At 54.8% G+C, this 135,895-nt stretch overlaps 7 protein-coding genes across 16 annotated transcripts in view; 4 read left to right on the top strand and 3 right to left on the bottom strand.

The window, feature by feature from the left end:
• Positions 1 to 2,970: 2,970 nt before the first annotated feature.
• KDELR1 (KDEL endoplasmic reticulum protein retention receptor 1) lies at positions 2,971 to 15,242 on the bottom strand. Of its 2 annotated transcripts, none has more exons than XM_054540860.2 (5): positions 15,220 to 15,242; positions 10,791 to 10,891; positions 9,953 to 10,111; positions 4,628 to 4,880; positions 2,971 to 3,725 (listed from the first exon to the last, which is right to left on the bottom strand). In XM_054540860.2, the coding sequence occupies exons 2-5, from the start codon at positions 10,794 to 10,796 to the stop codon at positions 3,691 to 3,693; spliced, it is 453 nt and encodes a 150-aa protein (XP_054396835.1). In that variant the 5' UTR covers positions 10,797 to 10,891; positions 15,220 to 15,242; the 3' UTR covers positions 2,971 to 3,690. The 2 variants fall into 2 exon arrangements, with proteins under 2 accessions (XP_054396835.1, XP_002829545.1); XM_002829499.5 differs by lacking the exon at positions 15,220 to 15,242 and adding an exon at positions 11,618 to 12,168.
• On the top strand, positions 14,570 to 70,860 carry GRIN2D (glutamate ionotropic receptor NMDA type subunit 2D). Of its 6 annotated transcripts, none has more exons than XM_054540854.2 (14): positions 14,570 to 15,033; positions 15,823 to 16,101; positions 19,674 to 20,164; positions 25,884 to 26,503; positions 34,713 to 34,827; positions 35,094 to 35,305; positions 35,585 to 35,753; positions 36,926 to 37,079; positions 40,126 to 40,251; positions 40,478 to 40,707; positions 42,687 to 42,847; positions 67,193 to 67,380; positions 67,574 to 67,806; positions 68,027 to 70,517. In XM_054540854.2, exons 3-14 carry the CDS (start codon positions 19,700 to 19,702, stop codon positions 69,362 to 69,364), a joined length of 4,011 nt encoding a protein of 1,336 aa, XP_054396829.1. In that variant the 5' UTR covers positions 14,570 to 15,033; positions 15,823 to 16,101; positions 19,674 to 19,699; the 3' UTR covers positions 69,365 to 70,517. The 6 variants fall into 6 exon arrangements, 5 of the variants coding, with proteins under 5 accessions (XP_054396829.1, XP_054396830.1, XP_024092184.1 ...); XM_054540855.2 differs by having other exon boundaries at positions 15,853 to 16,101; XM_024236416.3 differs by having other exon boundaries at positions 15,858 to 16,101.
• Positions 49,258 to 49,574, bottom strand: LOC112130060 (small ribosomal subunit protein uS14-like). The gene has a single exon (XM_054540861.2). The coding sequence runs from the start codon at positions 49,524 to 49,526 to the stop codon at positions 49,356 to 49,358; it is 171 nt and encodes a 56-aa protein (XP_054396836.1). The 5' UTR covers positions 49,527 to 49,574; the 3' UTR covers positions 49,258 to 49,355.
• Positions 70,861 to 71,424: 564 nt separating the features above from the next.
• On the top strand, positions 71,425 to 79,049 carry GRWD1 (glutamate rich WD repeat containing 1). Its single transcript, XM_002829508.5, has 7 exons — positions 71,425 to 71,612; positions 71,805 to 71,922; positions 72,101 to 72,263; positions 75,836 to 76,049; positions 76,189 to 76,331; positions 76,557 to 76,754; positions 78,224 to 79,049. Exons 1-7 carry the CDS (start codon positions 71,426 to 71,428, stop codon positions 78,539 to 78,541), a joined length of 1,341 nt encoding a protein of 446 aa, XP_002829554.3. The 5' UTR covers position 71,425; the 3' UTR covers positions 78,542 to 79,049.
• Positions 79,050 to 86,450: 7,401 nt separating this feature from the next.
• KCNJ14 (potassium inwardly rectifying channel subfamily J member 14) lies at positions 86,451 to 93,776 on the top strand. Of its 2 annotated transcripts, XM_054540859.2 has the most exons (3): positions 86,451 to 86,655; positions 86,779 to 87,544; positions 89,294 to 93,776. In XM_054540859.2, exons 2-3 carry the CDS (start codon positions 86,831 to 86,833, stop codon positions 89,888 to 89,890), a joined length of 1,311 nt encoding a protein of 436 aa, XP_054396834.1. In that variant the 5' UTR covers positions 86,451 to 86,655; positions 86,779 to 86,830; the 3' UTR covers positions 89,891 to 93,776. The 2 variants fall into 2 exon arrangements, with proteins under 2 accessions (XP_054396834.1, XP_063576249.1); XM_063720179.1 differs by having other exon boundaries at positions 86,451 to 87,544.
• Positions 93,777 to 94,050: 274 nt separating this feature from the next.
• CYTH2 (cytohesin 2) lies at positions 94,051 to 104,635 on the top strand. Of its 3 annotated transcripts, none has more exons than XM_002829504.6 (12): positions 94,051 to 94,588; positions 95,415 to 95,562; positions 95,665 to 95,731; positions 97,404 to 97,522; positions 98,374 to 98,454; positions 98,981 to 99,093; positions 99,258 to 99,406; positions 99,918 to 100,029; positions 103,161 to 103,237; positions 103,367 to 103,438; positions 103,530 to 103,684; positions 104,375 to 104,635. In XM_002829504.6, exons 1-12 carry the CDS (start codon positions 94,114 to 94,116, stop codon positions 104,460 to 104,462), a joined length of 1,656 nt encoding a protein of 551 aa, XP_002829550.4. In that variant the 5' UTR covers positions 94,051 to 94,113; the 3' UTR covers positions 104,463 to 104,635. The 3 variants fall into 3 exon arrangements, 2 of the variants coding, with proteins under 2 accessions (XP_002829550.4, XP_054396832.2); XM_054540857.2 differs by lacking the exon at positions 94,051 to 94,588 and adding an exon at positions 94,829 to 95,105; XR_008516657.2 differs by lacking the exon at positions 104,375 to 104,635 and having other exon boundaries at positions 99,918 to 100,033; positions 103,530 to 103,683.
• A 5,707-nt stretch (positions 104,636 to 110,342) lies between these two features.
• Positions 110,343 to 135,895, bottom strand: part of LMTK3 (lemur tyrosine kinase 3) — a 27,047-nt gene continuing 1,494 nt past the window's right edge. The window contains exons 3-15 of the mRNA XM_024237356.3: positions 135,583 to 135,733; positions 134,996 to 135,072; positions 134,410 to 134,528; positions 128,399 to 128,486; positions 127,887 to 128,035; positions 126,119 to 126,203; positions 125,924 to 126,045; positions 125,637 to 125,786; positions 122,094 to 124,618; positions 118,411 to 118,826; positions 116,097 to 116,232; positions 115,800 to 115,937; positions 110,343 to 110,851 (exon numbers count right to left, since the gene is read on the bottom strand). Coding sequence (XP_024093124.2) covers positions 110,835 to 110,851; positions 115,800 to 115,937; positions 116,097 to 116,232; positions 118,411 to 118,826; positions 122,094 to 124,618; positions 125,637 to 125,786; positions 125,924 to 126,045; positions 126,119 to 126,203; positions 127,887 to 128,035; positions 128,399 to 128,486; positions 134,410 to 134,528; positions 134,996 to 135,072; positions 135,583 to 135,733 — 4,173 coding nt within the window. The 3' untranslated portion in view covers positions 110,343 to 110,834. The remainder of the gene's footprint in view (positions 110,852 to 115,799; positions 115,938 to 116,096; positions 116,233 to 118,410; positions 118,827 to 122,093; positions 124,619 to 125,636; positions 125,787 to 125,923; positions 126,046 to 126,118; positions 126,204 to 127,886; positions 128,036 to 128,398; positions 128,487 to 134,409; positions 134,529 to 134,995; positions 135,073 to 135,582; positions 135,734 to 135,895) is intronic.

A 135,895-nucleotide genomic window follows, 5' to 3' on the forward strand; every position in this document is an offset into this window, starting at 1 on the left:
CAGCCTCCTGTCTAGCTGGGACTACAGGCGCATGCCACCACACCCAGCTAATTTTTGTATTGTATAGTAGAGATAGGGTTTCACTATGTTGGCCAGGCTAGTGTCAAACTCCTGACCTCGTGATCCACCCACCTTGACCTCCCAAAGTGCTGGGATTACAGATGTGAGCCACCGCACCCGGCCTTTTTTTTTTTTTAAAGAGGGTGGCTCACTCTGTTGCCCAGGCTGGTCTTGAACTCCTGAGCCCAAACAATTCTCTCACCTCCACTTCCCAAAGTGCTGGGATTACAGGCATGAGCTACTGCACCCAGCTAAAGAATTGAACCAGATTTAGATGGATGCTTTTCGGACTATTCAAAGAGATGCCGGCTGGGCGCAGTGGCTCACGCCTATAATCCCAGCACTTTGGGAGGCCAAGGCAGGTGGAACACCTGAAGTCAGGAGTTCAAGACCAGCCTGGCCAACATGGTGAAACCCCATCTCTAAAAAATACAAAAACTGGGCTGGGCACAGTGGCTCACGCCTGTAATCCCAGCACTTTGGGAGGCTGAGGTGGGTGGATCATGAGGGCAGGAGTTCAAGACCAGCCTGGCCAAGATGGTGAAACCCCGTCTCTACTAAAAATACAAAAATTAGCCCGGCGTGGTGGTGGGCGCCTGTAATCCCAGCTACTTGGGAGGCTGAGGCAGAGAATTGCTTGAGCCCGGGAGGCGGAGGTTGCAGTGAGCTGAGATTGCGCCACTGTACTCCAGCCTGGGCCACGGAGCGAGACTCTGTCTCAAAAAAAAAAAAAAGAGAGAGAGAGAGATGCCTCAGGGCTGGGCATGGTGGCTCACGCCTGTAATCCCAGCACTTTGGGAGGCTGAGGCAGGAGGATCACTTGAAGTCAGGAGTGTTTGAGACCAGCCTGGCCAACATGGTGAAATCCTATCTCTACCAAAAAATACAAAAATTAGGCCAGGCGCGGTGGTTCACACCTGTAATCCAGCAACTTTGGGAGGCTGAGCCAGGTGGATCACCTGAGGTTGGGAGTTCGAGACCAGCCTGGCCAACATAGTAAAACCCCATCTCTAAAATACAAAAATTAGCTGGGTGTGGTGGCGGGCACCTGTAGTCCCAGCTACTTGGGAGGCTGAGGCAGGAGAATTGCTTGAACCCAGGAGGCGGAAGTTGCAGTGTGGTGAGATGGCACCAGTGCACTCCAGCCTGGGCAATAGAGGAAGACTGTCTCAAAAAAAAAAAAAAAAAAAAAATTAGCCAGGTGTGATGGTACACGCCTGTAGGTCCCAGCTATTCTGCAGGCTGAGGTAGGAAAATCACTTGAACCAAGGAGGCAGAGGTTGCAGTGAGAGAAGATCGCGCCACAGCATTCCAGCCTGGGAGAGTGAGACCTGTCTCCAAAAAAAAAAGAAGAGGTGCCTTGGGCTGAGCAGACAGCAATACAACCCCCTTCCCCAGTCAACCCCAGCGAGCGAGCAGCCCCGCTCCTGTGTTTTCCATATTGGGCTTCCAGGCACAAATCTAAACAGAAGGTCCCTTGACTTAAGAGAAAGAAACAAAAAACCGGCTAAAAAACCACACAGCGTTGGTTAAACACACACGCTCTGGCATCACGAAGCCCAGGTGCAAAGCCCACCTTTGCCACTCACCCCTCTGAACCCGTTTCCTCATCCACAAAGTGCCCCCTCTGTAGGGATGCCGTGAGGGTCGCAGGAGCTCATCCGCATAACACACAGTACCTGGCACATATCAAGTGCTCAGGAAACGCCAGCTCCCTGCCTCCTCAGGCTTCCAGAGCCAGCCTCCAGGGAAGCTGCAGACAGTTAGGAAGGTCTTAGAGGACATCTACGAAGTTTGACCTAGTCAGGGGTCAAAAATCCAAAAGCCAACAACAGCCAGGCAGGTAACATAAGTGAAGAAAATAGGCCAGGTGTGAGGCCAATCTGGAGAGAGACAAGGAAAATATTTCACTTTCCTCTTAACTTCACAAACAAACAAAAATAACCACACGGCGTCAGCCCAATAATAAATGTAACAAGCCTGCAGCCAAGTCCTGGGGACTGTGGTGAAAAGAGCTGCGTCCCATCCATTCAGATCCAGCCATCTGTTGCCACCCAGAAATGAGGACCCAGCATTGTTAGACTGATGGATTTTTTTTTTCAAGAGAAGCCAGAAATGTGAAAATCTGGTTTTTAAAGGCTAGCGACCCATTCTTTTTTTTTTAAGAAAACAGAATGCCTCAACAAAAACTGTCAAGTGAGGGTAGGACGGGGGCTGTCCACGTGTGGTCCCTGACATACATGCTCTTTTTTTTTTTTTTTTTTTTTTTTGAGATGGAGTCTCACCCTGTTGCCCAGGTTGGAGTACAGTGGTGTGATCTCGGCTCACTGAAACCTTCGCCTCCTGGGTTCAAGCAATTTTCCTGCCTCAGACTCCTGAGTAGCTGGGACTACAGGGGCGCACCACCACGCCCAGCTAATTTTTTTTTGTATTTTTAGTAGAGACGGGGTTTTGCCATGTTGGCCAGGCTGGTCTTGAACTCCTGACCTCAGGTGATCCACCCGCCTCAGCCTCCCAAAGTGCTGGGATTACAGGCATGAGCCACTACGCCCAGCCAATGCTCCTGAAGGTCCTCTGCAACCCTGAGGGTTTGGAGAACTATCAGACAAGTTCTGTGCCAAGGTAAGAAGACTCGTCAAGATTCTCTCCAAAACCTCTTCCCAGCAGCACGGTGAGGAACTGCACAGCTGAGAGTCTTGGGAGACCCAGTTTCTCCTCTTCCTGCTCCTCCCAGATAGTCAACAAGGATAGTCGCCTGCAGATAGTCAACAAGGATAGTCGCCTGCAGATAGTCAACAAGGATAGTCGCCTGCAGATAGTCAACAAGGCAAAAGCAGAAGCAGAAAGAGGGGCGGGGGCGGGACCCCACACACACCAGAGACAGAGTGGCAAGGAGCAGCGAAAGAAAGGTTTCATTTTCTTCTGTTTATTTCAAGAGAACAAAGATTCAACCATCAGTTCTGTACAAAAACATGGTGTGAGAGCCATGGGACCCTCGGGCCAGCCCCCTTCCCGCACTTGAGCCCCGGGCTCCCCTAATTTGCCAAAAAACCAGGAGAAGACCAAAAAATTCAAACTCTGGGGAAAAAAATTACTATGAGAAAAAATCAGGGGAGACCTTCCTGGGCCTCCCTTTCTCCCTATCCCCAATCTAGAAATTTAGTGGGGGTTGCGGTTCATGGCCATGGCAGGAGGTGGGGCAGATGGGTGTCAGCAGATTTAGTGTTTGGCAACCAGTGGGGCTGGGGGTGGGATCTGGGAGGGAGCCGAGGGGCCTGGGGAAGGGAAAAGATCTTGGACCCTGCCCCAGCCCATAGGACACTCAAAAACGCTTTATAAAAATTGGGGCCACAGAGTAGAAGAAAAACAAGTCATCAGAATCAAAAACTAAAGAGTGGAAAGATTTTTTTTTTTCTTCTCTAAAAGGCAAAAAACTACAAACAGCCCAAGTCCTGAGCTCCCCAAGACCTGGATCCTCCACTGTCCCCCTGAAACCCGGCAGGAGGCGGGATGGGGAGCGTGAGAGGTGGGTTCTTAAAAAAGTCACCCCTGGATGGGAAAGCTCTTCATCTTCTGCCGCCTTCCTCTGCTTCCCGCCGCTGCCAAGGAGAGAGATGGAGAGGACCGGGGCTATGCCGGCAAACTCAACTTCTTCCCCTTTAGGACTGTGAGGAGAGAAAACAGGGAGGGCATTACCTCTGGGGCCCCTGCAGGGAGGGGACAGCCTCCCACAGCCAGAGCAGGGCAGGCACGCTAGATGGGCAGATCCACAGGGAGGGAGGTCCCCCAGGACTCACAAATACATTCCTGGTTTCTTTCTTTCCGACCCTTCTCACTACTGGCAATTTTCTTTCTTTCTTTTTTTGAGACAAGGTCCCACTCTGTAGCCCAGGCTGGAGAGCAGTGGCATAGTCACAGCTCCCTGCAACCTTGACCTCCTCAAGCAATTCTCCCACCTCAGCCTCCCAAGGAGCTGGAACCACAGGCATGCACCACCATGCCCAGCTAACTTTTTTATCTTTTATTTTTTATAGTGACAGGGTCTTGCTGTGTTGCTTTGGAACTCCTAGGCTTAAGAAATCTCCCTGCCTCAGTCTCCCAAAGTGCTGGGATTACAGGCATGAGCCACCAGGCCCGACCAATTCTCTTTCTTTACTTGTTCATTCACCATCTCCCCCACCAGAATAAAAGGGAAATGGAGGCCTTTGTCTATCTTTTCTCCTCCTAATGTATCCCCAGAGCCTAGCACCTGGCTGGGGACACAGAAAGTACTCAATACGTTCGTTGAATGAATAAATGAATGAATTTCAGTGGGCTGAGTCCCTGCCCTGCCTGGCCTGCACTCCAAGTGACACAGGGGCTAAGGACAGAAACTCCTTAGCCCTTAGGGAGGCAGAGGCTAACGGTCTGAATTCCTAGGAGGATGGTGGGCCTGCGACCCCAGAAACCAGGCGAAGAAATGCTCCCTCCTTTGCATAATACAGGGGTAAGGAGACCCCAGGCCCCAGGGAGGGCAGGAGCTGCAGAAATAGGAGGTTCCCTTCCAGCCGTCCCACATCCCGGCTACCTTTGGTGATATAGAGGTAGAAGAAATCGCAGTAGAGGACTGTCTGGACCAGGCCTGCCACGATGGCGATGAGGTCGAAGAAGCCCTCAAAATGGTAGCGCCAGATCCAGTTGAAGAGATAGAGCGTACGATAAACGCCCAGCGCAAACAAGTAGTGGCTGGTGATGGTCTCCGCCTCGCCGGTCTTGCTCACCATGAACAGCTGCGGCAAGATGGCCACCGACTCCAGGTAGATGGAGAAGGTCCAGAGGATCTGCAGAGAGGCCGGGGACATGATGAGGTGGGAGGGGACAGGGCGGGAGAGAAGGCAGAGGATGACATTGCAGTTACAGGTGCCGTGAAGGTGGAGAGAAGGAAGGCGATCCAGGTGCTGCCAAGTGCCAGACACAGTTCTGACCGAGTTACTGGTATCTCTGATTTAATCATCACCATGGCCCGGCGAGGAGATCCTATGATTAGCACACTTATTCTACAGATGAGGAAACTGACACCAGAGAAGGCAAGATACTCGCCCAAGACCATGTAGCCAGCAAGCAGCAGAGCAATGATTCGAACCAAGGATTCGCAGTCCGTCCTCATGAACACTTTGCAATTGCACCTCTCTGAAAGGCAGGCTGGGTTGGAATCTTGCCTTGGAAATTTCTCTTCTTTTTTCTTTTTCTTTTTTGTTTATTTATTTATTTTTTTTGAGATGGAGTATCACTTTGTCACCCAGGCTGGAGTGCAGTGGGGCGATCTCAGCTCACTGCAACCTCTGCCTCTTGGGTTCAAGCGCTTCTCCTGCCTCAGCCTCCCGAGTAGCTGGGATTACAGGTGCCCGCCACCACACCCGGCTAATTTTTGTATTTTTAGTAGAGACAGGGTTTTGCCTTGTTGGCCAGGCTGGTCTCGAACTCCTGACCTCAGGTGGTCTGCCTGCCTCGGCCTCCCAAAGTGCTGGGATTACAGGCATGAGCCACCGTGCCCGGCCCACATGCCATTTCTTGTGGCAGGTTGCACATGCTGTTCCCACAGCAGGAAAAGCTCTTCCCCTACACTGTCACACATCTGCCTCCTCCGTATTCTCCCAGCCTCAGCTCATTAGTCACCTCCCGAGAGGGACCCTCCCTGGCCATCCTTCCCCCAGGACTGTCACATCACCCCATCTGACCTCCTTCCTGGCCACTCGCATCAGCAATTGAGCTCTGTGAGGGCTGGGATCCTACTTCTTGTTCACTCCGTGGCCCTAGCACCTAGCACAGTTCCTGAATGAGTGAGGAAATGGGAGTGAGCATCTATAAAGGGGTCCCCATGTGCTCAGCACAGGCCACCATTTAGGGAGCAGTGACAACCATCATTCATGAGCAGGACAGGACATCATGGGACAGGGAAGAAGACATCTGCCAGCCCCTTTTCAGTCCCCAACTCCCTGAAAGTGCCACCTGGGGTGATCTGTGATCTGCAGACACACTGAAACCTCAGAGAGCAAAGCCAGGTGGCAGGTGTGGCTACTCAGTTGTCTTGGTTTGTTTGTGAGAGGAAGGTGGGGAGCACCAGGACATATTCATAACAACTCATGCTTTTCTAGCATTTACGACATCCAAGGCATCGCTCCTTAGGGTGTTAACTGGCCTAAGCCTTAACCCCATGAGGTAGGTACTGTTGTCATTCCCATTGTACAGATGAGGCAACTGAGGCCCAATGGATAAGAAACGTGTCCAGATTCCCACTGAAGCAGGTAGAGTCCAGGACCTGCTCCCAGAATCATCCAGAATCCTCCAGGGAGGCTCTCGTTAAGCCAGGTTAGTTGATGCTGCTGGGAAACGAACCCATTAAATTGATGCCCATTCAACTCTCACCCCTGGGGTTGCCCTTAGGGAACAGAGTCACAGTTTAAGGAGAGACAGAAGGTCTGTTGCATTTTTTTTTTTTCCTGAGGCCGAGTTTCACTCTTGTCGCCCAGGCTGGAGTGCAGTGGCGCAATCTCGGCTCACTGCAAACCTCCACCTCGCGGGTTCAAGTGATTCTCCTGCCTTAACCTCCCAAGTGGCTGGAATTATAGGCACTCACCACCACACCTGGCTAATTTTTGTATTTTTTTAGTAGAGACAGGGTTTCACCACGTTGGCCAGGCTGGTCTTGAACTCCTCACCTCAAGTGATCCACCCACCTCACCCTCCCAAAGTGCTGGGATCACAGGCATGAGCCACTGTGCCCAGTCTTGTTGCATTTTTATCTATTCCATGATGTCTGAATTTTTTTTTTTTTGAGATGGCGTGTTGCTCTGTCACCCAGGCTGGAGTACAGTGGCATGATCTCAGCTCACTGCAACCTCTGCTGCCCGGGTTCAAGTGATTCTCCTGCCTCAGCTTCCTGAGTAGCTGGGATTACAGGTGCGTGCCACCATGCCCGGCTAATTTTTGTATTTTTAGTAGAGATAGGGTTTCAGCATCTTGGCCAGGCTGGTCTTGAACTCCTGACCTCGTGATCCACGATCCACCTGTCTCAGCCTCCCAAAGTGCTGGGATTACAGGCGTGAGCCGCCACGCCCAGCCTGATGTCTGAATTTTTAAAGAATATTTTCCTTAGGTCAGGCACGGCAGCTCACACCTGTAATCCCAACACTTTGGAAGGCTGAGGCAGGTGGATCACTTGAGGCCAGGAGTTCAAGATCACCCTGATCAACATAGCAAAACTCTGCCTCTCCTAAAAATATAAAAAAATTTTACCTGGGCGTGGTGGCTCATGCCTGTAATCCCAGCTACTCGGGACGCTGAGGCACGAGAATTGCTTGAACCTGGGAGGCAGAGGTTGCAGTGAGCAGAGATCGTGCCACTGCACTCCAGTCTGGGTGACACAGCAAGACTTAAAAAAAAAAAAAAAAAAAAAAAGAGGCCTGGATTCTGGTCTGGCCTCCTCCACCTTTAGCAAGCTGCACTACCTCCCTCAGCCTCAGTCTCCCCATCTTCAAAATGGGTCTAGTAATCCCTAGTCAACAGGGCAGTTATGAGCTAAGTCAAGGGCTTGGATAAGTGATCCAAGCAAGGTGGTAACAATATGTTTGCAAAGTCCAGGGCCTGGAACCAAGCCCAGGATTCCCCCCACAGCATGATGCAGCCTCCCTCTGATATCTCTGACCCACGGGCCAAAGTCACCCTCTGTTGGATTTGTCTGGCCTGTACAGTGCTTTTAGAGATATATTTTGAAGGCCAGGCACGGTGGCTCATGCCTGTAATCCTAGCACTTTGGGAAGCCGAGATGGGAGAATTGCTGAAGACCAGGAGTTCAAGACCAGCCTGTCAACATGGTGAAACCCCATTTTTACTAGAAACACAAAAATTAGCCAGGTGTGGTGGCAAGCACCTGTAATCCCAGCTACTCGGGAGGCTGAGGCAGGAGAAATGCTTGACCCAGGAGGCAGAGGTTGCAGTGAGCCAAGATCGTGCCACTGCACTCCAGCCTGGGCGACAGAGTGAGATCCCATCTCAAAAAAAAAAAAAAAAAGAAATATAGTCTGAATCTGTGGCTAAAATTTTAAAATGAGACATCTTGCCTGAAAACTCCTGAATTATGGCATCTGTTGAAAAGATCAGCACATCTGGCCACCCAGGCCTATCTTCCTATAAGGCAGGAGTGGGCACAGGTACGAAAAGGTTACCCTGAATTTATGATTCCTGCCAAGCCCCAGGAGGCAAGAGATTGCAAACTTAGCACTGGCTCTCCCAAAATTCTTCCCAGGAGTTTGTACAGGTCCCAGCAAAACACCATGGAATAACAATCATAACAACAAACATTTAAAAGTAAAAGTGTCAGAGATGGAACTAAACGCTTCAGTCATTGAACATTGACACAGCACTTCCTACCTCATCCCAGACACTGTGCTTTGTTAATACCAACCTCTCGTTTGAACCCTATGACATAGGAACTGATTATCTCCATTTTACAGATAAGGAGACTGAGGCACAGGGTAGTTACGGGATTTGCCCAGAATCCCATAGCTGCTACACGGTAGAGGCAGGGTCCAAATCCTTACACTCTGATTCTAGAGTCTTTATGTGTTTTGACACCAGGCAATGCTGCAAAGTCTCAGTAAATTCTCACAATGACCTGATCAAAACTTTACAAATGTGGAAACCGAGGTGCAGAGAGGTCAAGTCACATGCACGGGATCATGCTAATAGAAACTAGCAGATTTGGGGCCGGGCGCAGTGGCTCATGCCTGTAATCCCAGCACTTTGGGAGGCTGAGGCGGGTGGATCACCTGAGGTCAGGAATTCGAGACCAGCCTGGCCAATATGTTGAAACCCTGTCTCTACTAAAAATACAAAAAATAACCTGGCTTGGTGGTGGACATCTGCAATCTCAGCTACTCGGGAGGCTGAAGCTGGAGAATCGCTTGAACCTGGGAGATGGAGGTTGCAGAGAGCCAGAATCGTGCCACTGCCTCCAGTCTGGGCAACCGAGCGAGATGAAAAAAAAAAGAAAAGAAAGAAAGAAAAGAAAGAAAAGAAAAGAAAGAGAGAAAGAGAGAAGGAGAGGAGAGAAGGAGAGAAGGAGAGAAAGAGAGAGAGAAAGAAAGAAAGAAAAAGAGAGAGAGAGAGAGAGAGAGGAAGGGAGAGAGGGAGAGAGAGAGGAAAGAGAGAAAGAGAGAAAGAAAAGAAAGAAAGAGAGAAAGAGAGAGAGAGAAAGAAAAGAAAGAAAAGAAAGAAAGAAGGAAAGAAAGAAAGAAAGAAAAGAAAGAGAAGAAACTAGCAGATTTGGAATTCAAATTCAAGAAGGCTGGGCGAGGAATGGTGGCTCATGCATGTAATCCCAGCACTTTGGGAGGCCAAGACAGGCAGATTATTTGAGCCCAGGAGTTCAAGAGCAGCCTGGTCAACATGCGAAACCCTATCTGGACTAAAAATACAAAAATTAGCAGAGCATGGTGATGTGCACCTGTCTTCCCAACTACTCGGGAGGCTAAGGCAGGATAATTGCTTGAACCTGGGAGACGGGGGTTGCAGTGAGCCGAGATCATGCCACTGCTCTCCAGCCTGGGCAACAGAGCGAGACTTTGTCTCCAGAAAAAAAAGAATCCCTAAGCCTCAGTTTCGTCATCTGTAAAATGGGGCTGCTGAGAAAAGTAAGTAGGTGAAATGCTCAGGGTAGTGACCGACACATAGCGAGTCTTGCTGCTGTTGTGTTAATTTCCTCTGACCCGAGAGCCCATGCACTGAACTTATGCATCCTAAAATAAGGCAGTTTGGGCATACCCTGCAGAAGGAAGCCTGTGAGAGGGTCTCCTGTCATAGCTACTCTGCCACAACCATCCCCCCAAATAAGGAGTCACAGCAAGGCGCCTACCTCCAGAGGGGTGAAGTCATGATTGACCAGGAACGCCAGAATGGCGGTGGGAACGACCAGGAACTCCACTCTGAACGTGTCATGGTTCCCATCGTAAGTGGCTTTGAACTTGCTATAAATCAACCAGACCGTGGTGAAGGAGCAGGCTATGTAGACCACCTGAGGAGAGGGATGATGAGAAGGGGCCTCAACTCACAGGCCTGTGCCCCAGTAGGCTCAGACCCAGGAGTCCAGGCCCCTCCCTCAGACCCAGGAGTCCAGGCCCCCGGCCCCTCCTCCCTCAGACCCAGGAGTCCAGGCCCCCAGGCCCTCCTCCCTCAGACCCAGGAGTCCAAGCCCCCACAGCCCTTCCTCCCTCAGACCCAAGAGTCCAGGCCCCAGCCCCTCCTCCCTCAGACCGAGGAGTCCAAGCCCCTAGCCCCTCCTCCCTCAGATCCAAGAGTCCAGGCCCCCAACCCCTCTCCCTCAGATCCAAGAGTCCAGGCCCCCAGCCCCTCCTCCCTCAGACCCAGGAGTCCAGGCCCCCAGGCCCTCCTCCCTCAGACCCAGGAGTCCAGGCCCCCGTCCCTACCTCCCTCAGACACAGGAGTCCAAGCCCCCACAGCCCCTCCTCCCTCAGACCCAAGAGTCCAGGCCCCAGCCCCTCCTCCCTCAGACCGAGGAGTCCAAGCCCCTAGCCCCTCCTCCCTCAGATCCAAGAGTCCAGGCCCCCAACCCCTCTCCCTCAGACCCAAGAGTCCAGGCCCCCAGCCCCTCCTCCCTCAGACCTAGGAGTCTGGGACCTACACCCGGCTCCTCTGCCTCAGGGGGGGCCAGAGAGGTGGGATGGAGCCTCTACCTTCATACACGTGTTGTAGAGTGAGATGTAGTTGGTGAAGAGGTCCAGATATCGGGCAGTGAACACCACAGCAAACAGGACCTGGCTCTTCCCTGAAATTCCTGTGGTCCAGAGATAAAGAGAGAGAGAGAGAGAGAAAGAGAGAGAGACAGAGACAGACAGAAGGAGAGAGGAGGCTGAGGGTGGGCTGCATGGGCAATAAACTAAGGCACAGCGCCCAGGACCAGCCTGAAGGCAGCTCTGGAGCGCAGCTGTCTCCGGAGGCCTCCCCAGCCCGCCCCGCCTGAGCAGGGCCCTTTCTCACGGACCACAGCCAGGGGGCAGCCCAGGCCCCCGAAGCTACTCCAGCCCGAGGCTCCGTCCCAGACTAGGCCTCATGGCTACCCCTGGCCCCTCAGGGTCCTCCTGCAGTCTGGACCTGAGATGAGGCCCAGGGAGGACCTTCCCTGACCTCAGGCCCCGGATCCGGTCACCTCCCTCCCGTTCCCTTCCTGGCCGCCACGGTCCACGTCACCAACTCACAGCCACCTCCCCGCCTGCCATGGTTCCCTGTTCCCGGTCCGTGAACCCTCGGGCTGCCCAGATTGGGGCTGGGGGTGGCTGAATTGGGGGCCTAAAGCCATTCACATGAAACTGTATGCACCCCCGCCAGTCTGGGGAAGGGAGCTGATCCCCTGGAGACCCAGAACCTAGAAGAGAGATCCCCCAGCAAGCAGTGGGGGTGGAGCCTGTGCCCCTAGTGCCCCCAAACCCTTCCTGAGTCCTGGGACGCCCCCCAACCCCCGCCCTCAATCTCTCTCCTTCGCCAGCCCTGGTGGGCCTCTCACCGGCGCACGAGCGGGACTTCCAGATTTTGAGCAGTAGCAAGATGATGGCGAGGAGGTGGGAGAGGTCTCCCAGGAATCGGAAGAGATTCATGGCTGGGGGGCCCTGGCAGGGCTGAGCGGGAGGGAGGCAGGCTGGCGGGGGGGTGCCCCCCGAGGCTGCTGGTCTGAATGGGTGGCTGGGCTTGGGGGACGGGAGAGGGACCCCAGGTGCGCTCCGCTCCGGGGAGGGGACTCTGGGAGGGGGAGCAAAGGCCGGAGCTGGCGGCGGAGCTGGAGCCGGGAAGAGGGAGGAGAGCGGGAGTGGGAGGAGTCCGGGCGGAGAGTCTCCGCCCCCAAGGGCGGGGCCTGGATCCCCGGCGCCCCCTATCGCCCACCTCCTGCTTTGCCGTGGCGGCGCTAAAGGCACCCCCAAAGCTGCCCCCTTAGGAACTTGGGAGGGTCGCAGGGTTCGGAAAGTGCAAAATCCAGCACCGGCTCGCCCAGGCAGTCTGTGTCTCTGGAAGAGACGCGGTCCGGTACACCAGCCTCAGCCCTTGCAGGGATATAGAGGCTGCCCTCTGAGCTTGAAAACTCCTGCAGGGACTCAGAGCCTCAGCTGCCAGCTTTTGCCGCTTTCAGGCACTCTAGCTCCAATCTCCCAGAAGACAAGAAAGATACCCCACCTACTTCCTCCCCTAGACCCAGGACTCAAGGCCCCAGCCCGTTCGTCAAACCCAGACGTCTAGGTCCCCAGCCCCTCCTCCCTCAGACCCAGGAGTCCAGACCCCCAGCCTCTCCTCCCTCAGACCCAGAAGTCCAGACGCCCAGCCCCTCCTCCCTCAGATCCAGGAGTCCAGACCCCAGCCCCTCCTCGCTCAGACCCAGGAGTCCAGGCCCCCAGCCTTCTCACTCAGACCCAGGAGTCCAGGCCCCGAGCACCTCCTCCCTCAGACCCAGGACTCCAGGCCCCCAGTCTCCTCAGTCAGACCCAGGAGTCCAGGCCCCCAAACCCTCCTCCCCCAGACCCAGGAGTCCAGGCCCCCAGCCCTTCCTCCCTCAGACCCAGGGGTCCAGATCCCCAGCACCTCCTCCCTCAGACCCAGGAGTCCAGACCCCCCGCACCTCCTCCCTCAGACCCAGGAGTCCAGGGCCCCATTCCCTCCTCCCTCAGACCCAGGAGTCCAAGACCCCCATTCCCTCCTCCTTCAGACCCAGGAATCCAAGACCCCCATTCCCTCCTCCCTCAGACCCAGGAGTCCAGGGCCCCCAGCCCCTCCTCCCTCAGACCCAGGGGTCCAGGGCCCCCAGCCCCTCCTCCCTCAGACCCAGGAGTCCAAGACCCCCATTCCCTCCTCTCTCAGACCCAGGAGTCCAGGGCCCCATTCCCTCCTCCCTCAGACCCAGGGGTCCAGGCCCCCAGACCCTCCTCCCCCAGACCCAGGGGTCCAGGCCCCCAGCCCCTCCTCCCTCAGACCCAGAAGTCCAGGGCCCCCAGCCCCTCCTCCCTCAGACCCAGGGGTCCAGGGCCCCCAGCCCCTCCTCCCTCAGACCCAGGAGTCCAAGGCCCCCAGCCCCTCCTCCCTCAGACCCAGGAGTCCAGGGCCCCCATTCCCTGCTCCCTCAGACCCAGGAGTCCAGGGTCCCAGCCCCTCCTCCCTCAGACCCAGGGGTCCAGGGCCCCAGCCCCTCCTCCCTCAGACCCAGGGGTCCAGGGCCCCAGCCCCTCCTCCCTCAGACCCAGGGGTCCAGGCCCCCAGCCCCTCCTCCCTCAGACCCAGGGGTCCAGGCCCCCAGCCCCTCCTCCCTCAGACCCAGGGGTCCAGGCCCCCAGCCCCTCCTCCCTCAGACCCAGGGGTCCAGGCCCCCAGCCCCTCCTCCCTCAGACCCAGGGGTCCAGGCCCCCAGCCCCTCCTCCCTCAGACCCAGGGGTCCAGGCCCCCAGCCCCTCCTCCCTCAGACCCAGGGGTCCAGGCCCCCAGCCCCTCCTCCCTCAGACCCAGGGGTCCAGGCCCCCAGCCCCTCCTCCCTCAGACCCAGGGGTCCAGGGCCCCAGCCCTTTTCCATCCTAGGACGCTGTTCCTTGGAACTTAGGGTCCCACCGCTACCATCTTATGGCTCAAAGACCTTAACCTTAAGAATCTAGATCTACAGTTTCTCCCTTTACGACCCACAGATTTAGGCCCTGATTCTCATCTTTTTTGGAAATGTGCACCTCGCCCTGTTCTCCCAGACCTTGAGGATGAAGGAAACAGGAGCCCCACCCAGGAGGCTCAAGGCCGAAACTCTGACCCAAACTACCTCAGGAGCCCCTGGCCCTGGCTTCCCCCCGCTCCAGAATTTCTGCCCTACCCACACACACAGACCCTCTTCCACCCTCAGAGGCCACGGTGTCCTGCCCCACGCTCTACCCCAGAGCCGCACGGGTGTCTTTATAAAAGTGCCGGGCCCAGCCCTCTAGCAAGAGAGGAATGCTGGGCATCTGGGTGTGCAACCCTCGGGGAACAGCCTGTGGTCTGGACTCCTGCGTCTATGAGGGGATAGATGCTGCTTCCCTTCTGGATGTTGGGGTACCCACAGATGATGGAGGCCAGGGTCCCTTAATAAAAGAATGGGTGCAGGCATGTTGGTTTCTTCAGAGGGTTGGAAGGACTGGGTACCCAAGGGTGACATCCCCGAGTCTTGGGTCCCTGAGGGTGGCTTGTACGGGGGAGAGTCGGGATGACTGAGCCCTTAAAAGAGACTCTGACTTGGAGGCAGTCCCCAAATTCCTGGGTCCCAGTAGAGAAGGGACTCCTGGGTCTGAGGGAGGAGGGGCTGGGGGGCAGGACTCCTGGGTCCAGGGTCGAGACCTGGTTTTCAGGCCTGGCCTTCTGGGGCAATAAAAGCCACAGATTGTATGGCGAACACTGAAGTCAGGGAAAGGCCTCCTGTTTCCAGAGCCTCAAGGCAGGGCGGGGGCAGAGGGCAGCAAGCCCCAGCCCTGGAGTCTAGCTCTGAAGCTGATGTCTCATACCGGGTTCTGAGTCCCTGCCTGCCCGTCCCCAGCCCGACTTCTTCCTCCCTTTTTATTTTCAGCCCCTCACTCCCTTGTCCCAGGAGGAAGGCAGAGGCTGGTAGCTAGGGGTGGTGGGCGGCCCCCTCCCCAAGCCTGGCAGGAGGAGGGGTCCCCAGGGAGGCCAGGAGGGGGGGCTGTGGGTCTCCCGGCAGTGGCGGACGGGGACTGAATGTTAATCGCATCCCGAGTGAGTGTGTGTGTGCGAGAACACAGCGAGTGTGTGAGTCCCTCCCGCTCCAGCTCTTCCAAGCCGCGGCCGCCGCCGCCACCCTCGCCCGCAGCCTCCCGCAGCCTCCCTCGGCCACCGGTGCCTGCTGGGGGGTGTTGCCTGGGTGGGTCCGCCCGGCCCCCAGGGGTCTCTCGAGCATCTGCCATCTGCCCGGTGAGGATCTGTGTGTCGGGGTGTCTGGGGCTGGCTGGTGGAGGGGGGGTGTGTCTGTAAGCGCTGCGGCGGCCGAGGGAGGGAGGGGTCTGTCTGTCTGTACCGACCCTGAGCCGCCTGCCTGGGTGTCGTGGGGCTCCCACTCCTTCCCCCCAGCCCCCCCAAACCCAGATGGATGGTGTGTACCTGGGTTCTGTGCCTCCTGCCTGCGTCCGGCCAGGCGTCTGGGCGTCCCTGGCTGCCTGTGTCCTCCTGTCTGTCCAAACAGCCCCTATCAGCAGTGGCAGCCTGGCCCCCATTAGACCCCCCACTCTGTGTGTGTGTGTCTGTGTGCGTGTCCCTCCACAAGCTCTGGGGGTGCTTAGGGGGAATCCCAGGGAAGTGAGGTCGTGCGTGTGTGCGTGAGTGTATGTGTGTTTCTGCCTGTGTTTGAGAGTGGGGGAGTCAAGGGGGGATCTAGAGGTGGCCAAGCGAGGAAGGGGCAAGCAGTTCCCCAAGCAGGCAATCTACCGCTCCTCACACACACACACCAGCCACCAGCTTCAGAGGTGACCCAGACAGACAGATAGACACAGATGCTGGAAGGGGGGGTGGGGGGGCTGAGGGCACAAAGCGGGGGTGCGAGTGAGCCAGGGAGAGGCGGGACTGGACACATGGAAAGGGGGGAGGAGCCGGGGCTGAAGCGGCAGAGGGGGGCACCCCGGGTGGGCGGAGGGGGGATCCCCACGGGGTCGGGGCGGCAAGAGGACACCCCGACAGCCTCCGCAATGTCCGGGGCCCAACTTCCAGAGCAACATGTGTAGCCACGTCCTCGTCTAGTCCAGGTGGCCGCAACCTTGGGGCAGAGACAGGGCAGGACAGGACCAAGGAAGACGAAGGAGAGACGGAGCCAGGGACAGACAGGAGGTCCGGGCTGCCGCTGCTGCCGCCACCACCACTGCCGCCGCCCCGGGGCCTGCCCCCCGACATTGGCTCTCTGAGCCCTCCTCGGAATCTTGGGGTCACTGGACGCTGGGTTCCGGTCCTGGCCCCCCCGCCGTCCCCCCAACAGAACAGGGTCATGAAAAGGTAAGGTGGGGACAGGGCATGCAGGGATGGTGGTGGGAATGTGCACCCCCAAATCTAGGACAGGGGAAGTTGGCCAGGAGCCCCGTGGAGGGAGGGGGTTTGAATGGTGGGCAGGGGTCTTGACCCCACCTAGCTCCCCTGTCCCTCAGGGACTCTCCTCCACCCTCTCTCTCTCCCTCTCTGAGCCCCTTTTTCCTGAGTCCCTACACCTCAGACCTTTCACGCCCCCATTTCTCTGACACTTGGCTCCCTCTCCCCAGCCCCACATACCTGATGCCCCATATCCCTGTGCCTCCATCTGTCTATCTCACCTTCTCCCTGTACCCCCCTCCCTGCATCAGTCCCCCCATCGCCGGCTGGCCCTCTCTCTCTCCTCTCGCTCTCCCCTCCCATGTCAGAGCTATGAGTCTGCTATTAATACCCCTGCCAAGGACCTTGAGGGCATCCAGGCCCCCAGCACCCCTCGCCCCAAGCTCCCACCCCTTCCTCAAGGTTCTGGAACACCCTTCCAGCCTCTTCCAAGCATCAGGATTCGGGTGGGGAGAGACCGGTGTTGTGTGTGTGTGTTGGGGGGTGAGGGGGGAGGAAACGGGATGCTGTCTGCAGCACAACTCGAGGTTTCGGGGGGAGCTGTTGATCGAAGTGGCCGCTCCTCTCTTCTGTGTTGGATGCTGTGGGGGGCAATGAAGACAGGGACACCCTAGGAATTTCTGGCACCCTCCTCCTCCTCCCCGCTTGGGGACAGGCTGTGCTATGTACAGGATCTAAGTGGGGTGACTAGGGAGGCCAGAGCTGCAGGGGGGCACCCAGGATGTTGGGAAGGATGGGGTTTGAACCAAAAGGGGATCCTTAAGGGAGGAGAGGAGCGGGAACCCAGACTCCTGGGTCCTTCGGGGAAGAGGGGAGCTGGGGACCTGGACTCTTGGTTCCTGCAGGGAGAGGAGGCTGGGCACTGGAGTTCCAGAGTCTTGGGGCAGGAGGGGCCCGGCCTCCTGGGTCCTGGGAAAGAACAGGACCGAATGCCCAGACTCCCAAGGCCTGGGGGAGGAAGGGGCTGCCAGAAGGACTCCTGGGTCTTTACGGGAGGAGGTAGGGGATAGCGCTTCTGTCTGAGGAAGGCAGGCTGGGAGCTCAGTCTCCTGAGTCCCTGACAGGGCAGGGGATGAGAGTCGGGGACTTTAGCCCTATGCAGATGGAAGTGGAAACGGAGGCTCATGAGGAGGTGGAGATGGAGGCGGGTGGGGGGGTTGTCCAGAGGCTGGACTCTGTGATCTCTGAGGGTGTGGGTTCTGGGGGTTGGGCCTTCAGAGTCCTGGAGGACTGGGGATGCCCCTCCTCAGTCCCTGCAGTGGGGGAGGCTGCTCTCCCTAATCCCTGTGGGAAGGAACTGAGCATGCAGCCCCCGTGAGAAGGGTGGGGCTGGGGGCTGCCCTCCTGGGCCTCAGCAGGGAGCGGGACGCGGGGTCCCTAAGAGCAGAAGCTAGGTAGGGATGGGTCTGGGAGAGGCAGAGGAGGGGCTGGAGGGTGAGCAGCCACTGGGAATGGAGGGGAGCGCGAGTGTTAACCCCGCGGGGGCCAGGCCACAGCTGTGGGTTATTTTGGGGCGGAGTGGGGGGGTTATTCTGAGCGCTGATTGAGCCAGCTGCTTGGGGAAGGGCAATGGAAAGGAGGAGCGAAGAGGAGCCAGGATCCGGGAGGGATGGGCATACTAGGAGCCCCCACCCCCTTCCCTGGGGAGACAGGGGCCTGTGATCTCTGGGAAGGTGAGGTGGTGGGCAGAGGGGACAGGCTGTGGCCTCGAGGCAGGGGAGGGGCGGTGGGCCTTTCCCCCACCCTGGCTGTCTGTGGGGTGGACGAGGCCTGCGCTACCATGGCAACCGGACAGGAGCATGACAGCCAGGAGAGAACCCTTCCTTGTCTGGACCCTCACCCCTTCAGGAAGCCCCTAGTGCAGACTCCAGTCCTTCTTTGGGAACCAGGAGTCCAGACTCCCAGTGTCCTCCTCCCTCAGTCCCAGGCAGGACCCAGGAGCCTGGCTCCCAGCCCAACCACCCCAGGCAGCTAGTATTCAACAGGGGGCACAGGAAGAGAGGCTGTATTTCCTCTAATTTACCAAATTGCTCTGGGCTGGGTGCCAGGGACCCCCCCCCGCCCGCCGCCCCACCCAGCTCTCCACAGCTGTGCCCCCCAACCCCACGTCCCAGCTGGGGCCATGACTCTCTTGCTTTGAGAATGAGGGGACAGGGACAGGAGTAAGGGGACAAAATGGGTTAGGGGTTGTGGTCAGGGTGAGGGGTAAGGTCATGTGGGGATTTTCTCTCCTTGGGGTGCTCCACTAATTTCTCTCTTTCTCTCCCCACACACCTGACCCCTTTTCCCTCTCTCATTTTTTCTCTCCCTTTTTTTCTGCTCCCTCCTGCCACTCGCCTTCCCCGCCTTACTTTCATGTCTGTACTGGGCACCTCCCTGGTGGGGGTCCCGATCTTGGCCTTGCTTCGCTATTTCTGTCCTCCTGTTTTCGCTCCGCTCTGCCTGCCTCCCTCAATCTCAATTCTGTTTCCCCATCCTTTATGTGCGCGTGTCTCTTGGTGGCCTTGGGGTCTCTGTCTCCCTCTTCCTGCCTTGCTGTCTTCTTCTCTGTCCAACTTTCTTGCCTCGCTTATCTCTTCCCGCCTCTATCATCCTCTCCCTCGGCCTTCCTCATTCCTGTTTCTGTCACTCCGTCCTCTCTCTCTCCGTCTTCTCCCTGTCTCTGTTGCTTCTTCCGTCTCTCTCCTTCTTCCTGCCGCTCCTTCCCTCCCCGTCTCCCTGGATCCCTCTCTGCTCCTATCTTGATCCCATCTCTGTGGGTGTCCCCATCCCCACCTTGTCCGTCTATCTTCCTCTCTCTCCCCTCTTACCTCTGTATCTTCCCCTGACCCCATTATCCACCCTCGTCTTTGCATCTCCCCCAATCCCATACTCCACTTCTTCCTATCTCTGTCTCGCCCTATCTCTGCGTCTCTCCCTGTTTCACCTCTTCCTCTGGTGTTTCTTCCCCACCTCTCCCTTCCACCTCCCTCTGCTGTGTCTGTCTCTCCCTCTGTCTCTGCTTGTCTCTCCTCCATCTCTCTCTCCCTCTGTCTCTCCCTCTCTCCCCTCCATCTCTCTCTTCCTCTGTCTGTCTGTCTCTCCTCCATTTCTCTCTCCCTCTGTCTCTGCTTGTCTCTCCTCCATCTCTCTCTCCCTCTGTCTCTCCCTCTCTCTCCCCTCCATCTCTCTCTTCCTCTGTCTGTCTCTCCTCCATTTCTCTCTCCCTCTGCCCGTCTCTCCCTCTCTGCCTGTCTCTCCTCCATCTCTCTCCCTCTGCCCGTCTCTCCCTCTCTCTGTCTCTCTCCCTTCCATCTCTCTCGTCCTCCGTTCCTGTCTCTCCCTCTGTTCCATCACCCCGACCGCTCCCTGTCCTCCCCATCTCGGCGCCTGTCCCTCGCTGCATCTCCTCCTCTGTGCGTCTCTTTATCTCGTCTCCCTGTCTCTGCGTCTCCCGTCTGTGCCTCCCTCTCCTCCCCGTCTCTCCCGGTCCCGGCGCTCAGAGGCCGCCCGGCAGGGCCCGCAGGCGATGCGCGGCGCCGGTGGCCCCCGCGGCCCTCGGGGCCCCGCTAAGATGCTGCTGCTGCTGGCGCTGGCCTGCGCCAGCCCGTTCCCGGAGGAGGCGCCGGGGCCGGGCGGGGCCGGTGGGCCCGGCGGCGGCCTCGGCGGGGCGCGGCCGCTCAACGTGGCGCTCGTGTTCTCGGGGCCCGCGTACGCGGCCGAGGCTGCACGCCTGGGTCCGGCCGTGGCGGCGGCGGTGCGCAGCCCGGGCCTAGACGTGCGGCCCGTGGCGCTGGTGCTCAACGGCTCGGACCCGCGCAGCCTCGTGCTGCAGCTCTGCGACCTGCTGTCGGGGTTGCGCGTGCACGGCGTGGTCTTCGAAGACGACTCGCGCGCGCCCGCCGTCGCGCCCATCCTCGACTTCCTGTCGGCGCAGACCTCGCTGCCCATCGTGGCCGTGCACGGCGGCGCCGCGCTCGTGCTCACGCCCAAGGTGCGCGCGACCGGGGGCGGGGCGGGGCCACAGGAGGGGCGGGGCCAGCCGCTGAGGGGCGGGTCTGGGACAGCCAGCGGGGGCGGGGCCTAGAGGGGGCAGGGACTGTCCTGTGGGTCCGCGTCTGGGACAAGGTGGGCCCAGATGGCAGGCAGGGCTTAGGGCTAGGTTAGAGGCGGGTCTGACTTGGAGGGGGCTGGTCTATAGGGTAAACTGGGCCTTTAGGGTCAGAAAGAGGCCAGTCCTCGATAATCAGAGTATAGGGAGGACGTGGGCCCATTCATTGTAGGTAAGGGTCTGTGGAAAAGGCGAGTCGAGGGAAGGGTTAGGGGCTGGGAACGAAAAGGGACTAGCCCCAAATGGCAAAATCTGAGGGAGGGGTGGGACCTAGGATCAGCACAGGAAGAAGTCAATTGAAAAGGAATGGGCCTGAGTGCGGTGGCTGACGCCTGTAATCCCAGCGCTTTGGAAGGCCGAGGCCGGCGGATCACTTGAGGTCACAGGAGTTTGAGGCCAGCCTGGCTAACATGGTGAAACCCCGTCTCTACTAAAAATACAAAAATTAGCCGGGCGTTGTGGCGGGCGCCTGTAATCCCAGCTACTCGGGAGGGTGAGGCAGGAGAATTGCTTGAATCCGGGAGGCGGAGGCTGCGGTGAGCCGAGATCGTGCCACTGCAGTCCAGCCTGGGCGACACAGTGAGACTCTGTCCAAAAGAAAAAGAAAAGGAATGGAGTTCAGAAAGAAAGGGGCGAAGTCTAATGGACAGGTGGCAGCCAGGAAGTATCAGAGGTATCAGGTACCAAGGACAAAGTTTGGGGAGGCGTTCGGCCGGTTGAGCATAGGGTCTAGAAGTCAGCCAGGGATGGAGGAGCCATCTTCTAAGTGGAAGAGTCGGAAAAGAGGAGGAGTCATTAGAGAGAGGAGGACAGGCAAGGGGTAGAACCAGGAAGCAAGGAATTGAGATTTGGGGCGAGGCCGGTCAGGGAAGGAATGAGTCAGAAAAGGGGGAGGGGTTAGCCAGTTGGGGGGCGGGGCCAGATAGGGGCAGGCCTAAGCATTCTAATAAAGGGGTGGGTCTAGGGAGGAAGCCGGTCCTGAGAGTAGGGTTTGAGAAGGGGCATACCCCGCTGTGAGGTGTGGAAAGCGAGAGTCCAGAGGATGGGGAGGAGGATGAAGGCTTATGGTGGAGGCTGACCCAGCCAATGAGAGATCAAAGCCAGGAGCCTGCTGGGAAGGGATGGTAGAGGCTGGAGCTGGCCAGAGCCTGGAGAAAGACCTGACTCCCAAGGGCACAGAAGGGGCCAGTTGTAGCGGACCTCTGGTAGAGAAGGAGAGAATTGGACCAAGCCTGCTCGGACCTCTGGTAGAGAAGGAGAGAATTGGACCAAGCCTGCTCTGTGGATTGAGAATGGGTCAGCTAGGAGGTGGGGCATGAGAAGGGGCGGGGCCTCTACAAAGGTGGGGGCCAGTGCAACCCAGAGGTGGGACCAGTGCAACCCAGAGGTGGAGCTTCATTCGATCTGCCCATTCCCTGCTGTGCGAGCCTGTGGCTGTGTGACTGCATCACTATTGTATGCAGAGGCTCGTAGTTCTCTCCTGTCCAGAGAGTTCTGGGAAGGACCTCTGTCCAACTTTCTTGTTCTCTTTGGCATGGTACTTTTCAGAGATTTGTAGGTAGATGCCCTGGGAGGCGAACTTATTTCTTAACTGCCACTTCCAAGGCATACTCAAAAGACGTGATCCCTCGTGCCTTCATTGCTGCTGAGAAGTGTGGTCCGCTCTGTTTCATTGTCCGCTGGGCACTGCGGTCGGCTCGGTGTACGCCCATAGCATTCTGGGAAATGTAGTCCCCGTGCTGCCCCTGGATAGAAGAAAGAGTGATCTTCACAGCTCCATCTGTGCCCCATTGAATGCTGGGAATGTGGTCCCCTCAGCACACCTCCACCTGCTGAAGGAAGAGGTTTTCCTTGCATTACAATAAGACCTCATTTCCGGCCAGGTGCAGTGGCTCACGCCTGTAATCCCAGCACTTTGGGAGGCCGAGGCGGGCGGATCACCTGAGGTCAGGAGTTTGAGGCCAGCCTGGCCAACATGGAGAAACCCCATCTCTACTGAAAATACGAAAATTAGCCGGGCGTGGTGGCGCGTGCCTGTAATCCCAGCTACTCAGGAGGCTGAGGCAGGAGAATCGCTTGAACCTGGGAGGTGGAGGTTGCAGTGAGCCGAGATTGCAGTGAGCCGAGATCTTGCCACTGCACTCCAGCCTGGGGGAACAGAGTGAGACTGGTCTCAAAAAAAAACAATAAATAAAAAGACCTCATTCCCTCAGGACAACTGCAGTATCCCCTATGCGCCTAGGGAGAAAGCCCACTTGCTGTTCTCATTGCATTACAGGAAGATTTATTGAGAGCTGATTCTGTGCCAGGGCTGTTTTAATTCCTGGGGAATACAGTTCTAGAGGGGGAAAAAAAAGGAGAGAGAGACAAGGTCCCTGCCTTATAGAGCTTGCATTTTAATGGTGAGACAGACAAAACCAGTAACAGTAAAATCTGGTTGTCCTGGAGGAAATCAACACAGGATGTTGTAATGACTGAGGATGGAATTTCAATAGATGGCAGTCAGGGGAGGCCTCCCTGAGGTGGTGACACCTGAGCTGGAGGTGTCAGGTGGAGATCTGGCATGGAGGAGTTAGGGAAAAGTGTCCCCAGGAGAGGCAACAACAAAGGACAAAGCCCTTGAAGCAGGAAGGAGCTTGATATATTTGAGGAAGAGCAAGAAGGGAGAGTGGCTGGAGCCCATTGGGGGATTGGGGTGGCAGGAGATGAGGTCAGAGAAGCAACAGGGGCCAGTTCATGCAGGGCCTTGGGGCCACAGTGAGGACTTTGGCTTTGATTCTGAGGTAGAATCACTGGAAGGTTTTCAACTGAGAAGGGATGTGATCCAATTAATATTTTGAAACAATCACTCTGGCTGCTATTTGGAGAATAGACTGGAAGATGCAAGATTGAAAACAAAGATAGGCTGGGCGCAGTGGCTCATGCCTAGAATCCCACCACTTTGGGAGGCCAAGGCAGGTGGATCACTTGAGGTGACGAGTTTGACACCAGCCTGGCCAACATGGTGAAACCTCCCTCTACTAAAAATACAAAAATGATCTGGGCATGGTGGTGCATGCATGTAATCCTAGCTACTTGGGAGGCTGAGGCAGGAGAATCGCTTGAACTCAGGAGGTGGAGGTTGCAGTGAGGCAAGATCTCGCCACTGCACTTCAGCCTGGACAACAGAGCAAAACTCGAAAGAAAGAGAGAAAGAGAAGAAAAGAAAGAAAGAAAGAAGGAAGGAAGGAAGGAAGGAAGGAAGGAAAGAAAGAAAGAGAAAAGAAAGAAGGAAAGAAAGAAAAGAAAAAAGAAAGAAAAAGAAAGAGAGAAAAGAAAACAGAGATGGTTGGGAAAGTTGTAGATAGCTGGGCAAGAAAGGGTGACAATGAGAGCTGTGACAGTGATGGCAGTGAGGAGTGGACAACTGGAGCTATCTTTGAACGTAGAGCTAAGAAGACTTGGAGATGGCTGGATGTGTGAGGGAAAGAAAGGGAAAGCATGATTTAGGTTTGGGGCCTGAGCATCAGGGTGAATGAGAGAGAGAGGAAAAAAAAGGCAGCTGCTCTTTATTCCTTTAGATTCTTTACTCCTTTACGAGAGAGAGAGAGAGAGAGAGAGAGAGAGAGAGAGAGAATAGGCAACAGGCTTGAGATAGGGGAAAGATCAAGCAATCTGTTTTTGACATGCTAATTTTGAGACACCTCTTGGAAATCCAAGAGGAGATATTGAATAAAAAGGAGGATAGGGGCCAGGCGCGGTGGCTGACACCTGTAATCCCAGCACTTTGGGAAGCCGAGGCAGGCAGGTCACTTGAGTTCAGAAGTTCGAGACCAGCCTGGCCAACATGGTGAAACCCTGTCTCTACTAAAAATAAAAAAATTAGCTGGGTGTGATTGCATGTGCCTGTAATCCTAGCTACTCAGGAGGCTGAGGCAGGAGACTTGCTTGAACCCAGGAGGCAGAGGTTGCAGTGAGTGAAGATGGTGCCATTGCACTCCAGCCTGGGCAACAGAGGAAGACTCTGTCTCAAAAAAAAAAAAAGAAAGAAAAAAAAGAAAAGAAAGGCTGGGGGATAGATTTGTCTGGAGCTCACATGAGAGTTTGCGAATGAGGACAGGAGCCATTAGCATATCCAGCACTGTTCAATAAAACTTTCCGCAAAGATGAAGCTGTTCTATAGCTGCTCTGTCCGATTTGAAAGCCACAAGCCACATGTGGCTGTTGAGTACTTGACATGTGGTTAGTGCAACCAGAAAACTAACTTTTAAATTCTATTTAACATTTTTTTCCTCTGGTCCTTGATTCAGGATAAATTTTATTTAATTTTAATTAATTTGAATTTGAATAGCTATGAGTGGCTAACAGCCACCATATTGGATAGCATGGGAGACAGTATTTAAACTCATGGGCCTGGTTGAGATCACCAGGGAGAGAAGAGAACACTAAGGCACTCCTACATTTAGAATTCTGGCTGAGGAAGAAGGACCAGCAAAGGAGGCAGAGGAAGAGGTGACAGACAGGTAGGAGGAAAACCAAAGAAGGGAAAGGACACTCTGCAAAGCTTCTTCCAGTAGGGAAATACCATCAGCACCCTCATTGCATCATTGCATGCTGGGAGATGTAGTCTCCTCACTGCCTTCAGGGAACCAGTCCCTCTCAGTGGCTGCTGGGGGCTGTAGTTCCCTTACCGGATGCTGGTTGTATTAATGACAGTGATGTTAGCTGCCGGAACAGATGAACCCCCAAATCTCAGTGGATCACCCAACAGGAGGTTGTTTCTCATTCATATAAAATCCAGGCCAGGCGCAGTGGCTCACGCCTGTAATCCCAGCACTTTGGGAGGCCGAAGCGGGTGGATCATCTGAGGTCAGGAGTTCAAGACCAGCCTAGCCAACATGGAGAAAACCCGTCTCTACCAGAAATACAAAAATTAGTAGGGCGTGGTGGCACATGCCTGTAGTCCCAGCTACTCGGGAGGCTGAGGCAGGAGAACTGCTTGAACCCGGGAGGCAGATGTTGCAGTGAGCCAAGATTGTGCCATTGCACTCCAGCCTGGGCAACAAGAGTGAAATTCCATCTCAAAAAAAAAAAAAAAAAAAAAAAAAATCCAAACAGGTGTTCCTGATTGGAGGTGGCTTTCCTCCATGTGGTGACTCGGGGTTTCAGGCTCTCACCCTCTTGTGGCTCTGTAATCCCCTTCAGAGGACTTCAGAGTTCTCTTCTGGGGCCTCTGCATCTGCCCTCAGACAGGGAAAAGAGTAAGCTTCAAGAGTAAGGTTTTATTAGGCTGGGCGCGGCAGGAGAATCACTTGAACCCAGGAGGCGGAGGTTGCAGTGAGCCAAGATCATGCCGCTGCTCACCAGCCTGGGCGACAGAGCAAGATTCTGTCTCAAAAAAAAAAAAAAAAAAAAGTAAGGTTTTATGGATGAGTCTAGAATAACTCAGTCACGTGGCTAAACCTAATCTAGATCTAGCCCTGTGCCCCAGGAGGAAAAGGAGATGGGTTTAGTGAACCTATCTAGTCAGTCTGCCATATTGGGAGCTGTGGTCCCCTTATTCATTGCTGAGAAATAAGGTCCCCACATCGGCAGGCCTGACATCCTCCTCCGTCCCTGGCAGGAGAAGGGCTCCACCTTCCTGCAGCTGGGCTCCTCCACCGAGCAACAGCTTCAGGTCATCTTTGAGGTGCTGGAGGAGTATGACTGGACGTCCTTTGTAGCCGTGACCACGCGTGCCCCTGGCCACCGGGCCTTCCTGTCCTACATCGAGGTGCTGACTGACGGCAGTCTGGTGGGCTGGGAGCACCGCGGAGCGCTAACGCTGGACCCTGGGGCGGGCGAGGCGGTGCTCAGTGCCCAGCTCCGCAGTGTCAGCGCGCAGATCCGCCTGCTCTTCTGCGCCCGAGAGGAGGCCGAGCCCGTGTTCCGCGCAGCTGAGGAGGCTGGCCTCACTGGATCTGGCTACGTCTGGTTCATGGTGGGGCCCCAGCTGGCTGGAGGCGGGGGCTCTGGGGCCCCTGGTGAGCCCCCTCTCCTGCCAGGAGGCGCCCCCCTGCCTGCCGGGCTGTTTGCAGTGCGCTCGGCTGGCTGGCGGGATGACCTGGCTCGGCGAGTGGCAGCTGGCGTGGCCGTAGTGGCCAGAGGTGCCCAGGCCCTGCTGCGTGATTATGGTTTCCTTCCTGAGCTCGGCCACGACTGTCGCGCCCAGAACCGCACGCACCGCGGCGAGAGTCTGCATAGGTGAGTGGGGCTGGAATGGGAGGGGTGTGGGAGGGTTCCCAGAGCCTAATTACCTGCAGTATTCACTGAATGAGTGGCTCAAATGGGCCACATCTGGTCTTTGAGCCTCAGTTTTCTTTTCTGTAAAGTGGGTGCAATTGGGTCTCTTTTCTGAGGTTAAATCAAGTAATTTGGAAAAAGCACCTGAGAAAAAGTGAGGGTATTACTATATTTCGTGACTCTAAGATGCATAATTTTTCACATTTTAATGTCTTTGAAAACGAGATGTTCTTATAATTGATGGCTTATCATGGCTTAATTGGCGGCACTTTTGTCTTTCTTTGTGGTACATCTTATAATTGAGAGCATTTTAGATTTAGTCTAAATACCTAGACTATAAACTGAGCTTCAGTAGCAAAAAAGACCCGACAATCCAGCGGCCCAGATGAGGTCGAAGTTTGTTCCTCTCTCACATAACAACCCAGAGAGGAGCATTCCTGGTTATCAGGAGACTGCTGCTCCATGTGATCATTCAGGGACCCAGGATTCTCCCCCGCTGTTGCTCTGGCATCTCTGCATGGTCGAAGTGGGTCGTGGGGATGTCTGAATTGTAGCTCATGAGAAGGGGAAAAGAGAGTAAGTGGACAGCAAGCACTTGCCTTTTGAGTAAGTGAGGCAGAAAAGACACGCCTCATACCTTACTGTTGAGAAGGTAGTCATATGGTCAGGGCTGACTTACTGGTTGTTGACAGTGGTGTCCATTCTGATTGGCTAGACGTCTATTGGAATTAGCTAGACGTCTATTCTGATGAGCTAGACGTCTATTCTGATTGACTAGAGGTCCATTCCCATAGGCTAGACGTCCATTCCTGGCTAGACGTCCATTCTGATTGGCTAGCGCCTGTGCAGCGCGGATTGCTAGATATTTTGAATATTACTCCCGCACATGGCCTAGGCCAACTGCAAGAAAGGCTGGGAAATGTCAGTCCCAGCTGGACAGGTGTGTACCCAACTTATGCACTATTATTTTAGAAGAGGAGAACAGAGTTTGTTGGAAAACAGCATCTCCACAATAGGAAGCTCTGGGAGTGGAAAAATTGATAAGTTTGGTCACAGAACAGTGAAAAGAGAGACCTTTAATCCTGAACGAGGATGAGGTGAATTTGGGAAGAGATGATGGGTGGGGAAGAAGACCTAAGAGAGGGTAATTGAGAACTGGTGACTTGGGAATCAGGATCCCCGAAAAAGAGGATGAGAAAAGCATCCCTTCTTCATAAATACTTACTGAGCACCCGCTAGGAACTAGGGCTCATGCTGGGCTCTGGGAACATAGATGAATAAGACCATGAACTTATTCTTCAAAGAACGCAGGGTCTTGTAAGAGTGGCAGACAGGGACGGGGATAATGGCAACGCAGCATGATGCTTGCAGTAATGGAGGTCACGCGGGCATGGCGGGGGCACGGGGAGGAGCACTGGCTAAGCCAGGAGATTTTCGGATGCATGAAGCAGAGTCTCATTGGAGTTTCCTTAGGGAAAAGGGGGTTTATTGGAAAAATAAACACACAGAGGAATGAGAAGCCAGGAATTGAGGCTAAGCCTGGGGACAGCTACTCTTTCAGCTCTTTCTGGTTCTTTCTTTTTTTCTTTTTCTTTTTCTTTCTTTCTTTTTTCTCTTTTTTTCTTTTTTTTTTTTTTTTGAGACAGAGTCTCACTCTGTCGCCCAGCTGGAGTGCAATGGCTTGATCTGGGCTCACTGCAACCTCCACCTCCCGAGTTCAAGCGATTCTCCTGCCTCAGCCTCCTGAGTAGCCGGGGTTACAGGCACGTGCCACCATGCCCAGCTAATTTTTTTGTATTTTTAGTAGAGACGCCATGTGGGTCAGGCCAGTCTCGAACTCCTAACCTCAAATGAACTGCCCGCCTCGGCCTCCCAAAGTGCTGGGATTCCAGGTGTGAGCCACTGAGCCCGGCTGGTTCTGTCCTTCTTATTCTATGCTTTCTCCCTCCCTCCCTCTGTCCATTTCCTCTCTCTCTCTCTCTCTCTCTTTGTTTCTCAGGCTTGCCTCTCCCAGGGGCTGTTCAGTTCTTTACCCCGAATTTCTTCTCCCTCATAACTTCAGCTCTTGCTGGTCACAACTCATCCCTCCAGATCTCATAGCAAAATGTCATTCCAAGAGAGGAAATGTATTAGCCTCAGTCTGCCTTCCAAACCAGGTTGCACAAGTCACAAGTAAGCCTGTGGAGTCAGGAAGGTTTCTAGGAGAAGGTATCTGAGCTGTGACCTGAGGGATGAATTGCTCATTGATTCATTTATTGATTGAAACGCTGTTTATTGAAAGTCTACTATGTGCCAAGCATTGCTTTAAGCACAGGGTATATATAGTGTTAAATAAGGTCCCTGCTCTCTCAGAGCTTACAATCTAATAAAAGAGAAACGCAATGAGCAAATAAGTAAAGAAAAGGAAATATCAAGCAGGCAATAACTTCTGCTATGAAAATCAAACTGGGGAATGTGATAAGAAATGCATAGGGGGCTATGCTAGGTGGGGTGGTCAGGAAAGGCCTTTCTGAATAGGTGAAATTTGGAGGTTAAAAAACATGGATAGGCCGGGCTGTGGCTCATGCCTGTAATCTCAGCACTTCGGGAGGCTGAGGCAGGAGGATTGCTAGAGGCCAGGAGTTCCAGGCCAGCCTGGGTAACATAGTGAGAACTCCATCTCCACAAAAAATTTAAAAATTAGCTGGGCATTGGACGGGCGTGGTGGCTCACGCCTGTAATCCCAGCACTTTGGGAGGCCGAGGCGGGCGCATTACAAGGTCAGGAGATCAAGACCATCCTGGCTAACAGGGTGAAACCCTGTCTCTACTAAAAATACAAAAAATTAGCCAGGCGTGGTGGCAGGCGCCTGTAGTCCCAGCTACTTAGGAGGCTGAGGCAGGAGAATGGCGTGAACCCGGGAGGCGGAGCTTGCAGTGAGCCGAGATGGAGCCACTGCACTCCAGCCTGGGCGACAGAGGGAGACTTCGTCTCAAAAAAAAAAAAAAAGAAAAGAAATCTGGGCGTGGTAGTGTGTGCCTGTAGTCCTAGCTACTTGGGAGGCTGACATGGGAGGATCACTTGAGCCTTGGAGATCGAGGCTGTAATGAACTGTGATCTCTTCACTGCAGTCCAGCCTGTGCAACAAAGTGAGACCCTGTCTCTAAAATAATTTAAAAAATTAAAATTTAAGAAATAGGTAGGCAAGGTGTGGTGGCTCACGCCATTAATCTCAGGGCTTTGGGAGGCTGAGGTGGGCGGATCACTTGAGGTCAGGAGTTCAAGACCAGCCTGGCCAACACAGGGAAACGCCGTCTCTACTAAAAACTACAAAACATAGCCGGGCGTGGTGGCAGGCGCCTGTAATCCTAGCTGATTGGGAGGCTGAGGCAGGAGAATCACTTGAAGCTGGGAGGCGAAGGTTGCAGTGAGCCGAGACCGCACCACCACACTCCAGCCTCAGTGACAGAGCAAGACTCTGTCTTAAAAAAAAAAAAAAAAAGAGAGAGAAAGAAAGCAATGGATAAAGCGAAGGAGCCAAGTATAGGAAGATCTCAGTGAAGGGAGAGGGAACAGCAGGTGCAAAGGCTCTGGGGCTGGAACTGCCTTGTCTTAGTCTGTTTTGTGTTGCTATGACAGAATATCATAGGCTGGGTAATTATAATGAACAGAAATTTGTTGGCTCTTGGTTCTGGAGGCTGGGAAGTCCAATATCAAGATGTCACCGTCTGGTGAGGGTCCTCTTTCAGCATCATTACATGATGGAAGGCATCACATGGCAAAGGCAAAGAGAGGAGTGGGGGAAGATCAAGCAAACCCACTCCTGCCACCGCAGCATTAGTCCATTCGTGAGGGCACTGGAGGCCACATGACCTAAATGCTTCTTAAAGGTTCCACCTCCTAATTCCCAATACCATCACAATGGCAATGGCAATTAAATTTCCTTTTTTTTTTTTTTTTTTTGAGATGAAGTCTCACTCTGTTGCCCAGGCTGGAGTGCAGTGGTGTGATCTTGGCTCATTGCAGCCTCCACCTCCAGGATTCAAGCGATTCTCCTGCCTCAGCCTCCTGAGTAGCTGGGACCACAGATGCCTGCCACCACACCTGGCTAATTTTTGTATTTTTGTAGAGATGGGGTTTCACCATGTTGGCCAGGCTGCTCTCAAACTCCTGACCTCAGGTGATCCACCCACCTCAGCCTCCCAAAGTGCTGGGATTACGGGCCTGAGCCACTGCACCCGGCCATAAATTTCAATATGAGTTTCAGAGCGGACAGACATCCAAATCATAGCTTGCCTGTTTGGAAACCTGTTTGGGAGCCTGCAGTGCTGGTGTGGCTAGAACATAGTGGGAAAGGGGAAGGAAGGTATGAGTAGCGGATGGAGAGGGTTGCAGGGCCCAGCTTGTGAAGGGCCTTTAGGCCAGGGGCAGGGGTTTGGACTTGATTCTTTTTTTTTTTTTTTTGAGACAGAGTCTCGCTCTGTTGCCCTGGCTGGAGTGCAGTGGCGCGATCTCGGCTCACTGCAACCTCAACCTCCCTCCCGGGTTTAAGTGATTCTCCTGCCTCAGCCTCCTGAATATCTGGGATTACAGGTGCCCGCCACCATGCCCGGCTAATTTTTGTATTTTTAGTAGAGACGGGGTTTCACCATGTTGGCCAGGCTGGTCTAAAACTGCTGACCTCAAGTGATCCACCCCCCTCAGCCTCCCAAAGTGCTGGAATTACAGGCGTGAACCACTGCGCCCGGCCTGGACTTGATTCTGAGAGTAGCAGGGAGTTCGCTGGAAATAGTATTCCCGTCAGGGGAAACGAGCATGTGCAAAAACCCAGAGGGGAGAGAAACTTGGGCAGATGGTGGGACCACAATAGTTCCGAGCAGACGAAGGCCACTGAATTAGGAGTCAGAGTGACAGGCCAGGCGCAGTGGCTCATGCCTGTAATCCCAGCACTTTGGCAGGCCGAGGCGGGCGGATCACGAGGTCAAGAGATTGAGACCATCCTGGCCGACATGGCAAAACCCTGTCTCTACTAAAAATACACCAATCAGCTGGGCATGGTGGTGCATGCCTGTAATCCCAGCTACTCGGGAGGCTGAGGCAGGAGAACCGCTTGAACCCTGGAGGCGGAGGTTGCAGTGAGCTGAGATCATGCCACTGCACTCCAGCCTGGGCAACAGAGTGAGACTCTGACTCAAAAAAAAAAAAAAAAAAGGAGTCTGAGTGACAAGGCTAGGAGGTGGGTGGCACCAGGCCTTTGCCTTCAATGCAGGTTGAGAGGCCTGGATCTGTTCCACAGCACTGGCGAGCCAGGGGTGGGTTATGAGCAGGAGACGGGTGGCGTGAGTTTTGGGTATAGAAAGATGCCTCTGGGACCTGGTGGGGAACAGACTGGAGTAGAGAGATTGGAGGCTGGAGGCCAGGTAGGAGGCTGGGTGAGGGTCTAGGAGGGCTGTGGGGAGGCACAGAAGAAGACAGGGCAGAGAGAGCCCCAGGCCAGGAAGAAGGAGACCTGGGGACCGACAGGCTGGGTAGGGGGAGGGAGGAAGGCAGCTGAGAGTCTAGTCCAGTGACTGGGTGGATGACATGAGAGGCAGTCAGAGTATACAGGGTGATGTTGCATAGTGAAGATATTGAGGAGTCCAGGGACACCCCCTGCCATCCCCGGCCCTGGGCCCTTCTAATCAGAGGAAGAGACATTTGAGCTCAGTCTTTAAGACACATAGAGTTGGTCAAGGCCGGGTACAGTGGCTTGTGCCAGTAATCCCAGCACTTTGGGAGATCAAAGCAAGTAGATCATCTGAGTTTGGAACATGGCGAAACCTCGTCTCTACCAAAAATACAACAATTAGTTGGGCGTGGCGGTGCTCATTTAAAGTCCCAGCAGCTTCTCAGGAGGCTGAGGTGGAAGGATCACTTGAGCCTGTGAGGCAGAGCTTGCAGTGAGCCAAGATCACGCCATTGCACTCCAATCTGGGTAACAGAGTGAGACCCCGTCTCAAAATAATAATAATAATAACAACAACAACAACAATAATAATAATAATAATAATAATAGGCCGGGCACGGTGGCTCACGCCTGTAATCCTAGCACTTTGGGAGGCCGAGGTGGGCAGATCACAAGGTGAGGAGTTCAAGACCAGCCTGACCAACATGGTGAAACCCTGTCTCTACTAAAAATACAAAATTAGCTGGGCGCGGTGGTGCTTGCCTGTAATCCCAGCTACTCAGGAGGCTGACGCAGGAGAATCGCTTGGACCTGGGAGGCGGAGGTTCCAGCGAGCTGAGATTGCACCATTGCACTCCAGCCTGGGTGACAGACTAAGACTCCATCTCAATAAATAATAAATAAATAAATAAATAAATAAATAAATAAGAAGAAGAGTTGGTCAGGATAACGGGTGGTATAAGGGTTTTCAGGCAGAGAGAACAGCATCTGCAAAGTCCTAGAGATAAGAAATTACTTGACATGTTTGGGAGACACCTTGCATCCAGTGTTGATAGAGAAAAAAAAGAATTTTGGGGTGAAAAGAGTTTGAAGTTTGAGAGTGGGAACTCTCAGAGATGCGGCTTCAGAGGAAGGCAAAGCCAGAACAAAAACAGACTCTAGGGGCCTGGCACAGTGATTCACACCTGTAATCACACCACGTTGGGAGGTTGAGGTGGGAGGATCACTTGAACTCAGGAGTTCAAGACCAGCCTGGGAAAAATAGTGAGACCCTATTTCTACTTAAAAAAAAAAAAAAGAGGCCGGGCGCGGTGGCTCATGCCTGTAATCCCAGCACTTTGGGAGGCCGAGGTAGGCAGATCACAAGGTCAGGAGATCAAGACCATCCTGGCTAACACGGTGAAACCCCGTCTCTACTAAAAAAAATATAAAAAATTAGCTGGGTGTGGTGGTGGGCGCTTGTAGTCCCAGTTACTTGTGAGGCTGAGGCAGGAGGATGGCGTGAACCTGGGAGGTGGAGCTTGCAGTGAGCCAAGATCGCATACATACATACATACATACATAAAAAGTTAAAAAAAAGAAAAGAAAGAAAGAAAAAGAAAGAGGCGGGCCAGGCCAGGCGCGGTGGCTCACGCTTGTAATCCCAGCCCTTTGGGAGGCTGAGGCGGGTGGATCACCTGAGGTCATGAGTTTGAGACCACCCTGGTCAACATGGTGAAACCCTGTCTGTACTAAAAATACAAAAAATTAGCCGGGCATGGTGGTGGGCGCCTGTAATCCCAGCTACTTGGGAGGCTGAAGCAGGAGAATTGCTTGAACCCGGGAGGCAGAGGTTGCAGTGAGCCGAGACCACACCATTGCACTCCAGCCTGGGCAACAAGAGTAAAACTCTGTCTCAAAAAACAAAAACAAAAACAAAAACAAACAAAAAACCACGCATTAAAAAAAAAAAAAGAAAGAAAGAGGAGGGCATGGTGACTCATGCCTGTAATCCCAACAGTTTGGGAGGCTGAGGCAGGTGGATCACTGAGGCTGAGGTCAGGAGTTCTAGACCAGTCTGGCCAACATGGTGAAACCCTGTCTCTACTAAAAATACAAAAATTAGCTGGACATGGTGGTGCATACCTGCAATCCCAGCTACTCAGGAGGCTGAGGCAGGAGAATTGCTTGAACCCAGGAGGCGGAGGTTACAGTGAGCGAAGATCACGCCACTGCACTCCAGCCTGGGTGACAGAGAGAGACTCTGTCTCAAAAAACAAAACAAAAACAAAAACAAACAAAATATTAGCCAGGCATGGTGGTGCATGCCTATAAACCCAGCTACTTGGGAGGCTGAGGCAGGAGAATCACTTGAACCCAGGAAATGGAGGTTGCAGGGAGCCAAGATCATACCACTGCACTCCAGCCTGGGCGACAGAGCAAGACTCTGTCTCGAAAAAAAAAAAAGAAAAAAGAAAAATAGTGAAACCCCATCTCTACTTAAAGAAAGAAAGAAAAGGGGACTCTAGGGCCTCAACACCAAGCTGAAAGAGAGTCTGGAACCTTATCCTGGGGGGCACTGGGCAGCCAAGGGGAGGGTGCTGAGCAGGGAAGGGGTATATTTGCGTTTTTGAGACCTTGGAGGTAAAAGAAGAGAGATTCCAGCTGGGGGCTGGGGCTGGTCTGCAGAAAGGGGACTTTCTCTGCCTTCTACTGCCAAGGTCCAGCCCAGGCCCCAGCATGTCCCCTTTCCCTCCTCCTGGGCAGGTACTTCATGAACATCACGTGGGATAACCGGGATTACTCCTTTAATGAGGACGGCTTCCTAGTGAACCCCTCCCTGGTGGTCATCTCCCTCACCAGAGACAGGACGTGGGAGGTGGTGAGTCGTAGCCCAGACCTCGGGCATGGCAGAGGGTGTGGACCCCTGCATCCTGGCAGAGGGTGAGCCTGAGGTCGTGGACTAAGAGGGAGGAGGGGACGAGGAGCCTGGACTCCTGGGTCCTGGGATCTGAAGGTGGGAGGGGCTCCTGGGTCTTGGAGGAAGCTGCTGCCCACACACCTAGGTCTGAGGGAAGAGGATCGTGGAGGCCAGGATACACCGGGAAGTCTCCCCAGGAAGCCTGACTCTCTTTCCCTTTGGCCAAGGTGGGCAGCTGGGAGCAGCAGACGCTCCGCCTCAAGTACCCGCTGTGGTCCCGCTATGGTCGCTTCCTGCAGCCAGTGGACGACACGCAGCACCTCACGGTGGCCACGCTGGAGGAAAGGCCGTTTGTCATCGTGGAGCCTGCAGACCCCATCAGCGGCACCTGCATCCGAGACTCCGTCCCCTGCCGGAGCCAGCTCAACCGAACCCACAGGTGACAGCTCGGGATCCAGGAGTTCTGGCTCCAAAACCCTCCTCCCGTGAAGCCCAGTAGTCCGGGCCCCCAGCCCCCACCTCCCTTGGGACCCAGGACCCACAAAGCCCTCCAGCTTGGTGACCTTAGGCAAACCTCAAAATTCTTTGAGCCTGAGTTTCCCCCGAAAGCGCTAACCATAGTTTTAGCTGCCGCCTATCCCTTCCTCCATATCCTCTCTTCATGGGAGAGTCTAAGGAGGGGGTCCCCAAACTCCCCAAGCCTGGTCACTGCCCGCAGCCCTCCACCGGATGCCCCCCGCCCGGAAAAGCGCTGCTGCAAGGGTTTCTGCATCGACATTCTGAAGCGGCTGGCGCATACCATCGGCTTCAGCTACGACCTCTACCTGGTCACCAATGGCAAGCACGGAAAGAAGATCGATGGCGTCTGGAACGGAATGATCGGGGAGGTGAGGGGGCGGATGGGAGGCGGGGAATCTTCTGGGCGGAGTCGAGAGGCAGGCACCGCCGGGCGTGGTGGCTCACGCCTGTAATCCCAGCACTTTGGGAAGCCAAGGTGGGCGAACTGCCTGAGTTCAGGGGTTCGAGACCAGCTTGGGCAACACGGTGAAACCCCGTGTCTACTAAAATGCAAAAAATTAGCTGTGCGTGGTGGCGGGCGCCTGTAATCCCAGCTACTCGGGAGGCTGAGGCAGGAGAATTGCTTGAACCCGGGAGGCGGAGGTTGCAGTAAGCGGAGATTGCGCCACTGCACTCCAGCTTGGGCACAGAGTGAGACTCAGTCTCAAAAAATAATAATAAAAAAAAAGAGGTCGGCACCCTGGGGTAGGGGCGCGGCCAAATTGAGGAAACACCTGATTGGGGCCTGGGGCGGGGTCGCGGGAGGGACAGGCCTTGGAACAGGGGGCGGGGTCAGGAGGTGTCTGGGGCGGGGTTTGGAGGAGGGACTTTGGAGGAGAGGAGGCGGGGCCAGGAGGGTGGGACTCCTAAAGGGGACGACTGGGAGGAGGGACTTGGGGTGCTGGGGGCGGTACTAGGAGGGTGGGACTCCTAGGGGAGGAGGCGGGGCTGGGAGGAGTGACTTGGGGCAGTGGAGGTGGGGCTAGGAGGGTGAGCCTCCTAGGGGAAGGGGGCGGGGCTGGGAGGAAGGACTTTGGGGCAGAGGAGGCTTGGCTAGGAGGGTGGGACTCCTAGGGGAAGGGGGCAGGGCTGGGAGGAGGGACTTTGGGGCAGTGGAGGCGGGGCTAGGAGGGTGGGACTCCTAGGGGAAGGGGGCGGGGCTGGGAGGAGGGACTTTGGGGCAGAGGAAGAGGGGCCAGGAGGGTGGGAATCTAGGGGAAGAGGGTGGGGCTGGGAAGATCTGGACCAAGGCCTTGAGGTCTTGCTGGGAGCAGCGGGGTAGGACGCGGGCTACCAATTCCCAATCTTGTTCCCATCTCTCACCTCCGCCCTTCCCTGCCCCACTCTTCGTCCCCCTCCTCACCCACCTTGCAATCCCTCTTGGCCCCTTCCCTCACCCTGTCACTGGTCCGCTCCCGGGGCCCGTCTCTGCTCGCCGTCCGTGTCAGTCTGTCCGCTTGAGCCGGGTTCCCCCGCCCACTCCTCATCGCCCCCACCCCAGGTGTTCTACCAGCGCGCAGACATGGCCATCGGCTCCCTCACCATCAACGAGGAGCGCTCCGAGATCGTGGACTTCTCCGTCCCCTTCGTGGAGACCGGCATCAGCGTCATGGTGGCACGCAGCAATGGCACGGTGTCCCCCTCGGCCTTCCTCGGTAATCTGGGGCCCTGAGACAGGGAGCTAGCCCTAGGCAAAGTAGCCGCCCCCAACCGTGTGGGCCCTGGGATCAGAAAGCCTGGATTCCCGGTATCATCGGTACTGAACCCGCAGTGCAACTTCAGTGAAGTGACATCATTTCTGAGCCTCAGTTTCCTAATCTACAAGATGGAAGAAATAATTTCCCTACCCAGAAGACATTTTATCAAGAGGCTAAAGAAGCTTGAGCTCAGGAGCCTTCTCTTGCACTGCAGCTTCCAAGCCCTGCACCTGGTTTTGTATTCATAAGGTTGAATTATTTTTTCTCAAAGAGAGCCCTCCAAATTGTGCAAGCTTCAGGCCCCACAAAACCCAAGTGTTTTCCTGTACCTAGGTATGAGATGAAGAGAACAAATTAGCATGGTACCAATACCTCGTAAGCACTTAAGTCACCATCAGTGTTTACTGAGCATCTACTATGTGCCAGGCAGTGGGCTCCACATTGGGAACACAGTGGCAAATGAGGAAGACACAAATCCCTGTCCTCTAGGATCTCTCTCAGCCTTGTGAAGGAGGCAGAAGATAAACTTCTACTTCTCTCTCTTTTTTTTTTTTTTTAGACAGAGTCTCACTCTGTCGCCCAGGCTGGAATGCAGTGGCGCCATCTCGGCTCACTGCAACCTCAACCTGCCTCCCAGGTTTAAGCGATTCTCCTGCCTCAGCCTCCCAAGTAACTGGTATCACAGGCACGCACCACCACGCCTGGCCAATTTTTGTATTTTTAGTAGAAACAAGGTTTCACCATGGTGGCCAGGCTAATCTCAAACTCCTGACCTCAGGTGATCTGCCCACCTCAGCCTCCCAAAATGCTGGAATTACAGGCGTGAGCCACTGCACCCGACAAGGGTTTTAACTACAGAAGATGGTGTGGGGATATATAATCAGATTTAGGTTTTTAAAATATCCAGCTCTGTGTAATCCCAGCTACTCTGGAGGCTGAGGTGTAACGATGGCTTGAACCCAGGAGGCAGAGGTTGCAGTGAGCCAAGATGGCACCACTGCACTCCAGCCTGGATGACAGAGCCAGACCCTATCTCCAAAAAAGAAAAAAGAAAAAAATCCCACTCTGTGGAAGCAAGTGGCTGGCAGGGATGCTACTGCAAGGTTTATGCCAGAGACAGAGTGGGGGTGTGCAATAGGAAGGTGACAGCAGACAGACGCAGGGTGTGGTTAGGGAGCTGCCCACCAGATGGGCTGGTGGCTTTGAGATGGATTGGGTAGAGGGACCATTGCTGAGCTGGAGAAGCGTATATCGGCCAAGGGCAACAGTGCTTGTCAGTTCCCACTTGCTCTCTGAAGTGTGAGCAAACTCCTGGGAGAGGGGAGGGGCTGGAAGAAGAGCCATCCCTTCCTTTGTGTTTTGTTTTCTGTTTATTTCGCCCAACGGTGTCTCCTGTGGCCTCCCCTCACACTGAGAAGCACCACGTGGGGCCCCTGCTTGCAGGCAGCACACTGCAGAGGAGTGACAAGGTCCTATTTATGCCCCACCAAGTTGCCCAGCAGAGGTGACAGGCGTGTCCCCAGCTGCCGCAGTGACAGTCCAGGGTGCTGACCTTGCCGTGACGGGGGCAGTCTGACAGCTCACACTTGGCCCTGGGAAGTTGAATCACCTGGTCCTAATCTCAATGAAATGGTGATTTGGGTTTATTGTTGGTGAGCTCCCAGGGGCTAAACACGGTTATCGAATGTGAGGAGGGGACACATGAATGGGAGGTTGGCTAATGGACAGGGCAGGGTGTTAACTCTAGCAGGGACACCTAGGGGACAAGAAAGAGACGGTGTCGCTGATTCAGGCGCCTGTGAGTTATTTATTTATTTATTTTTTGAGACAGAGTCTTGCTCTGTCACTCAGGCTGGAGTGCAGTGGCACGATCTCAGCTCACTGCAACCTCCACCTCCTGGGTTCAAGCAATTCTCCTGCCTCAGCCTACTGAGTAGCTGGGACTACAGGCGCCCACCATGACGCCCAGCTAATTTTGTATTTTTAGTAGAGAAGGGGTTTCACCATGTTGGCCAGGCTGGTCTTGAACTCCTGACCTTAGGTGATCCTCCCACCTCGGCCTCCCAAAGTGCTGGGATTACAGGCGTGAACCACCACACCCAGCCACCTGTGAGTTTTGAGTAAAGCATGGGTGCTTGAGAGAGTGATCAGGCCAGAAAGGAGAGTGTGACAAGGCTGAGTGGCAGGGACTTTGTCCTGGGGGTGCTAGGGAGCCTGGGGAGGGCTGTAAGCAGGGGAGGGGCCAGGTCCTCTCTGCGCTGTGTGGGGGATAGGCTGTAGGGGACAGACGGGAGCTCAGGAGGCTGGGGAAATGGTTGGTGGGAGGAGATGAGGCCTGAGCCCTGTTGGCCATGAGAATGGAGAGGAGAGGCCCAAGTAGTATCAGGGGCAGGAGCGTGGGGCTGGAGACTGACAGGCTGTGGCCAGCGAGGGAGAGGGAGGGAGGGAGGACGGCAAATGAGGTTTGGGCCTGTGACTGGGTGGATGGTGGGGCTCCCATCATGAGGAGCGTGGGAGCTGGTCTGGGCTCAGCATGGGACATGATGAATGGCCTGGGGGGATGGCTGGAGTAGGTGGAAGCTTGGGCCTGTGACTCAGGAAACATTTAGGAGACAGTTTCTATTTGGTGGCTGAAACCACAGAAATGCCTGCGACGGCTCTCTTTGAGAATGGCTGCCTCCTAGAGGTCTGGGTGGGCCATAAGACTATCATGGAGATGGAGAAGCAGAGATAGGGCCAGAATAGGATGGGGTCAGATCTGGGCTGCACCTTGTTCCCTGCTGGTAGTACCCTAGGTTTTTTTTCTTTTCTTTTTTCTTCCTTTTTTTTTTTTTTGTAGAGACAGGGAGTTCAAGGCCAGGCTGGTCTTGAACTCCAGGCGTCAAGTGATCCTCCTGCCTCAGCCTCCCAAAGTTCTGGGAGTACAGGTGTGAGGCACCGCCCCAGCCTGATCCCTGAGTCTTTTGCTTGGCTGAGCCATAACCATGCACTCCCTTGTCCCCAGAGCCCTACAGCCCCGCCGTGTGGGTGATGATGTTCGTCATGTGCCTCACTGTGGTCGCCGTCACTGTTTTCATCTTCGAGTACCTCAGTCCTGTTGGCTATAACCGCAGCCTGGCCACGGGCAAGCGTGAGTCCCCCTTCCTCCATCCCCCGCCTCGGTGATCCCGAACCACAGAGACAGAGAACTACATTTCCCAGCAGCCCCTGGGGGGGTGGGGGTGGGGGTCAAGCTAGGGCCTCTCGGGAGGTGCCAGATGTCTTGAGGGCCACTGGGAATTGTAGTTCTTTTTCCCACCCCCCTCCCTTATTGAGAAGGGATCTGGGGTCTATGTCCGCGTCCTGGCCCCCTGCAGGCCCTGGCGGCTCAACCTTCACCATTGGGAAATCCATCTGGCTGCTCTGGGCCCTGGTGTTCAATAATTCGGTGCCCGTGGAGAACCCCCGGGGAACCACCAGCAAAATCATGGTGCTGGTGTGGGCCTTCTTCGCCGTCATCTTCCTCGCCAGCTACACAGCCAACCTGGCCGCCTTCATGATCCAGGAGGAGTACGTGGATACTGTGTCCGGGCTCAGTGACCGCAAGGTGTGTGTGGGCCCAGGGCTGGGCTGGAGCTGGGGCTGGAGGTCACAGAGCTTGTCATGTGGTAGATTAGAGGGGCCTCTTGCGGGGGGCGGGGGTGAGGGGGATGGGGGGTGGGGGGAGGGCGGGAAGGGGGTCTCTTCCCAAGGAAAATTCCAGAATGGTAGAATGGAATGTTGTGGATGGAGAAAGAACACGTTTCACGATGAGCTATTTAAAATATTCCTAGGGAAGAGGGTGTCCCTGAATGTTCTAGGGGCAGTTGTGCCAAGTGGGATATTCTAGAACGAGTGCTTCTCTCAAACTGTGAGGAAGGATTAATTTTTGAAACTTCTAAGGCTGGGCGCGGTGGCTCACGCCTGTAATCCCAGCACTTTGGGAGGCCAAGGCAGGCGGATCACGAGGTTAGGAGATCGAGACCATCCTGGCTAACACGGTGAAACCCCGTCTCTTCTAAAAGTACAAAAAATTAGCCGGGCGTGGTGACGGGCACCTGTAGTCCCAGCTACTCGGGAGGCTGAGGCAGGAGAATGGCGTGAATCCAGGAGGCGGAGCTTGCAGTGAACCAAGATCACCCCACTGCACTCCAGCCAGCGTGACAGAGTGAGACTCCGTCTCAAAAAAAAAAAAAAAAAAAAACTTCTAGTCCATTGCAGACAATGCTTTTGTAAAATTCAACGGAAATGAATTATTAGAAAAGTAAAATAAGATCTAAAACCAAGACAGACAAAAGTCAAACCTGGCCAGGAACAGTGGCTCACGCCTGTAATCCCAGCACTTTGGGAGGCCGAGGTGGGTGGATCACCTGAGGTGAGGAGTTCGAGACCAGCCTGGCCAACACAGTGAAACCTCGTCTCTACTAAAAATACAAAAATTAGCCAGACGTGGTGGTGGGTGCCTGTAATTCCAGCTACTCGGGAGGCTGAGGCAGGAGAATCGCTTGAACCCGGAGGCAGAGGTTACAGTAAGCCATGATTATGCCACAAATAGACCCGATTCCTAGCCTGGGTGACAGAGGGAGACTCTGCCTCAAAAAAAAGCCAAACTAACATTTTTATTTATTAGATTCAACAGACGAAAAAGGATTCTGTCGAATCACTCTAAATGCTCACTCCCTCCATTCCTGTACACACCTCACTGCAATCACCGTTTGTTGAGGGACTGGTGGTTTGCAGAGCATACTCTGAGACTAAAGTGATTAATTAGCTGGGTGTCATGACCTATTAGAGGCTTGAGAAATCAGTTTGATGGGTTGCAATAAGCATTTTTTAACGGAAAGGAGTAGAATAGAATAGTTGCCTGCATCTTATGTGTAAGTTTGGTTTTACAAAACTTGTTTTAGTTGGCTGGGCATGGTGGCTCATGCCTGTAATCCCAGCACTTTGGGAGGCCAAGGCGGGCGGATCACCTGAGGTTGGTAGTTCGAGACCAGCCTGACCAACATGGAGAAACCCCGTCTCTACTAAAAATACAAAATTGGCTGGGCATGGTGGTGTGTGCCTGTAATCCCAGCTACTCGGGAGGCTGAGGCAGGAGAATCAGTTGAACCTGGGAGGCAGAGGTTGCAGTGAGCTGACATTGTGCCATTGCACTCCAGCCTGGGCAACAAGAGCAAGACTCCGTTTAAAAAAAAAAAAGTGAACTATTTCTGAACGGATTGGTAAATAGCAACAGCCCCCAGCTCCTGCCATGCCAGCCTCTGCCCCCAGGACCTCCCGCGATTCAGTAAGTGAAGACTTAACTCCTGGCACATCAGGGGCCTCAGGGAGGCTTCTCGTGAACTTTTGGTTTACGTGTCTGCAACTGTGTGTGCTCGGGGGGAGTGGAAAATCATTCCTTAATGTAGTGAGCGAGTGTTGAGAAATATTGAACACTCCTAGGACTGGGGTGTCTGCCAGATAGCGGGTGTGTCTCAGAATGGGTGATTTGTGTCAGGGATGTCCCTGCGGAGGGTGCCCTAATCACTCCCCATTCTGCCCCAGTTCCAGAGGCCCCAGGAGCAGTACCCGCCCCTGAAGTTTGGGACCGTGCCCAATGGCTCCACGGAGAAGAACATCCGCAGCAACTATCCCGACATGCACAGCTACATGGTGCGCTACAACCAGCCCCGCGTAGAGGAAGCGCTCACTCAGCTCAAGGCAGGGTCAGCGCAGACTCGGGCCGGGGGTGGGGGTGGGGGTGGGGCTGCTGGGGACCTGAGGATGCTCAGAGATGGCAACGGGTCCAGGTTCATTCATTTAGTTCTAGAGGTCAGCCCTGGGTGGGTCAGCTTGGAGGGCGGAGGTCATCGAGGGTGGAAGTGGACTCCTCCCAGGAGTAGGCTCCTTGGGATATTTTCTGGGATGCAGTAGTTCTGGATTCTGGGGTGAGACTGACGGGGCTCAAATCTTTGCTCTTCCCCTTCTTGGCTTTGTGACCTTGGGCAAGTTACTCAGCCTCTCTGAACCTCTGTTTCCTCCTCTGTAAAATGAGGATAACAAGAGTATCCCCACTGTAATGATCATAAGATCATTACAAGAATTATACTAGTAAGCCGGGCACGGTGGCTCATGCCTGTAATCCCAGCACTTTCAGAGGCCAAGGCAGGCGGATCACAAGGTCAGGAGATCGAGACCATCCTGGCCAACATGGTGAAAACTCGTCTCTACAAAAAATACAAAAATTAGCTGGGCGTGGTGGCACGCGCCTGTAGTCCCAGATACTTGGGAGGCTGAGGCAGGAGAATCGCTTGAACCCGGGAGTCGGAGGTTGCAGTGAGCAGAGATCATGCCACTGCACTCCAGCCTGGCGACAGAGCGAGACTCCGTCTCAAAAAAAAAAAAAAAGAATTAAATTAGTTAATCCATTCAGAACATTTATTTATTTATTTAGAACAGTGCCCGGTGCACTATAGGTGTTTGTTGATATTATCATTATCATTAGACCTGAACTCACTGGAATCAATGCTTAGATTGTGTTTATCTTTTTACATCCCTTTCCCAAATCATAGGGATGAAGTTAAATTCAGAGGCCAGGCGCGGTAGCTCACGCCTATAATCCCAGCACTTTGGGAGGTGGAGGCGGGCAGATCACTTCAGGTCAGGAGTTGGAGACCACCTGGCCAACAAAGTGAAACCCCATCTCTACTTAAAATACAAAAATTAGGCTGGGTGCGGTGACAGGCTCCTGTAATCTCAGCACTTTGGGAGGCCGAGACGGGCAGATCATTTGAGGTCAGGAGTTCAAGAACAGCCTGGCCAACATGGTGAAACCTTGTCTCTACTTAAAATACAAAAAGTAGCTGGGTGTGGTGGCGGGCGCCTGTAATCTCAGCTGCTTGGGAGGCTGAGGCAGGAGGATCGCTTGAATGCAGGAGGCGGAGGTTACAGTGAGCCGAGACTGTGTCATTGCACTCCAGCCTGGGCAACAGAGAGAGACTCCGTCTTAAAAAGAAAACAAAACAAAAAAAGTTGAGTTCAGGCCCCAAAGTACAGCCCACGAATACAACAAGTCTGAGCACAGTAACTTTCTCCCCGTCCTGCATTTACTCAGTCCTTCCGTGTGCATTTTTCTTATCCTCTACCCTACACTAGGCAGTGAACAAATAGACCCAATTCCTAGGTCTAGAGGTGGGAAGTGAACAATAAACATGCAAACAGAAAAATCAAGATCTTTTCAGAAAGTGATGGTGAGCTAGAGAGCGGCTGGGCTGGGATATTTTCACCAGGGTGTTCAGGGTGGGCTTCTTGGAGGAGGTGACATTTGTGCAGAGCCCTGCAGGAGGTGAAAGAGCTAGCCAGGTGGACTTCCGGAAGCAGAGCCTTCAGGTGAAGAGAACAGAGTGTGCAAAGGGCCTGAGGAAGGTGTGGTGTTGGTTTACTGGAGGAACAGCAAGAAGGCCAGTGTGGTTGAAGGGCAAGGAGCTGAGGTGAGGGAGTAGATGAGGGGAGGATTCTGGGCATGAGGCCAAGGTCAGGGCTGGACTGACCTTCTCACTACTAAGGGCAGTGAGAAGCCTTGGGGAGTAGAAACTTTACGTAAGGAAGGGTATGATCTGATTTCTGTTTTTGCTTGTTTTGAGACAGGGTCTCATTCTGTCACCCAGGCTGGAGTACAGTTGTTCGATCTCAGCTCGCTGCAACCTCCGCCTTTCCTGGGTTCAAGCAATTCTCCCACCTCAGCCTCCTGAGTAGCTGGGATTACAGGCATGCACTACTATGCCTGGCTAATTTTTGTATTTTTGGTAGAGACGAGGTTTTGCCATGTTGGTCAGGCTGGTCTTGAACTCCTGACATGAGGTGATCTGCCTGCCTCAGCCTCCCAAAGTGCTGGGATTAGAGGTGTGAGCCACCATGCCCGGCTTAAAAAAATTTATAATGCCCGGTGTAGTGGCTCACACCTGTAATCCTAAAGATTCGTGAGGCCAAGGTGAGAGGATCACTTAAGACCAGGAGTTCAAGACCAGCCTGTGAAACATAGTGAGACCCCTTGACTCACAAAAAAAAATTTTTTTTTTGTTTTGTTTTGAGATGGAGTCTCGCTCTGTCGCCCCGGTTGGAGCGCAGTGGCACGATCTCGGCTCACTACAACTGCCGCCTCCCAGGTTTAAGCAATTCTGACTCAGCCTCCCAAGGAGCTGGGACTACAGGCGCCTGCCACTACACCCAGCTAAGTTTTGTATTTTTAGTAGAGACGGGGTTTTTGCCATGTTGGTCAGGCTGGTCTGGAACTACTGACCTCAGGTGATCCGCCCACCTCGGCCTCCCAAAGTGCTGGGATTACAGGCGTGAGCCACCACACCCGGCTAACAAAAAATTTTTTAATTAGCCAGGCATCATGGCGCGCACCTGTAGTCCCGCCTACTTGGGAGGCTAAGGTCGAAGGATCACTTGAGCCCAGGGGATGGAGGCTACAGTGAGCTATGATCGCACCACTACACTCTAGCCTGGGTAACAGCAAGACCCTGTCTCCAACAAAAAAAAAAAAAAAAGAAAAATTTAAGAGCACCAACTTTATGCCAGGTATAGTTCCTGCACTGGATAACAACAGTTAACAAAATAGGTCAGTTCCCCACATCAGCTAGGAGTGCTTTAACAGACAGAGGTTTCTTTATCTCTCACAATAAGAAGTCCAGGGCTGGCATGATAGCTTCAAAATACCATTAACAATCTGAAATCTGCTTGTAATCCCAGCATTTTGGTAGACTGAGGTGGGTGGCCTGGCCAACATGGTGAAATCCCATCTCTACTAAAAATACAAAAAATTAGCTGGGTGTGGTGGCGTGCACCTGTAATCCCAGCTACTGGGAGGCTGAGGCAGGAGAATCGCTTGAACCTGGGAGATGGAGGTTGCGGTTAGCCAAGATGGTGCCTGCACTCTGGCCTGGGCAACAAGAGCGACACTCCGTCTAAAAAAAAAGGGGGGGCCCAGAACAACACCCCCTTGCCTGAGGCCTAAAGTAGGTATTAAATTTGTAGAATTATAGACAGAGATGTTAAGACACAGCACAGAACGGGAAAAATAAATTTTTTACATTGCACATTCATCCATCCATTCATTACTTTCAAGAAGTACTTACCAAGTACCTTTGATGTGTTCGGCTCTGTGACAGATGCCTAGGTCCCTGGTAACTTGAAGCTTCCCTTCTAGTGGAGGGAGGTGGAAAACACACAGATGTTATAAATTCTACCCCTTAAAGTATATCAGATCCTGAAACAGGGAGTTTCTCTCTGGCCATCTTTCTGTCCAGCTCTGTTTGCTTCCAAGTTGCACCCCATCTAATTCCCTTCTCTCTGGAGGACGGTTTTCTACATCTCCCCACAGGATGCCCCATGGCCTGGGAGTTCCTAACAACATCCTGGGGATGCTTAACAGCAGTGAGTTTAGAACCAGATGGAGGCCGGGCCCAGAGGCTCACGCTTACAATCCCAGCACTTTGGGAGGCTGAGGCGGATCAGTCAAGGTCAGGAGTTCAAGACCAGCCTGGCCAACTTGGTGAAACCCCATCTCTACTAAAAATACAAAAATTAGCCAGGTGTGGTGGCACGCGCCTGTAATCCCAGCTACTCCGTAGGCTGAGGCGGGAGACTTGCTTAAATCCGGGAGATGGAGGCTGCAGTGAGCTGAGATCGCACCACTGCACTCCAGCATGGGCGACAGAGCAAGACTCTGTCTCAAAAAAAAAAAAAAAGAACCAGAGGGTCCTGGGTTCCAATGGGAGCTACATCCCTTACTTACTCCTCAGCCCGAATTTCCGACTCCCTATTACGGGGTCAACAATCCCTCCTGTCCATCAAATGGCTCTGGGAAAAAGTTCGGTACCACAGCCCCACATACTGAGGATCTGCTTGGTCCAGCTAGGGGTCAAGTGTCCATGCCAGGACCAATCAGTAGTATGGTGGGGTGGGGCGTGGTCATGTGGTTCACCCAGCTGAGTCTTCCGCATTCAAAGGTGTGAGGACCCTGTGGTCAGGGTTTCTAATCACCCTTCTTTCACCGGCCTCCTGCCTTCTCATCAGCTTTGAAGCTTGATGGGCCCCTGGGCGCTCTTCCCAGGGCTCCCCTATCTGGAGAACCCCCTTGTGCCCAACACCTGTAGTCTTCCTTCACATTCCTCTGCCTGGGGAATGAAGTTTTTCCTTCCTCAATTCCCTTTTCTCCCTTTCATTAAACGATTTGTTTGCCAACACTTGGTTATTGTCAAAATGAATAACTGTCCCTCCCCCTTCCTTGATGTCAGTGGTTTGAGGGGTTTCCTTCTGTCTTTCTAGAGCAGAGCAGGGGAACCGCCTGCATCATTTACAATTTTCTAGTAGACACACTGAAATTTATTTTATGATTTTTTTTTTTTTTTTTTTGAGATGGAGTCTCATTCTTGCCCAGGCTGGGGTGCTGTGGTGCGATCTTGGCTCACTGCAACCTCCGCCTCCCGGGTTCAAGCAATTCTCCTCCCTCGGCCTCCCGAGTAGCTGGGATTACAACAAGCATGTGCCACGATGCCTGGCTAATTTTTTTTTTGTATTTTTTTGTATATATATATATATTTTAGAAGTGTGACTGTCACTTTATTGCTTTCTGTATAATATAGTTTTTTTGTATTGTTAATAGAGATGGAGTTTTACCATATTGGTCAGGCTGGTCTCGAACACCTGACCTCAGGTGATCCGTCTGTCTTGGCCTCCCAAAGTGCTGGGATTACAGGTGTGAGCTACCACACCTGGCCTCAAAATATATTTTATGTACTCCAATAGTTCCAAAATATTATTTTGATATGCAATCAATATAAAAATTAATAAGATGTTTTATATTTTTATTGGTACTTTTTGGCGGGGGATCCAGTGTATAGTTATCCTCACGGTGCATGTCAATTTGAACTTGGTGTATTTCAAGAGCTCAATAACCACATCTGGCCAGTGGCTGTCATAAGGGACTGTAGAGCTAAAATCTCTACAGTATTTTTAAAATCTTTTCTGTTATTTTTCTTCCCTCCTTGCCTTCTTCTCTTTCCTTATTCCTTTCTTCTTCTTCCTCCTTCTCTTCTTTCTCTCACTTGTGCTTTTTTCCCTTCGTCATCTCTTCCTTTGCTTCCCTTCACCCTGATGTCATTCAGGGTCTTCATGCCCTGGATCTAGATGACGTTGGCTCCAACCCCTCTTCCTGAGAATTCTGCAAATTCCTGGGCTTCTCGGGGTCATCCTGGCTTCTAGCTCCTTTTTGCAGGATTTAATTCACTTTCTGGACCATCTCACTGGCCAGAGTGTGTCTTCCCAGTTCCAGGGCCTATTTGCCAGAATTGGAACCCACCTTTCCCTTAATCCTCACACATAAACCCCCACTGGGGGTAAGTGGGGCTGTGGACTGAAGACTGGGAACAGCACTGTCCCGAGGAATGAATGCTGCATGAGTTGAAGTGTAATTCTAAGTTTTTAGTGGCCACATAAAAAGAAGCAGGTGGCCGGGCACAGTGGCTCACGCCTGTAATCCCAGCACTTTGGGAGGCCGAGGCGGGCAGATCACGAGGTCAGGACTTCAAGACGAGCTTGGCCAACATGGTGAAACCCCATCTCTACGAAAAATACAAAAATTGGCCCTGCTGTGGTGGTGTGTGCCTGTAATCCCAGCTACTCAGGAGGCTGAGGCAGGAGAATGGCTTGAACCTGGGAGGCGGAGGTTGTAGTGTGCTGTGATCATACCACTGCACTCCAGCCTGGGCGACAGAGTGACTCAGTTTCAAAAAAAAAAAAAAAAAGGAAGAAGCAGGTGAGGCCTGGCTCACGCCTGTAATCCCAGCACTTTGGGAGGCCAAGGCAGGTGGATCGCTTGAGATCAGGAGTTTGAGACCAGCCTGACCAATATGGTGAAACCCTGTCTCTACTAAAAATACAAAAATTAGCTGGGTGTGGTGGCGGGTGCCTGTAATCCCAGCTACTCGCGAGGCTGAGGCAGAAGAATCGCTTGAATCCGGGAGGTGGAGGTTGTAGTGAGCTGAGATCATGCCACTGCACTCCAGCCTGGGCGACAAAACGAGACTTCGTCTCAACAACAACAACAACAACAAAAAGTAGGTGAAATTAATTTTTGTTTGTTTTTTCAAATGTTTATTTTACGTACAAAGAATTATCATGGTTTTTCATTGAGTAGATGCCTCGGATAATCCTCTGAAGGAAGATCATTTAGTCTAACTTAATGAAACCGATACCCTTCGCGTACTGACGGAAACACTGGCGGCACATATTGAGGCCATATTTCCGGATCAGACCGTGCCGGTTTGAACAGACGCGACAAGAGCGAGAACCCTGGCCGAATTTTCGCGGGTGGCTCCAGTACAGCTGCTGGTGACCCATCTTGCTCTCAGCAGTGCAACGAGGTAAAAGCTTTTTTTTTTTTTTTTTGAGACGGAGTCTTGCTCTGTCGCCCAGGCTGGAGTGCAGTGGCGCAATCTCGGCTCACTGCAAGCGCTGCCTCCCGGGTTCATGCCATTCTCCTGCCTCAGCCGCCAGAGTAGCTGGGACTACAGGCACCTGCAACCACGCCCGGCTAATTTTTTGTATTTTTAGTAGAGACGGGGTTTCACCGTGTTAGCCATGACGGTCTCCATTTCCTGACCTCATGATCCGCCCGCCTCGGCCTCCCAAAGTGCTGGGATTACGGGGGTGAGCCATCGCGCCTGGCTGGAAATTACTTTTAATAATATATTTTACCTAACTATGTCCAAAATATTATTTTGACACGTAATCAGTATAAACATGGTTGAGACCGTTTACATAATTTTTTTCCCCACATGCTGTCTTTGAAATCAGTGGCATTTTACACTTACACCACATCTAGATTCAGAGTGACCACATTTCAAGTGATCCACAGCCCTAGTGGCGTGTCACTGCCGCACTGGACCGCCCAGGTCGACATCACCCAAACGCAAAAAGTTTCCTAGTCAACATAATGAAGAGAAAACATAAAAGGGCGCTGGCCGCCCCCCAGGACCCTGGGACTTTTTCACTTCCTTACTCACCCAGAGCATTCTCCCCAGCCAGCCTCTCCCCCTTCCCCCTTCTTTCGTTTTCTTCCTCCCCAGCCCTTCCCTCCAGGAAGGACCCTGAGAATTCCAGATTTTCTCTCTCTCTCTCTCTCTCTCTCTCTCTCTCAGCAGGGTGCCTTTCCAGGCTGCCACCTCCCACCTCTGCTTCACTTGCGCCTTCCTCAGAAGGCAGGGATGGCTGCAAACAGAATCACTTTCCTCTTTTACCCCTTCAGGGATACCTCACACTGCCAGCCTGCTCAGTTCTTGCAATCGGAGAGCAAGAATTCAGAGACTCTCGGTGGGCGGAGGGGGGAATCCCATTTTCTTTCTTTTTTTTTTGAGATGGAGTCTCGCTCTGTTGCCCAGGCTGGAGTGCAGTGATGCAATCTCGGCTCACTGCGACCTCGGCTACCCGGGTTCAAGTAATTCTCCTGCCTCAGCCTCCTGAGTATCTGGGATTACAGGCATATACCACCATCCCCGGCTAATTTTTGTATTTTTAGTAGACATGTGATTTCACTATGTTGGCCAGGCTGGTCTTGAACTCCTAACCTTAAGTGATCCACCTGCTTCAGCCTCCCAAAGTGCTGGGATTACAGGCGTGAGCCACCGTATCCAGCCGATGCCACTTTCCGAGTCTACTTGGTTCCCAAGTTTTGGATAGCAAGTGGCGAGAATGTGACTAGCAAGACAGACCAGCCCCATCTCTCAAAATGAACCTAAATCTGTCCCCGCCTTGAGTTCAGAGAAAGCAGGATACCTGTATTTTTTTTCCCCATACAAATGTCAGCCACATCACCAGCCTTTAATAAGTAAAAATAGCTGAGGCCTCATCCCGTGTCTTTTTATAGATACTTTTCATCTTTTTTTTTTATTGAGATATATACATAGATACAGTGAGGTACAGTGAGGTTCAAAAAGCATGCAACTCATTATTTATACATTCATAGACATCCATGTGGCCAGGTCCGGATTAAGGTATGGTGAATTTCCCAGCTTCTCATAAAGCTCCCCCTGCCTCTCCAGTCACCATACAATATCACATAATTAGTTTTGCCTGATTTTGAACATCCTCTAAACAGAATCAGACAGTGCATATAATACCTTTCTGTCTGGCTTATTTTCCTCAATGTTATCACCAGATCGTTCCTTCATTGCTGAATACCATTGAGTATACCATTATATAAATATACCATAATCCTTTCATTCTGCTGCTGGTGGACATTAAGGTTATTGCCAGTATTTGACCATTATGAATATTACTTTTTTTCTTTTCTTCTCTTTTCTTTTTTCTTTTTCTTTCCTTTTTTTTTTTTTTTTTTTTCTGAGACAGAGTCTCTCTCTATCGCCCAGGCTGGAGTGCAGTGGCGCGATCTCGGCTCACTGCAATCTCCGCCTCCCAGGTTCGAGCGAGTCTCCTGCCTCAGCCTCCCAAGTAGCTGGAATTACAGGCGCCTGCCACCACGCCTGGCTAATTTTTGTATTTTTAGTAGAGATGGGGTTTCACCATCTTGGCCAGACTGGCCTCAAACTCCTGACCTCAGGTGATCCAACCGCCTTGGCCTCCCAAAGAGCTGGGATTACAGGCATGAGCCACCATGCCTAGCTGAATATTCCCTTTTTTAAACATGTGTAATTGCCTCTTTTTTAAAATTTTTTATTATTTATTTATTTATTTTTTGAGACAAGAGTTTTGCTCTGTTGCCCAGACTGGAGTCCAGTGGTGCAATCTCTGCTCACTGCAACCTCCACCTCCTAGGTTCAGGCGATTCTCCTGCCTCAGTCTCCTGAGCAGGTGGGATTACAGGCACACACCATCATGCCCGGCTAATTTTTGTATTTTTAGTAAAGACGGGATTTCACCATGTTGGCCAGGCTGGTCTCAAATTCCTGACCTCAAGTGATCTGCCCACCTAGGACTCCCAAAGTGCTGGGATTACAGGCGTGAGCCACCACACCTTGGCCCATTATGAATATTCTACTATGAACATTCTTGTACAAGTGTTTGGGAGACATACACATTCCTTTTCCTTGATTGTATTCCCATAGGTGGAACTACCCGGTCATAGGGAGAGTATGCTTAGCTATAACAGATACTGTCAGACATCTTCCAAAATGGCTGGGCCCGGTGGCTCACGCCTGTAATCCCAGCACTTTGGGAGGCTGAGGCAGGCAGGTCACTTGAAGTCAGGAGTTCGAGACCAGCCTGGCCAACATGGCGAAACCCTGTCTCTACAAAAAAATACAAAAATTAGCCAGCTGTGCTGGCAGGTGCCTGTAATCCCAGCTACTCAGGAGGCTGAGGTAGGAGAACTGCTTGAGCCCCGGAGGCAGAGGTTGCAGTGAGCCAAGTCCACACCACTGCACTCCAGGCTGGGTGACAGAGTGAGACTCCCTCTCAAAACAACAAAACGAAACAAAACAACAACAACAAACATCCAAAGTGGTTGTACCAATTTAGACTCTCATCAGCAATGCAAGAGAGTTCTACTTGTTCCATATCCTTGCCTCCTTGCCAGGGCTTGGGATCATTCCTATATCTTTCTTTTTTTTTTGAGACAGAGTCTCGCTCTGTTGTCCAGGCTGGAGTGCAGTGGCGTGATCTCGGCTCACTACAACCTCCGCCTCCTGGGTTAAAGCAATTCTCTGCCTCAGCCTCCCGAGCAGCTGGGATTACAGGCACCTGCCACCACGCCCGGGTAATTTTTGTATTTTTAGTAGAGATGGGGTTTCACCATCTTGGCCAGGTTGGTCTTGAAGTCTTGACCTCATGATCCACCCGTCTCGGCCTCCCAAAGTGCTGGGATTACAGGCGTGAGCCACCCTCCTCGGTCCATTCCTGTATCTTTTTAATTTACTTTGATGTTTATTATATATCAATATATCAAGTCCTGTTCTAACTAATTTAAGTTCACAGTTAGTTTGCAAAAAATTAATCAAATCAATGTTTTGATTCATAGTCCTGGAGGCTAGGCGTCCTCTTGGCTCCTTCAGAGGGCTGTGAGGGAAGGATCTGTCCAGGCCTCTCTCTCCTTGGCTCTTGACTCTTGATCCCTGTATCTCTTCCCATCATCTTCCCTCTGTTTGTGTCTCTGTGGCCAAGTTCTTTTTTTTTTTTTTTTTGAGATGGAGTGTTGCCCAGGCTGGAGTGCAGTGACATGATCTTGGCTCACTGCAACCTCTACCCTCCGGGTTCAAGTGATTCTCCTGCCTCAGCCTCCTTAGTAGCTGGTATTATAGGCGTCCGCCACCACGCCCGACTAATTTTTGTATTTTTAGCAGAGATGGGTTTTTGTCATGTTGGCCAGCTGGTCTCGAACTCCTGACCTCAGGTGATATACCCACCTCGGCTTCCCAAAGTGCTGGGATTACAGGTGTGAACCACCGAACCCAGCCAAGTTCCCCCCACCCTTTTTTTTTTTTTTTTACTGAGACGGACTTTCACTCTCGTTGCCCCGGCTGGAGTGCAATGGCACAATCTCAGCTCACTGCAATCTCCACCTCCCGGGTTCCAGTGATTCTCCTGCCTCAGCCTCCCTCCTGTAGCTGAGATTACAGGCATGTGCCACCAAGCCCTGCTAATTTTTGTATTTTTAGTAGAGACAGAGTTTCACCATATTGCTCAGGCTGGTCTCAAACTCCTGTCCTCAGGTGATCCGCCTGCCACGGCCTCCCGAAGTGCTTGGATTACAGGCGTGAGCCACTGCGCCCAGCCCAAGTTCCCCTTTTTATAAGGACACTAGTCATACTGGATTAGAACCCACCTTAATGATCTCATTTTAACTGGATTTCCTCTGTAGAGGCCCTATCTACAAATAAGGTCACGTTCTGAAGTACTAGGGGCTAGGACTTCAATATGTGAATTTGGGGAGGGAACACAACTAAACCCTTAAGACCTCATAAAAAATCTCAGGTGGGTATTATTGGAAACATGAGGAACAGCAAGCTTCTTGCATCTACTAAGTGGCAGAACTAGGACTGGAACCCTGGCAGCCCAGTTCTACAGCCCAGGTTCTCACCACTAGGCTACATTGCTTCACATGTGCACTGAGTAACCCAGAATCACTCCTTTTGTCCCCCTCCCTGGAAGCTTCATGATTCACAAAGGACACCCCTGTGTTTCTCATTGTCACCTCTTGCTCTAATTTCCTGCTTCTGCTGAATTCTTTTTCCCCAGTATCCCTTGTTACTTTTTTTTTTTTTTTTTCTAATTTTTAGTTCTATATTTATCAGAGTTCTCCATCCACATAGTTTGGAGAGTCAAATACAAGAATTTCAGTTTAGTTTAGTTTGGTTTTGGAGTCAAGGTCGCACTCTGTCACCCAGGCTGGAGTGCAGTGGCACAATCATAGCTCATTGCAGCCTCAAGCTCCTGGGCTCAAGTGATCCTCCCGCCTCAGCCTCCCAAGCAGCTGGGACTACAGGTGTGCACCCCCACATCTGATTAATTTTATTTTATTTATTTATTTTTTTGAGATGGAGTCTTGCTTTGTCACCCAGCCTGGAGTGCCAGTGGTGTGATCTTGGCTCACTGCAACCTCCGCCTCCTGGGTTCAAGCAATTCTCCTGCCTCAGCCTCCTGAGTAGCTGGGATTACAGAAGCCTGCCACCACGCCCAGCTAACTTTTGTATTTTCAATAGAGACGGGGTTTCACCATGTTGGCCAGGCTGGTCTCGAACTCCTGACCTTAGGTAATCTGCCCACCTCAGCTTCCCAAAGTGCTGGGATTACAGGCATGAGCCACCGGGCCCGGCCTAATTTTAATTTTTTAATTTTTGTGTGTGTGTGTGTGTGTGTGTGTGTGTGTGTGTGTGTGTGTGTGTGTGTGTGTGTGTGTGTGTGTGTGTGTGTGTGTGTGTGTGTGTGTGTGTGTGTGTGTGTGTGTGTGTGTGTGTGTAGAGATGGGGTTCTCACTATGTTGCTTAGGCTGGTCTTGAACTCCCGGGCTCAAGTGATCCTCCTGCCTCAGCCTCCCAAAGCACCAGGATTACGGGCACGAGCCACCGTGCCTGGCAAGAATTTTATCTTTAAGGAAAAAAATAGCACCCTCCATTTCTCTCACCCCAGAGGAATCTACTTTCACCTCGTTTATTGTATCATTTTGTGATTTCTCTCCCTATCTCTAAATACTATGTTTGTATGACTACCTCTTGATTTTTCAATTTTAGGCATTTTTCCATCCGCTTCTCACTGTGGAAGACATACTCATACTCTTATTTAAATCAATTCAGCCTCCCACATTGTGACTCTGACAGATGAATATTCAGTGTTGACATGTTCTGACTATGTAAATGCTCTCACAGCTGCCACAGTAGTAAACCGTGATTACTTTCCTCTCCTACACAATTCTTTGTTTTTCTTTCTTTTTTTTCTTGAGACAGGGTCTCACTATGTCGCCCAGGCTGGAGTGCAGTGGCGTGATCTTGGTTCACGGCAACCTCCGCCTCCCAGGTTCAAGTGATTCTCCTGCCTCAGCCTCCCGATTAGCTGGGACTACAGGCGTGCGCCACTGCGCCTGGCTAATTTTGGTATTTTTAGTAGAGGTGGAGTTTCACCATGTTGGCCAGGCTGGTCTCAAACTCCTGACCTCAAGTGATCGGCCTGCCTCAGCCTCCCAAAGTGCTGCGATTACAGGCGGGAGCCACAGCTCCCAGCCGATATGGGGTTTCACCATGTTGGCCAGGCTGATCTCAAACTCCTGAGCTCAAGGGATCTACCCACCTCAGCCTCCCAAAGTGTTGGGATTACAGATGTGAGCCACCATGCCTGGTCTATTTTTCTTGAGGTTAGTAACTGTCTTTTTTCTTTTTCTTTCTTTTTTCAGTTGCTTCATGGCTGAGTTTTCTTTGTGGTTAACTAATTCAAACCCAAATTATCTGTTTACTGTCTAAATCTCTTAGTATGTTCAGAAGTATCTTAATATACTTAATATGTTAGAAGTATCAGATACTCCGTTAATTTCTTTTTTCTTTTCTTTTTTTTTTTTTTTTTTTTGAGACAGGGTCTCTCTCTGTCACTCAGGCTGGAGCACAGTGGCACAATCTCGGCTTACTGCAGCCTCTGCCTCCTGGGTTCAAGTGATTCTCATGCCTCAGCCTCCCAAATAGCTGGGATTACAGTCGTGTACCACCACACCCAGCTAATTTTTGTATTTTTTGTAGAGTGGGGTTTCGCCATATTGAACAGCTTGGTCTCAAATTCCTGGCCTCAAGTGATCTGCTCACCTCAGCCTCCCAAGTGCTGGGATTACAGGTGTGAGCCACTGTGCCTGGCCTTGTCAATTTCATCTTATTGAAGAAGTTGCTCTTGTGGCCTTCTGGCCTGCTCAAGCCTGGGGCATAGCCGCCATCTTGGGATCACCTTTCACCTTCATCCCTTCATCTCTGGTTTGGATCCTGTTGTAGCACAAATTCTAACTCTTTCTGGGTTTTGCTTCCTTGTTCTTTTGAGCTTCCTGACAGAGGCACATAGCGGGTATATTTTTGGAGACATTGCAAATCTGAAAAGTCTTTTTTCTGTCCTTGTACTTGATGGACAGTCGGGCTGGGTATAGAATTCTGGATTAGAGCTCATTTTCCTTCAGAATTTGGAAGAGTCACTCTATTGTTTTCTAATATCCAGTGCTACTGTAGAGAAATCCAAGATCATTCTGATTCCTATGCCTTTGTATGTAACCTGTTGTTTCTTTTCCTTGTCCTTGGTGGACTGACATTTATCAGTGACATGCCTTGATCTGTTTCCCCTTTTTTTTTTTTTTTTGAGATGGAGTTTCACTCTTGTTGCCCAGGCTGGAGTGCAATGGCACGATCTCAGCTCACTGCAACCTCCACCTCTCAGATACAAGCAATTCTCCTGTCTCAGCCTCCCAAGTAGCTCCGATTACAGGCATGTGGCACCATGCCCAGCTAATTTCTTTGTATTTAGTAGAGATGGGGTTTCACCATGTTAGTCAGGCTGGTTGCAAACTTCTGACCTCAGGTGATCCACCTGCCCCAGCCTCCCAAAGTGCTGGGATTATAGGTGTGTGCCACCGTGCCTGGCCTGTTTTCCTTTTCTTTTCCTTTATTTTTTCTTGTTTTTTTTTTTTTTTTTTTTTTTTTGAGACAGAGTCTTGCTCTGTCACCAGGCTGGAGTGCAGTGGCATGATCTGGGCTCACTGCAACCTCTGCCTCCCGGGTTCAAGCCATTCTCCTGCCTCAGCCTCCCTAGTAGCTGGGACTACAGGCGCCCACCACCAAGCCCAGCTAGTTTTTGTATTTTTAGTAGAGACGGGGTTTCACTGTGTTGGCCAGGATGGTCTCGATCTCCTGACCTTGTGATCCGCCTGCCTCAGCCTTCCAAAGTGCTGCGATTATAGGCGTGAGCCACCGCGCCCGGCCTTCTTTTTCTTTTTCTTTTTTTTTTTAGAGACAGGTTCTCACTATGTTTTCCAGGCTGGTCTTGAACTCCTGGGCTCAAGCAATCCTCCTGCCTTGGCTTCCCAAAATGCTAGGATTACAGGCATGAGCTGCTGCGCATGGCCATTGATCTGTTTCCATTGCTGGGTCTTTCAATCGTATCCTCATGTCATTTGTTCTGAGAAAATTTCTTGAATTTTCTTAAATTCTTTTATGTACAATATCTCCCTCTCCTTCATTTCTCTGTTTGTTTGTTTATTTATTTATGTTTAGAGACAGGGTCTCACTCTGTTCCCCAGGCTGGAGTGCAGTGAGGCAATCATAGCTCACTGCAGCCTTGACATCCTGGGCTCAAGCAATCCTCTCGCCTCAGCCTCCCAAGTAGCTTGGACTACAGGTGTGTGCCACTTTTGTATAGAGACAGGGGTCTCACTATGTTGCCCAGGCTGCTCTTGAACTCCTAGGATCAAGCGATCCTACCACCTTGGCCTCCCAAAGTGTTAGGATTACAGGTGTGAGGCACCATGCCTGGCCAGAAACTGGACTTTCTTTTTTTTTTAATTTCATTTTGCTTTTTTTTTTCTTGAGACAGAGTCTTGCTCTGTCACCCAGGCTGGAGTGCAGTGGCACGATCTCTGCTCACTGCAACCTCCACCTCCCAGGTTCAAGTGATTCTCCTGCCTCAGCCTCCTGAGTAGCTGGTTCTACAGTCACCCACCACCACGCCCAGCTAATTTTTGTATTTTTAGTAGAGGTGGGGTTTCATCATGTTGGCCAGGCTGGTCTTGAACTCCTGACCTCAAATGATCCACGCACCTCGGCCTCCCAAAGTGCTGGGATTACAGGCGTGAGCCACCACGCCTAATTAAAATTTAGGCCAGGTGCAATGGCTCACACCTGTAATCCCTGCACTTTGGGAGGACGAGGAGGGCGGATTGCCTGAGGTCAGGAGTTCGAGACCAGCCTGACCAACATGGTGAAACCCCATCTCTACTAAAAATACAAAAATTAGCCGGGCATGATGGCGAGCGCCTGTAATTCCAGCTGTTCGGGAGGCTGAGGCAGAATCGCTTGAACCCGGGAGGTGGAGGTTGCAGTGAGCTGAGACCAGCACATTGCACTCCAGCCTGGGCAACAAGAGCAAAACTCTATCTCAAAAATAAAAAATAAAAAATAAAACATAAATAAATAAAATTTAAATGCAAATAGCCATATGTGGCGAGCTAGTGGTTGCGCAACATAGAGGATAGCACTAGAAAATTCCATCTTTACAGTGAGGCACAAGGGAGAGGCAGCTCCCAGGGCTCTGGCCCGCTCGCAGGCCAAACGTGGGCTCACCCTACCGCTTCGGGCAAGCAACCCCACAGGGGGAGAAAGGAAATGCACGTCCTAAAAGGAAATAGAGAAACACAGCTTCTCCTCCCAGCCAGTTCTTGGTGCCCTTTCCATGAGAGATGTCCAATTTCTCACTCACTCAAGAGGGGCAAGAAAGGAAATATCGAGGCCCCTTTCCATAATGTAAGCATTATTTTTTTATTTCTTTTGGATCAATTAAAATATGGATGCATTCACACTCACACATTCCAAACTAACAGTACACACTGTTCTCATCTTGCCTCTTTCCACGGAGAAAGCCCTTTTGGCATCTTTTCTGTGTTAATGGAATCCTACTTCTCAGCTCCAGTGTCTGGGCCATGGAAGGCCTCCCTTGGACCAGTCAGAATTTACTCATTTGGCAGCTTCTTTTTTTTTTTTTTGAGATGGAGTCTCACTCTGTCGCCCAGGCTGGAGTGCAGTGGCGCCATCTCGGCTCACTGCAAGCTCCGCCTCCCGGGTTCACACCATTCTCCTGCCTCAGCTTCCCGAGTAGCTGGGACTACAGGCGCCCGCCACCTCATCTGGCTAATTTTTTGTATTTTTTTTTAGTAGAGACGGGGTTTCACCCTGTTAGCCAGGATGGTTTAGCTCTCCTGACCTTGTGATCAGCCCGCCTCCACCTCCCAAAGTGCTGGGATTACAGGTGCGAGCCACTGCGCCAGGCGGCTGCTTCTTTTATTTTCTTTTGAGATGCAGTCTTGCTCTGTCACCCAGGCTGGAGTGCAGTGGTGTGATCTCAGCTCACTGCAACCTCCACCTCCTGGGTTCAAGCAATTCTCCTGCCTCAGCCTCCCAAGTAGCTGGAACTACAGGCACACACAACCACGCCCAGCTAGTTGTTTTTTAGTAGAGATTGGGTTTCACCATGTTGGCCAGGCTGGTCTTGAACTTCTGACCTCAGGTGATCCGCCCACCTCAGTCTCCCGAAGTGTTCTTGGGATTACAGGTGTGAGCCACCACGCCTGGCCCACTTCTTTTCTTTTCTTTTGAACTCCTTTTTAAAAAATTTTTAATTGTATTTTTTTTTGTACAGATGGTCTCACTATGTTGCCCAGGCTGGTCTCAAACTCCTGGCCTCAAGCGATCCTCCCACCTTGGCCTCCCAAAGTGACGGGATGACAGGCTTGAGTGACCACACCCTACCTGAACTTCTTTTGTTAAATTTATTCCTAAATATTTGATTTTATTTTTATTTTTATTTTTTTGCCAGTCTCAAACTCCTGACCCCAAGGGATCTCCTGGCCTCGGCCTCCCAAAGTGCTGGGATTATAGGCATGAGCCACCGCACCCGGCCTGGAATTGTTTTAATTTCATTTTAATTGTTCATTGCTAGTATATAGGAATATAATTTATTTCGTATATTTTGTAATTTATTTCGTATATTGATCTTGTATCATGAACCTTGTTGAACTTCTATTAGCCGTAATAATTTTTATTGTGGATCCTTTGGGATTTTTCTATATACAATTCTATTAATTTGCTAGGGTAGCCATAACAAAATACCATAGACTGAGTGGCTTACTCAACAGAAATGTAACGCCCCACAGTTGTAGAGGCTAGAAGGTCAAAATCAAGGTGTCAGCAGTGATGGCTCCTTTTGAGGGCTGTGGGAGGACCTGTTCCAGACCTTCCTCCTTGGCTTGTAAAAAGCTGCCTTCTTCCTGTCTCTTCACCTTGTCTTCCCTTTAAGTGTCCATTCAGCCACTTTTTTTTTTTTGTTTGTTTGTTTTTTTTGGAGACGGAGTCTTGCTCTCGTTCTGTTGCCCGGGCACCATCTCAGCTCACCACTGCAACCTCCACTTCCCAGGTTTAAACAATTCTCCTGCCTCAGCCTCCCAAGTAGCTGAGATTACAGGCGTGTGCCACCACACCTGACTAATTTTTGTATTTTTAGTAGCAACGGGGTTTCGCCGTGTTGGCCAGGCTGGTCATGAACTTCTGAACTCAGGTGATCCGCTCGAGGTTCAAGCAATTCTCCTGCCTCAGCCTCCCGAGTAGCTGAGATTACAGGCACGTGCCACCGCACCCGGCTAATTTTTGTATTTTTAGTAGAGATGGGGTTTCGCTATGTTGGCCAAGCTGGTTATGAACTCCTGACCTCAGGAGATCCGCCCCCCGGGCAGCCTCCCAAAGTGCTGGGATTAGAAGCGTGAGCCACCACGCCCAGCCATTCAGCCATTTCTTATTAAGCACCTAGTGTGTGCTAGGCACTGTTCTAGACCCTGTGGATACAGTGGTGAATCAGACAGGCAAAGTCCCTGCCTCATGGAACTTAAATTCCAGTGAAGGGAGACGTACAATGCACGGAATAAATGAGAATATTCTATAGTGCATTAAGGGGATACATGCTATGGGTAAAAATAGGGCAGGGTGAATGCATTTGGAAAACTGGGGTGGGAGACTGGAGGTTGCAGTATCAAATAGGGTGCTCAGGAAGGTGTCTTTGGAGCAAACACCTGACGGAGGTTGTAACTGCCCAGTGGGTTCACCTTGCCCGCTGCCTAGACAGAGCCGATTTATCAAGACCGGGCGGGGGGGGGTCTGCAATGGAGAAAGAGTAATTCATGCAGAGCCAGCTGTGCGGGAGGACCGGAGTTTTATTATTACTCAAATCAGTCTGCCTGAGCATTCGGGAACCAGAGTTTTTAAAAGATAATTTGGCGGATAGGGGCTTGGGAAGTGGGGAGTGCTGATTGGTCAGGTTGGAGATGGACTCACAGGCGGTCGAAGTGAGGTTTTCTTGATGTTTTCTGTTCCTGGGTGGGATGGCAGAACTGGTTGAGCCAGATTACAGTCTGGGTGGTGTCAGCTGATCCATCGAGTATAGGGTCTGTAGAATATCTCAAGCACTCATCTTAGGTGTTACAATAATGATGTTATCCCCAGGAGCAACTGGGGGAGCTAGAGGCTGCGTGACCCCTAAACTTAATTTCTAATCTTGTAGCTAATTTGTTAGTCCTGCAAAGATAGACTGGTTCCCAGGCAAGAAGGGGGTCTTTTTAGGAAAGGGCTATTATCGATTTTGTTTCAGAGTCAAACCATGAACTAAATTCCTTCCCAAAGTTAGTTTGGCCTATGCCCAGGAATAAACAAGGACAACTTAAGGGTTAGAAGCAAGATGGAGTCGGTCAGGCAAAGGCAGTTTCAAGGTGAGAGAGTGAGTCAGGCAGCTATCTAGGAGAAGAATGTTCCAGCAGGCAGAACAGCCAGTGCAAAGGCCCTGGGGCAGGAGCGAGCTGGAGAGGTCCAGGTGCATCTCCCAGGCCAGAGTGAGGGGGGGCTTGGGAGATGAGGGCAGATGGGTAAGGAGGGATGGGGGGTGTCAGGTGGCACAGGGCCTCTAAACTCAAGGTGATCCAAGTCACTCTGAGTGACGAGGGGAGCCAAGGGGGGGTGGTGAGCTGAAAAGGGACAGCACTGACTCAAATGTTAAGACACCTCTGGTGACAGAGTGGGAACAAACAAGAAAGAAAGGACGGATGCAGGGAATTTTAATTTTTCCCCAACCTGCACCCAAACAAAGGCTGTAGGAAATGGCTGAGGTCTTTTTGTTTTGTTTTGTTTTTGAGACAGGGTCTCCCTCTGTCACCCAGGCTGGAGTACATGGCACAATCATAGCTCACTGCAACCTCATCCTCCTATCCTCAAGCGATCCTCCCACCTCAGCCTCCCAAGTAGCTGAGACGACAGGCATGCACCATCAAACCCAGCTAATTTTTAAAGTTTTTGTAGAGACAGGTCTCCCTTTGTTGCCCAAGCTGGTCTCGAACTCCTGGACCCAAGCAGTCCTCCTGCCTCAGCCTCCCAAAGTGCTGGGATGACAGGCATGAGCCAGGACTCCTGGAATGGCTGAGTTTTAATAGATATTTAGGGACTCTGAGGGGGTGGTGGATGCGAGAGGGGAGGGAGACAGTATATCCCAGAAAAACTGAGCAAACAATTGAAAGTGAATGCTGTTAGAGCTCCTCTTTCTGAAATCTCTCAAATATTTCCACCACTGGAAGCCTTGACTTTTAGCTTTCTCCAAAATGCAACTTGAGTCTCTCCTTCCACTCCCGCTTGTCCTCTAAGGACCCCTGCAGACACTCCTCCCATATTATCCCAGTCCCAGCCCCTCCATCCCTGGAGAAACTCCAGGGAGTGGGAAGAAACTCCACGTTCTTCCCACTTAAACATCAATAGCACTTCACCTTTCACCCCCAAGGGCATCTTCCTAAACAAAGAGAAACGTAGGGAAAAATTACAGTTTGCCTACAAGGCAGAAGTGGCTGCAGGCAGTGGTGGTATTTTTCTCGCCTATACTTACATTTCCAGATGTCATATGGGAACTCCCTGTTAGGATCTATATAAAATTAATTCAAACCCCATTCTCCAACAGTGGGATGATGAATGTCCTCCCCAGGTTTCTGCTAATTCTTCGGAGCTTCACATTCTCCACCCCCGAGTCTTTGCTTCAGCTAGAGAGACATTCAATTTGGGGAATCCACTTCCTGTCTGTTTCCCCACTTAGCATGTATGGACTAATTCAGTCCTTTTCCCTAATTTCCACGCAAACCACCACACACACACGGCATTTATATGTGAGCCTGTGAGTGCGTGGACAGGGTTTTTCTGAAGGTTTGGGGACACAGGAGGACTTAAATCAACAGACAGGTTAACCACTCAAAACTAGAGGTTAAGTATTCTTCTCTGGAAGATCCTTTGGCTTCTCTTCAACTCAGCATCCAGCCGCTTTTTTTTTTTTTTTTTTTTTTTTTTTGAGACGGAGTCTTGCTCTGTCACCCAGGCTGGAGTGCAGTGGTGCGATCTCGGCTCACTGCAACCTCTGCCTCCCGAGTTCAAATGATTCTCTTGCCTCAGCCTCCTGAGTAGGTGGGACTACAGGCGCCTGCCACCACATCCAGCTAATTTTTTGTATTTTTAGTAGAGACGGGGTTTCACCGTGTTAGCCAGGATGGTCTCGATTTCCTGACCTTGTGATCCGCCCTCCTCGGCCTCCCAAAGTGCTAGGATTACAGGCATGAGCCACTGCGCCCGGCCTAATTTTTGTATTTTTAATAGAGACGGGGTTTCGCCATGTTGGCCAGGCTGGTGTCGAACTCCTGACCTCATGTGATCCGCCCGCCTCAGCCTCCCAAAGTGCTGGGATTACAGGCGTGAGTCACTGCACCTGGCCAATATGAACTCATATTCTATATAGGATTCTGGGAGTAATTTTTTTGTTCGTTTGTTTTGTTTTTAGAGACAGGGTATCCCTGTCACCCAAACTGGGGTGCAGTGGTGTCATCATAGCTCACTGCAGCTTCAAACTCCTGGGCTCAAGGGATCCTCCTGCCTCAGCCTCCTGAGTAGCTGGGAATATAGGTGCATCACCACACCTGGCTAATTTGTTGTTTTTTTTTATAGAGGCAGGGTATCACTATGTGGCCCAGGCTGGTCTCAAACTCCTGGGCTCAGGCGATCCTCTTGCTTTGGCCTCCCAAAGTGTTGGGATTACAGGCATGAGCCATCACGCCCAGCCTAACTTTTTAAAAAATACACCCCATAAGGTCGGGTGTGAAAGCTCACGCCTGTAATCCCAGCATTTTGGGAGGCTGAGGCAGGAGGATTGCTTGAGCCCAGGAGTTTGAGACCAGCCTGGGAAACAGAGTGAGACCCCATCTCTAAAAATAAATACATAAATAAATAAATACATACATACATACATACATACATATTTTAAAAATACATAAAATACACCCCATACATCCTTACCTATCAGAGCATAAGCATTTACCTGATATCACAGAACAGTTACACAGTATTCCTCTGTGTGGATTCATTTATTCATTCATTCATTTATTCTGCAAGTATCTATCAACCCCATCCTACATGCCAGGAGCTATGCCCCAGCCACAGATGAGAATGAGACCAACTGGGACCCTGGGGGTTCTTGCAGTCTCATGGGGAAGGTTGAGATTAATCAAACAACCACAGAAATAAAAGTAAAATGACAGCAGCTGTAAATGAGAGTGATAGCAGCATGTGCCATACCAAATGCATCCATGAGAACTAACTCCACAGCCCCGCCCCTCTTCCCACCAAGTCTTAGAAATCAGGGCCTAGGCTGGGCACGGTGGCTCACGCCTATAATCCCAGCACCTTGAGAGAAACCCACTGTGGGAGGCCAGGGTGGGCCGATAACCTGAGGTTGGGAGTTTGAGACCAGCCTGACCAACATGGAGAAAACCCATCTCCACTAAAAGTACAGAATTAGCCGGGCATGGTGGCGCATGCCTGTAATCCCAGCTACTCCAGAGGCTGAGGCAGGAGAATCGTTTGATCCAGGGAGGCGGAGGTTGTGGTGAGCCCAGATCGCACCATTGCACTCCAGCCTGGGCAGGGCCTCGGCCAGGTGTGGTGGCTCAGGCCTGTAATCCCAGCATTTTGGGAGGCCGAGGCGGGTGGATCAACTGAGGTCAGGAGTTCAAGACCAGCCTGGCCAACATGGTGAAACCCCATCTCTACTAAAAATACAAAATTAGCCGTGTGTGGTGGTGCATGCCTACAATCCCAGCTACTTGGGTGGCTGAGGCAGGAGAATCGCTTGAACGTGGGAGGTGGAGGTTGCAGTAGGCACTCCAGCCTGGGGGACAAGAGCGAAACTCAGTCTCAAGAAAAAAGAAAGAAAGAAAGAAATCAGGGCCTAGTGGGAGAACCCAAGCAAGTTAAGGTATGTGTCTGGGTCTGTGTTTTCCCATCTGAAAACAATGGTTATCTCCCTGCAGGCTCACACCTGTAGTCCCAGTACTTTGGGTGGCCAAGGCGGGAAGATCACTTGAGCCCAGGAGTTAGAGCCCAGCCTGGGCAACATGGAGAAACCCTGTCTCTACAAAAAATACAAAAATTAACCAGGTGTGGTGACGTGTGCCTGTAGTCCCAGCTACTCAGGAGGCTGAGGCAGGAGGATCGGTTGAAGCAAAGAGGTCAAGGCTGCAGTGAGCTATGATGGTGCCACTGCATTCTAGCTTGGGCAACATAGTGAGACCTTGTCTCAGGAAAAAAAAAAGAGTTCTCAGACTAGATAGAACAATGCCTGGCACAATGTAAGTGATCATTCACTCGCATTATTTTTTTTCTCCATTTCTTCTTCTAAGCCTCAATCCTCCTCTTTATTTGTTTTGAGATGGCATCTCTCTCTGTCACCCAGGCTGGAGTGCAGTGGCTCGATTTTGGCTCACAGCAACCTCTGCCTCCCAGGTTCAAGCAATTCTCCTGCCTCAACCTCCTGAGTAGCTGGGATTACAGGTGCCTGCCACCACACCTGGCTAATTTTTGTATTTTCAGTAGAGATGGGGTTTCACCATGTTGGCCAAACTGGTCTGGAACTCCTGAGCTCACAGGTGATCCGCCTGCCTTGGCTTCCCAAAGTGCTGGGATTATAGCCATGAGCTACCATGGCCAGTCTCAATTCTCTTTTTTAAAATGCAAGAGTAAATGGACTCTTTGGAGGGCTATGGTGAGGAGTAAAGAAATAACTATTTCATTAACAGTCACAGCTGGCCAGGTGCGGCTGCTCACGCCTCTAATCTCAGCACTTTGGGAGGCCGAGACTGGTGGATCACGAGGACAGGGGTTCGAGACCAGCCTGGCCAACATGGTGGAACCCCGTCTCTACTAAAAATGCAAAAATTAGCTGGGCGTGGTAGTGGGAACCTATAATCCCAGCTACTTGGGAGGCTGAGGCAGGAGAATCACTTGAACCCGGGAGTCGGAGCTTGCAGTGAGCCGAGACTGTGCCACTGCACTCCAGCCTGGGTGACAGAATGAGACTCTGTCTCAAAAAAAAAAAAAAAAAAAAAAAAGTCACAGCTAACACTTCTCCAGCACCTCCTTTGCATGAGGTACTATCTAACTTTTCCCCATAGTCCCTGCTTCTGGGGAGGCTGAGATAGGAGGATCGCTTGAGCCCAGGATTTCTGGTCCAGCCTGAACAACATAGCAAGACCCTGTCTCTTAAAAAACATACTTTTGCAACAACTCTGAAGGGAGATACTGCTGCCATGCCCATTTTGCTGATGTTGAAACTGAGGCACAGAGAAGTGCAATGATTTGCTCAGGAGCTCAGGGCCAGTTAGGATTTGGAGCAGTTGGAGGTTAGAGGTGAGGAGGTTCCAGGCCTGGCGGCCAGGGCATCTAGGTGGGACTGACCCTGCCCTCCATTCCCCCTCCCCCCAGGAAGCTGGACGCCTTCATCTACGATGCTGCGGTGCTCAATTACATGGCCCGCAAGGACGAGGGCTGCAAGCTTGTCACCATCGGCTCCGGCAAGGTCTTCGCCACGACAGGCTATGGCATCGCCCTGCACAAGGGCTCCCGCTGGAAGCGGCCCATCGACCTGGCGTTGCTGCAGTTCCTGGGGGATGGTGCGGCTGCACACAGGGATTTCCACAGCGGAGAGGGGGAGGGCTAGGCCCCTGGGTTCCGGGGAAGAAAGGGGCAAAGACCCGGACACCAGGGTCTGAGGGAGGAAGGGGCTAAGGGCCTACATTCCCACATCACAGACGAGGGTCCTCAGAGGGTACTCATAGCAGGTGACTTTTGACCGCCCCTCCCCAGATGAGATCGAGATGCTGGAGCGGCTGTGGCTCTCTGGGATCTGCCACAATGACAAAATCGAGGTGATGAGCAGCAAGCTGGACATCGACAACATGGCGGGCGTCTTCTACATGCTCCTGGTGGCCATGGGCCTGTCCCTGCTGGTCTTCGCCTGGGAGCACCTGGTGTACTGGCGCCTGCGGCACTGCCTGGGGCCCACCCACCGCATGGACTTCCTGCTGGCCTTCTCCAGGGTATGGGGCAGAGAGGGAGGCAGAGAGGGGGAGATGGCAGGGGCGGGGGACAAAGGTAAAGCCCAGCAGAGACAAGGAGATGTGTGGGTCGAGATGTGGATAGTGGGGAAGAGAGCGGGAGACGCAGGCCAGTAAATGGAGAGGAGAGAGGGACTGAGGGGAGGCAGGCAGGCGTCCTGGGCACCTCGCGCTGACCCCCGTCCTGTCCCCGAACCCGCAGGGCATGTACAGCTGCTGCAGCGCCGAGGCCGCCCCACCGCCCGCCAAGCCCCCGCCGCCGCCACAGCCCCTGCCCAGCCCCGCGTACCCCGCGCCGCGGCCGGCGCCCGGGCCCGCACCTTTCGTGCCCCGCGAGCGCGCCTCAGTGGACCGCTGGCGCCGGACCAAGGGCGCGGGGCCGCCGGGAGGCGCGGGCCTGGCCGACGGCTTCCACCGCTACTACGGCCCCATCGAGCCGCAGGGCCTAGGCCTCGGCCTGGGCGAGGCGCGCGCGGCACCGCGGGGCGCAGCCGGGCGCCCGCTGTCCCCGCCGGCCGCTCAGCCGCCGCAGAAGCCGCCGCCCTCCTATTTCGCCATCGTACGCGACAAGGAGCCAGCCGAGCCCCCCGCCGGCGCCTTCCCTGGCTTCCCGTCGCCGCCCGCGCCCCCCGCCGCCGCGGCCACCGCCGTCGGGCCGCCGCTCTGCCGCCTGGCCTTCGAGGACGAGAGTCCGCCGGCGCCCGCGCGGTGGCCGCGCTCGGACCCCGAGAGCCAACCCCTGCTGGGGCCAGGCGCGGGCGGCCCGGGGGGCGCGGGGGGCGCGGGCGGAGGAGCCCCGGCCGCTCCGCCCCCGTGCCGCGCCGCGCCGCCCCCCTGCCCTTACCTCGATCTCGAGCCGTCGCCGTCGGACTCGGAGGACTCGGAGAGCCTGGGCGGCGCGTCGCTGGGCGGCCTGGAGCCCTGGTGGTTTGCCGACTTCCCCTACCCGTACGCCGAGCGCCTCGGGCCGCCGCCCGGCCGCTACTGGTCGGTCGACAAGCTCGGGGGCTGGCGCGCCGGGAGCTGGGACTACCTGCCCCCGCGCAGCGGTCCGGCCGCCTGGCACTGTCGCCACTGCGCCAGCCTGGAGCTGCTGCCGCCGCCGCGCCATCTCAGCTGCTCGCACGATGGCCTGGACGGCGGCTGGTGGGCGCCGCCGCCTCCACCCTGGGCCGCCGGGCCCCTGCCCCGCCGCCGGGCCCGCTGCGGGTGCCCGCGGTCGCACCCGCACCGTCCGCGGGCTTCGCACCGCACGCCCGCCGCCGCCGCGCCCCACCACCACAGGCACCGGCGCGCAGCTGGGGGCTGGGACCTCCCACCGCCCGCGCCCACCTCGCGCTCGCTCGAGGACCTCAGCTCGTGCCCTCGCGCCGCCCCTGCGCGCAGGCTTACCGGGCCCTCCCGCCACGCTCGCAGGTGTCCGCACGCCGCGCACTGGGGGCCGCCGCTGCCCACAGCTTCCCACCGGAGACACCGGGGCGGGGACCTGGGCACCCGCAGGGGCTCGGCGCACTTCTCCAGCCTCGAGTCCGAGGTATGACGCGGCCCCGGGGGCCCCACCGCCCCCTTGGTCAGCGCAGGCCACGGCCCGAGGGGGCGCCCGCAGTGGACAGGACCCGCGTAGGTTGGGAAGGAAAGCAGTGGAACTGGCCGGACCTCGCCTGGAGCAGCGTCCTGCGCCCCCTGGTTCTGGAGGAACTGCAAGCCGGAGAGGATTTGGTCCCTCAACTATCACCCAGCCTGACAGCGAGGGGGCGGGGGCCTTGGAGCCCACCGGACTTTTTTTTAAACCCGATAAGGGCTTTTTAACGTCACCAGATGGGGCGGGAGGTAGGGGGTTCACGCCACTCCCGCGTCCCACCTCCACGCCCGGGGCCGTGGCCCCCACATCACTGTGCAGCTCCCCGGCCCCAGCCACGCCTCCGGGGAAGACCGTTTTTAACCTTTCATCCATTGGGACTCAAAACTGTGAGACGCGTTCGCCAAACTGTGACCCCAGACCTTGGCCCCGCCACACAGAAACCCCTGACCCAGACTGTGACATCCGACTCCTAAAATGGTCATCCGACTCCAGACTGTGACCCCTGACCCCAAACTGTGACCCGAACCCCAGACTGTGCCCCGACCAGACTGTGACCCTTGACATCAAACCGTGACACCCCCTCCTCCTCTTCCACCCTCGGTCGCTTTTCCCTACTCTGACCTAGGACACATCCCCAACGGAAGCCCCGCCTTCCCTTGCACCGCGATGAACCCAACCTCCCTGAAGCCAAAACTTCCCACCCTGCCGCACCTCCGGACCACCCCACTTGCCACCAAGCACAGCCTCTCCAAATCCAACCCTTATTTGCGACCCTTCAGTGATGACCCAGCAGACCTCCAAAAAGCCTCCTCTTCCCAGATCTCCAGCCGGGTCTGGGGCTGGGTTGCGGAGGGGAGGGTCTGGGAGTCCACACTTCACCAACTTCCCTTCCCACTCTCTTATTCCACATTGCAGTGTTTGGAATAAACCATGTTTTTATGCCTCCTCAGTCCAAGCCTAAGCTCCGTATCTGTTAGCCCCCCTCAAATTCTCTGGAGGAAACAGAAACACAGAAGTCCCACAGGGGAAGAGGAGAGAGAATTAGAGAACGGAGACTCTGAAAGGAGGTGCGTGGGGAGACAAAGACCAAGAAAGAGGAGGTGGGAAGAGACCCTGAAAAGAAAGTCGAGAGGGTACTGGGGCAGATAGAGACCCCAAGAGAGTGGTGAGATAGATCCCGGAGACAAAACATATTAAGATCAAAGGTATGGTTTTATTTCCTATGGCTATAGGTACCAAGGCTTGCTAGATTCTCAATATCCTGTTCATGAAAGCTAGGAGAGTGTCTGACATATCCCAGCCAATCCGCATTATCTTGAATGCTGTTAATCTCACCAATGAGAATCTATTTCTAACATTTCATTATGTCAATTAGCCAAACCGCTGGTGCTGATGGGCGATAAAGAGAGACGAAGCACTTGTAATAGCTGCCTCCAGAGGGTGGACTTTCTGATTAAGCGCTCGCTGACCAGAGCTGCCATGTGAATTTCTAGTTAGGCAATTGACTGCCCCTAGACGGTAGATTGAACCGCCTAACTTACAGATAATATCCATCCTGTCTACAAGAAGGCATTTTTGAAACAAATTAAAGCCATCACAACAGAGAGAGGAAAAGAAACCGGCCTTATGGGTCCTCAGGGAGCAGAAACTCAAGTCTCCTTGCCAGTGAAAGAGCAAAATTGCATATATGAATAATTAATTAAGTGGAAAGAACGCTCTCGGAATCAAAGTGGAAAACGGGGAAAGCAAGCCTCCCGTAGAACTACAACTCCCAGAAGGCCTTGCCACTACCGCGAGGAACAGCGGCCAAAGTCACGCGAAGATGCAGTTTCTCCGTATTCGCAGGCTTCTTTCGCTGGCGCCATTACCTGAGTTCTCCTTCCGCGTTTCCGCACCCTCTCCGATTAGCGGTCCCCGGAGTTTCCAAGGTAACCGCGCAGTAGGGCGGATCTCATTAGGCAGAAAGCGAAACCCGGAAGTGACGCTCTTACCGGGCGTCAGCAGTGAGCGGGTTCGAAGATGGCGGCGCGCAAGGGTCGGCGGCGCACGTGTGAAGCCGGGGAACCCATGGAGGCCGAGTCCGGCAACACAAGTTCCGAGGGCCCGGCCCAGGTCTACCTACCCGGCCGGGGGCCGCCGCTACGCGAAGGGGAGGAGCTGGTCATGGACGAGGAGGCCTATGTGCTCTACCACCGAGCGCAGACTGGTAGGGCTGAGTCCGGACTCCAGGGTCCTGAGGTGGCTGATCCCGAGCCTTTAACCTGAGAGGTGCTCGGGAAGAGAAGGCTGGGGTCTAAGAGAAGTGATTTCATACCGGAGGCGGTTGATCCATGAGGGAGGTGGGGACTGAGCTCTTACTGTCCCGTCTTAACTCGTAAACCCCTTCTTCCATCCCCAGGCGCCCCCTGTCTCAGCTTTGACATAGTCCGGGATCACCTGGGAGACAATCGGACAGAGCTTCCTCTTACACTTTACTTGTGTGCTGGGACCCAGGCTGAGAGCGCCCAGAGCAACAGGTAAGACCCGAGGCTTTTCCAGGACCAGGAGGCTCAGTTTCCAGCCCCTTCCTCAGGACCCAGGAGTTAGGGCTTCCAGTTTCTGCCTCTCGCAGACCCAGGAATATGGGTTTCCAGCCTCTCTCCTTCCCAAGAATCCTGGAATCTAGTGCCTAACTCACCCCACAATTTATCCCAGACTGATGATGCTTCGGATGCACAATCTGCATGGGACGAAGCCCCCACCCTCAGAGGGCAGTGATGAAGAAGAGGAGGAGGAAGATGAAGAGGATGAAGAAGAGCGGAAGCCTCAGCTGGAGCTGGCCATGGTGCCCCACTATGGTGGCATCAACCGAGTTCGGGTAAGTATGGTCCCAGGAGCCTGCTCTGCATTCTCTGAAACACCCGACCCATCCCCTGTGTCCATAACTCCCAACACCTCCTCATGTCTTTCTTTTTTTTTTTTTTTTTTTTTTTTTTGAGACGTAGTCTCGCTCTGTCACCCAGGCTGGAGTGCAGTGGCGCAGTCTCGGCTCACTGCAACCTCTGCCTCCCGGGTTCAAGCAATTCTCCTGCCTCAGCCTCCCGAGTAGCTGGGATTACAGGCACACACCACCACACCCAGCTGGTCTTGAACTCCTGATCTGTCCGCCTCGGCCTCCCAAAGTGCTGGGATCACAGGCGTGAGCCACCGTGCCTGGCCCTTTTTTTTTTTTTTTGAGATGGAGTCTCACTCTGTTGCCCAGGCTGGAGTGCAGTGGTGCGATCTTGGCTCACTGCAACCTCGCCTTTCCAGGTTCAAGCGATTCTCCTGCCTTGGCTTCCCAAGTAGCTGGGACTATAGGCGCCTGCCACCAGGCCCTTCTAATTTTTTGTTTTTTGGTTTTTTTTTGAGACGAAGTTTTGCTCTGTCGCCTAGACTGGAGGGCAATGGTGTGATCTCAGCTCACTGCAACTTCCGCCTCCCAGGTTCAAGCGATTCTCCTGCCTTAACCAAGTAGCTGAGATTACAGGCGCGCGCTACCACGCCCGGCTAATTTTTGTATTCTTAGTAGAGACGGGGTTTCACAATGTTGATCAGGCTGGTTGTGAACTCCTGACCTCGTGATCCGCCTGCCTCGGCTTCCCAAAGTGCTGAGATTACAGGCATGAGCCACTGCGTCTGGCCAATTTTTTGTATTTTTAGTAGAGACGAGGTTTCGCCTTGTTGGCTAGGCTGGTCTCAAACTCCTGACCTCGAGTGATCTGCACGCCTCGGGCACCCAAAGCCATGGGCTTACAAGCGTGAGCCACCACACCCGGCCTCCTTCAGTTTTTAGAAAAGTACTTGTCACATAGTTTTATCCAATTTAGCTATTATGATCACTGTCATTACATGCTAGGTACTGTTTTAGATTAAGAGGATGTGTTTTATGTTCTTCACTTTTCTCTTTGGTAACATAGTGAGTTACAGAACTTATCTGATGGGGCTGGCATGAGGTCAAATGCAATAACATATAGTGCCTAGAATAGCACCTGGTTGTAATATGAGGTATGTATTTTCTGTTACTATTCAGGAACTGTTTTTGGTTGTGGCTGTTTGTTTTGTTTTTGAGTCATGGTTTCACTCCCATTGCCCAGGCTGGAGTGCAATGGCGTGATCTCGGCTCACTGCAACCTCCGCCTCCCAGGTTCAAGTGATTCTCCTGCCTCAGCCTCCTGAGTAGCTGGGACCACAAGTGCACACCACCATGCCCAGCTGATTTTTGTATTTTTAGTAGAGATGGAGTCTCATTATGTTGGCCAGGCTGGTCTCGAACTCCTGAGCTCAAGTGATCCGCCCACCTTGGCCCCCAAAATGCTGGGATTATAGGCACGAGGCACTGTGCCCAGCCTGTTTATTTGTTTTTTGCTTCAAAGCTAAAACATCTGATCAGGTAGACTTGTAAGTAGAATGATATGGTATATGAAGAGCACTTAGAACAGTACTTGGCTGATAGGTGGGGCTGTCTGTTTCCATGAAATTATTTTTACTATGTTTCAGTACTGTTCTAGATGCAGAGGATTTAGCAGCAAGCAAAAGGTCTCTGGCTCCATGAACTTACACACTAGTGGGGGAAGGGAACGAGATGAAACTAAGTAAATGTGTACCATGTCCAAAGGTGTTAACTATCCTGGAAAAAATTCAAATGAAGCAGGGGAAGAGGGTTAGGGTGCTCCAGGAGTGGGGTGCTATTTTTAAACAGTGTGGTTAGGAAAGTATTCAGTCATAAAATGCCATTTGCATAGATACTCACAGGTAGTGGGGCAGTGAACCCTGTAAAAGAATTTGCAGGCAAGGAAAACACAAGTTCACAGGCTCTGGGGTGAGCTTGGCATGTTTGAAGAGTTTCAAGAGAAGCGGGGGAGTCCAGTCTGTCTGGAGCAGAATGAACAAAAGGGAGAGTGACACAATTTGGGGGGCGGGCACAGAGAAGACATTGTTCAGAGCCTTGTCGGCCACTGTAAGGACTCCAGCTTTTAATTGGGAGACATTGGAGGGTTTCGGGCAGAGGAAAGACAGGGTCTGACTTGTTTTAAAGTGATCCCTTTGGCTGCTGTTTTAAATATCAATTGCAGAGAGGTAAGGGTAGGAGGAAAGAATCCTGTGGGGAGACTTATAGTATTCAGGGGAAAGATGACATCAGTAGTAGTGTAACAGCAATAGACATCATGAGAAGGGGGTTGGAAGGAAGCTTTTTTTTTTAGACGAGACAGAGTCTCGCTTTTGTCGCCCAGGCCGGAGTGCAATGGCGCGATCTCGGCTCACTGCAACCTCTGACTCCTGGGTTCAAGCGATTCTCCTGCCTCAGCCTCCTAAGTAGCTGGGATTACAGCCACCCACCAGCATGCCTGGCTAATTTTTGCATTTTTAGTAGAGGCGGGGTTTCATCATGTTGGCCAGGGTGGTCTCGCTCCTGACCTCAGGCAATCTGCCCTCCTCGGCCTCCCAAAGTGCTGGGATTACAGGCATGAGCCACTGCGCCTGGCCCTGGAAGTGAGCATTTTTACTGTAGCCAGCATAGGTGCTGGGCATGAGGACCAAGAATGAGTCCTGTAATTTTGGGACCTGAGGTGGAGAGGGAGCAGTTGCAGGTGGCAATTAGGAGCTTGGCTTTGGTTGTATCAAGTTTGAATGGTCAGGCTGGCACAGTGGCTGACGCCTGTAATCCCAGCACTTTGGGAAGCTGATGCAGAAGGATCACTTGAGACCAGGAGTTCCAGACCAGCCTGGGCAGTAAAGTGAGACCCTGTCTCTACAAAAAAAATTTTAAAAGCCAGATGTGATGGTGTTCACCCATAGTCCCAACTACTTGGGAGGCTGAGGTGGGAGGATCACTTGAGCCCAGGAGGTTGAGGCTGCAGTGAGCCGTGATGGCATCACTGCACTCCATCCTGGGCAACAGAGCGGGACCCTGTCTCAAAAACAAATAAGTTTGAATGGTCAATGCAGTAAGAGTCTGGAGCCCAGGGGAGAGGTCAGGGCTAGGGGTATTGGAAACCTTGTGGCCGGACTGGGTCTCCTAGTGAACAAACACAGAGGCAAGGAGATCTGAGGACTGAGTCTTGTGGCCTTCCAGCATTTAGAGGGTTACCGAGACCAGGAGCCTGAACACCCTCCCAAGGGCTGGTGGGAATTGCAGCCTCAACTCCCAGGCATCTTGGGGCTCTATCCTCCCACCTCAGCTCCCCCACCCACTCCCACCCCGCTGTGGAGAGCTGTCGCAGTAACCGTGCTGGTTTCTGCAGGTTATGATTTTCTTCCCACAGAGGTTTCAAGGAGCTGTAGTCCCAGGCCTGGGAGATCTGAGGAAGCGCACTTCTGGTTATCTGGGATATGGGGAGTGTGGGGTCAGTGCCCTGATCCTCCTCTCCCCTCGCTTCACATCACCCTTCCCCCACCGCTCTTCTGCAGGTGTCATGGCTGGGTGAAGAGCCCGTGGCTGGGGTGTGGTCAGAGAAGGGCCAGGTGGAGGTGTTTGCGCTGCGGCGGCTTCTGCAGGTGGTGGAGGACCCTCAGGCCCTGGCAGCCTTCCTCCGGGATGAGCAGGCCCAAATGAAGCCCATCTTCTCCTTCGCTGGACACATGGGCGAGGGCTTTGCCCTTGACTGGTCCCCCCGGGTGCCCGGTGAGTCCCTGGGGTGTTCAGGAGTCCCAGGAGGTGGGGGCAGCAGGGTCTGCAACAAGGCGCCGGGCGCTTAGACTCCAAGGAGGGGAGCGAGCTGCGGCCAGGTGGGGCGAGGTCATTTCCTGACTCCCTTCCCCAGGTCGCCTGCTGACCGGTGACTGTCAAAAGAACATCCACCTCTGGACACCTACGGACGGCGGCTCCTGGCACGTGGACCAGCGGCCATTCGTGGGCCACACACGCTCTGTGGAGGACCTGCAGTGGTCACCGACTGAGAACACGGTGAGGGAGGGTGGGGTTCTGGTCGTATAGTTCTGATGGATTCTAGGCCAGGGACCTAGAATCCTAGGTCTGAGGGAAAAGAGGGCTGGGAGCCTGACAGAGGTTTAGTTTCCAGGCCAAGTCCTAGTAAGGGGGACAGTGAAAGAGAGAGTAGCCCACTGCTGGCGCTTGGGCTTCACCGTGGGCTAGTGGGCATCAGGACCACTCAGACTCCGCCTCCCCCAGGTGTTTGCTTCCTGCTCAGCTGACGCCTCCATCCGCATCTGGGACATCCGGGCAGCCCCCAGCAAGGCCTGCATGCTCACCACAGCCACCGCCCATGATGGGGACATCAATGTCATCAGCTGGAGCCGCCGGGAGCCCTTCCTGCTCAGTGGCGGGGATGATGGGGCCCTCAAGATCTGGGACCTTCGGCAGTTCAAGGTTATTTTCCCAGCCAGACACCTGGGGGCTAGAGAAGCGTGCTTCCAGCAGCCCCTGGGATTTGTAGGATTTTTCCTCCTTGAATGGTTTTATACAACCAGAGCTGGAGAGCCCTTAGAACTAGACTCCCGCCTCTTCAGGGTACAGAGGAGGAAACTGAGGCTCAGCAAGAGGAAGGGTGGTGGGTCTCCACTCTTGGGGTCACTCACTCCACCAGGGGAACAGCTGACAAGAGATGGAAGGGGCTGGGGCAGCAGAGACTAGACCTCTGATCTGCCTGTGGGCAGAAGTACAGCTGTCTGTACAGCTGTCTGTATGGCCAGTGCTGAGAGCTTCAGAGAGTTGTAGATTTATAGATGCAACTGAGAATCGGGGCCCAGCCTGCTCGTTGTAGGAGAAGACTGAGGCACAGAAAGGACAGGAGCCGCTGTGACATGACAGCCAAGCTAGGGGTTGACATTGTGGAGCTGGGAGGGTCCCTGCGCAGGAGAAGTTGCAGCGTCTGGCATCCCTCTGGACAAAGCTGCAGCTTTGTGTGGCTCTGCCTTCCTGGGCTGCCATGATGTCCTTTTTCTCCTCCAGTTTGATCGTTTCTATAGCATCAGCCCTGGGGAGGAGGCTGGAGATGGATTCCAGCCTCCCAGGCCCACCAGGTCACACAGGGCCCAGCTTGTTGACCATTGGAACTTCAGAGCAGCTTCTCCTAATGAGAGAGACGCCAGTTGAGCGGGGCCTTTGCTGTAGTGAAAGTGCTGTCATTCTTAGTCTTTCTTTGGGTCGGCTTCCGGGGATTGTGCTTCTGCCTCCTTTGAGGCCTTTGTAGAATCTGCTGGGAGAACTCTGGGAGAGCCATGCCCTCCTTTTTTTTTTTTTTTTTGCGATGGAGTTTTGCTCTTATTGCCCAGGCTGGAGTGCAGTGGCGCAATCTCGGCTCACTGCAACCTCCCGCTCCTGGGTTCAAGTGATTCTCCTGCCTCAGTCTCCTGAGTAACTGGGATTACAGGCATGTGACACCACACCCGGATAATTTTGTATTTTTAGTAGAGATGGGGTTTCACCATGTTGGTCAGGCTGGTCTCCAACTCCTGACCTCGGGTGATCCACCTCCCTTGGCTTCCCAAGGTGCTGGGATTACAGGTGTGAGCCACCACGCCCAGCCCATGCCCTCCTTTTATAAGGAAGAAAACAGGCAGGCAGAGGGAAGAGCAGGGGCGGGGGTTTTGCTACCTGAGCTGGGAGGGGCTTCTTTGCAGGTGAATTACAATTCCCAGCAACCCCTGGGCTGGTCAGCCTTCTTAGCAGCCAGAATTACCCTGTGTCCCTTTCCTGGACTCTGAGCTTGTGAGGGCTTAAGGGGTGGGGCCCTGGCTGAACCCTGAGGCTGGAGAGGGGTTGGGGCTTCTGCCTGGGTCCCCCCCAGAGTCAGGCTGAGGCATTCAGAGCCCATTACTCCCATCCTCTCCCTCTAGTCTGGCTCCCCAGTGGCCACCTTCAAGCAGCATGTGGCCCCCGTGACCTCCGTCGAGTGGCACCCCCAGGACAGTGGGGTCTTTGCAGCCTCGGGTGCAGACCACCAGATCACACAGTGGGACCTGGCAGTGGAGCGGGACCCTGAGGCGGGTGACGTGGAGGCCGACCCCGGACTCGCCGACCTTCCGCAGCAGCTGCTGTTCGTGCACCAGGGTGAGACCGAGCTGAAGGAGCTACACTGGCACCCGCAGTGCCCAGGGCTCCTGGTCAGCACGGCACTGTCAGGCTTCACCGTCTTCCGCACCATCAGCGTCTGAGGCGTCCCACTGGCTCTGATCTTGCTTCCTGCTTGGCAACTGAAGTCGAATTGGGCTCCCCTGGAAGGGGTTCATTCAGGTCTGTTGACTGAGACTGGCCGGCCTGTGGGCTGCCGTGATGGATTCTGTTTGACGTATTGTTCTCTAGAAGGCCTGGGTCTGATCCAGTGACCCCTCTCACCAAAGAACTCGGTTTAACCAGGGCTCTGTAAGACCACTCCCACCCAGATACTGGTGTGGCCTGTGTGTTGGTGGATTCCTTCCTGTCAGCTGTGACCCATTTGACCTGTGTCCCCAGAACTCAGTTTTTTGTTTGTTTGTTTGAGATGGAGTCTTGGTCTGTCACCCGGGCTGGAGTGCAGTGGCACGATCTTGGTTTACTGCAACCTCCGCCTCCCGGGTTCAAATGATTGTCTTGGCTCAGTCTCCCAGGTAGCTGGGATTACAGGCATGTGCCACCACACCCCGTTAATTTTTGTGTTTTTAGTAGAGACGGGGTTTCACCATGTTGGCCAGGCTGGTCTCAAATTCTTGATCTCAAGTGATCTGTCCGCCCCGGCCTCCCAGAGTGCTGGGTTGGGATTACAGGCGTGAGCCACCGCGTCCGGCTCAGGACCCGGTTTTGGCTGCTGGTTCCCAGCAGGGAACTCGGGGGATATACAATGGCTACATCAAATTTGAGGTGTGGGTTCCTCCAACAAAATTTGCTTCTGCCCGTTGTCTTCCTGCCAGCTGGCTTTGGCCAGGATTTCTCCCTGTGGGGGCTACATGTGACCCCTCCCCTCCTGCCTGACTTAGAGGCTGGTGCTGTGTCGGGAGGAAGGTCTGGGCTCCTGAGCAGCAGTAAAGGACCAGGAAGAGGCCTGAGGTGTATTTGAGACTCTGGTCCTTTGGCCACAGCCCTGTGAGGAAACGGGGTGGAGGGGAGTTTGGGGGTGGGGAGGGATTTGGCAGCAGCTGCCCCCAGGCTGCTAGGCTGGGGGAGGCAACTGGGAGTCCAGTGCAACCCAACCTTCCGCCCACTGGGTGCCGCCGCGTTCTGCCTTCTCTAAGTGTCCTTCCATCTGGAACTCACTCTGGCTCAGTGAAAGGGGCCTCATCCCTGACCCCCACCAGCTGATGAAGGCTTCATCTCAGGGAACTCTGGAGCCCCTATTTCTCCTTCCATCCATCTCCCCTTTATCACGTTTCTTTCTTTCTTCTCTGTGTCCCCCTCTTTCAGAGTCTCCCGTCCCCCACTGCCAGTCTCCCTGCCCCCCAGTCGCTGTCTCGCTCCGCCGCCGCTGTCTCCTGTCCAGCCTGCCTGGGCTGTGGCCCAGCCGCTCTGCCTGGCTGGCCTCCCTGGCTCCCCCTCTGCGGCTCTGAGCTAGCCCCACCCCCGGGCCCCCTGCATCCAGCCTCTGATCCGTCTGCGGACTCCGAGGTCGGGTGCCCGTCACACGGCCCCTGGGACCAAGGACAGACTACAGCCCCTTGGCACCCACAGAGGCTTCCCCTCAGCCCTAGCTGAGGAGCCCCCAGCGGAGGGCATGGGGGTGGGCCGCCCCAACAGGTACGTGCCTCCACGCAAGGCCCTGCTGAGCCATCCCCTCCTGCTCTGCTGCGTTGCCCCCATCCACCCCTGCCCCAGCATCCCTGTCCTCAGCTTGTCCCCTTCAAGGAGGCCTTATCTTCCCATCAGCGACAGGCTCAGCGCCAGGAGAATCTACCCCCAGGTTCAGTGCCTCCAACTCTCACCCCATCCCCATTTTATACATTTTCTCACTGGCTTCCATCCTTTCAAAGAAAGCCTCTCTGTCTGTCTGTCTGTCTGTCTGCCCCCATCTCTGTCTCTCCCATCTCTCTCTGCCTCTTTCTGTCTTCACAATTTCATCTCACCATGTCGCCATTTCTTAAAACATTTCTTTTCTCTTTTTCGTTTTCCCAATTGCCCTGTCCGCCTCTGTCTTCTCTGTCCCCCTTTATCTAGGTCTCTGTCCCCCCGCCCCCCGGGTCTCTGTCCCCTTCTGTCTCTGAGTCTCTATCCTCTCAAGGTCTCTGTTCCCCTCTCTCTGGGTCTCTGTCCTCTCTCAAGGTCTCTGTCCCTTTCTCTCTGGATCAATGTCCCTTTCCTGCCGCCCTCTCTGGGTCTCTGTCCCCCTCTCTCTCTGGGTCCCTGTCCTGCTTGGTCCCTGTACTTTTTCTCGGGGCACCCTCTCAACACTCCTCCTCCTGCCTATCTCTGCATCTTCTTGTCTTTGTGCAGTCTCTGCTTTCCAACCTGCTGTCCAGCCCCCACCGGTAGGTGGGGAGTGGCGGGGAACACCCCTGGTTTCGGAAGAGTGAGAGTGTTGATTTGGGTGGGTGAGGGTGGGGCCTAGGGGCAGGGCTTCTTGGCCTCAGATTACACAGTGACTTTGACACGAAGTTGAAGCACCTTAAGCCCTGTATCTCCTTTATATGGAAACATTAAGCTGCTCTCGCAGGTCAGGTGGAGGATCCCTTTCCCTCCCGCCCTGCTTTTGCTAGGGGAGGGGACTGCCCCAAGCCTGAGTCGCAGCCAGCCTGGGAGCTGGGCCATGTTGGCTGCAGATGGCCCCCTGGTGAAGGTCCCCGTCAGCTTTGGGAAATAGACACGGGTCTGCCTCACGGGGCTGAGGTGGGACTGGAGGATTTCGAGGGCAGAGCTCTGGGAAGGAAAGAAAGGCTTAGGACCCAACCAGCATTCCCCCTGGCACTGTGGGGGCCTGGCCAGCTCATGGCATTCCCTGAGCCTGTTCCCCAACTGTGAAAGGGGGTGATGGTCATCACCTGCTGGCATCCTGAGCGGTCAAGGTGAGCAGTGGGGTCTGAGTCCAGTGGGGGCTGTGGGCATGTCGGGAGCTCATCGCGAGGCCTCGTACATACCAGGTGTGTTTGAAACCAGAGTGCTCTTGAGAAGACTGTGGTTTGGCACTCGGGCTGTGGCTCCCAGGAGGCCTGGGTGGGAGGCTAGGTTTTGCCACTCCTCTCCCCACTGGCTGAGAGACCTGCGACAAGGGACTAACCTCAGCCCCAGTTGACTTTTCTGTGAAGAGCCAGGTCCCTTCATCAAAGGGCTTTGGTGAGAGATGGGCAAGTGGGGGTGAGAGGCCCAGGCTGGGGCCTGGGGAGCACAGGTCAGTGTCAGTGGCCACCTGCCTCCCCAGCCCACGGGGGTGGTTCCCGAGGATGGAGTCAGTGCAGAGTGGGGATCCCCAGGCTGAGGAGGGCTGCAGGTGTAGATGCTGCATCCTGATGTTGACCTCCAGACTGCCCCCTTGGCAACGAGCCTATTTCCCCTTTTTGGGAGAACAGTCTCTAACATGCAGGGTTGTCAGGGGCGAGACAGAGTCAAGGTTGGGGTACACTGTGGGCACTGGACACAGCCAGGCTGGTCCCGTCTCACCTCAGTCTTGCCTCTGTCAAGTGGGCCTAATGAACCCTCGCGAATGGCCAGGCTGCCCACGTGGTTGTGGGAAGCAGGTGCAGGGCTTTGGGAGACCCAGTTGGTGCCAAACTTGACATTGTCTCGTGGTCGGTCTTCTTTCCAAATGGAGTGTGCCAGGCCCTGCCAAGAAGCCCCTGAGGATCCCCACGTTCCAGCACAAATTATTTAACCCCTGGAATAGTTTGTCCTGATCCAGCCAGTTCCTGGGAAGTTCCTCACCACAGGGCCAAGCGTTTGGTAACCTTGCAGTGAACCCTGAAGGCAATGAGGGGTGCGGGTCCATGCCCAGCCCTTTCCTTTCGTCCACCCTGACAGGCTGCTGCGATTCCATTTCTTTTCTTCCTTTATTTTTTATTTTTATTATTTATTTATTTTTTAGAGACAGGGTTTTGCTGTCTTCCCCAGGCTGGTTCTCAAACCCCTGGCCTCACGCATTCCTCCTGAGTTGGACTCCCAAAATGCTAGGATTACAGGTGTGAGCCACCACACCTGCCCTTTTTTTTTTTTTTTTTTTTTTAAAGAGATAGGGTCTTGCTCTGTTGCCCAGGCTGCAGTGCAGTGGTGACATCATAGCTCACTGCAGCCTTGAACTCTGGGCTCAAGTGATCCCCCACCTCAGTCTCCAGAGTAGCTGCATCACCATGGCTGGATAATTTTTGTTTTTAAGATAGGGTCTCGCCATGTTCCCCAAGCTGGTTTCAGACTCCCGGGTTCAAACAATCCCCCCACCTTGGCCTCCCAGAGTGCTGGGATTACAGGTGTGAGCCACCACGCCCAGCCCCCAGGCCTCCTGCCTTTCACAGATGAGAGAGCTGAGGCTCAGGAAAGGATGCGACCTGTCGTCAATCACACACCTAGTAAATGGCTGAGCAAATTGAGTCTCTGGAAAAAGAAGCCAGAGATCCCAGGGGACATGGTGGGTGAGCAACTAAGCCAGGACTGGGCCCTTATCCATATGGTAAGAAGGCCCTTCCTGGTCTTTTAAGAAGTCCCAGTTTCCCAGCCTTACAATGGAGGAAACTGAGACTCAGAAAGAGTTGCCAAAGATCAGAGGGTCGGGCATGAGCCCATTTCATTTATTTTACAATAGCTTTATTGAAATCTAACTCACATATCATATCATACACTCCTTACAGGGTACAATTCAGTGGCTTTTAGTGTATTCACAATTGTGCAGCCATCACAATTTTTTTTTTTAAAGAGTCTTGCTTTGTTGCCCAAGCTGGAGTGCACTAGTGCAATCTCAGCTCACTGCAACCCCCACCTCCCGGGTTCAAGTGATTCTCCCACCTCAGCCTCCCGAGTAGCTGGGATTACAGGCGCGCGCCTGTAATCACCACACCCGGCTAATTTTTGTATTTTTAGTGGAGACGGGGTTTCACCATGCTGGCCAAGCTGGTCTCGAACTCCTAACCTCAAGTGATCTGCCTACCTTGGCCTCCCAAAGTCCTGGGATTACAGGCGCGAGCCACCGCGCCTGGCCAGCATAATGTTTTCAAGGTTTATCCATATTGTTGCATCTATCAATACTTCATTTCTCTTTATTGTCAAATACTATTCATTGGATGAATATACCACATTTTATTTATTCATTAGTTGGTTGATACTTGGGTTTCCACCTTTTGGCTATTATGAGTAATGCTGCTGTGAACATTTGTGTACAAGTTTTTGCATCTGTTTTCATTTCTCTTGGGTACATAAGTAGGAGTGCAATTGCTGAGTGATGTGGTAATTCTATGTTTAACCATTTAAGTAACTGCCAGACTGCTTCCTACAGCAGCTGCAATTTTTCATTCCCCCCAGCAGTGTATGAGGATGCCAATTTCTCCACATTCTCGCCAACACTTTGTTTTTTTTTATTATAGCCATTCTAAGTGGGTGCAAAATGGTATTCCTTTGTGGTTTTGATTTGCATTTCTCTGATGGCTAATGATGCTGAGCATCTTTTCATATGTTTATGAGCCATTTGTATACCTTCTTTGGAGAAACGTCTGTACAGATCCTTTGCTCACTTTTTGTGCCTCCGCCTCCAGAGTAGCTGGGACTACAGATGTGCACCACTAGGCCCGGCTAATTTTTGGATTTTTAACAGAGACGGGATTTTGCCATGTTGGCCAGGCTGGTCTCAAACTCCTGAGCTCAAGTGATCCAGCTTCCTTGGCCTCCCAAAGCGTTAGGATTACAGGCGTGAGCTGCTGCGCCTGGTCCCCTTTGCCCACTTTTAAATTGGGTTATTTGGCACCAGCCCACATCGTGAAACCCTGTCTCTACTAAAAATACAAAAATTAGCTGGGATGGTGGCGTGAGCCTGTAATTCCAGATACTCAGGAGGTGGAGGTTGCAGTGAGCTGAGATTGTGCCACTGCACTCCAGCCTGGGCGACTGAGTGAGACTCCGTCTCAAAAAAAAAAAAAATGCCGGGGGCGGTGGCTCACGCCTGTAATCCCAGCACTTTGGGAGGCCGAGACGGGCGGATCACGAGGTCAGGAGATCGAGACCATCCTGGCTAACATGGTGAAACCCCGTCTCTACTAAAAATACAAAAAAAATTAGCCTGGCATAGTGGTGGGCGCCTGTAGTCCCAGCTACTCAGGAGGCTGAGGCAGGAGAATGGTGTGAACCCAGGAGGCGGAGCTTGCAGTGAGCCAAGATCACGCCACTGCACTCCAGCCTGGGCAACTGAGTGAGACTCCGTCTCCAAAAAAAAAAAAAAAGGTTGGGGGGTGTTATCTATCTTTTCATTATTGAGTTGCAAGGGCTCTTTATATAGTCTAGATGCAAGTTCCTCATCAGGTATATGATTTGCAACTACAGTATCTTCTCCCATTAGTGGATTGTCTTTTCCCTTTCTTAAAAAAATTTTTTGAGACATGGTCTTTGTCACCCAGGCTAGATTGCAGTGGTACAGTCATAACTCACTGCAGCCTCAAACTCCTGGGCTTAAGCAATCCTCCCACCTCAGCCTTCCAAGTAACTAGGACTACAGGTTTGCATTACCACATCTGGCTAATTTTTAATCTTTTTGTAGAGCAAGCCCCTTGCTATGTTGTCCAGGCTGGTCATGAACTCCTGGGCTCAAATGATCCTCCTGCCTCAGCCTCCCAAAGCGCTAGGATACAGGTGTGTGCCACCTCACCTGGCCTCTCTTCACTTTCTTGATAGTGTCTTTGGGATCACAAAAGTTTTTTAGTTCTGGCCGGGTGCAGTGGCACACGCCTGTAATCCCAGTACTTTGGGAGGCCAAGGCAGGAAGATCACTTGAGGTCAGGAGTTCAAGACCAGCCTGGCCAACATGGTGAAACCCCATCTCCACTAAAAATACAAAAATTAGCCAGGCGTGGTGGCACGTGCCTGTAATCCTGGCTGCTCCGGGAGGCTGAGGCAGGAGAACCCAGGAGACAGAGATTGCAGTGAGCCAAGATTGCGCTACTGCACTCCAGTCTAGGTGACAAAGTGGGAGTCCGTCTCAAAAAAAAAAAAAGTTATTTAGTTCTGATGCAATTCAATTGATGGATTTTTTCCTTTTGTTACTTTTTGAACCTGTTTTTGAACCACAGCTGACCTCAGAGCCCTGAGGCATCTCTCCATGCTGAGAAGCAGTTACACCTTACGATTATGAGCATGGACTCTGGAACTGGATGGCTAGCATTCAAATCCCAGTTTACTTAGCTGTGGTCTTGGGGAAGTTACTTAAACTTTCTGTGCTTCAGTTTCCTCATCTAGACAATGGGGATAATGATGTCTGCCTCATAGGCTTGCTCTGAGGCTCAAATATGTAAATTCATGTAAAGTACTTACAACAACCTCCAAACTGTATAAACAGTATAATTGATAGAACACAAATTATGAATTCAGTACATAGATTTAGCACTGTATAAATGCATGCTGTAATTATTGTGGCACTTGCTATAATATCGTTATTGTTATAGTATTTTCCATTGTTATACAAGTATCTTCTATAGTGTTGTTGCTGTTTATACTGCATCTTCCAACTTGGAAGGTGAGTATGGGCCAGGTGGGGTGGCTCAGGCCTGTAATCCTAGTACTTTGGGAGGTTGAGGAGGGAAGATCTCTTGAGGCCAGGAGTTTGAGACCAGCCTGGGCAACAGAGTGAGGCCCATCTCTATAAAACAAAAATTAAATTAATAAAAAATTTTTAAAAAGAAGGTGGCTGGCCTGGCGCGGTGGCTCACGCCTGTAATCCCAGCACTTCGGGAGGCCAAAGTAGGCGGATCACGAGGTCAGGAGATCGAGACCATCTTGGCCAACATGGTGAAACCCCGTCTCTACTAAATTACAAAAACTTAGATGGGCATGGTGACCCGTGCCTGTAATCCCAGCTACTTGGGAGGCTGAGGCAGGCGAATCACTTGAACCTGGGAGGCAGAGGTTGCAGTGAGCTGAGGTTGTGGTGAGCTGAGATTGTGCCATTGCACTCCAGCCTGGCGACAGAGCAAGACTCCGTCTCAAAAAAAAAAAAAAAGAAAAAATTAAAAAAAAAAAAAATTACCCAGGCGTGGTGGTGTGCACTTGTAGTCCCAGCTACTCAGGAGGCTGAGACAGGAAAATTGCTTAAACTTGGGACGTGGAGGTTGCTGTGAGCCAGGATCATGTCACTGCACTCCAGCTTGGGCGACAGAGCAAGACTCTGTCTCCAAAAAAAAAAGTGAGTATCGTTCCACCTACTTGACAGATGAGGCCACTAAGCCCCACCAGAGAGCATGCTTGGCTGATGAGCTCACCCATTCCTGGTGCCCCTGACGTTTCTGCCGGTTTCTTGTCCCAGCAGGTTGGGGGCGCCTGCCCCCCACTAAGCCAAGTGGAGGGGGTCCCTCCGTCCAATGGGCCTGGCCAGGGCCCTACGCCGCCTCAGCGGCGCCCTGGATTCGGGAGACAGCCGGGCGGGCGATGAAGAGGAGGCCGGGCCCGGGATGTGCCGCAACGGGTGGGCGCCGGCACCGGTGCAGTCACCCGTGGGCCGGCGCCGCGGTCGCTTCGTCAAGAAAGACGGGCACTGCAACGTGCGCTTCGTGAACCTGGGTGGCCAGGGCGCGCGCTATCTGAGCGACCTGTTCACCACGTGCGTGGACGTGCGCTGGCGCTGGATGTGCCTGCTCTTCTCCTGCTCCTTCCTCGCCTCCTGGCTGCTCTTCGGCCTGGCCTTCTGGCTGATTGCCTCGCTGCACGGCGACCTGGCCGCCCCGCCACCGCCTGCGCCCTGCTTCTCACACGTGGCCAGCTTCCTGGCCGCCTTCCTCTTCGCGCTGGAGACGCAGACGTCCATCGGCTACGGCGTGCGCAGCGTCACCGAGGAGTGCCCGGCCGCTGTGGCCGCCGTGGTGCTGCAGTGCATTGCCGGCTGCGTGCTCGACGCCTTCGTCGTGGGTGCTGTCATGGCCAAGATGGCCAAACCCAAGAAGCGCAACGAGACGCTGGTCTTCAGCGAGAACGCCGTCGTGGCGCTGCGCGACCACCGCCTCTGCCTCATGTGGCGCGTCGGCAACCTGCGCCGCAGCCACCTGGTCGAGGCCCACGTGCGTGCCCAGCTGCTGCAGGTGCGCCCGGGAGGAGAGGCGGGGACTTCCGTGAGCCCTGGGGGATTGTGGGAGATGTAGGCCCGAGGGCGAGGGGCGTGCGGTCCTGGAGGGGGCGTGGACTACAACTCCCAGCAGCCTCTCGGGCCTGTGGCCTGCGAATGGGTCACTGGGCAGCTGGGGATGTAAACCCAACAGAGAGGTATGTGACCAGCTCTTCCTGGAGGCCTGGATTTGGGGCATACAGAGCTTCCTGTGGCTTGAGGATGGGCCGCCCGTGGGTAGACCTGAAAGGGCCACGCCTGGCCTGTCAAGGCTCTGGGCCGTAATTCCCAGAAGCCTCTGGGTCAAGGGACCTGTCCAAAGATGGGGTGGCCTCAGATGCAGCTTTGCGAGGGGGTGGTGGAGGGTCTGCGTGACCGTTCTATTACTCGGGTGTACAATTCTCACTGGACACTGGCACAGTTGGAGGCCTGTGACTTGAGGCCCCCAGGAGAAGCAGGCCCTGGGATGGGTGCAGCTCATCGCTGTGGAGCACAGTTCTCCAGGCCTCTAGGTGTGGGGTCCTGCAGCATCTGTGGGAGAATTCATTCCCCACCTCAGTGGCCCATTGTGTCCCACCAGCCTCCTAACCTCTGAGAGCAGGGTGGAGGTGGCAATGAAACGAAACTGCACCTCCCATTGGCCCGTGGGGTAGTGGCTCCCTCCCGTGCCCTGAGGAAGGGGCCTTAGCGTTCCTAGAATTGTGGCCAAATTGCTCAAACATCTCCGTTCCCAAGAAACTCTGGGCCAGCAGCTGCCGTTGCCCAAGTAAAGTGACTTTAGAACTCTGGGCTGAGGCTGGACTTGGAGAGGATCAGGGGTGGTGGGAGCTGCAACTCCCAGCCGCCTCTGGGGTTCCTCTACTTGAGGCTCCCAGAGACAGTTACAAGAGGAGGATAGGTGCCCACCTCCCACTTCAATCTCCTGCCTGAAGCTTTGAGATACCAGGATTCATGAATACGAGGGACACTGGCTCTTGCAGAAGTCTGTGGGGCAGTGACTTGGCCTGGGAGGTGGCTATGGAACCAGCGGGTAGGCGGGGGTGAAATACCCACACCCCACAAAGCGTGCTCACACACAGAATGACATGGAAGGGCTTGCAGTTGCCCTGGCAGCTGGGATAGCTCAGGGGAGAGCCCAGGGATAAGCCTGAGGCAGTGGTGGGTGCAGAATGTTGGACCTAGGTTGCCCTAACTGCCCCTTCTTGTCATCTGATTTATCTTTCTCTGGCCACATACTAAAAGCCATTTTTCTTTCCCTCTCCTTCTCCAATTCTCTGTTGGATGTCATCCTTATTTTCCGTTGTCGCTTTGATTTCATCTCTGTCTTGCTGATTTGTGTGTCTCTATGCCAATATCACTCTGTCCCTCTCTCCTTCTCTTCCCCCGCCACACCCCTCTTCCCGTTTTCTACCCCCAAACCCTGAGTCTCTTTCCTCTCTCTTTATCTCTGGGTCTCTGTCCTGTGTCCCATGCTATCTCTGGACCTCCATCCTCCCCTCCTGGATCTCTGGCTCCCTCACTGGGTTTCTGTGCCCTCCCCTGCATCTCTGACTTCCTCTCTCTCTGGGTTGCCGGCCCCATCTCTTGATCTGTGTTCTCACCCTTTCCTTCACTCCTGTGGTCTTTGCCTTCTTCTTTCTCTGCATCTCTTCCTCTCTCTCACTCCGTCTCTGCCCGTCTCTGTGCTCCCTGCTGTCTGTCTTTGGCTCCTCGCCTCCTGCTGCAGCCCCGTGTGACCCCAGAGGGTGAGTACATCCCGCTGGACCACCAGGATGTGGATGTGGGCTTTGATGGAGGCACCGATCGTATCTTCCTCGTGTCCCCCATCACCATCGTCCATGAGATCGACTCTGCCAGTCCTCTGTATGAACTAGGACGTGCGGAGCTGGCCAGGGCTGACTTCGAGCTGGTGGTCATTCTCGAGGGGATGGTTGAGGCCACAGCCATGACCACACAGTGTCGCTCGTCCTACCTCCCTGGTGAACTGCTCTGGGGCCATCGTTTTGAGCCAGTTCTCTTCCAGCGTGGCTCCCAGTATGAGGTCGACTATCGCCACTTCCATCGCACTTACGAGGTCCCAGGGACACCGGTCTGCAGTGCTAAGGAGCTGGATGAACGGGCAGAGCAGGCTTCCCACAGCCTCAAGTCTAGTTTCCCCGGCTCTCTGACTGCATTTTGTTATGAGAATGAACTTGCTCTGAGCTGCTGCCAGGAGGAAGATGAGGACGATGAGACTGAGGAAGGGAATGGGGTGGAAACAGAAGATGGGGCTGCTAGCCCCCGAGTTCTCACACCAACCCTGGCGCTGACCCTGCCTCCATGATGCAAACTGATGTCCCCTTCCCCATGTGTGCCCCCTTCCCCAAGGTAGCAAGATGGAGAGATGGGGCTCTCTCCTGGGATGGGGGCAGGTGTTCCCGAATACCGACAGGCCTGCTGGGTAAATGACTAGGTGGTAAGGTTCTGCCATGCCTGGTGATCCACCATGGACATACTGGACCTTAATTCCTCTGCTTCTGTGCTCCCTCCTGAGACCCCTTTATGAGCCTGATTCCTGAGTCTCACCAGAATTCTGGATCACCCAAGAGGAAAAGACTGGTGGTTCTAGATTCCTTTATATGGGGAGACCTGGATTGTTGACCAGGGTGAGAAGCCAATGGTATAGACTGCCTCTGGGGAAGCAAGTTGGCAGTTCTTGAACAGCATCAGATATCAAGAGTTTGTAGGTCTGGATTCACCTAAGATTCAAGGGAGTGTTGCTTTTCAACTCAGCCAACTGAGTAGCGAATCATTTGTTCTAGACCACCTAAGGAGGGAAGGTTATGAAATGCCCCAAGTATTCAAGATCATCTTGATTGACCAAAGACAAAAAAAAAAAAAAAAAAAAGACCTGTGGTTCCAGAAAGCTCATTAGTTGAGATTCTGTGAGTCTAGGTTGACCACAGAGGCAAGCACTGGTGATTCTAGGACAGATTTTATCTGGAGAGTTGAACTACTCCAGAAACTAAAGAGTAATGTTTCTAGAATGCACAAAACATTGTTAGTCTGTGGGTTTACAAAGACTGAAGTGACAGATTAAGAGTTCTTGATATTAGATAACTCCAACTTCTGGCTGTAGAGCACCCAGCCAAGAGAATAAGCAATGCTTTGAAAGGATCCACGGGGTGGGTTGTTGTTTTTTTTTTTTTAAGTGCCATTCTAGAATGTCCAAAGGGAATCAGGATTCTGTGGCTATAGACTGATCACAGAATCAAGGAAGCAGTGGCAATTCTAGATATCTGAGATTTTGCTGGTTCCAGTTTGCCCAATGGAGTTGAGAATCTCAATGATTCTAGGTGACTTCTTGTGGTTCTGTAATGCCAAAAGGAATGAAGACTCCAGGGATACAGAGTTGTCCATTACCAAAGCCTGGAAGTTCTCATCCCCTCCAGGTGGACTGCTTGGCAGTGCTAGGAGGTGGACTCAGGACTTGAGAAGCAACATTTCTGGGCTGACCTAGAAGGTGAAGGTGAAGGTGAGACCCTGTAGGGCACAGGGCTAATTAGTGGACAAGGGAAGGGGGAGGCCCAGGACTGGTGAGTCTAGAATGCTCTGGAACCCTACACCTAGTGATGTGTGTCTATTTCTTTTTTTCTTTTCTTTTTTTTTTTTTTGAGACCGAGTCTTACTCTGCCGCCCAGGCTGGAGTGCAATGGCGTGATCTCAGCTCACTGCAACCTCCGCCTCCCGGCTTCAAGTGTTTCTCCTGCCTCAGTCTCCCGAGTCGCTGGGATTACAGGCATAAGCCACTATGCCTGGCTAATTTTTGTATTTTTAGTAGAGACGGGGTTTTGCCATGTTGACCAGGTTGGTCTTGAACTCCCAACCTCAGATGATCCACCTGCCTCGGTCTCCCGAAGTGCTGGGATTACAGGTGTAAGCCAGCATGCCCAGCCGTGTGTCTGTTTCTTAAAGATATTATACATATGTATATTATATATATGTAATATAAATACAGATGTCTATCTATTTTTTCCCCTGGTCCCTACAACAGGCTTAGAGATGGAGTGCTAGCTAGTTGGAATGAGGTCCTTTTCAAGGACCCGAGAAGCTTTGCTCTAAATCCCAATGCTGCCCCAACTTCCTGTGTCACTTTGGACTCCTCTTCATGTCAGTTTCCCCATCTGTAAAAATGGGACATTGGAACTTGAAGTTCTTCAGGGGCCTTTCCAGCAGGATGAGTCCTCACTACACCAAGGGTGGGATGGGCATTCGAGTCCTGGGGATTTCCCTCCTCTCCCCAGTGCTGGATCATACGGCCTTCCAGGAGAGGCTGGGATGTAAGATACTCTTGGAGGCTGGCTCTGAACTCGGGTGTCTGAATCACACGGCAAGGGTAGGCGTGGGCTGTGGCTAACAGCCAGAGTCACTTCCCTGGCCCAGCTTAGGGACCTGGGGAGGAGGTAGCTCTGGACACCAGGGTTCTTCCCATTGTGGGAGAGTGAGTGTTTTAGGGGGAGACCTGTCCCCCAGATTAAAGAACTGGGAGCCCTAGTGGGTGTGTCTGCGAATGTGCTTCTCGAGCATGGGTCCTCCGACCTGGCCCCCTGCCCATGCTACCATCTATCTAAGTGCCCCACAGGCTGGGAGCCAACTGCAGAGGAACCAGTGACAGTGAGGAGGACGTGTTCCCACCCTGTGTTCTGGACTGAGGGCAGCCACTGTCATTGCCATTCAGCCTTCACAAGTGCTGCATCAACCCAAATGCCCCCTCCAGCTTCTCCATCCCCCTTTATCCCTCAGAATCCCCATGTAATAACCGGATGGGATTAATTAGCTGGCTGCTCTCTCAGCTCAGGGCGTCTGGGGTAGGTAGGGATGGGGGCAATGGAAACGCAGGGTTGGGGAAGGATGTTAAGTTGGAAGTGAAGGGGCAGGGAGGGGGTTTTGTTTGGAAGGAGTGTGGGGGCAGGGCAGCCCAGACTGGGTTTCCACTGGGGAGGGCAGGGCCTGGGCCACTCATAAAGGTCAGTGAGGGGATTAGGAGCCTCCATGTCTAATCCGACAGCTTAACTAGGTCCTGGCCCTGAACCCGTCCCCCCTGCCCAGCCCAGGGACAGCAAATGAGGACGAGGCCCAGACACCACTTCAGCCCCCATTACGGCTTCCCTCTTTACAGGGGTGCCTGGGTTCCCTATTCCAGCCAGCCCCTTGACCGCATTCCCTTACAAATAATGGGACATAGAGGCTGGGGAAGGGGAAGGGGCCTCAGAGAAGAGAGGAGTTTAAGAAGGGCAAGGGTGGCTGGGCACGGTGGCTCACGCCTATAATCCCAGCACTTTGGGAGGCTGAGGCGGGTGGATCACCTGAGGTCAGGAGTTTGAGACCAGCCTGGCCAACATGGCAAAAACCCGTCTCTACTAAAAATACAAAAATTAGCCGGGCATGGTGGTGGGTGCCTATAATCCCAGCTACTTGGGAGGCTGAGGCAGGAGTATTGCTTGAACCTTGTGGGTGGAGGTTGCAGTGAGCTGAGATCACGCCAATTCACTCCAGGCTGGGCAAAAGAGCAAAACTCTGTCTCAAAAAAAAAAAAAAAAAAGGCAAGTGTATGAGAGGACAAGGGGGACCATGACGTGAGGGGAGCCAGAGAGGAAGAAAAGGCCTCTGAGATGGGAGAAGGAATCAGAGAGGTGGGAGGATGCTGAGGAAAGGGGAGTTGTCTTAGCAGGAGGATGCTTGGGGAAGGGAGGAGTCTTAGGAGGATGCTAAGCTAAGGGGAGGAGTTTGGAGAAATGAGGGAGGAGTCTGAGCGGCAGAAGGTGCCAGGAAGGCCAAGCCTGTGCTTTCACTAAATTTCACCTTCCCCTGTTCCATTCCCCATGACCGATACCAAATAGCATAGCATTTAGAAAAAAGTAAATCTTGGCCAGGCGCGGTGGCTCATGCCTGTAATCCCAGCACTTTGGGAGGCCAAGGTGGGCGGATCATGAGGTCAGGAGTTCGAGACCAGCTTGGCCAACATGGTGAAACCCAGTCTCTATTAAAAATACAAAAAAATAGCCAGGTATGCACCATCATGGTGCAACCCTGTAATCCCAGCTACTCGGGAGGCTGAGGCAGGAGAATTGCTTGAACCCGGGAGGCGGAGGTTGCAGTGAACCGAGATCGTGCAACTGCACTCCAGCTTGGGCGACAGAGCAAGACTGTCTAAAAAAGAAAAAACGAAATCTTTTGTTCACCACTCCACGACTCCGAAGAGGCTGAGGGGGATGGGGAGGGCATAGATGGTGATAAGGAAGGAGTTCGGAGGTGAGGAGGGGAAATACGCGGAGAAGAAATGCAAAAGAAAAGGAGGCCAAAAGCTTCTCCCGGTTGCACGGCAACCTTTGCGGTCAGAAGGCAGCGTGGCCTGCTAGGAGGTGTGGCTTACGGAAACAAGCCAGTTTTAGCCCCGCCTCCTAGCAACAAGACTAACAAAGTACCGCCCCCTAGCAACGTATTATCGGAGGCGGGGCTCAGTTTACCTAGACTCCAAGTGTCCAGGGCCTTTGAGCAGGCGCAGAGATGGCTGTACCGCGTAGCTCCGCCTCCGCGCAACACTTTTCCGGGGCTTCTCATTGGAGAGCAAGCCTGTCAAGTGCTTTCTGTTGTTTCGGAGGCGGGGCCTGCTGCCCTGCCTGCACTCCGATTGGCCCCGCGGGCCGTCTACCTCTGGCCGGACATACCTACATCGGCTTTTTGTACGACTGTTGGCCCTGGAGGACGATCCTTTGGTGGCGAGGGCGGGGAGGACGGAAGCGCCCACTGTGGATTGGACAGTGTCAAAAAGAGGGGCGGTCCCTACTGAAGGGGCGGTTGGGCGACGAAGGGAGAGTCTTTTCAGCGCTGAGGACTGGCGCTGAGGAGGCGGCGGTGGCTCCCGGGGCGTTTGAGCGGGCTCACCCGAGCCCGCGGGCCAACGCGGATCCAGGCCCGACTGGCGGGACCGCCCCGGACTCCCCGCGGGCCTTCCTAGCCGCCATGGAGGACGGCGTCTATGGTAGGTCGGGGAGGGGCGGGGTCGGCTGGGAGCTGCTGGAGCGTTTTCTCCTGAACTTTCCGCCGCTAACGTTTCCCCCTGGCGCGCGCCGCCCAGAAGCGTTCGGCTCAGTCGTAGACTAGTCGCGCCGCTTTTGTTGGGTGCTGGACGGGCTTCCGGCGGGGCCCGAAAGCCGGGCGTTCCAGGCCATTGTTTGGGCTGAGCCTGTTTCCGGTGGCGGCGGGAGGGGCGGGATGGAGCGGTGGAGGCGAGGCCGGGGCGGAACCATTCCCGCTGGAGAGGCGGGCGAGCCCAGCGCCTGCCGGGGCCGGGGAGGGGCGCTTGAGTTGCGGGGAGGGGAGAAATCTTGGGGGGCGGGGGCCTTCGATGTCCCGCCCCACCTTCGCAACTCTCCCGAGCTGTCATCAGCTCCTCCGGCCGTAGTGACTTTTCATGGACCCAGGAGTGCAGATAACCAGGTCCCCAGCTACCTCGCCAGTAATGGAGTCAGAAAACCAAGGCCTCAGTCCCCTTCCAAGTAATGGACGTAGAAGCCCGGGCCCCCAGCCCTTTCTTCCCTCAGACCTAAGAGCTCAGGCACCCATTCCCCTTCTCCCTCACACTCAGGAATCTGGGCCCCAATTCCCCTTGTCCCCCAAAACTCAAGAGTTTAGAGCCCCAGCTCTTTCTCCTCTGCAGCGAGGAATCCAGGCCCCCAGCCCATTTTTCTGTGCAGACATAGGAAGCACCTTACACATCCTCTCCCAGCTCTGTCCGCTCCCAGATTGCAGGAATTCAGGCTCACGGCCCCTAGCACTGACTTTTAAACCTTGACCCCGATCCCTAGAACCCCCAGACCTGACTCCGGAGGAGCGGATGGAGCTGGAGAACATTCGGCGGCGGAAGCAGGAGCTGCTGGTGGAGATTCAGCGCCTGCGGGAGGAGCTCAGTGAAGCCATGAGCGAGGTGGAGGGGCTGGAGGCCAATGAGGGCAGGTGAAGGATGGGGCGGATGACCTAGGGGGCGTGGGGTTGGCTGAGGCCAGGAATGCCCAGGCATTGACCCTCCACCCCCCACCCTGCTCTCTGCTCCTGCAGTAAGACCTTGCAGCGGAACCGGAAGATGGCAATGGGCAGGAAGAAGTTCAACATGGACCCCAAGAAGGTGCTTGGGGCCACAGGACTGGGATCAGCTGGGCAAACATCCAGGCAGGGGCTTCTGGCACCTCCGGGTTCCAGAAGCGTGATGGTGCCGGGTCTATTCTAGGTGGACAGACTTGGTCCTAATCCCTGGATTCAGATACTGGCAGTCCATTTGTTCTCTGAACACTGAACACTGACCAAGTGTTCCAGCCCTCCTGACTGTTTTGTCCCCTGCCCGGAAGGTCGTCTTCCACTTTCTACTTGTATGGGCGCACTTCTGGTCCCAAGATGAGCTCGAGTCTTGTAGGGGCTATGGACAAGGTGACATGCACAAAGGAGAGTTGACCTCCCTCCCACAAAGGTGCCATGACAGAGGAAGGTATCAGGGTAGTGGACCTCTGGAGGAGGCAGGCTGGTGGAGTCAGGGAGGGCTTCCTTGAGGAGGAGACGTTCAGGTCGGGTTTGAAGGATGAGTAGGTGTTCACCAGGTGGAGGAAAGGCTTTTGTTCACTTACTCTTTTTGTGTGTGTGTGTGTGTGTGTGTGAGACAGAGTCTTGCTCTATCACCCAGGCTGGAGTGCAGTGATGTGATCTCGGCTCACTGTAACCTCCGCCTCCTGCGATTCTCCTGCCTCAGCCTCCCGAGAAGCTGGGCTTACAGGCTCCCACCACCATGCCCAGCTAATTTTTGTATTTTTAGTACAGACAGGGTTTCACCATGTTGGCCAGGCTGCTTCCAAACTCCTAACCTCAGGTGATCCGCCTGCCTCAGCCTCCCAAAGTGCTGGGATTACAGGCATGAGCCACCATGCCCGGCGTGTTCACATACTCATTTAACACCCATTTTTTGAGGCTTCCCAAGAGCCTGATCCTGTGTAGGGCAATGCTGGGGACGCAAAGAAGAATTAGATGCTGCCTTGTGCTCAGAGAGCCCTTGGACACCGATACCACAGTTCACAGTGAGATACAGCAGTAGTAGAGAGGTCTTCATAGCACAGAGAGTGAGAGAAACCTCCAGTCTAGCCAGGGCTTCGAGTTCATAGCCCTCGAGGGACTGCGTCTGCTAACAGGTTGTCACGTTATTCTTTCCTGAAGCAATTGGAATTCTGTTGAGTCATTCAACAAACATTTATTGGCTGGGTTTGGTGGCTTATGCCTGTAATCCCAGTGCTTTGAGAGGCCGAGGAGGGAGGATTGCTTGAAGCCAGGAGTTTGAGACCAGCCTGGGCAGCATAGTGATAACTCATCTCTAGAAAAAAATATAAATAAATAAATTATCCAGGTGTGTTGGTGCATGCCTATAGTCCCAGCTTCTCAGGAGGCCGAAGTGAGAGGATCCCTTGAGCCCAGCAGTTCGAAGCTGCAATGAGCTGTGATCACGCCACTGCACTCCAGTCTGTGCAATAGAGCGAGACCAGGTCTCAGAAAAAAGAGAAAATGTACTGAGCACCTGTGCCTTGCCAGACCCTGTTGTTGGTTCTGGAATTAACCAGGCAAAGGCAGAGAGGGTAGGCCATGAGGTGCAAAGGCCGTGAGTTGGGAAGAATGCTATTTAAGACCTGTGAGAAGGCTGAAGATGAAACCTGGCCCTGGTCTGTTGAGGGTGGGGGTAGGTCTGGATGCTGAGATTCCCAGGGAGGTGAGTGGGGTGGCTTTCTGGCCCTCAGCACTGAGACCTTGTCCCCACTCACCAGGGGATCCAGTTCTTGGTGGAGAACGAACTGCTGCAGAACACACCCGAGGAGATCGCCCGCTTCCTGTACAAGGGCGAGGGGCTGAACAAAACAGCCATCGGGGACTACCTGGGGGAGAGGTATGGTCACCACTTAGCTCCTGTGGGGCTCCTCCCTCCCAACCCCCGGGCCCAGCTCCTGCCCTCACACTGGCAGCTCACAGGTGGAGCAGCCCTGCCGCCTCCCCGCAGAGAGGCCCTGGCAGATCAGCCTGCTGACTGGACTGTGACAGAATGGACTGACATGGGCTAGGGGAGCCTGCGGCCAACTGAGAGCATCTGGGGATGTGGGGCCTTCTGGAATTACCTGGGGGTTGTGGGGAAGCATCCATTTATGTCTGAGAAGGGTAGAGAACATCTCTCAAGGGTCATGGAAGCACGAGAACCGTGGGTAGACCATGGCTGTGCATAGGCACTGGGTGGCCATCTGGGAGCTGTGGGGACCGCTGGGCCCTTGTGGGAGCCTAGGAGTTGTGGGGTCATTTGGAAGCCTAGGGTGCATGGGACTGGACATCAGATGATTGGAGGCCATCTGTGGGCGTCTGGGAAGCAGGGATTTATAGAGATCTGGGGTACGTGGGAAGCATCTCTGTATGTCTGGGGGATGTGGGGACTGTGTCTGGATACCTGGGGAGTATGGGGATCATTTGAGAGAGGTGACAGTAGGTGGCATACATGTTTGCAGCATTTCTCCCAACTGTACAAAGGTCTGGCCTAAGCAGGGTTCCCAAGCCAGATATTCTTCCCAAGAGTGTGTTCTGAGCATCCCCCACCCTGGGGGCAGGCCTGTGGGAGTCCAGCAGGAAACTTCACCCTCCGCAGTGGGCAGCTGTGGTGCAGTAGACGGGGCACGACTTCCCCAGGGCCTTGCCCCCTGCCCATTCCTGCCCCATCCTTTCCAAACTGCATGTGTCTTTGTCCCATCCTTCCAGGGAAGAGCTGAACCTGGCAGTGCTCCATGCTTTTGTGGATCTGCATGAGTTCACCGACCTCAATCTGGTGCAGGCCCTCAGGTGAGTGAGGGGGAGGGGTTTGGAAGGCCAGGAATGTACCTGTCAGGGCCTTCCTAGTTACAAGTGACAAACCTTACTCAAGAAAAAAACAGAAGCAAGCAAAACAGAAACAAAAACTAGGGAACTGAGTGTGTCCTGCACCATAAAAGTCCAGGGTTATGGCCTCTTTCAGGTATGGCTATATCCAGGAGCTCAAATGGTGGTCAGAAAGTCAACTTTCTTTGCCTCTTGTATTTGCCACTGTGTCAGCATTGCTCTCTGCAGACCCGCTTACCTGATAACAAGCCTCAACCAACCCCCAGACCTGTCTAGCAAACTTAGCAGAAAGAGGCTGTTTCTATTCGGATTCACAACACTCCCATGGCCAGTGCCCATTGGTGAGATTGGATCACGTGACCATACCTGAACCAACTGCTGAGGCTGGAAGGTCAGGATTCCTCGTGGACCAGTTCCTAACACAGGGACTGAGAGTGGGGACAGGCTCCCACCAGCCCTGGCATCCATTCCTGGCCCCTCCCCAACCCAGGCAATTTCTATGGAGCTTTCGCCTACCCGGAGAGGCCCAGAAAATTGACCGGATGATGGAGGCCTTCGCTCAGCGATACTGCCTGTGCAACCCTGGGGTTTTCCAGTCCACAGGTGCGGGCCCCAAATCCTGGGTCCTGGGAAAGAGGAGACTGGGGCCCAGACTCCTAGGTCTGAGGGAGGGAGGAGGCTGGGAGCTGGGAATCCTGGGTCCTGGGGAATGGGGGCACTGGGGGCTGACACGCCTGGGTCGTCACCACCTGCCCTGTCCGGTGCAGACACGTGCTATGTGCTGTCCTTCGCCGTCATCATGCTCAACACCAGTCTCCACAATCCCAATGTCCGGGACAAGCCGGGCCTGGAGCGCTTTGTGGCCATGAACCGGGGCATCAATGAGGGCGGGGACCTGCCTGAGGAGCTGCTCAGGGTCAGCCCCCCTTCCCTGCCCCTCAGCCCTGCCCCTCTTCCTGCCACAGACACCCCCGCCCCACCTGTGGTCTCCTAGTGCCCAAGCTGTCTGCCCTCACCCCCAAGATGGCACGCTCATGCCAACCTGTGTGTCATATTTTTCTCTCTCTGGGTGCTTCTCTTCTTGACTGTCTCTCTCAGGCTTTGGCCCTGACAATTTTGGCCTGTCTGTCTGTCTTCTCTGTCTCTGGCTGTTGCACTTTCCGGCCCTCGATTGGCCTCATTCCCCATCTGTCTGTTTCTCTGAGGTTGTAGCCGGCTCCTCCACCTATCACCAGGGCATCTCTTCTTTCCACCCCCAGCTCAGCCTCCCTCCACTTCTCTGCCTTTCACTTCCCTCTCCTCCCCAGCCTGCCCCTCTCTCTTCCCCACCATGAGTCATCCCATCCCTTGTCTCGCTGCCCCCCACCCTGAGTAACCCTGGGGGGCCCCAGGGGGCTCGAATGGCTGATGCAGCCTTCACTCCTCAGAACCTGTACGACAGCATCCGAAATGAGCCCTTCAAGATTCCTGAGGATGACGGGAATGACCTGACCCACACCTTCTTCAACCCGGACCGGGAGGGCTGGCTCCTGAAGCTGGGTATGTGTCCTCCCAACCCCGCTGGTCCCTCCGCAGGAGGACATTCATGGGCCTGGGCTCTGGACTCAGCTTCCGCACAAACCTGCTGCCTGAACTGAGGCAAATGATTCGACCTCTCTGAACCTCAGTTTTCCACACCCAAAAAATGGGGCTGAAAGTAAAATCAGGCCTGTGTGCTGGGCCTGGCCTGTAAAAGTACTTCCCAACCCCTTCTCTTTACCCACAAACGTTGATGGAGCCCTTCTGTGCCAGGCCCTGAGCTGGGCTGAGGAGGCAGTGAGAGGCAGCTGACATTGTCCTTTCGTGGGAGAAGAGTTCACTCAGGCTTCTTTCCACTGCGTTAACCCAGCCCGAGGGAGCCAAACCCCTGGAACCTATTCCCCTTGGCAAGAACTCCCAGGGTCCCAGGCAGGACTGGCCCTGCACTCCAAGGCATCAGGCCCAGAGCACTTGCTGATCCAGGTGCCATCCTTCCCGAAACACCACCCGCAGGCAGAAAAGAGCCAAACAGGCGAGGAAACCTGTCCCAGATTCTGGCTTCCAGCTGTGGAGGGAATAGCCAGGGCTGGTGCAGATGAGTGGGGAAACCCAGCAGAGATGGAGGGGGGAGTCTTCGTCATAACGTGGCACTGGCACATTCAAGGTCAGTTAGCATGGATCAGACAGGATCGTAGCATGATGAGGGGTTAGCACGAGGACTGGAGTGGTTCTCAGCCCTGGCTGCACATGAGATTTGCCAGGGCACTTCGAAAACTCCGGTGGCTGGGCCATAGACTCCTGAAGTCAGGCTCTCAGGAGCAGAAGGGCCATCAGTCATCATTTAAGCTCCTCGGGTGCTCCCAATGCATAGTCGAGTTTGAGAGCTGCTGGCCTGGAGCCGTGCCTGGTAACAGTAGGTGCCGCCTGCGTGTTAGATGTGGTTTATAATGGAGACGAGGTGCACAGCTGCTCCCGAGAGACACATCTGGGGAGTTACAGTCCAGCACAGCAGTGGAGGATTCCTGCGACAGCAGGAGAGCCCACAGGAAGCTTTCAGCTCAGTGAAGGGAGTCAAGGCCAGGCTTCTTGGAAGGAGGTTGGACAGGGCAGCTTTGGCCTCTTGAGTCTTGGGGGTCTCCCCATGTGGAACTGTGCTCTTAAACCAGGGCATCACCACCTCAACAGATGCCAGGGTTTCCTGGTAAATGTAAAATACGCAAGTCAGGCAGGGCACAGGGGCCCACCCCTGTAATTTCAGCACTTCGGAAGGACAAGGCAGGAGGATTGTTCGAGGTCAGGAGTTTGAGACCAACCTGGGCAATATAATGATATCCCCCATCTCTACAAAAAATAAAAAAATTAGCCAGGCCTGGTGATGTAGGAGGATTGTTTGAGCCCAAGCGGTCGAGGCCTCAGTGAGTCGTGATTGTGCCACTGCACTCCAGCCTGGGCAACAGAGCGAGACCCTGTCTCTATAAAATAAAAATAAAACATGCAAATCGCTGTCCAGCCAACACCCCAGTCCGGATCCCTGCATTCGATCCAAGGGAGGCAGACTGCTGGGGGAAATTGAGAGTCCTCGAGGTGCCCCTGGCAGTGAGCGGGCCAGAAAGAGAAGCAGGAAGGCGCCAGCATCACGAGGAACTGCTTCCCTCAAAACTGCTCCTGTCAGGCCAGGCATGGTGGCTCAGGCCTGTAATCCCAGCACTTTGGGAGGCTGAGGCAGGCGGATCACTTGAGATCAGGAGTTTGAGACCAGCCTGGCCAACATGGTGAAACCCCGTCTCTACTAAAAATACAAAAATTAGCCGGGCGTGGTGGCGGGCACCTGTAATCCTAGCTACTTGGGAGGCTAAGGTACAAGAATTGCTTGAACCCAGGAGGTGGAGCTTGCAGTGAGCCGAGATCACACCATTGCAAATCCAGCCTGGGTAACAGAGTGAGACTCAGTCTCAAACAAAACAAAACAAAACAAAAACTGCTCCCCTGAGCAGTAACTTTACCATTTCCCAGATGAGGAAATGGAGGCTCATGCCTCAGTTTGGCTCTGAGCCCCATCTAAGGCTGCCCAGCCCCAGGGACATCTCTGGCCAAAGGGCCTCTGTTCCCTTTGTGCCAGTTAGAGAGAGGGACCCCTTCCTTAAAAGATGGAAATACAGGAGTGGAGATTGGTGATGATGGTTGCTACTCCATGCCTAATAAAAGCCATTCTTACTGTCATTGTTTAACCCTGGGCCCACAAGGAAGCCAGCAGCAGGTCATTTTGCCGCAGGAAGGTGTAGGCCCAAGTGAGTCTCCAGGCTGGAGTCCAGAGAGTCCCAGAGAGTGCCCTGAAGTCACACAGCCAGTTTGTGCAGGAGCTGAGATGGGCCCCCACACCCACCTTAGACCAAGGACTCGGGGTTTTGTCTTCTCCCCTGTGGGGGTCACTTCCAGGGGAGAGGCACTTTTACCATGTCAAGGGAGGAAGCTCCTGGCCTAGGAAGACCTTAGTGGGTAGGCTGGGGCCCTGTACCGAAGCAAAGGGTTTTCAAGGCTGCTATCTGGGGCTCATGGCCCTTGGCCTCTCTGGGAGGGAGGAGCCCCGGCCATCCCCCCCTCGTGGATGTAACTGGTTTTCTTCCCTCTCTCTCCCTCCCCTCCCTTTCTGCGTCTTTCTCTCTCTCCTGTGTTTGCCTCTCTGTCCCGCCCCTGCGCATCCGTCCCTGTGCCCACCCTGTTTCTGTCGCCTGCGGCTCTTGGGGTGCTCCATTCTCCCGCCTTCCCTTCTCCTGCACCTGGTCCTGCCTGCTTTCTTGCTGTCTGCCCCAGGAGGTAGGTACACGACCTGTCTGTCTCCCATCACTAGACGAGGGGAGGGGGCTGCCCTGGTGCCCTGGCCTCCTGCCCACAGGAGGAGGGGGCTGGGGGCTCAGGCTCCTGGGCTGGGACTGCTGACTCAGAAAACGTGGAGCCCCAAGCTGGGGGTGGACGATTCCTGGAGCCCCAACACGGCTGGCCCTGCTTGTCTGTCTCCCCCAACGCAGCGGCTTTGTCTAAGTCCTAGGAGCCCCACCTCTACCGCTCTTGCTCTGCTTCTCACACCCCTCCCATCTCCCAGAGGCCCTGTCCCCCCGTTGAGCCCAGGCCCCCTCCCACCCCTTCCCTTTCAGGGGGCCGGGTGAAGACGTGGAAGCGGCGCTGGTTTATCCTCACAGACAACTGCCTTTACTACTTTGAGTACACCACGGTGAGCGTGACCCACCCCGGGCTCTGGGGTCCTGGGAAGAGTGGCTGGGAACCTGGACTCCTGGGGCTGAGGGAGGTGGGGTGGGGTGAGGACTTGGAAGTCTGAGTTCTGTCCAACTTGCTTCTTCAGGACAAGGAGCCCCGAGGAATCATCCCCCTGGAGAATCTGAGCATCCGAGAGGTGGACGACCCCCGGAAACCGGTAAGACCCTCTCTGAACACCTTCCTGCCAGGGCGGGGTCTCCTCTGCCCAGGGCTGGTTCTTACCTGCGCCCTTCCTCTCTCGTCCCCAGAACTGCTTTGAACTTTACATCCCCAACAACAAGGGGCAGCTCATCAAAGCCTGCAAAACTGAGGCGGACGGCCGAGTGGTGGAGGGAAACCACATGGTGTACCGGATCTCGGCCCCGACGCAGGAGGAAAAGGACGAGTGGATCAAGTCCATCCAGTGAGTCTGGACTCCTGGGTCTGATGGAGGAGGGGCTGGGGCCTGGACTCCTGGGTCTGATGGAGGGGCTGGGGCCTGGACACCTGGGTCTGATGGAGGAGGGGCTGGGGCCTGGACTCCTGGGTCTGATGGAGGGGCTGGGGCCTGGACACCTGGGTCTGATGGAGGAGGGGCTGGGGCCTGGACTCCTGGGTCTGACGGAGGAGGGGCTGGGGCCTGGACACCTGGGTCTGATGGAAGAGGGGCTGGGGCCTGGATCCCTGGGTCTGATGAAGGAGAGGCTGGGGGCCTGGACACCTGGGGCTGGGGGCCTGGACTCCTGGGTCTGATGGAGGAGGGGCTGGGGCCTGGACACCTGGGTCTGACGGAGGAGGGGCTGGCGGTTGGGATCCCTGGGTCTGACGGAGGAGGGGCTGGGCCCTGGACTCCTGGGTCCAAGGGAGGAAGGGCCGGGGGCCTGGACTCCTGGGTCTGATAGAGGAGGGGCCGGGGGCCTGGACTCCTGGGTTTGAGGGAGGAGGGGCCAGGGGCCTGGACTGCTGGGTCTAAGGGAGGAGGGGCTGGGGGCCTGGACTCCTGGGTCTGAAAGAGGAGGGGCCAGGGGGCTGAGACTCCTCCTGGGTATGAGGGAGGAGGAGCTGGAGGCCTGGACTCTTTGGCCCTCATCCTGGGACCTCTCCCCTTCTGCAGGGCGGCTGTGAGTGTGGACCCCTTCTATGAGATGCTGGCAGCGAGAAAGAAGCGGATTTCAGTCAAGAAGAAGCAGGAGCAGCCCTGACCCCCTGCCCCCAACTCCATTATTTATTACGGAGCTGCCCCGCCTGGGTGGCCGGACCCCTGGGCCTTGGGGCTGTGGATCCTGGTTCCCTGTTTGGAAAATTCACCACCTCTAGCTCCTCACTGTTCTTTGTAATTAACACGCTGTTGGTAATCTTATTAATTATTTAACCACTTGGTCTGCTGACCCCCTCATTTCTTGGGGTTGACAGAGTCGAGGTGCTTGATAGAGCCAGCCTGTTTGCCTGGACAGGGGCCTGGACCCGCTTGTCTCTGGGTGCTGCCTGGGCTGTCCCGGTGGGTCTGTTCTGGTTTCACCCCGAGCCCAGCAGGAGTGGAGTAAAGGGAGAAGGTTAATACGGTGGGAGTCTGGAGTCGGAATTGGCCGGGGACAGAGTTTAGAATGCAGGGGTTCAGGGTCAAGGTCTAGCATTCATTCTAGAAGTTACTTGACAGCCATCAGCCAGTTACACTACAGCCATCAGCTAGTTCCCATCTTTGCTTTCATGGGGCTTGAGGTCTTTGAGGGGCAGGAGATAAAGCTGGTGAGGTTGTGAGCTGGGCCAGGGCTTTGAGGACAACCTGGAGCTGGAAGAACATGCGACCACCTCAGGGAGGGTCAGGGAAGGTTGAGTGGGGAGGTGGCCCATGTCCTGCAAGGGCCTTGCTGATGGGATGTCCTGAAGGGCTGGGCAGCCTTAGATGGGGCTAAGAGGGCAGGACTATGGGCCAGTGCCAGAGCCAGGCTTGTCTGTTCTCAAAGGATCAGCCTCCTTTGGAGGACATTTTGTGTCAAGGATAGGGCCGATGACCTGCGTTCTGAACGTCTTTCCTGGGATTCTTGACAGCCAAAGAAATTCGAGGATCGCCTCTATGAAGGTGAAGTCTTGGCATGTGGGGTACCCCTGAATCCTGGGCTAAGGTCTGTGACCTTTTGTCCTCCAGTTGGGGTATGCGTGGTGTCCCCAAAGAACAAGGGCTCGTGGATCCCGAGAAGGGTGCGATGGCGAATTGGGAGGTCCCATGTCACTCTCCCATGCCCGCCTTTGAAGCTGAGGAGCTCTTTAGTTAAAAACCACCACCACCAACAACAAAAACTACAAGTCCCGGCAGGGCCCGGGACCAGGACGCGGGTGGGAGAGGCGCCTGTGGCCCCGAGGCGTGCCGCGAGTTGTAGTCCCTCCTGCCCGCTGTGTTCGCTTTTGAGGTCTCCGATGGGGTGCGGCGCTTCGGAATTTCGGGCCTTGATCCCTGTCCCGCCCTTGGCCACAGGCACCTGCTGGCCTGAAGGCCCCCGCGGGGCAGGTACCCTGCGCCCCTCCGCGGGAAGGTGGACTACAGTTACCGGCAGGCTGTGCGGCGCCAAAGCCACGGTGACCCAGACCCGAGGTTTTCCGGGCGTCGCAGTTTCCCGAGACTCCGTGGCGGCGTTTGCCTTCTTTTTCTTAGTCGGATCCCGTACTTTGTGGAGGGTACAGAGGAGGCTTTGACCGCCGCGGCCCCGGGGGCTGGTGGGAAATGGAGTTCCAAATGAGAAAATAGAATTCCCCACTTCTCTTTCCCACAGGTGCCAGGGAAACGGAGTCATCGACCCAAGAAGGTCGTGGGAGATGAGGTCCCAGGGTAAATAAACAGCGGGTCCCGCCACTATGTCACCCTTTCCTGCCGCCTCCCCGGATGAACTGCGTGTAGGGCGGCCGGCTCCGTGGCAGGCAGAGGCAGGAAGAGGCGCGGAGCCCGCTCGTGGCGAAGAGGGGAGTGCGGTGGGAGGGGAGGGGAAGGCAGAGGCAGGCGGCCGGTCGCGTGGGGCCTGGGCCGCCCCAGGAGGGCCTCTGGATGGATTCTTAGCAGATGGAAGCCGTGCAAGGGCAGGAGGCAGGGGCCTGAGGTGTTTGGATTGAGGTTGCAGGAGGGGCCCCTGGCTGTTGCAGGGAGAATAATTTGGAGGCGAGCGGGGAGGTGAGAGGAGGCTGTGCGGTGCAGGATGGCGTGGCTGTGGAGGTGGAGAACGTTGGGCCACGCTAGGAGTCTTGAAAGAGGAGCCAAAAGGACTTGCTGAGAGCTGCGGCAGCTGGTGAATGACAGTGCCATGACTGAGGTGGTCGAAAGGGAGTATTTTAGGGGAAATCAGGCATTCCGTTTTGACCAAATTAAGCTGGAGATGCCTGTGGAACATTCCAGCCAGGCTGCATCACTTCACACTGACCTTCAGCATTGCCCACAGTCCATCTTCCCCCAGGACCTGAGGATTTTGCGTCCGGCTCCCTCCTTGCCCAGGACCTCCAAGCTCCCAGCACGCTTCTGATTTTTTTTTGTAGTTGTTTTTTGTTTTGTTTCTTTTGTTTTTGTTTTTGTTTTTGTGTTTTTTGAGAGGGAGTCTCCGTCTGTACCCTAGACTGGAGTGCAATGGTGCTATCTCGGTTCACTGCAACCTCCACCTCCCAGGTGCAAGCGATTCTCCTGCCTCAGCCTCCCGAGTAGCTGGGATTACAGATGTGTGCCACCGTACCCAGCTAATTTTTGTATTTTTAGTAGAGACGGGGTTTTACCATATTGGCCAAGCTGGTCTCGAACTCCTGACCTCAGGTGATCCACCTGCCTCAGCCTCCCAAAGTGCTGGGATTACAGGTGTGAGCCACCGCACTCGGCCTCAGCCCACTTCTTTCGGGTGGTGTTGGTTTGGATATCGTTTGTTCTCACTAAAATTCATGTTGAGATTCGAGCCCCAGTGTGGCAGGTGTTGGGATGTGGGGCCTCATAGGAGCTGTGTGGTCATGGAGGTGGATTGCTCATGGATGGATTAATGCCTGCCTTAAGGGGTGAGTGAGTTCTCACCCTTGGGAGTTTGGGAATTTGGTTTTCTCTGCCTTGCTTCCTTCAGCACCATGTGGTCTCTGTGCACACAGCTGCATCCTTCTGCCCTCCCCCAGGAGCAGCAGAAGCCTCAGGGATGAGGGAGGTCCTCAGCGAGTGCACCTGCCCAGTCTTGAACCTTCCAGCCATCAGAATCTGAGCCAAATCAACCTCTTCCTTTATAAAGACCCAGCCTCAGGTCTTCTGTCAGAGCAACACAAAATGGACTCAGCACGGGTCAAATTGTGTCTCCCCCACCCCCACAAAAAAACTTTATATTAAAATCCTAACCCCCAGCATCTCAGAATGTGATCTTATTAGGAAATAAGGTCGTTGCAGATATAATTAGTTCAGATGAGGTCATTCATGTGGGCCCTAATCCAATAGGATGCGTGTCTTATAAAAGTTTGTACAGAGACACAGACACACAGAAAGGACACCATGTGGAGGTGAAGGCAGAGATTGGGGTGATGCCTCTACAAACCGAGGAAAACCAAAGCTGCCAGCACACCCTCAGAAGCCAGAGACCGGGGACTCATCCTCCCTCACAGCCTCAGGAGCAGCCAGGGCCGACACCCTCATCTCAGACTTCTGACCTCCAGCACTGGGAGACCATCAGTTTTTGTGATTTAAGCCACTAATTTTGAGGTACTTTGTTATGTCAGCCCTAGAGAACTAATCACTCCTTCCTCAGACCCCGGAGTCCAGGCCCAGCCCCTTCTTCCCTCAGACCCAGGAGTTGGGGACCCCCGCCCCTCCTCCCTCAGACCCAGAAGTCCAGGCCCCAGCCCTTCCTCCCTCAGACCCAGAAGTCCAGGCCCCCATCCCCTCCTCCCTGAGACCCAGGAGTCCAGGCCCCCATCCCCTCCCCTCTGAGACCCAGGAGTCCAGGCCCGCATCCCCTCCTCCCTGAGACCCAGGAGTCCAGGCCCCCTATCCCCTCCTCCCTGAGACCCAGGAGTCCAGGCCCCCAGCCCCTCCTCCCCGAGACCCAGGAGTCCAGGCTTCAGCCCCTCCTCCCTCAGACCCAGGAGTCCAGGCTTCAGCCCCTCCTCCCTCAGACCCAGGAGTCCAGGCTTCAGCCCCTCCTCCCTCAGACCCAGGAGTCCAGGCTTCAGCCCCTCCTCCCTCACACCCAGGAGTCCAGGCCCCCAGCCTCTCCTCCCTCACACCCAGGAGTCCAGGCCCCCAGCCCCTTCTCCCTCAGACCCAGGAGTCTAGGCCCTGGTCTCTCCTCCCTAAGACCCAGGAGTCCAGGCCCCCAGCCCCTCCTCCCTCAGATCTAGGAGTTCAGGCCCAGCCCCCTCCTCCCTCAGACCCAGAAATTCCAGCTCTCACCTTCCCCCCACTGGCTTGGTTCATGCAGCACCCACCCTGTGGCAGGTGTCTCAGGATCACTTCAAGCACCACCAAGTCTCCCAGCAGGAGACTTACTGGGAAGAAGCTAAAACCTTATCCTCTCTCTCCCTCTCCCCAGTCCCCCAGGACTCACATGCGACCCTAACGCCACCATCACCTTAACTCCGAGGCCGGAGTCTACACTACAGCCTCCCTAACAGAGGGAAGGGGCTGGGTTCCCACCCCTTGCTCCTTCCCTGTTCCCGCATCCGGACTACATCCCGCAAATACACCAGTGAACCTGGTACCAAGGTGATGGGGGACAGGTCGAGGCCAGGAGATCAGAGCTGCAAAGACAAACCCGGTCAGAGGGAAAAAGACAGAGTCAGACACAGAATCCGGGAGAAACCGAGAACAAGAAATAATAGAGACAGCCTGGCGCGGTGGCTCACGCCTGTAATCCCAACACTTTGGGAGGCCAAGGCAGGCAGATCATTTGGGGTCATGAGTTCGAGATCAGCCTGGCCGACATGGTGTAACCCCATCTCTACTAAAAATACAAAAATTACCCAGGCCTGGTGGCAGGTGCCTGTAATCCCAGCTACTTGGGAGGCTGAGGCAGGAGAATCACTTGAACCCAGGAGGATTGCAGTGAGCTAAGATCGCCCCACTGCACTCCAGCCTGGGCGACAGACTGAGACTCCGTCTCATAAAAAAAGGAAATAGAGACAAAAGCACAAGGCAGAAGGACATAATCGAGACAGGAGGAGGTGACAGGGAGACACAGACAAGGAGAAAAATGTGGAGGCAGGGAGGAACTCGAGACAAAAACATCGAAATAGAATTAGACAGGGAGGAGGAGGCTGAGAGCAAGAGACTCAGATGGGGAGACAGGAAAACTCCAGATCAGATGGAGACCAAAACTGGGGCAGGGTGAGACAGGGAGCCAGAAGGATGGAAATGAGAGAGAGCCACACAGAGAGGTGCGGTTAGGGTAAAGGCAAGGGATGAGAATGTCAGCGAGGTGGGCAGTCGCATGGAAAGGTAAACTGAGGCAGCACCACGCTGGGTGGGGAGGTAGACCCTGAACTTCAGGGAACAGGCAGTGCCAACCTGAGGTGGGCGGGATGCGATCGTGATCCAGTGTGGGCATGAGCAGTCGTTTCTGAGCCCCTGCCCCACTAGCCCCTGGCCCTGGGATAGCGTCTGGCCACCACCGCAGGCCACCTTGCAGAAACGTGGCTCTGACCACAGCCCGCACCTTCCCCACCCAACCCCAGTGGGCTCCTTATGGTTTTTTGTTTTTTTTTTTTTTTGAGATTGAGTCTCACTTTGTCGCCCAGGCTGGAATGCAGTGGCACGATCTCGGCTCACTGCAACCTCCATCTCCTGGGTTCAAGCGATTCTCTTGCTTCATCCTTATGGCCTCTTGAGCCAGCAGTGCTGCTGCTGCAGCGGCCGAGGTCGGGTGATGCGAACACCAGGCGCAGAGCAGGGATCCGGAGAAGCGGAGAAGCAGAGAAGCCGGGCCTCCGCCACTGTGCGGGAGTTTCCGCCTCTCTGAGCATCGATGTCCCATCTGCCATGTGGGCCCGGCTGTGAGGAAGGGACTTCTCAGGGTCGCACTCTCTCCCTACATCCTCCCCTCCTCACCTCGCGAAACACGCACAGGCCCCGTGTTCCTCCAAAAAGTTGTTTTTGTCTTTTTTAAATAATGTGAAAATGCCACGCGAAGGTTTGAACCAGAGGCCCCTCCAGGGGCCGGGCTGGGGAGGGAAAGGGGAGACGTGAAATGGGGGTTCCGGGTCCCCGAAGCCTGCGGCCCCTGTCTGGGGCCAGGAGTGGGTGAGGAGGGACCTCCGCTGTGTCGAGGGGCTCCAGGCCCAAAAGAGTTCAGTTCAGTTCCGAGAAAGGCGGCTCTCTATGGAGGGGCGGGGGGGATTCCTGCCTCATTTGGCTCCGAGGGGGTCAGGGGGGTCAGGGGAGCCATCTGGGGGGCTGGGGGGCGGGGGCCCGGGGCCTCCCATTTGGCACATGGTGGGGGAGTGGGAGGGGGAGGGCCCAGCCTCGGGGGCCTCCCCGGAGGCGGCGTCTGCGGTGGTGGCAGTGGCGCCATCATCCACAGAGGATTCCATTCTCAACCCCTCTTCTGAGGGTGCAGGGGGGTCGGGTCTTCGGGGAATCAATTCTCCACGGGGCCTGAGGATGGACAGAGGAGAGAGAGAAATGAAATTACTAGGGGAACAGCCTCATGGCTTCTAAGTCACTCAGCAGAAAAGCAAAGCCCTCGCCCACCGTGGCCCAAAAGATCTGCTCTGTTCCCTCTCTGTCCTCACCTACCCCTCTTCTCCCCTCTGCTCCAGCCACTGGGCCTCCTGCTGTTCCTCCAGTGCTCCCAGCACAGTCCGACCCCAGGGTCTTTGCACATGCTGTTCCTGCTGCCTGGAACATCCTTCCTACGTGACTCAGGCCCCACCTGCAACGTCCCCTCCACGGAGTCCTTCCCCAACCATACTGAATCAAGCAGTCACCCCTGCACGCTCATCTTTCTCACTCATTTCCCTCTGACTGCTTTGCGTTTGTCACTTTGGGATGACCCTGTCCTTGGTTTTGTTGTTGTTGTTGCTGCTTTGTTTTATTTTGAGACGGAGTCTCGCTCTGTTGCCCAGGCTGCAGTGCAGTGGCGCAATCTTGGCTCACTGCAAACTCCGCCTCCCGGCTTCACGCCATTCTCCTGCCTCAGCTTCCCAAGTAGCTGGGACTACAGGCGGCCCACCACCACGCCCGGCTAATTTTTTGTAGTTTTAGTAGAGACGGGGTTTTACCGTGTTAGCCAGGATGGTCTCAATCTCCCGACCTCGTGATCCACCCATCTCAGCCTCCCAAAGTGCTAGGATTACAGGCATGAGCCACTGAGCCCGGCTGACCCTGTCCTTGTTTGTTTTTTTTGGTTTTTGCTTGTTTGTTTTGAGATGGAGTCTCGCTCTGTTGCCCAGGCTGGCATGCAGTGGCGCGATCTTGACTCGCTGAAACCTCTGCCTCCCAGATTCAAGCAATTCTCTTGCCTCAGCTTCCTGAGTAGCTGGGATGGCAGGTGACTGCCACCACACCTGGCTAATTTTTTTTTTTTTTTTTTTTTTTTTAAGACAGAGTCTTACTGTGTCGCCCAGGCTGGAGTGCAGTGGCACGATCTTGGCTCACTGCAACCTCCGCCTCCCAGGTTCAAGCAATTCTCCTGCCTCAGCCTCCCAAGTAGCTGAGATTACAGAGGTGTGCCACCACATCCAGCTAATTTTTGTATTTTTAGGAGAGATGGGGTTTCACCATATTGGCCAAGCTGGTCTCGAACTTCTGACCTTGTGATCCACCTGCCTCGGCCTCCCGAAGTGCTGGGATTACAAACGTGAGCCACGCGCCCAGCCCACCTGGCTAATTTTTGTATTTTTCGTACAGACAGGGTTTCACCATGTTGGCCAGGCTGGTCTCAAACTCCTGACCTCAAATGATCTGCCTGCCTCGGTCTCACAAAGTGCTGGAATTACGGGTGTGAGCCACCGTGCCTGGCCTACCCTGTCCTTGTGGAAAAGCTTCCTGTCTGCTTGTTCCTATAGAATGTAAGCTCAGTGAAGACAGGGGCTGTGGTCACTGCTGTGTCCCCAGCATCCCATCTGGCACAAAGCACACCTTTTCCCTGTGGAAAGAGCTCTCCCCAGGAACTCCCACTAAACTTTCCTATGACTCTAGCTCTGACTTCCCTGGGCGAGCAGAATGAAAGCCCCATCCATTGTACAGACCAGAAAGCTAAGGTCCAGGAGGTGCAGGTTCTCGACGGGGGCCTCATATCAGGCTCCCTCGTGCTCCACCCTGTACTTCTTACCTGGGGGGCCTGGGTCAAGTCACTGCCCTCACTCCCAGTCCCTGAGCTTCAGTTTCGCTCCTTCAATGGGAAGCATGACCTTCATGCTTCATGGAGACTTTGGGGTATGTGGCATCTCTTAGTACCCAGTAAATGTTTGCTAAGTGGACAGAGCCACACTGAGCAGGGCAGAGGAGAGGACCCGCCTCAGGCCCCCACACCATGGTCTTGGGAGCCAGACAGGCTCAGCAGCCCACAGCCCACACTGCCGCAGGAATATCTGTCAACTGAGCGAAGGGATTTGGGGTTTGGCACAATTGCACCCTCCGTCTCCTGGTGATTAAAGGGGAAGGCATTCTCGCTTGCTAGTCCTGCCAGCTCAGCCCTGACTCACCACTTGGCAGTGTCCCTATACCCTGGAATGCACCCCCACCCTGTCCTCACAGAGCCCCTGCGATGATGGCCTAAGGGAGGAAGTGACATTCAGAGTGAAGCCTGAGGATGCAGGCAAGTGAAGGAAGAGTCAGCTCCCAGCTCTGTCCCGCCTGCCTTTGACTTTCTGCCCTGTCCAGCCTCTCCATTCCCATGGCCCTGGCTCACTGTCCTCTCCTCAGCCTTTCTCCAGCCTCCCAGCTCCCACTCTTGCCCTTCTGCCCCCAAGAGACCCCAGAGCAGTCTTCCTACACCCAACATTGACTTCCCTCCCCTGCTTATAGTCCTCCATGGCTCCCTAGCACCCCCAGGACAAAGTCCCAGCTCCTCAGTGCACCCCCTGCCCTCCTCAGCCGTCCATGCGCTCTAAGTAACCCTCAGCCACATCACTGTCCTTCTGTTCCTTGAGCGGGCCAAGCTCTCTCCTGCCTCAGGCCCTGTGTGCAAGCTGTCCCCTCTGCCAGCATGCTGTCCCCTTCCCCTTCACCTAGTTAATGATAACCAACCCTTCCAGTTTCCAGTTAAATGAAACTTTTTTTTTTTTTTTTGAGATGGAGTTTCGTTCTTGTTGTCCAGGCTGGAGTACAATGGCTTGATCTCGGCTCACTGCAACCACCAACTCCCAGGTTCAAGCGATTCTCCTGCCTGACCCTCCCAAGTAGCTGGGATTACAGGCATGCGCCACCATGCCCAACTAATTTTGTACTTTTAGTAGAGACAGGGTTTCTCCATGTTGGTCAGGCTGGTCTTGAACTCCTGAGCTCAGGTGATCCGCCTGCCTCGGCCTCCCAAAGTGCTGGGCTTACAGGCGTAAGCCACCACGCCCGGCCTTCTAAGGGGGAAACAAAGCCCTTTCCTCTTGTCATCTGCTTTCTCTGCAAGCCTGAGTTTGCAGTTATTCATTTGTCATAGCAGTGTGTGGTCACCCGTCTTGCTCCACATTGAATCCCCTGTGCCCAGCATGGCGCCTGCACACAGAAGATGATCAGAAAACATTGACTTAATTAAGTGCAGTAATAGCTAATAATAATAATAGCTAATGGGGCCGGGCACGGCCTGTAATCCCAGCTGGGAGGCCGAGGCGGGCAGATCACCTGAGGTCAGGAGTTCAAGACCAGCCTGTCGAACATGGTGAAACCCTGTCTCTACTAAAAATACAAAAGTTAGCCAGGTGTGGTGGTGGGTGCCTGTAATTCCAGCTACTCAGGAGACTGAGGCAGGAGAATCGCTTGAACCCGGGAGGTGGAGGTTGCAGTGAGCCGAGATCACCCCATTGCACTTCAGCTTGGGCAACAAGAGCAAAACTCTGTCTCAAAAATACTAACTAACTAACTAACTAAATAATAATAATGGCTAATGGTTAGAGACTGCTGCTGCACGAACAGGCTCTGTGCTGCATACACGGAAGGATTAAGCCATTTAATTCCCTCAGCAATCTCATGAGTTAGATCCTGTTATCATTCCCACTTTACAGATGAGGGAACTGAAGCACAGAGAGGGAAAGCGACTTTCCCCAGGTCACACAGCTAAGAAATGGCAGGGACAATATCTGGAGTCAGGCAAGATTGGGGAAGTAGGAGTGAAACTCTCCAGTGGCGCCTTCTACCTTAGCTCTGATACCCGGGAGCACCATCTGTCCCGCCGAGCTGGGCACAAGCCTTGGGTCCTGGTGTGTTCCCTGGCTCAGCAGTAGAGGGCAGCAGAGAGCCCAGTCCCGTTCCAGTCCTGCGCTGGGACCTGCCTGTGTGCCCTCCTCTCCCAGAGAGTGGCCTTAGCATCGCTAAGAGTTGGAAACTAGGGGCGACATGACCCCTCTCCCAAGGTGGCCACGAGGATTAGCGATATGGCGCATGTGAAACGCCAGGAAAGAAACCTGACCAATGTTCACTACTGGAGAGGGCACAGACTCAGAGGCCGCGCAACTGTGGGTTTGAATCCCAGCTCCTCACTTGTCTCCGTGCCTCAGTGTTCTGTTTTGTAAAATTGGGACCAGACTGGCCAGGCCCGGTGGCTTACGCCTGTAATCCCAGCACTTTGGGAGGCTAAGGTGGGTGGATCATTTCAGGTCAGAAGTTGGAGAACAGCCTGGCCAACATGGTGAAACCCTGTCTGTAGTAAAAATACAAAAGAAGTAGCTGGGCGTGGTGGTGCACGCCTGTGACAGCTACTTGGGAGGCTGAGACATGAGAATCGTTTGAACCCAGGAGGCAGAGGTTGCATTGAGCTTAGATTCCACCACTCCCTCCAGCCTGGGCGACAGAGCGAGGCTCCATCTCAAAAAAAAAAAAAAAAAAAAAAAATGAGGACGAGACTAGAATCCACCCCATGGGATCGCAATGAACATTAAATGGGTTAAACAGTGGTGAGGCACTGCAGGGTCCACGCGAGAGCAGCGGTGCCGCTGTGACTGCTCTCTAACCCCCAGCTGTGTCCTCCCTGCTCTGGTTCACACCAACTGGCTTTGAGCACTCTGGGTTTCTCTCTCCTTGTCTGCCTCTTAGCACCGTGTTCCCCAAACGGAGGTGGGATCAGGATCCGGCAAGTGCCAGGCCGGAGTCTGAGCCCAGAGATGGGACAAAAGATGGGCAAGAGTCAGGGGTGGGGGTAATCCCCACAGAAGGCGAAACTGAGGCTCGGGGGTTGGGGACGGCTGGCCTGCCTGCCTACGACCGTCTGATGGACATCGCCTGGTCTGAGCTGGTTCCAGAGCTGGGTGGGGTGTCTGTTGACTGAGAGGGGAGAGAGAAGAGACTGGGAAGAGAGAGGCAGGGACACTGAAAAATGGTCACAAGAAGTTGGCAGTGGAACATAGGGGGACAGAGATGGGCAGAGGAGGGGGCAGGGCCGAGGATATGGTACCTGCGGGCCGGGCGTCGGGGGCCCGGGCGGGTGGCCCCGGGGTCTCCAGCGCAGGCGAGACGGAGAAGCGGGAGAAGCACAGCGGGGGGCCTGGAGGGGGGAGGAGGGGGAAATCCTCCGCCCACTCGAAACTGCCTCCTGCGGCAGAAGGAAAGACCGCGGTCAGGGCCGCAGGCACCTGCGGCACTCCCGCCCTCTGGTCCCGCCCCTCCCGACCAAGCCCCTCCCACCCCATAGACCCCGCCCCGTCCACCCCATGGCTCCCGCCCCCTCCCGCCCCATAGGGCCTGCCCTCACCAAAGCCGCTGTCGTTGCTGGGAAACCCATCTCCGGGGGTGGCGGGGTGGGGAGGCGTCGGGGGCGCTGGAGGCGTTGACGGGTCCGTGTCCCCCTCGGGGGGGGCCTGGACGCTCAGCTCGTTGGTTGGCGTCTCCTGTGAAGGCAGATTAGGGGGAAGCCAGAGGGGACAAACCTTCACGTCCCATTTACCGCATCCCCCAAAAGCAATAAAACCGGCTAATATTTCTGGGGCTCTAGGAATCCCAATTTGTATTCACTGACTCGCACGCTCCGGAGAGGTGGCTGGAGCCCCTAATCTGGCTTCGAAGCCTTGGGCCAGCCTTAACCTCAACCTGGCCCGAGGCTCCTTACCTGACAGCAGAGCCCCGCGCACAGCTAAGTAGCCCAACGCAGGGATTCTCTCCTGGCTCATTAACGTGCGGCCTCCACCGGATCCCCTAACCCAAAGCGATCTCCATAAGCCCCACCCCGTCCCCGTCAGTCCCACCCACCTCTGAGATCTTGACCTGCTCCAGTGGCCCTCCCAACCCCTGCCCCATCTTGAGCGCATCCCGTGCCGGACGCAGTGACCCTGCCCCTGAGCCCTCCCTCAGAAGTAGACCTGCTCCCGCCCTCCAAGTCCCACCCCTCTGAAAACATTTCAGTGGCACAGGCCCCAGTTCTTGGCCTTGTTCCCATTCCTCTCATAATCTCAGCCCAGTATGCCCGCCCCAGGTTCATCTAGACAAGGTCCCAGTTCCTCAGCACCACTCGCGCTCCCTTTTTCTCTTCAACACCATCCCGTGTTTTTCTTTTTGTTTTAGACAGAGTCTCACTGTCGCCCAGGCTGGAGCGCAGTGTTGTGATCATGGCTGAATGCAGCCTCAACCTCCCGGGCTCAAGCGATCCTCCCACCTCAGCCTCCCAAGTAGCTGGGACTACAGATGCACACCACCACACCAAGATAATTTTTTTCTTTTTAAGAAACGAGGTCTCGCCATTTTGGCTAGGCTGGTCTTGAACTCCTGACCTCAAGTGATCCTCCCGCCTCGGCCTCCCAAAGTGCTGGGATTACAGGCGTGAGCCACCCGGGACAGGCCTAACTCTTAACACAATCCTCAACCCATCTCTCTTAAAGACCCGTCCCAGTCGTTAGGTTTGCTCATCCCTGACCCCACCCCAAAATACCTTAAGACTACCTGCTCCATCTCTGAAGCCCACCTGCAGTCTAGCCATGGCCCTTCCCTAGTGGGTAAGATCTGGTCCATCCCGAACCAGCCCTACAGACACTAGAACTCTAGTCAACAAACCATGCCCAAACTCTCACTAGGCCCCTTCACCATCCAGGCCTCTTCTCAACACTTCCTCCCTAGCCTCTCCAGGATCCCATACTTGACTACCCAGTACCCCCTCTGTCCTTCCAGACCCACCCTCTCTCTCCAGGCCTCTCCTCGCCCTCTAGACCCCGCCCCCATCACAAGCCCTGCCCTCACCCTAGGTCCCACCCCAGCTCTAGGCTCGGCCCGTCCTCCTGGCCCTGCCCCATTGCCAGGCCCCGCCCTCACACTCAAAGCCTCCTCCCATCTTCCTAGTCCCGCCCCATTTCCCTGAACAGTTTCTCCCCAGACCCCGCCTTCACCCCTCAGGCCCTGCCCGCGCCCTGCTCGATCCGCCCCGCCCTAGGCTCCGCCCCCATTCCAGCCTTGGACTTTCTCCAGGCCTCCTCTTGCCACGCCATAGGCTTGGCCTCCCTCAGGCCCGGATCCAGACTCTGTCCCGATCCTAGGCGCGGGCTCCTTCCAGGCCCCGCCCCCGCTCTAGGCTCAGCCTGCCTCCAAACCCTGCTCTAGACCCCGCCCCACTCTAAGCTCAGCCTTCGTCTAGGCCCCGCCCCAGGCCCTGCTCCTCTAGGCTCGACCTCCCTCCAGGCCCCGCACTGGGCTCCGCCCCACCCTAGCTCGCTCTCTCCCTGGGCCCCGCCCCACTCTAGCTCGGCCCCGCCCCACTCTAGATTGGGGCTCCCCTTAGGTCCCGCCCCACTTCAGCTTGCCCTCCCTCCAGGCCCCGCCTCAGGCCCCGCCCCACTCCAGCTCGGCCTCCCTCCAAGCCCCGCCCCACCCTAGCTCTGCCTCCCTTCAGGCCCCGCCCCACCCTAGCTCGGCCCCGCCCCACTCCAGCTCTGCCTCCCTCAAGGCCCCGCCCAACTCTAAGCTCGGCCTCCCTCCAGGCCCCGCCCTGCTCCAGCTTAGCCTCTCTCCAGGCCCCGCCCAGCTCTAGGCTCCGGCTCCCTACAGGCCGCGACCCCGCAACCGCGCCGTCTCGGGTTTCGCACCTGGTCGAAGAGGTAGACGGTCACGTCCCCGTGGAAGGAGACCATCTTGCGCTTCCTCTCCAGCTCGCTGTCCTCTGGTTCGTCGGCCCCGCGCGGAGACTTGAGCAGCCCCCGCAGCGGGCGGGCCGCGTCCGCGTCGGCGCTGCTCACCACGACGGGCACCGGGGCTGCTCGCGCCCTCCCGGGGCCCCGCGGCCCCGCCGCCGCGCCCGGCGCCGCCGCCTCCTCGTCCTCCTCCTCGTCCTCGTCCTCGTCCTCCCCGTCCTCCTCCGCCGGCCCCGGCGCCCCCGCCCCGCCGGCCTCCCCGCCAGCCGCCCCGGCGTCCGCGCCCTCCCACGGGGGCCGCCGCGGGCCCGGCCCCGGGAATGGCGTGAGCGTGAGCGGCGGCAGCGCCAGCGAGAGCCGGGAGAGCCTGGCTGCGAGGGGAGAGACCTGGTGAGCCCCAGTCCCGGTGAAACTGAGGCAGGCCCTCCCACCTAGCTGTGTGGCCTCAGGTAAGCCCCCCGCACAATCTGGGCCTCAGCACCCACTTTGTGAACGGAAGGGCTGCACCGGGGCCTTTCTCCAGGCAGGGTGGGAAAGGTCCTCTCCAGTGCTCAACCTCCCCAGAGCTCCCCAGTGCCAACGGCTTTAAGCCCCAACTTCCCACAGCCCACCAGGCCCTCATGCCCTGGCCTACCTGATTTCTCTGGCCTCTGTCCCCACATCCTCTGGCCTGACCTCCATCTAGCCACATGGGCCACCCCACCATTCCTCCGACCGAATAGCTGGGAATACAGGCGCACGCGCCACCATGCCCGGCTAATTTTTTGTATTTTTAGTAGAGACGGGGTTTCACCATGCTGGCCAGGCTGGTCTTGAACTCCTGACCTTATGATCTGCTCTCCTCGGCCTCCCAAAGTGCTGGGATTACAGGCATGAGCCACCACACCCGGCCAGATCCACCTCTCTGAGCCTCTGTTTCCTCACTGGCAAATGAACAAGGGTCACTTATCCCTCCCTTACTGCATAAGTGAACTGCCCTTTCTGGGCTGATGGCAGGGGCAAGAGGAGGGTGGAGATGGGGCAGGGAGAAAGATGAATGCAGACGGTCCCTCTCTGGTCCTCGTTCTCTCTAGTCAAGTTTTACTACCTTTTGCTATTCTCTAAACATGGTGGGCCAGTGCCCATCTCAGTGCCCTCTATCTAGAACACTCTCCCGCCGACGCCCACCTGCCTCACTCCCTCCTTTCCTTCACATCTGCTCAAATGTCACACTTTTGTTGACCAGACGTCTCAGGGTGATGGGGTTATGGGCGATGCTGCATAGAGGGAGTGTTTTGTTTTTTTTTTTTGAAATGAAGTCTCTCGCCCAGGCTGGAGTGCAGTGGTGCGATCTCGGCTCACTGCAACCTCTGCCTCCTGAGTTCAAGCGATTCTCCTGCCTCAGCCTCCCGAGTAGCTGGGATTACAGGTGCCTGCCCCCACGCTCAGCTAATTTTTGTATTTTTAGTAGAGACAGGGTTTCACCATGTTGGCCAGGCTGGTCTCGAACTCCTGACCTCAGGCAATCCTCCCACCTCGGCCTCCCAAAGTGCTGGGATTACAGGTGTGAGCCACCGCACCCAGCCTAGAGGGGGTTTTTCTGGAGTTATGAGTACCCAGATAAAGGTCAGGTTGACAACCTTTAAAAATTAGGAAGGCTTCCTGGAAAGGGGAAATTTGGGGTCTTGAAGGATGAGTAGTTCACTTGGAAAAAAGCAGGCCATTCTCTGCCTCTTTTCACCCCCTAATCCTAATCCAACCCAGATCCTCTGATGCATCTTAGCTGCTCATCTCCCAACATTTTCATGCAGCCTGGGCTGTTTCCTGATACAGCTGGTCACAAACTCCCTACAACAATCTCAAGGAAGTGACAGTGTTCGAACACCACAGGCTATGAGGAAGAAACGTCCTCTGTCCAGCCCACTTCCTGACCCTTGCCCATTGAGCCACAGGCTCCTCTATGGAGATGATAACTGTTTCCTCAAGTGTGGCTGTGAGGTTGCCAGTGTAAAACAGGACCCAGCCACTTATAACTTTCATACCCGTATTTAAAGAAATTGCGCCTCCCAGAGATTCTGCTGCAACTGTATTTCCTATGTCCACATCTAAACAAGGGCTATTTATTTTTACCCTTCATTTATCTTAAAGAGTTTCCTCTGTGGCAAAACACTTCCTGCAAAACACTTCCTGCATTCCTACCAAAACTTAATTTTCAGAAAGGCATATCTGTGCCTTCCAGCTCACTAGTCCTATGGTGGTGGAGTTGTCAGGGCAAGATCTGAAGCTCCCTGGGTCCCAGCCTTAGGCAGCTCAGGGCCTTGCACGCAGGAGGCCTGGCACACTGGATAGATGCCTTAGCTTACTGGAAAGTTGTTTTTTGTTTGTTTGTTTTTGTTTTTTTTTTTTTTTTGGAGACAGAGTCTTGCTCTGTCACCCAGGCTGGAGTGCAGTGACGTGATCTCGGCTCACTGCAATCTCTGACTCCCAGGATCAAGCGATTCTTGTGCCTCAGCCTCCCAAGTAGCTGGGACTACAGGTGCATGCCACTACGCTGGCTTTTTCTTTCTTTTTTTTTTTTTTTTTGAGACAGTCTCGCTTTATCACCCAGGCTAGAGTACAGTGGCACAATCTTGGCTCAGTGCAAACTCCGCCTCCTGGCTTCAAGCGATTCTCCTGCCTCAGCCTCCCGAGTAGCTGGGATTATAGGCGCCTACCACAAAGCCTGGCTAATTTTTGTATTTTTAATAGAGATGGGGTTTTGCCATGTTGTCCAGGCTGGTCTTGAACTCCTGACCTCAGGTGATCCGCCCACCTCGGCCTCCCAAAGTGCTGGGATTACAGGCATGAGCCACCCACCGTACCCGGCCCACGCCTGGCTAACTTTTGTATTTTTAGTAGAGATGGGGTTTCACCATGTTGGCCAGGCTGGTCTCAAACTCCTGACCTCAAGTGATCCTCCTGCCTCAGCCTCCCAAAGTGCTGGGATTACAGGCATGAGCCACTGAGCCCAGCCAGCTTATTAAGTTTAAATCAGCACACGCTGGCAGCCTGGGGGCCTTGAGCCATCCACAGACAGGCTTCCTTTGAATTGGCTGCAACCATAAAAACAAAACAAAATAAAAACCAGAGCTCTAGTTTAAAAGGGAAAAGTAGCAGATTCGCCAACACCAGGTGCACATTCCTGAGAAGTGGCTGCCCCTTCTACACAGGGCATTTTCTTCTGAAGCCCCACTCTGCCTCCCCAGCATGCTTCATCCGTTTCCCTATGTCATCTGGCCCCTGTGGGCATGAGTTTTGAGACCCTTGGTTTAAGTAAGTTGCAATAATAAAAGCAGGTGCTTACTGAACCCCTTGCTCTGATTAAGTGCCTTGGACGTTCTAATTCATTTAACCTTCACAGCAACCCTATGACGTAGGTTCTATCCCTGCCATCCGTTTTTGGCAGATGGGTAAACTGAGGCACCATGCAGCAAGGACATTTGCCCAAGGCCAAAGAGCTAGAGAGGGGGCCGAACCAGGATGTGAGCCCAGGTGGTGCAGGCTTCAGGACCTGCATTTATCACTGCCAGCCCGACCCGACATCTTTACCCACACTCACCCTCCGCACGCCTCGGAAACAGCCGGACCTCAGCCCTGACTGTGCCCCGCAGCCTCCTCACCTTTGATCTGCTCGCTGTTCCCCTGAGGGGGTCCCAAGTCCAAGAATAGTCGTGGCATCTCGGGGCCCTTCCTCTCGGGCTTGGGGGGGTCCCCGTCTCCGCTGGGTGCCGTGTCTCCGCCGGCCCTGCTGTCTGGGGCCCCGGGCTCTCCCTCGGGGGCCACCTCCGGCCTGGCTCTCGGGGGCGCTGGCTCCAGCCTCCTCGGCTGTGCCTCCGGTGGCGGTGGCAGCGGTGGCGGCGGTGGCTGCGGCCTCGTGTTGTCTACCCATCCGGCCTTTGCGTCCACGCCGCTTCCGGGGCCGCCGCCGGGGGCCGTCCCCGTGCCCACTGGGGCTCGGCCCCCACTCCCGAGGTCCAGCCTCCCAGCCCCTGGGGCTCTCGGCGCCCCCCCAGTCTCGGGGGCTCTCCTCTCGGTCCCGGGTTCCAGCGTCCCGTTCTTGGGGGCTGGGCCAAGGGGGCCAGGGGCTGTCTCCCCGCCGTTCCGGGAGGAGGCCACTGCGCTGGGTGCAGGGGCTCTCTCCAGAGAGGTCTCTGGGGCTGGCTCCCCGATCGTGGGGGCTGGACCCCAACTCTCGGGCGTCTTCTCCCAGGGCCCTGGGGCTCTCCAAGGCCCAGTCTCTGGTGGCCTCTCCGTGTTCCTGGGGAATCTCAGGCCCCCATTCTCTGACACCTTGTCCTCGCTCTTTGGGGGTGTCAGGCCCCCATTCACCAGCACCTTCTCCCCGGCCTCTGGGGACCTCAGCTCCCCATTCTCCAGCGCTTTCTCCTCCCTCCTTGGGGGTGTCAGCTCCCCATTCTCCAGCACTTTCTCTTCTCTCTCGGGGGACCCCAGGGCCCCATTCTCCGCCGCCTTCTCCTCGATGCCCGGGGCTCTCTGGTCCCCGTTCTCCAGCACTGTCACCCCGTTCACTGGGAGGCTCAGGCTTGGGGCTTGTTTCCCGTTGCCCAGGGCTGTCGGGTCCCTGTTCAGGCCCGGGACTTTCTCTCTGTTCCCGGGGCCTCTCCCCGCCTTCCTGGGTCCTGTCTCCCGGGCTGTCGCCCCCTTCTCCCCCAGGAGGTTCCTTGTCACATCCTCCCGCAGGGACATCAGCAGCTGCTCCGTGCTCACTTGAACCACGAAGGTCGGCTTCTCCCGGGGCCCCGGGAGTGGGAGCGGACCCGGGTCTGGAGGTGGCCGGGGCGCTCCTGGGTCGGGTGGCTCGGGGGGAGCCCGCGGCCGAGGGACCCCTTCCTCCTCGGCCGCCCCCCCACCTGGGAAGGCTCCCTCTGGGGAAAAAGGGGTCTCGGTCTCGTAGCCGCTGTCCCCCGGCTTGGGGCCCGGCGACGAGAGGCCTGAACCGGGACTGGCCACGGCCGAAGGGGGGTCGGGGGACGCGGCCGGGTCCGCGGGGGCCCGAGGAGGTGGCGGCGGGGGGGGGGGAGCGGGAGGTGGCCCCCGCCCGGGGTACTGGGGCGCCGCCGCCCCCATGAGGGGGTCCAGAAACTCGGGGGGGGCCGAGGCGGGGGGGGCCATGGGCAAGTCGGCCAGGGAACCCCGCTCTGCCCGCAGCGAGGAGTCGTCCTCGGGGGGGTGGGGGCAGCCAAGAGCAGGGTGCCCTCCCCAGCCTGCTACGGCGTCCCCCCGCTCCAGTGGCAGGCAGGAGCAGGCCCCCTCGCGGCTGCACAGGGGACAGGGTAGGGGACCCCGGCGGCTCGGGCCTCCTCCAAGGCTGCTGCTGTCTTCCCCTGGGGAGCTGCCCTCCTCCTCCTCCTCTTCTTCTTCCACCCACGGGGCGGTCCCCCGCTCCCCCAGGACCTCGGCAGGGTCTCCCGCCAGGGTCTCCCCGGCGCCCCGGCCCTCGGGGTCCCAGCCGCTCAGCAGGAAGCTGCCTGATGCTGAGGACTGGGCTGGGAAGGGCCGGGGCGCAGGGAAGAGGGGGGAGGCCCAGGTCTCGGACACCAGCTGGGGGACCTCGGAAGGGGCCTGGGGGGCCTGAGGGGCAGGCACTCCTGGGTCCAGGGGGTCCCAGTCGTTGGGGAAGAGGGGCTCAGGAGGGGAGCCGTGCTCCTCCAAGCGGATGTAGTACTCGCTGCTCACGGAGGGGCTGCGGGCGCTGATGACAGGCAGCACGCTGGGCGTGGACAGCGCCTCGTAGAAAGGGTTGGAGGGGTTGGCGTGGGGGGCCGGGGGGGCCGACGCCGGCTGCCAGGCAGGTGCCCCCCCACCCCGGCCGGCCCCACGCCGGGCCTTCTCCCACAGGCACTCGAGGTTGAGGCCGCGGCTGCTCTCGGTGACCGTGAGCACATCGTCGGGGTCGGCTCCAGGGAAGCCATCCAGTAGTGGGAACGGTGAGGAGAGGGTCCCCGGGCGGGGCGCACTGTGTGCAGGGGGCCAGGGCCAGGGGAAGGGACCGTCTCGGGGTGGGGGTGGCGGCGGTGGGGGCCGCGGAGGCCGCTCGGAGAGCAAGTAGGTGAGCTGCAATTGGAGATCAGAGGCTGAAGGGCGCTGGGCAGGTGGCCGCCAGCAGGACTGAAGAATGTCATACCTGGGGAGAGGTGGGGCAGAGTGAGCAGGGCAGAGACCCAGGGAGGGGAAAGAGACCCAGGGAGGGGACAGACAACCAGAGAGAGGGGGACAGAGACCCAGAGAGAGGGGGACAGAGACCCAGAGACAGAGGGACAGAGACCCAGAGACAGAGGGACAGAGACCCAGAGATAGAGAGACAGAGATCCAGGCGTGGTGGCTCACGCCTGTAATCCCAGCACTTTGGGAGGCTGAGGCCAGTGGATCACCTGGGGTCAGGAGTTCAAGACCAGCCTGGCTAACATGGTGAAACCCCGTTTCTACTAAAAATACAAAAAATTAGCCTGGCGTGGTGGCACCTGCCCGTAATCCCAGCTACCTGGGAGGCTGAGGCAGGAGAACCGCTTGAACCCGGGAGGCAGAAGTTGCAGTGAGCCAAGATCGTGCCATCGCACTCCAGCCTGGGCAACAAAAGCAAAACTCTGTCCAAAAAAAAAAAAAAAAAGGAGAGGGACAGAGACCCAGAAAGAGAGGGACAGAGACCCAGAGAGAGGGGGACAGAGACCCAAGAAGTGGGGCAGAGATCCAGGGAGAAGAGGGGACAGCAGAGGGTAGAGATTCAGAGGAGGTAACTGGGCTGGGGAGCTGGGTATTGCGACCCAAAGAAGCAGGGGTGGGGGGAAGATGCCCATAGAGAGAGGCTGACAGGGACCTGGAGGCAGAGGGGACACAGCAGCAGATGGGAACGGCTGGTGCGGGTAGTGGTGTCCCCGTTTGCGCTGTGAGCTCTGGAATCAGACAGGTAAGAAGCAGGGACCTCTTAGGGTGAAGTGGGTTCAAATCACAGCTCTGCCATCCCCTGCCTGTGTCCCCCTGCAAGTAGCAGATGCTGGCAGAAAGGGTGGGGACAGCCCCTCTTCACTCTTGAGGGGTATGGAGGGCAAACGGGATGTGGGTGATGTGGGAAACGAGGGGGGGGTGCTGGGACCATCCTGGGTGGGGTGCGGCAGGCCAGGAGCCCCGGGTGGGCTAGCCCTCACCAGTAGTCCGCGTAAGGCAGCTTGAGCCTCGGCCGGGCCAGCTTCACGTGCTGCTGGCGGACCACGAAGGCGAGGACCTCCTCATCTGACAGGTGGCGGTAGGGCTGGGCCCCAAACTCAAACAGCTCCCACAGGGTCACCCCCAGGGACCTGCAGAGAGCAGAGAGAGGTCAGAGCCCAGCCCTGACCCACCCGGGCCTCATTTTCCCCATCTGTGGAACCGGTGGCATCTAGTAACCCTTCCACCTTCCTGGCCTGCCTCGGCCCCCGCGGCCCGTGGTCCTCACCAGATGTTGCTCTCGCGGCTCTGGTCCACCACCATGAAGGTCCCGTGGAGCTCCCCGAGGAGCTCGGGCGCCGCCCAGCGCAGCGGGATCCACAGGCGCTCTGGGGTCAGGTAGTAGTCCTCCTGGGGGAACCAGGGCGGTGTCAGGCGGGTCAGGGCACCCCACAGCCCCCACCCCGACGGAAGGAAGCCCTACCTTGTAGTTGCTGTGGGCCAGCCCGTAGTCTCCGATGCGCACGGTCAGGTCAGAGGTCAGCAGGCAGTTGCGCAGGGCCAGGTCGCTGCAGGAAGAACGCGGGGAGGTGAGCGCAGGGGCAGCCCTCCAGCCACGCCCTGACCCCGCCCTTTCACACTGACTCCACCCCTCCCATGACCCTGCCCCGCCACACTGACTCCGCCCCTTCCCTCTGATCTGTCTCTCCCCTCTGACTGCTTTCACTCTCCCCCGCTGTCTTGTCTTCTCCCCACCCCTGGTTCCTCCAAGTCTCCTCTCCTTTTCCTCTGCACTGGCTCCTCCTCTTCTTCATCTGACCCTTCTGGTTTCCCCTGCTTCTCTGTTGACTCCTCCCCCTCCTCTCCCGGCCTCCTCTCCTCATCACGTGACCCTGCTTCCCCCTCACCTGGCTCCTTCCGTTCCTCTCCTGGCCCCTCCTCCTCTCCTGACTCCTCCCCCTCCCCTGCCCCACTCCCCTGGCTCCTCCTCCCTCCCCTGGCTCCTCCTTCTCTCCGGGTCCCTCCCCTATCCTGGCTCCTCCTCCTCCTGGCCCCTCCCCTCTCCTGGCTCCTCCTCCTCCTGGCCCCTCCCCTCTCCTGGCTCCTCCTCCCCCTCCCCTGGCTCCTTCTCCTGGCTCCTCCTCCCCCTCTCCTGGCTCCTCCTCCCCCTCCCCTGGCTCCTCCTCCCCCTCCCCTGGCTCCTCCTCCCCCTCCCCTGGCTCCTCCTCCCCCTCCCCTGGCCCCTCCCCTCTCCTGGCTCCTCCTCCCCCTCCCCTGGCTCCTCCTCCCCCTCTCCTGGCTCCTCCTCCTCCTGGCCCCCCCCTCCTGTCTCCTCCTCCCCCTCCCCTGGCTCCTCCTCCTCCTGGCCCCTCCCCTCTCCTGGCTCCTCCTCCCCCTCTCCTGGCTCCTCCTCCTCCTGGCCCCCCCCTCCTGGCTCCTCCTCCCCCTCCCCTGGCTCCTCCTCCTCCTGGCCCCTCCCCTCTCCTGGCTCCTCCTCCCCCTCTCCTGGCTCCTCCTCCTCCTCCCCTGGCTCCTCCTCCTCCTGGCCCCCCCCTCCTGGCTCCTCCTCCCCCTCCCCTGGCTCCTCCTCCTCCTGGCCCCTCCCCTCTCTTGGCTCCTCCTCCCCCTCTCCTGGCTCCTCCTCCTCCTGGCCCCCCCCTCTCCTGGCTCCTCCTCCCCCTCCCCTGGCTCCTCCTCCTCCTGGCCCCTCCCCTCTCCTGGCTCCTCCTCCCCCTCTCCTGGCTCCTCCTCCTCCTGGCCCCCCCCCTCCTGGCTCCTCCTCCCCCTCCCCTGGCTCCTCCTCCTCCTGGCCCCTCCCCTCTCCTGGCTCCTCCTCCCCCTCCCCTGGCTCCTCCTCCTCCTCTCCTGGCTCCTCCTCCCCCTCTCCTGGCCCCTCCCCCTCCTCTGCTTCCTCCTCCACCTCTCCTGACCCCTTCTCCTCTCCTGGCTCCTCCCCTCTCCTGGCTCCTCCTCCCCCTCTCCTGGCCCCTCCCCCTCCTCTGCTTCCTCCTCCACCTCTCCTGACCCCTTCTCCTCTCCTGGTCCCTCCCCTCATCACCTGACCCTGCCTCCCCGTCACTTGGTTCCTCCCATTCCCCTCCTGGCCCCTCCTCCTCCAGACCCTCCCCGCTTCGTCCCTATTTTGTGTCAGCCAGTCATGGGTCCGCCTCCCCTTTAGCCCCTCCCTTGCGGCCTCACCTCTTTCCCCCTTCCCCTTAGTAGCTCCTCCCGCGGCTCCCCGGCCCGCCCACCTGTGCACGTAGTTGTGGGAATGCAGGTGCGCCAGCCCGCGGGCGATCTCCAGGCCCATCCTCTGCAGCGTCCGCAGGTCTCGAGGGGGTAGCTCAGGGGACAGGCCCTCGGGGGGCCGCTGGGCTCGGAGGTAACGCTTCAGGTCCCCCTGGGAGGGAGGCAGAGAAGGTCAGCACCACCAGCCGCTCAGGCCTCCAGCCAGTCGGCCCGGAGGATGGAATGGCCTCTGCCGTCACTGGGTAGCCCCTCTGAGCCTTAGTTTCCCCTGCTGCTTGCAGCAGGTAATAACACAGCCCATCTTGCCTGCTTGTTCAGGGCAGCCCCCAGGACAGTCCCCAGGACAGTCAGCACCCATGAAATGTTAGCGCATGCCACACATCATCTACGATGATGATGATGATGATGATGATGATGATGATGACGACGACGACGAAGCCCAGGGGCACCAGGCTTGGCCCCGGCCTCGTCCAGCTGCCCCCTCTGCCCTTCCCCAAGCCCCCAAGACCCTCACCAGTTGACAGAACTCCATAATCAGCAGAAACGGCAGCGTCTCCACGCACAGACCCAGGCACTGGAGGACATTGGGGTGCTGCAGGCTCCTGTGGAGTGAGGAGGCGGCTGAGTTGGGAAGGCAGCCCCTTCCTCTTCATCCCGCCCCAACCTCCCAGCAGAACCAAACTGCTGCCTCCACCCTTTTTTGTTGTTTTTGTTTGTTTGTTTTGAGATAGAGTCTCGCTCTGTCGCCCAGGCTGGAGTCCTGCCTCAGCCTCCTGAGTAGCCAGGATTACAGGCATGCGCCACCATGCCCGACTAATTTTTGTATTTTTAGTAAAGATGGGGTTTCACCATGTTGGCCAGGCTGGTCTCGAACTCCTGACCTGAAGTGATCCACCCTCCTCAGCCTCCCAAAGTGCTGGGATTACAGGCGTGAACCATTGCACCCGGCCCACTCTAACTTTTTGATCTCAGTTTCCTCACCTCGGAGTCTCTCTCCTCGACCACACCCCACTCCTTCCCCAGGTCCCCATCTCTGGATGGCCCTCACTGGCCTGCTCCTGGGGGAGCAGGTCTCCAGGGACCCCTTTACCTCTCCTTCCTCCTCACACTTCACCTCCACCTTCATTCCTGCCCCAGACTCTTCTCAGTCTTCTCATCCCCACAGCCTCCTCCAGGCCTCCCTGGCTCTAGTCTCTCCCCTTCCCTTTGCCTCACCTGCTTTTCACCGCACACAGCCCTCTGTCGATCCCCAGCACCCCAGGATAGAGCCCCGGCTCTTTGATTCCTCCTGCTCCTCCGGCTGGCCCAGGAGTCAGCTTTATCCCATGTGGGTTTTCCCAAATCTGCAGGTCCTTGCTTAGGCTGAGGCCTTTGCACCTACAGTTTTTTCTCTCTCTCTCTTTTTTTTCCTTTCTTCCTTCCTCCCTTCCTTCCTGCTTTCCTTCCTTCCTTCCTTCCTTCCTTCCTTCCTTCCTTCCTTCCTTCCTTCCTTCCTTCCTTCCTTCCCTCCTTCCCTCCTTCCTTCCTCCCTCCCTCCCTCCCTCTCTTCCTTCCTTTTTGAGACGGAGTTTCATTCTTATCACTCAGGCTGGAGTGCAATGGAGTGATCTCAGCTCACTGCAACCTCCACCTCTCGGGTTCAAGCGATTCTCCTGCCTCGGCCTCCCGAGTAGCTAGGATTACAGATGCCCGCCACCAAGCCCGGCTAATTTTTGTATTTTTAGTAGAGACGGGGTTTCACCATGTTGGCCAGTCTGGTCTCTAACTCCAGACCTGCAGTGATTCGCCCGCCTCAGCCTCCCAAAGTGCTGGGATTACAGGCGTGAACCACCACACCCTGCCTGCACCTATGGTTCTCTCTCTGCAGAACGCCCTCCTCTCATCAGAGTTCTCTTGGCCCCCCCGGGCCTCTGCCTCAACATCATCTCCCTGGGAAGCTTTGCTGCCCCCCAATGCCAGGTTGGATACCCTCCCCTTTACCCTCACGCTGTGGGAAAAAGTCAGACTCGGGGGTTTGAACCCTGACTCCCACTTTCCTAGGTGTGTCATCTCAGGCAAGTCACTTTGCTACTCCCTGCCTCAGTTTCCCTCATCTGTAAAAGTGGGACAGTGATAACAACTTCCTCTGAGGAATTGCATGAGATCTGAGAGAAGCTGGTATGTGCTGAGATCCTAGCAATTACTGCTGTTTTAATGGCAACATATTATTTGATTTTATTTTCACCCTGCATTCTTTTTTTTAAGACAGAGTCTTGCTCTTTCGCCCAGTCTGGAGTACAGTGGTGCAATCTCGGCTCACTGCAACCTCCACCTCCCGGGTTCAAGTGATTCTCCTGCCTCAACTCCGAGTAGTTGGGATTATAGGTGCACATTACCACACTCGACTAATTTTTGTATTTTTAGTAGATAATGGGGTTTCACCATGTTGGCCAGGCTGCTCTTGAACTCCTGACCTCAAGTGATCCGCCCACTTTGGCCTCCCAAAGTGCTGGGATTACAGGCGTGAGCCACCGCGCCCAGCCTTCACCCTGCATTCTAACTGTATTTCCAGGGCTGCCCACTCTCCATGAGCTTCTTCCTGTCCTACATCCTTTGCACCTGCTGTTCCCTCTGCCTGGAATGTGCTTCACGTGGTGCCAAAGCATGGCCTCCCTGGTGGTCCTGTCCAAGGTGGCCCCTGTCTCTGTCACATACTGCCTCATTTTCTCATGGTACTTGTCACGCTCTGACAGTTTCTCTCTCTTTTTTTTTTATGAGACAGAGTCTTGCTCTGTGGCCCAGGCTGGAGTGCAGTGGTGCAATCTTGGCTCACGGCAACCTCCGTCTCCCGGGCTCAGGCAATTCTGCCTCATCCTCCTGAGTATCCGGGATTACAGGCATGCGCCACCACGCCTGGCTAATTTTTGTATTTTTAGTAGAGACGGGATTTCACCATTTTGGCCAGGCTGGCCTTGAACTCCTGACCTCAGGTAATCCGCCTGCCTCGGCCTCTCAAAGTGCTGAGATTACAGGTGTGAGCCACTGCGTGCAGCTGACAGTTTCTCTTTTTAAAATGCATTTCTGGCTTGGCCTGGTGGCTCTCACCTGAAATCTCAGCACTGTGGGAGGCCGAGGCAGGAGGGTGGCTTGAACCTAGAAGTTTGAGACCAGCCGGAGCAGCACAGTGAAACTCCATCTCTACAATTAAAAAAAAAAAAAAAAAAAAAAAAAAAAGTCCGGGTGCGGTGGCTCACGTCTGTAATCCCTGCACTTTGGGAGGCTGAGGTGGGTGGATCACCTGATGTCAGGAGTTCGAGACCAGCCTGGCCAACATAGTGAAACCCCGTCTCCACTAAAAATACAAAATAAGCTGGACGTGGTGGCACATGCCTGTAATCCCAGCTACTCGGGAGGCTGAGGCAGGAGAATTGCTTGCACCCGGGAGGCGGAGGTTGCAGTGAGCTGAGGCCCCGCCATTGCACTCCAGCCTGGGCAACAAGAGTGAAACTCTGTCTCAAAAAAAAAAAAAAAAAAAAAGTCTGTAATCCCAACACTTTGGGAGGCCAAGGTGGGTGGATCACCTGAGGTCAGGAGTTCGAGACCAGCCTGGCCAACATGGTGAAACCCTGTCTCTACTAAAAATACAAAAAATTAGCCAGATGTGGTGGTGGGTGCTTGTAATCGCAGCTACTCTGGAGGCTGAGGCAGGAGAATCGCTTGAACCCGGGAGGCAGAGGTTGCAGAGAGTTGAGATTGCGCCACTGCACTCCAGCCTGACAATAGAGCAAGACTTCATCTGAAAAAAAAAAGATAAATAAATAAAAATAAAAGTTAGCCAGGCATGGTGGCTATGCAGGAGGCTGAGACAGGAGGATCACTTGAGCCTAGGAGCTCAAGGATGAAGTGAGCCTTGGAAAAAAAAAAAAAAAGTATTTTTTTATTTATCTATTGTGTGTCTTCTCCACTAGGGGGTGAGCTCTCCTAGGATGAGAATTTGGTGTGTCTTCCTGCCTGTGTCCTCGGTGCCTAGACTAGTAGATGCTCAATAAACACAAGCGGAGAGAAGGACTGGCTTGGAGGTCTGCAGGAGGATGAGAACATTTCAGGCTTGCAGCCCAGGGTCTGGCCAGGAGTAGGTGCACAGTAACTTACTAGTTATTCTCCTACTGGGGCCTGGCTGGAGGCAGAGCCACTTGTGTGCTGTGGGGCCACTGGCAGTACCCAGCCTTCTACTGCCTGTGTGTAACCACGGCTCTGCTGTTTATGCTGTGTGTCTTCAGGAGAACAGGGTCTCTTGCTCCTGCTTGGCGGAAGAATCGTGTAACAAAGTGTTGTTATTGTTGTTGTTTTCTCATGCTGTCTCCCAGGCTGGAGTACAGTGGTGTGATCTTGGCTCACTGCAACCTCCACCTCCAGAGTTCAAACGATCCTCCTGCCTCAGCCTCCTGAGTAGCTGGGATTACAGGCACCCGCCCACCACACCTGGCTAATGTTTGCATTTTTAGTAGAGATGGGGTTTCACCATGTTGGCCAGGCTGGTCTCGAACTCCTGACCTCATGATCTGCCTGCCTCAGCCTCCCAAAGTGCTGGGATTACAGGTGTGGGCCACCGTGCCTGGCCAATTTTTTTGTATTTTTGTAGATATAGGGTTTCACCCAGGCTGGTCTCCAAGTCCTGAGCTCAGGCAATCTGCCCGCCTTGGCCTCCCAAAGTGCTAGGATTACAGGTGGGAGCCCGACAAAGTGTTCATAAAGCTCCTGCCATGTGTGGGGCTTCAACAGTGGCTGGAGTTCCCAGCATGGGAGACTTGGGGTGGCTGGTGCAGAAGGAAGCCAGGATTCACTGCACACCCACGAATCTGGCCAAGGCCGGCCGCTCTGCTGTCAAATCCTCCCAGCAACCTGCTAGGTAGGATGATGATCCCCATTTGATCCAGATGGAAACAGAGGCTCAGAGAGGTGAAGTGACTTGCCTAGGGTCACACAGCTGGTAACGATGGGAACATTGGGATTTGATCTCAGGTCTGTGGCTCCCTCAGCAAACGTCTACTGAGAGCCAACAGCACTTGTGCTCCGGTAATGAGACGGACCCTGAGCTGCTGCTAGTAGAGACCTGCACTGTCCAACAGAGCTTTGCGAAGGTGGGAATGTTCTGGACCAGCCCTGCCTACCAGGGGAGCCACTGGCCAGAGGTGGCTATTGAGCACTTGAGATATGATGAGGGTAGCTGAGGAAATGTGTTTTTAATTTGATTGCATTTTAATTAGCTTACATTTTATTTATTTATTTATATAATAGAGACAGGGTCTCACTCTGTTGCCCAGGTCGGAGTGCAGTGGTGCAGTCATAACTCACTGCATCCTCCAATTTCTGGCCTCAAGTGATCCTCCCGCCTTGGCCTCCCAAAGTGCTGGGACTACCTTGGCCTTCCAAAGTGCTGGGACTACGAGTACACCACCATGCCCATCTTAGCTTAAATGTAATAGGCATATGTGGCCAGTGGTTGCTGGCACAGGTTTAGGGAGAGACAGGCAATAAGCAAGTAAGCAGATGATATCGTGACAGCCTGGGGTATGGGTTATGAAGAAAACACACACCATGACGGGGTGGAGAATCCCAGGACCCTCTTTGGAAGGAGGGGAGGAGTAAGGGAAGATGTCTCTGAGCTGAGGCCTGAGGAAGGAAAGGGGCCCCATCCACACCTGGGGTTGAGCAAGGAGTGATATTCTAAAGAGAGGATATAGCAAGAACCAATGCGCTGGGGCAGGGAAGAGACTTCCGTGGGGAGGGTCAGTGAGGAGGCCAGCGTGGCTGGGGTGAGGGGGACATTGGAAGGAAGGGGACAGTGTCAGACTGTGCAGGGCCTGTGGGCTGTCAGGAGGAGCAGATGTGTCCTGTAGGCAGTAGGGAGCCATGGGAGGTTTTGGAGCGAGGGAGTGCCAAAACCCAATGTGTTTCTCAGGGTAAAGCCCACCTTTACAACTGTTCTGATAAGGGGTCTCTGCGAACACACCCTTTCCAAAACAGGGAACTCAGTACCTCACAAGGAGTTTATCTGGCGAATGTATACCTAGCCCCATCCTAGAAGCACTGAGAGTGGAGTAGAGACCAAGCAGGGCAGGGATGGAGCTCCACAGTGGCCTGCTCGGGCACCTGCTCAGGGACCTAGTCTGTGGCCTGGGGAAGGGAAGTACCAGCTGGTACCCAACATCGAACATGGGAATCTCACATCTTCTCAGCTGCCCCCTTCATGAGGACAGTAGGGTTTCCTGGACTGACTTTCCAGATGAAGATCCGGAGGTTCAGAGGGGAGAGGAGCAGGCCTCTAGCTCAGCTTCTGTGCTCCCGCCTCCTCCACCATCCTGCCTCTCACTTCCCACCTTTAGCTCGGTCCAGAGGAAGAACCTGAGGTTCAGGGAGGGAAGTTCTCCTGCCAGAGCTGCACAGCCGGAAGAGGTAGATTCCAGGTGTGACCCCATACAGCGCTCCTTTCACTCCTGAATGTCACCTCAACAAGGCACACACCCACTGAGAAACCCTCAGTACCTGTACGGCTGTGCTTCTGAGATGAACTTGCGTTGCTCCAGGGGCCCCGCGCTGGCTCGGAGCTCCTTCACCACCACCTGGGCGGGGGTGTAGTCGGAGAAAATCTCTCCCAGGATCACCTGGTCAAGGGGCACCCAGGAGTCAGAGAGTGCCGTTTCCCCAGCCCCGTCCCCTGGGACCAGCTCCACTCCACCACACAGCTCCCAACCCCCGGCTCCTTCCCAGTTTCTCCCTCCACATCCCACCACCCTTGACCCCCACCAGACATGGGGTGAGACACTCACGGGCCCAGAATCCGATGGACGCAGGGACGGATGGAAGGATGGACAGACGGACGGACGCGTGGAGAGCCGGGTGGCGCGGCGGAGTGGTCAATGGAGTGAGGAGGGAGGCGCTGACTGACAGATGTCGGGGATGGGGCGGGTGGGAGTCGGTGAGAGGTGGACGGAGGGGGGATGGGAGGCTGAGGGGGCATGGGGAGGAGGCGAGGGACAGATGAGAAGTGGTGAGAGCAGGGGTGTGGACACAGAACAAGAGGACAGCTCGGGATCCATGGAGCCCTGCCTCCCCTCCCCAGCCCACTCACCTTCCCAAACCAGCCACTCCCAATCTCCTGCAGGTAGCTCAGGTGCTGCCGGCTAAGGCCCAGGGGGGTGGTCATGTCTGGGGAGGGCAAGAGGGGAAAGCCCTTGAGTCTTTCCCCCTTCCTGAGTGCCACCAACACACCCCAGGTCAGTGGGGACTGGGGTCAGAGCAGACATCACTCTCTTTTCATTGGCTGCCACCCACATTCCATGTCAGAATCTCAGCTTCCTCATTGGCTGCTCACAAGACTCCAGCATCCAATCAGTCCTTCCCTTTGGCATCCCAAGCTCCTATGATGTGATTTCAGCCTCCCATTGGCTGCCTCTGAGACTGTGCTCTATGCTAATCTCACCACTGCTTGCCCCACAAGAATCCCCAAATCTGGTTTTGGATTAAGCAATGGCTTCCACCAAGATGATCTTTGTCTGCCTCCCCATAGGCTGCTTCCAAGATTCCAGGACTCCCACCTATGCCTTTCCCATTGGCTGCCGCTGGTCTTAACCGCCCCAGCCCCTGAAGGAACACACTCAACATCTTCTGGCCTTTCCCAGGACGCCATGGGATTCTGGTCATGGCGTGGGGCAGTACCTGAGTGTGAAGGCTGCGGGGCAGGCATTGGCAGGGAGACCTCAGCCAGCGGGAGAATGTAGACATCAGGCAGCGACTGTGAGGAGGAGGTCTCCTCCGCAGGGGGAGTGTACTCCCCGGAGCAGTCCTCCCCTTCAGGGTTCTCAAACTCCTGGGGCCGGGAGAGGAGAAGAGGGGTGGGAGAACGCAGGGCTGAGAGACACGCCATCGTCTTTCTCTTAAGTTTGTCTCCCCTTCATTTTTGTAACTGTCTCCCAGTCCCAGCCCAATTTCCATCCCCCATTTCTCCATTCCAAGGCTCCAGACCACAGCT

Source organism: Pongo abelii, chromosome 20 (assembly GCF_028885655.2).
Source record: "Pongo abelii isolate AG06213 chromosome 20, NHGRI_mPonAbe1-v2.0_pri, whole genome shotgun sequence".
In the NCBI taxonomy this organism is placed as follows: domain Eukaryota; kingdom Metazoa; phylum Chordata; class Mammalia; order Primates; family Hominidae; genus Pongo; species Pongo abelii.

What these genes read in the sequence shown, in the direction of transcription:
- KDELR1 (XM_002829499.5), bottom strand. Translation starts at nt 11,708, where the DNA reads ATGAATCTCTTCCGATTCCTGGGAGACCTCTCCCACCTCCTCGCCATC. An exon ending in TCTACAACACGTGTATGAAG is followed by an intron (nt 10,112 to 10,790) that starts GTAGAGGCTCCA and finishes CCCTCTCCTCAG; the next exon opens with GTGGTCTACATAGCCTGCTC. An exon ending in ATGACTTCACCCCTCTGGAG is followed by an intron (nt 4,881 to 9,952) that starts GTAGGCGCCTTG and finishes GCCTCTCTGCAG; the next exon opens with ATCCTCTGGACCTTCTCCAT.
- GRIN2D (XM_054540854.2), top strand. Translation starts at nt 19,700, where the DNA reads ATGCGCGGCGCCGGTGGCCCCCGCGGCCCTCGGGGCCCCGCTAAGATG. An exon ending in CGCGGCGAGAGTCTGCATAG is followed by an intron (nt 26,504 to 34,712) that starts GTGAGTGGGGCT and finishes CCTCCTGGGCAG; the next exon opens with GTACTTCATGAACATCACGT. An exon ending in CAGCCTGGCCACGGGCAAGC is followed by an intron (nt 40,252 to 40,477) that starts GTGAGTCCCCCT and finishes GGCCCCCTGCAG; the next exon opens with GCCCTGGCGGCTCAACCTTC.
- LOC112130060 (XM_054540861.2), bottom strand. Translation starts at nt 49,526, where the DNA reads ATGGGTCACCAGCAGCTGTACTGGAGCCACCCGCGAAAATTCGGCCAG.
- GRWD1 (XM_002829508.5), top strand. Translation starts at nt 71,426, where the DNA reads ATGGCGGCGCGCAAGGGTCGGCGGCGCACGTGTGAAGCCGGGGAACCC. An exon ending in GGTCACCGACTGAGAACACG is followed by an intron (nt 76,332 to 76,556) that starts GTGAGGGAGGGT and finishes CGCCTCCCCCAG; the next exon opens with GTGTTTGCTTCCTGCTCAGC. An exon ending in GGGACCTTCGGCAGTTCAAG is followed by an intron (nt 76,755 to 78,223) that starts GTTATTTTCCCA and finishes CTCTCCCTCTAG; the next exon opens with TCTGGCTCCCCAGTGGCCAC.
- KCNJ14 (XM_063720179.1), top strand. Translation starts at nt 86,831, where the DNA reads ATGGGCCTGGCCAGGGCCCTACGCCGCCTCAGCGGCGCCCTGGATTCG. An exon ending in TGCGTGCCCAGCTGCTGCAG is followed by an intron (nt 87,545 to 89,293) that starts GTGCGCCCGGGA and finishes CTCCTGCTGCAG; the next exon opens with CCCCGTGTGACCCCAGAGGG.
- CYTH2 (XM_002829504.6), top strand. Translation starts at nt 94,114, where the DNA reads ATGGCTGTACCGCGTAGCTCCGCCTCCGCGCAACACTTTTCCGGGGCT. An exon ending in TGGGGTTTTCCAGTCCACAG is followed by an intron (nt 99,094 to 99,257) that starts GTGCGGGCCCCA and finishes TGTCCGGTGCAG; the next exon opens with ACACGTGCTATGTGCTGTCC. An exon ending in GAGTGGATCAAGTCCATCCA is followed by an intron (nt 103,685 to 104,374) that starts GTGAGTCTGGAC and finishes CCCCTTCTGCAG; the next exon opens with GGCGGCTGTGAGTGTGGACC.